Source organism: Euprymna scolopes, chromosome 13 (genome assembly GCF_053919585.1).
Source record: "Euprymna scolopes isolate OS-2025 chromosome 13, ASM5391958v1, whole genome shotgun sequence".
Taxonomy (NCBI): Eukaryota; Metazoa; Mollusca; class Cephalopoda; order Sepiida; family Sepiolidae; genus Euprymna; species Euprymna scolopes.
Genome location: NC_136494.1, coordinates 57,575,650 through 57,719,828, shown reverse-complemented (window position 1 = coordinate 57,719,828; position 144,179 = coordinate 57,575,650). Strand labels below are relative to the sequence as shown.

The following is a 144,179-nucleotide window of genomic DNA, read 5'->3' as shown; positions in this document are numbered from 1 at the left end:
GAATAAAAAAATAATTGAGTGGAAATGTATTATTCTATGCTAGCAAAAACACCTGTCATTTCCGAAAAGTTATAACTTAAAAAAGTTAAAAAGTTTGGAGCAATTTTTATCACATACTATTTGAGAAAGTAGACATTGCTTAGAACTTAATGAGAAACTGTCCTTTTTCACTCTTTTCAAAGCACCATATTTTATTTTTATACTCTATCCCCCATTCTATTTTACCTCTTAATAGATTTGAAAAAAACTGAAATATCAGAAAACTTATACATATAGTTCAAATTTCATGAAAATCGTATATACATATTTAATGCTTTAAGGGGGTTTTATCGGCATAGCTCTTTTAGAGATGGCACATAGAGATTCGGAATTATTTGCATTGTCTTTGAAGAATTTTAACCATATAATTCAAATTTATCAAAGTAGGATGTATTGGAAGTTTTAAAGGAGGTTCTACAGTCATAACTCCTTTACCGGGATACTTCTAGATTTGGAATTATTTCCATTATTTTCCCCACAACATTTTATTTATAAATTAGTGGTGGGATGATTAATCGGAATCGTTAATTGTAAGAATCATGTATTTTGGAGTGAATCGGAATCGCATCGTTAAAAAATACCTTAGATTTACGATTCTTTCATTATGATTCCCTTATATTTTAAAGTGGAACTGTTTGTTTGAAGTAAGATTAATGCTGTCGTTTTTTATTAATAAATGCTTCTCTACATTAAAAACCGACCTTGTGTCTAACTCTGCCCTCGTGGGGAGGCAAGTAAATAGGAAGTAATATGGTGGCTGAAAAACGTTTTTCAACCACCATAAAAGCATTACAATACATTTAAACCCTGAAGAATTTCTGCCATGCGCACTTGTTGTTCTAAGTTAACTAGCCACTACTTTTGTTTCAAACTTAGAGAAAAAAAAAAGCACTTTAAAATAGTACAACCACTAAAGCTTTTTTTCGTTTTGGAAGGGAGGTTTCAGGTGCCCCTATTGTCCCAAAGAACCAGCTATCTAAACACTTTGCAATATTTTTCAATAATTATTAAAAAAAAAAAAATAGTTCTTTACAATCAATTTTTATTTAAAATTAAGAAATTTTCTAAAATATTTTGTTTATATATGTTTACATTTTCTTAAGTAAAATTAAGAAGTTAATTTAAAAAATATTGTTTAATCCATCTTCATTCAAAAGGGTTACTTTTCGGTAACTTCACCGGATGTTAACCTAAATTTTCCGAATATCAGACTGAGGCTCTTCTGCAGGACCTACTCATCTAAGCTTCACCGATTTTTGTTATGATTTTATCTTTAGTTTTTTTGTTGGAGTTTATGTAATTATTATTAACAGGAAAATTGAAAGTCAAAATGGAATCCACGCTATTTTTAAATATTATTTTCAAGTTTAATTAGTTTTATGATACCCTTTTCTTATTGTTTTTATATTCTTTTGTAATTTTTATTTATTTTTGACCAGATTTAACAAACAAACAAAATGAAAACAAAACAAAAAATTTGGTGCTCATGCACTTATGTTACCATTATTTTTTTTATGGTTTAAGTGCCTCGCCCAATGTTTGAAGAGTTTCTAATTGTTTTTTAAAGGAAAATTGGTGAAAGTCAAAATTAGCACTTGTGGTGATAAACAAAAAGCTCCACCTCCATTTTTTTCCCATTTCTAATCTGAATGTTTTTAAAGTCAGTCTTGTCTTTTTGCCCTTATGTTTTTATAATACTGGCTTTTTCTCTTCTGACGAAAAGCATTTAGCATCGAAATGCCATGGCCTAAAGAGGTTTCTCATCTATTCCCTTTTCTTTAACCTTTATTGACTTGATATTGTTATAAAGTTTTTATGTAACTTTACTCTGTTCTTTTAATTCATTCTAATTTTTGCTTCTCTTAATTGGATAAAGCATTTTTTATCCTGATTTTTCAGCTTAATTATATTTCTCTCTCTCTATCATATATACAGGGTGACCCAAAAAAAACAAAAAACATAGAAAGTATATCTAGAACACATGCTGTAGAACGGAGAAAAAAAGGCCAAAGACCCTAGTGTTTTGATGTGATGTTTTGAATATAATAAACTGGTTATGACCAAAGTTTCATTTCATTTGAACAAAACGCTAAGAAATGGGGCCTAATTAGAGTTGGGGCCCGTTGTTTTGGGGTCACCCTGTGTGTGTGTGTGTGTGTGTGTGTGTGTGTGTGTATATATATATATATATATTAAAGAAATATATAATTTCTTTGATTAGCTTAGAAAAAAATTTTTAAAAGTGTTATTCTGAATCTATTTTGATATTTTTAGCTTCAAGTGTTTGCTCACTATAAAAGTAATTAAGTTGTGTATATGACTTTTAAATGTCTTTGCCTCGTTATAGTTTTCAGTGCATGGAAACCATGTCGATTCTGATTCTATCCTTCCCCATTTGTTGGGGTGCTTTAAATTCTTTTTTATTTTATAAAATTTTTGATTGGAGGCTGACTTTGACAAAAAATGTCTTCGCGCTTTCATGACCTTTGATTGACCTAGGTCAACTTTACCTAGTCAATGACATTTCCTATTTGAATGCTGAGTTGGGTCCATAAACAATCAGTTGTTTTTGAGTTTATGATGTACAGTCAGACACTTTATTTATTAATTTCAATTTATTCGGTGATTATTTTTTATTTTTTTTAAATCCTGTTATTTTTCTATCCAGTTTATGATGGAGTCCCGAGAACTAAACAACAAATTGATGCAGTGGCTGGAGGATTTCTTGGAGAGGCAAAGCGTGAAGGTTAGACATATCTCCTTCTCTCTACTGTTATCTTGTTGGATTGTCTAAGATAGATCTGAATAGCATTTAGGCTAACAAATCAGCTTTACCTTTGATTAGGAAATTTTCAGTGTTTTTATTAGTGTACTATGTTATTGACAATATAATGCTCAATTGTATGCAATGTTAAAAAATTGCATACAAATTAAAAATTGAAACCATTTTACACCATCTTGAGCAATACCAGGTGGGTACAGCTATTTTATATATTTTTTAGTTTTAATAAGAGTGAACATAAATCTATCATTTTTTTTTTTTTTTTTTTTTTTTTTTTTTTTTTTTTACCTCATTTCTATAATGATTTTAATTAAACACTGGATACTCAGTTTTAGGTAAATTGTTTTAAGAGGAAAGAATTTTTTCAAATCTAAAGTCTATATAAAATTAAAAACAAAGGCAATTTCGATGTTCATAAGTATGTTATCATCCACCACCCCTTGTCTATATAATGGTATTGCCTGATTGCCGAAGATGCAATGGAAAAATGTAATTTTTAAAACTTTTGTCTGATATCATTGTTGTATAAGAACATGGAACTCTATAAGGGTTGCAGGCTAAAATACATTTTCTTGACCTTAGGACTAGGATCAAAGGGTTGTATGCCTTCTGTCCGAAGATAACATAATAATACTGTGGGGTCTGCGTTTTCCTCCAACATCCAATGAATGGAAACATGTCAAATAGTTAGATAAGTATGTTCAAGCCAGTTTGAGTGAAGTTATGTGCATTTTTTTTTTTTTTTTTTTTTTTTTACATTGTTTAGGAAAATTAAAATATGCAAGTGGTTATAAAATTAAGATAATTTTAGTTTTTCTTTCTCTGTTTTTATTAAAATATTTAAGTATTATTATAGTACATGTTTATTTGTGCTCTAATGAGTGCTGTAATATAATGTATTGGATGTTGAACAGCTTTTCTAAAAGTGACTTTTTTTTTTCCTTATTTCTTACATTATTTGGTCTTCTGCTTTCAGCCAACAAAGTAAAAGTGTATTATGGTCTGTTAAAAGAGCCAGATCTCAACATTCCTATTGAAGAAGAAGAAGGTGGAGAAGGAGGTGATGAAGATAAACCAAAAGTAAGATATTCAGTCTCTTACTTTCTAATTGTACATATTGAATCTAGTAAAAAAGGTGTTTGTGCATTAAAAGTGGATATCTAAAATATATTTTAAGTAAAAACACTTATGTAAATACATATGTTAAAATGAATAAAAATTTTATAAAATTATGAAAAATGGTCAGTTCAAAAAATCATTACAAGAAGAAAAGATTTATTGAATGTTAGCAGAACAGATCGAATATACAGTGTTCAATTATCCTCTTAATTTTTTAGGTGCTTCTAACATAACACTTTCACCATAGGGTTGGAAAACACTTATGCTGCTTTAATCCTGCAGGTTACCAATCATTCACAGCCTCTAGAAATATGTAAGACATCTCCAAGATGTTAAAATTTGGAAGCATTCTCCAATGTCTATTTGGCTAAGTTGGTCTCAATTTCAGGGAAAGGTGCAAATTAAACATCTGAACATAATGAGCATACAAAGTGGGAGTTTGTCTTGGGTGGAGTCACCTCAGATCCAAGCATCAGTGATGGATTCAGTCATCTTACAAACACTGCAGATGATTGCTCTTCTTGAACCAACCCCTAGCTTCCTCACACATTTATCTCTCTTGTAATCAAGAACAAGTATTTTTTATTTTGAATTCAAATTTCTTTAGAGGCTGGAACCAAGAGTTAAATTTGAATTCCAGATAGGTTTCTTTGAGGTTATAATTAAGCACTTTTTGTGCCATCTCTGATTGTCAATAAAATTTTCTTGTATTTCCTTATTGCACTTGTACTCTGCTTAACTTAAATGTCACCTAACCAGTAGGCTCCTGTACGGCACAATCACGTTGACACACCGGTATTCGCCAGATCACCGAAGTTAAACAACGTTGAGCCTAGCCAGTACCAGATGGGTGACCATTTGGGAAGGCTAGGCACTGTATGTACCTTCTGGGAAGGTTGAGCGTAGGGCCAGCACCCACACCATGCAAAAAGAACTCAGTAGCTACAAAAGCATCTACAAAGTTATAGATGGCCTATGCCCCTTAGGGGCTCGAGGCTATGGATGGATGGAATACGCTCCTAGATGCTTGAACATTTTCGATCTTGAGCTGCTTGTCTCTGTGATACTCTTTTCTTCCCTGTTTCTCTGACAATACCAACATGCATAAATTTAAACTGAATATGAACATTTTGTTCTCCAACTCTTAGGTTGTCTCTTTATAAATTTGACCTCTACCACAATAAGTAGCCCCTTATGTTTTACTAGCAATAATGCTTAATTTGAGGATGAACAAAAGTTTAAAAAAAAAAAAAAAATGATAAATTTGATTTCAATCTAAAATTATTAAAATTTCAGTTGAGTTCATTTAGATGAATGTAATAAAAATGTAATAAATTTTGAAAGAAAAACACTTCTTTTCCACAGAAAAAAAAGCCAAAGAAGGATCCATTACTTATGAAGAAATCTAAAAATGATCCGAATGCTCCTACAAATACAAGAATTCCACTGCCAGAATTGTAAGTATATGAGACGTAGCTATGACCTGTTGAGTACAACAATTTATTCTACTGATTTTATTTGACATTTTTTTTTTGTATAACTAAAAATAATAAATCTCTTTATTCGCTACGTTATTTTTATGAATAATATACAAATATACAAGTAAAGAGAATTATCTAATTTACATTTAATGCACTCCTTTTCTAAATATGTAGATATTCAAAAATATTTGACTGGTTTAATTAATATGGAGTGAAGTGGGGGTGCGATAGAAATACATATATCTTAGAGATAGATGACCTATTCAGTTAATTATAAATTACAACTAATTAAAACAATTTTTTCTAACATAACTCAATCCCACAATATTTTGTAATTAAAGCATATGGGAAAAGAAGTCTTAAATAAACTTAATAGACTTTTCTTTAGTATAATATTAGATTATTTTAACTATATCACATTTACTTTTCTTTAGTACAATAGATTATTTTAACTATATTACATCTTATGCTTAAAATTCTTATTCCAATTTTGATCAAAATCAATTGCATGATTTTGATGCTAGAAAATGTCTAAAGTTTGAGGTTTACACAGAATGGGTCTTCAAAAAAAAAAAACTTTAAATTAAGAGAATCTTGTTTAATTGGTGTTGAATGATTATGAATCAAATTTAATGCAAATCAAAAATATTTGCATTTTCAAATGGGCAGTTGTGTTCATTTTATATCCCTAAAATTCTTTTAAAATACTCGAAAGAAACTGAAATTTGAATAATCATTCATGCTTAATATTGTTAAAATTTAACAAAAATCAGAGGTATTGAATTTTTACAGAGAAATACCACCCCTTTTCTGCCAAACTAAATATCTGGGAACCTTATGCTTACCGTCTGTGTTCCAAAATTCATAATGACCGATTAATTAGAAGTGAAAAACAAATGTTTTATTTTCACACATACTCAACTTTGTCTAAATAAATTCATATAAAGTTAGATATATTTTTTATTTATTGCATTTTCACCCCAAACAAAACCTATGACTATATATCATATATACTGATATATCTTATATAGAGTATAGGTATAAATTATATATAATTCATGTCTACTCAATGTAGATAACTATAGATGTTTAGTATCGATTTTTAAAGTTCTGCCTTCAAAAATTATAAATTATAAGATAAACCCCCTCTCCCTTTGTATGCGCAAAGTACAAGTACCGTAGTTTTATAGCAGCATGGGTAGCAGAGCAATTGGTTTTTGTACAGTTGGAACAGAAGAGATGATCTAACCTACACGAGTACAGTATTAATATACATTAGGATATACAGGAATTAGGGTAGGATTTAGGAGTATTCTAGTTTGTGTATGTGAAAGTTGGTCCCATTCCTCATACGAACAGTAAAGTCAAAACACTCTTTTTCAAGTTCATTCAACTCTATACAATAAATCCACCACCTTTTATGTATATGTGATATCAGTTGCTAATTATCATATTAGTTTTGAAAAGGATATTTTTAACTATTTGATGTTTTTTTTTATTTATTTTTTTTTATTTTAATCATTCTTTTGGTGATTATTTAAAAAAGGTTTGCAATATTTTATTTTATAAACCATTTAGTATGTATTTAAATGTTTTTTTAATGAAACTGATTTGATTGTTAACGAGTTGTGATCCATTATTAAATTGCAAGTGAAAAGATAAATGGATTTATTTTCTTTAAAATTACATCTAAGAGGCAAATAAATTGGAATCAAAATTACCAAAACTTTAAAATGAATAAGTTAAAGATGTTTTGTTTTATGAATTTATTTTAAATTAATACAGGGTGGCACAAAACTCACGCATTGGATTGTTTAGGTGATAAGTTTTTCAAAATTATATCTTTTAAATGGCCATCATTTCCGGCTTCACAATGGCAGACTCTAATTTTGGCATTTTCCATTACACTTAGAATAGTAGGCTCTAGTTCTTGGATTCCATGTCTGATGTTTTCAAGTTCTTAAATTGTTCTTGGATTCTTCACCTATACCCTTTCATTAAAATAACCCCAAAGGAAAAAGTCAGTTAAAATCAGAAAGTCTGCTAATTAAACGCTCACTAAACAATCCCCCTAGGAACGCCATACATTGACAGGCAGTGTGGGCAGTCACTCCATCTTGTTGGGACCACATTTCCGGGTTGTCTTGAATAGCTCAATTATTTGTTGATAGTGCCGTGCAGTCACTGTAACACCTTTCTCTTTAAAGAAATAAGGACCTATACCTCTTTCCGGGGTGACACCACACCATATGGTACATTTTATTGGATGTAATTCACGCTGATGAATGGTTCTTGGATTGTCAATTGCCCATATTTGGCAGTTTTGCTTATTCACAAATCCGTTCAGATGAAAATGGGCTTCGTCACTCATTATCAGTTTATGGATGAACCCATTTTGTTCTCTGTCTAATTGCTGAATGTGAACAGCATAAGTTAATAAGCGAGACTGCAAATCTATGGGTTGCAATGCCTGTACCATTTGAATTTTGTATGGAAACAGGTGTAATTCCCTCAGTATTCTTTGAAGTAACCTTCTCGATATCTCAATCTGAGTGGCCTGTCTTCGAGTTGAAGTGTCTGGGTTTTCAGCAATGCTGTTCTCTATGAGTTCTACATTTTCAGTTGTAAATACTGAACGTGGTCTGCCAGTTTGTGGAAGATCACTGACTGAGCGCTGCTGCCAAAACAGTTTCACAAGACGATCAATTGTGCTCTGATTGGGAGCTTGTCTGACATTATAATGTCGACAATAGGCTCTTTGAGTCAAGATTATGAAACAAAGATTTTCGAAATAAAGCTCAGTAATTTTGGTTCGTTGTTTAGTGCTAAATTTTTCCTTGATTTTAATTGGATTTTAAAAATTTAAAAAGATTCTTTCTTAGCTTATCAAGCTCTTTCTATATATACCAATATTGAAATATTTTAAGCCATTTAAATTTTTTCATGTGTATTGCTACTTTCACATTCATGTGCGCGCAAGGAAATTATTGAAATCTGTAATTTAAAAAAAAATGGTTTGGTTATAATTTTTTTGTGTGAAAATATTAAATAAACTGCTTAATTCAATGGTAATATCGGTAGTTCGGGAAATTCATTTTTCTTATATCGAATTCATTAATACGGACTTTAGGGACTTTTTTGTAAAGTTCCTGTAAAAATTAAATAATTTAAAATAAAATTGTTATAATTTACGATGCTTTATTTTCATAAAAAAAGCAAAAATAAATTCTTTCATTTTTTTTTTTTTTTTTTTTTTTTTTTTTACTGCAGAAAACCATAACTTTAATAAAGGTATTTTTTGTTTAAACAAAATAATACATTTCCACTAAGATTTAGATAAAGATAATGGGTTAATTATATTCCGTGATCATTATTTTATAAATACTGAAAATTTCATTAAAATTGGTTAATTTCCTGATTTTTGGTGAATTTTTAAGTAAAGGGAGGGGTCAAAATGTTTATACATTTTGAGCATCGTCATTCATTTTGCCCGTACCTAGTGTGTATGTATGTATATATGTGTATGAATAAAGGTGAATCTGTTTGTTCCACCATCCTATCTCAATTTGCTTTAGTTTGTCTATCCATAACATCTGTATTGTATTGACTTCTATAAATTAAATTTTTTTTTTCTATGAATATATATATATAAATAATTTGTATTTTAGGTATGATATCTGCAATCTAGCTTTTCAACACATCTTGCATAAACTTATTTATATATGAGAAATACATATGCTAATTCAACTTTTAATCTTTACAGGAAAGACATGGATAAAATCGAGAAAATCAATGCTTTTCGAGAAGCCATGAAACGTATTAAGCTTGGTCCTGATACAATGCCTTCAATTTGTTTTTATACTTTCACAAATAGTTATCGAGGGTAAGTACTATTCTTTTTACTTTTTCTTTCATTTTAATAAATTTTTTATCCTCTCCCCTCCTAAATATTTATGCTCTGAGGGTGCATATTTTTGCTAGTCTAATTTCTGTCTATTTTCTTTTACTTGTGATCAGAGTGACTGCTATAGACTTCACTGATGACTCCAGTCTCATCTGTGCTGGTTTTGCAGATGGTATCATACGAGTATGGAGTTTAACGCCTGCAAAGCTGCGGAATGTGAAAACCTCAAATGAATTGAATATCATTGATAAAGAAGCCGGTTAGTGCAATATATGGAAAAGAAAAAAAACAGATGTTCTTTCTTTCTTTTGATTGATTTTACTTTTATCCGTCTTCATACATTTCTACTCTAAATATTTTGTAGTGATCTTTAACAATATTGTTTACAGCTATATATTTAATATCAAGTATCATCTCTTCAAGAAATGTCAATTTTGTGTATAAATTAAATGTACCTATCTTCATGTCTAGACATGAAACAAGTGATGTACTTATGAAGAAATGTAAGTTAAATTTGATTTTTTTTTTTTTTTTTTTTTTGCATAAATCAAGGAAAATAACTCCTTACATGATTGCTCCGATTAAAGTTTTCTTTAGGCGGAATAATTATTTTCATAAGAAAACTGATGCAAAATAAAATATGCCAATCATATAGTAGAAGGGAGGAGAAAACAAAGAAATAGGCTAGACCGAATCAAGTATTGATATTTTAGACAAATTGCTATTTAGAGCAAAAGTAAAAAATCTGAAAAGATAACTTTATATTAGATTATTTTAATAGTATTCCTATAGTGCAAGAGATGTGGAACAGGCGTAAACATAAGAAATAACATTTTTTTTGTTATTTATTTTAGACATAAAAACTTGAAATATTGACAAATGTTATTTTAAAAGATAGACCTGTAGATAGCATTTAAGTTGAAATATCAAACTTTAATTTTGACCAGCACATTTTCATTTGTTGTTAATGTACCATGTTATTGGCACTATAACCTATTTTGTTATAGTTTATAAAAACTGATGTAGTCTCACCCAGATAACGGTTTCACAGTCCAAAGAATCCTTCTACCCATTGCTGAGCTAATACTTTTTGGATGACTTCCCAGATTTAAAAAAAATCATCATCTGAGGTGCTCAGAAATGTGTGCACCACCTTAACAGACATAATTTTTGCCTGCTAGAGCACAAATTGTTAACTTTTGATCCTTAAATGCCAAAATCTTCCCACACTCAATTGCTGTTAATTTCCTGCCTTTACTCATTTGGAAAACTGGGTTCCACGGTTTTTATGGTGATATATTATTCTGAAAAGATTGTAAAATATTCTTCAGTTATTGTCAGCCCCCCCCCCTCCCTCCCCAAAGAAAAACAAAAAAAATACTTTGTTTCAAAAGTTTTGGCTAAATAAGTTTAGTTATTTTAGATAGATAAAAATTTATTTAATTTACATGTTTGTATTAATGATTACATTATACATTCTACTAAATAGGCACATTATTTGCATAAGAAAGTTTTGAAATTTGCAAAAATAATTTAAAAAGCTTTGGTGTTTAGAATGTTTCTAAAGTTATAACCAGCACAGTGTGTGTGTGTGTGTGTATATATATACACACACACATACACACTGCTGGTTATAACTTTAGAAACATATATATATTAGCTGTATCTGGCCACGCGTTGATGTGGTTCCGTTTGGTGAAATGATTGAGTATGGTCAATTAAGGCCTTTTTTTGCATATGGTTCAGTAATTTTCCTTGCTTACAAATAGATTTGTAGAAATATTTTCTTTTTTTTATTTTTTGCTTATTTTCAATTGAGGAATCTGAAAATCCTTTCTTTGCTTCAAAATAGATTTGGAGCAATTTTTTTTTTTTTAATTTGTTATATTTTTCTTTCTTTTTTTTTTTTGCTTATTGGTAATTGTGCTGTATGGTCAATTAAGAGCAATTTCTTTTTCTTTGTTTGTAGTCATGTAGTTTTCCTTGTGTCAAAATAGATTTGTAGAAATAATGATTTTTTTTGTAATTTTTTTTTTTTTTTTTTTTTTTTGCTTATTTTCAATTGAGGAATTTGAAATTCCTTATATAGCTTCAAAATAGATTTGAAGCAATATTTTTTTTAATTTGTTTTTTTTTTTTCTTATTTCTTTTGCTTATTGTTAATTGAGCTGTACGGTCAATTAAGAGCAATTTCTTTTTCTTTGTAGTCCTGTAGTTATCTTTGCGTCAAAATAGATTTGTAGGAATTATTTTTTGTAATTTTTTGCTTATTTTGATTTGAGGAATCTGAAAAAAGAGAAATATGAAAAAATATTTGCTCGATTGTTTTCTCAAATAATTAGCCTATTGAGAACTTATGTTCAAATAAGCACAATGTGTGGAAATATTTTTTTAAAATTTTCCTTTTTGTGCTTATTTTTAATTGCACTGTAACATCAAATAAGGCCAATTATTTTATATGTAGTTCTGTACTTCTTGTATCCAAATAGATTTGGAAATAATTTTTTCCTAAATTTTCTTTTTGCTTATTGTTAATTTAGGAATCGGAAAAAGAGAAATCTGAGAAAGATATTTGTTTGATTTATTTCTCAATGTATTGGCCTGTTGACAAATGTATGGTCAAATAAGGCCAATTTTTTTATTTGTGGCCAAATAGATTTGGAGAAATATATTTAAAAAAAAAGTGTTTAATTGAAGAATCTGAAAAAAAAGTATTGGCTTGATTGATTTCTCAATTTATTTATCTGTTGAGATCTGTATCGTCAATTAAGGCCTTTTTTTTTTTGCATATGGTTCAGTAATTTTCCTTGCTTACAAATAGATTTGTAGAAATATTTTTTTTTTTTTTTGCTTATTTTCAATTGAGGAATCTGAAAATCCTTTCTTTGCTTCAAAATAGATTTGGAGCAATTTTTTTTTATTTGTTATATTTTTCTTTTCTTTTTTTTTTTTTTTGCTTATTGGTAATTGAGCTGTATGGTCAATTAAGGCCAATTTAGCTTTCTATGTGGTTCTGTAGTTTTCTTTGTGTCCAAATAGATTTGGAGAAATGAATTTAGTTTGAAAATTGTTTTATGTTTTAATGCCAATTTTTAATTGAGGAATCTGAAGAAAGAAGTCTAAAAAATATTTGCTTGAGTGATTTCTCAATTTAGTTCCTGTATGGCCAAGTAATGCCAATTTTTTTTATGGTAATTCTGTAATTTTGTTTGCGTCCAAGTAAGTTTGATTCTTTGTTTCTGCAAGTTTTTAATTAAGCAATCTGAAAAAAGAGGACTGGAGAAAAACATATGCTTGATATCGCAATATAATCAATTGTTTGGCCAGTCAACAGCTGTATCGTTATGTAAGACCAAGTGTTTTCAAGTAAACAGATGGCTCGTACACTATATGCACGTGATTAAGAAAATGGTATTGATTTCCATAACACAAAAAGCAAAAATCATTTATAAGATGTAATCTTTATTGTAATGTTATAAGATTTTAAGAATAACTTATAAATCGTTTAAAAAATCTGTAGAAAAAGCAGGAAGCAAAAAATTGAAATAATAGCAATATAGTAATGCCCCCACAAAACACCGGAAAACGGTAAGGAATAAATATTGTTGGACAACGTTGAAAGAAGGATTTATATGTAAAAACTATTTGAATTGTTAAAATATATTCGTACAATTTCTAAATGCACGTGAAAGTTGAAAAAAGAAAATTTATGGGGGGAAAAAATGTAGAAATAAGATTGACTGCAAAAAAAAAAAAAAAAGGAAAAAAAAAGGAAACAGCAAATTAATTTTTATGGGGAAAAAATGAATGCTATAGTTAGCACAAATAAGTATAAATGTATCTGGAAAAAAGTGGGCTACCGGAAAGTGGTAAGAAAAACAAAATAATTTGTAACTCCTATAATTCGAGATAAGTTCAAATATGAAGTTATTTAGACAGATTTACCGAAAGAAACTTACCAAGGAATTTGTTGAACAACATCCATCCAGAATCAGTAATAATTCGTAATGGATGTAATCTTGGAATTTAACTAAAAAAAAAAAATGGAATTTTGGAATGCGAGATGCCATAAAAAAAAAAATGTAGAAATAAGATTGACTGCAAAAAAACAGCAAATGAATTTTTATGGAAAAAAAAAGAAACTTACCAAGGAATTTTTTGAATATCCAGAATCAGTAATAATTCGTAAAAAAAAAATAAATAAATAAATAAAAAATAAACGGAAAGAAACGCCTGAAACACATGAGGAAGAAAAAAAATTGGGGGGGGGGGGCAAAAAATGCGGTAAGTTTTTACAGCAAATGAATTCGATCGAAAAAAAAATGGATGCTATTTTTATTTATTAATATTTTTAAGAATTAAACAAATTTATTTTAGGTAGGCTTGGTTTTAATCAAAACACTTGGAATTTAAATTTTTAAAAAAATGTAATCTTGGAATTTAAATAAAAAAAATGGAATTTTGGAATGCGAGATGCCGTAAAAAAAAGAAATGTAGAAATAAGATTGAATGCAAAAAAAAAAAAAATAGCAAATGAATTTTTATGGAAAAAAAAAAAGAAACTTACCAAGGAATTTGTTGAATATCAGAATAAAAATAAAAAAAAAAAAAATAAAATAAACGGAAAGAAACACGTGAGGAAGAAAAAATGCTGTAAGTTTTTACAGCAAATGAATTCGATCAAAACAATTTTTAAGAATTAAACAAATTTATTTTAGGTAGGCTTGGCTTTAATCAAAACACTTGTAATTTAAATTAAAAAAAAATTGGAATTTTGGAATGCGAGAAGCCATAAAAAAAAAAAAATTTAGAAATAAGATTGACTGCAAAAAAAACAGCAAATAAATTAGCACAAATTGCCAGAAAGTGGTAAGAAAAACAAAATAATTTTTAAATCCTGTAATTCGAGATAAGTTCAAATATGAAGTTATTTAGACAGATTTACCGAAAGAAACTTACCAAGAATCACCTGTAACATGTGAGGAAGAATAAAAATGGGGGGGGGGGGTAAGTTTTTACAGCAAATGAAATTGATCGAAGCAAATGGATGCTATTAAACAAATTTATTTTAGGTAGGCTTGGATTTAATCTAAACACTTGGAATTTAAATGAAAAAAAAAAAATGGAATTTTGGAATGCGAGATGCCGTAAAAAAAACAAACAAACAAATAAAACTTATTTTTTGATGGATGAAATAAACAAATGAATTATAAATGTAAATTTTGGATAAACAAATGAAATAAAAAATGTAAAAATAGGAGATGCCTTATACTAAGCGATGTAACACTGAAAATGTTGTCATGCGAAATCGTCAAATCGTAGTGAAATCATTCCAACGTGCATTCTACCGGAAATAAAATTTGACCACAGGTTTGCATTTAAGAAAAATATTTTTATTTTATTTTATATATTTTTATAATTTGGGATGTTAATTTATTTTAATAACATATAGACTGTCTGAAGCTTTCAAATAAATTGGTAATGTAAAAATATGGTTTTATTGATAACGAACGAACCAAGAATTACATTTTTAATTCGAAATCGTCAAATCGTTGTGAATTGACTGCAAACCGGAAATAAAATGGAACATAGTTCTGCATTTATGAAAAATATTTTTATTTTATTTAATATATTTTTATAATTTGCGATGTTAATTTATTTTAATAACATGCAAACATTCCTTGACTTTACAGATAAATATTCTGAAAATTTAAATTAAATTGGTAACATAGAAATATGGTTTTATTCACTTTGAATGAACCAAGAATTACATTTTTATATATATACATACATACACACACTGTGCTGGCTATAACTTTAGAAACATTCTAAACACCAAGGTTTTTATATATATGAGTAGAAGTAATGACCTTGTTTATTCATAATAAATATTTTGAATTTAATCTTTTAATTCCATTGTTATTGCATTTATGTAAATTATGTACTATAAATTTCCTTTTATAAAAGTAACCCTGTTTATTAACCATTTTTTTTTTTTTTTTTTTTTTTTGTTATAGATGATGTACTTGAGAGGATGATGGATGATCGCTCTGGTTCTGATTGTAAAACTTTATTGGGACATGGAATGTCTGTTAATGCTGTTAGTTTCAGTCCAGATCGGAACTTTTTGATCTCTGCTTCAACTGATGGCACCAGTAAGTTTCTATTTTGTGATGACTCAGAATAATCAACATATTTTTCTTATAACTTTGTATCAATAATAGGAAACCTCACTTAGTTCAGCCACAAGAGTAAAGATGGCATGGCCAAAATTTTGTGAGCTGTTGTCTCTAATAACATTGCTAACTGTATGACTACATTCAGGGTAAGTTGTATTGAAGATGTTATGACCGTTATATTTTATGACGGTGAATGCTGGGCCATCACTCACTTCTCTCTTCCCAGACAGTAGCATAATGAGAGATCCATGATCAGATGATTCTGTAATGTGAAATTTGAGCAAACCCAACATTTTAGAGTGAATGATTTGCTAAAAACACTATATTTTATTACATAAAGATTTTCCTAAGGATGAATTAGTTATACTGGCACATTCATGTGAAGCATGTTTTGGATCAGAAGTTTAGCTGACCAAGGAAAACTTGGAAGTGAATAATTGGACAAGACTGAGAATAGAATTTAAAGATGGTTGATCTGGTGAACTGTGAAGACTGGAGAGAACTTGTGAAATGTCTAAAAAAAAGAAAAAAAAATCTCCCCTTCAGACAAGGAAAAAGTGATGTAAAATGAATAGAAGAAAGCATCATTAATGAAGGAGGTTATTAACAAGTGTATGTTTCTATTGTGGTTTAAATGTTGAAAGAAGAATGAGAGGATTTGAAAACGGTAAAATGAAATATATATTAACTGAAAAAACAGGAAACGTATATTGATTGAGTGTAACTCTGCTCATCTGGAAGGATATACGACCCACTCTCACTGAGCCTCAGATCAAGACTCCTCAATAGCAGAAACTAGTTACCGGAAGTGACATCAGGAATAGTCCATCGTCAGAATTTGTAGAGGAATCCCCCCAACAGTTTCTATGTAGTATAGGTTTCTTAGCTTAGAATAACAAATATGGACTGCTAAAACGGAATTGCTTGTATGTTATATACATAAAAATAAACTGATTTAATTGAAATAAAGAAGGTAAAAATGAAATGATGACAATCGTTCTAAAATATTAACAATTAAATCTGCTTTATTGAAAGATTTGTATTTATTGAAAGATTTGTATTTATGAAGTTTCTAATATTTTGAGGATACTGTACAAAGTAATGTTTTTTTTTTATTTATTTATCTAGACATGTGGTAACAACATAATGGACAAAAATATTATTTGCAGTTGGGTTAAAGAACAAAAAGAATTTTTGAATTCTTTTTGTTTTGTTTTGCCTTATATGAAATTGTATTTTTACTTAATACTGAAATGTTATCTAAATATTGGAAAACATTAATGCAAGTTATTTTACACATAACTGAGGATTATCATTTTTCACTGTATTTCAATATTTTTTACATCTGGTATTTCACATCTAAAAGAATCCTCTTCGATTGTTTTTAAATCTTATTTGAAAACTTCAGGAATTAAAAAAATGAAGAAAAAATTATTATATAAAATTAAACAATTGCAACAAATGAATTTTTGAGATGAGAATTTGATCATTTATATTATTTGGATTACTGTTCTCATCTTAATTATTTTCACATAGTTTCTACCGATGTAAACTCTGACCTTCACTTGGAACAAGAGCATGTATCTATAAACATTATTATACTAAAGCTGAGTTAATCAATGATTTTTTTCCCTATATACTGTATAATCACACAACATGCATGTTATAATGTTCCTCAGTTTTGGGACTGAGCTATCTTGAAAAAAGCTCCTATTTTAATTTTTCTAATGAGATATCATTAAATAATTCCAAAAAGGTTGATATGCCATTCAACCTACAAAACCTGAAACTGTTGATTCATGAAAATGCTATATCTTGATGTTTCTTTTCAGTTCGTCTATGGAGTTTGATGACTTGGTCTAATTTAGTCTCTTACAAAGGGCACAATTATCCAGTTTGGGATGTCAAATTCAGGTAAGTACTCTCACTGAAACAAAATTCTGAGTCTTTTTTTCTGTCATCTTCATCGCTTTAATAACAGTGGTTGTAAAAGTTATTAAATAATGATAACATACGATTCATTTGGGCTATAATAATGTTTTCAGGATTTTTCTTTACCTTTTCCAGTATACATACATAATAGTCTCAGTCTCACCTCGTCTCTTAGCAAGAGGAAGCAGCTTCCTCCAAATCAAATGCTAAAAAGCCGGCCTTGGGTTTACTTTTGGCAGCCATATAACTCTTGATTCCTCTACTATTTTGTCCTTTAGTCCCCAGATTCCATGAGGGATGTTTCTGACAAAGGGTGAAAAATTGTTATTCTGTTTGAGTGAATGAGATGTGGAGATTTCCAACTATCCCATAGTATCTGATGTAATGAATATGAATACATCTAGGTTCTTCCATACAAAAATGTTTGGTTAGTATTAGCCATGAATATGGATGTCATAGCAGCCTGGAAGAGAGAAATTGAAAGATATGCTGAAAACCTAAAGCTTAAGCAGCTATGACTACAAACAGTTGTTCAATGAGGCGACTTACTAAAGTGTATTAATTATGTAGCCAAAACCATTCAGCTATTTCCAACAAATATATCCCACTCCAGAACATAACATAATTCATTATTAGCATTGAACTTTTAACCCCTAAAAAACTTGCTTAAAACTGCCATTATCATGCATTTTTTTTTACTATGGACAATTCTACTATAGAATTTTGGAGCCTTAAACCTAATCTTATTTTAGACATGTAGTATTACAACTTATTAATTGGAATTTTGAGGTTATAATAGCAATACACATGAAAAAATTGAAATAGCTTGAAATATTTCAATATTGGTATGCATAGAAAGAGCTTGATGAGCTAAGAAAGAATCTTTTTAAATTTTTAAAATCTGATTAAAATTAAGGAAGTTATGGCTATTTTTGTGCCTCACACGTTTGGATATTTTTCCCTCTTTAAGACCATATGCGTTTCGTCACATTTTTTACACTACTTTTTCAGTAAAAATGTCATATCTTTGTTAAAACACAAGACTAAGAAATGAAATTTACCATATAAGTGTATTTTTGTACAAGGAATCAGAATATGCAACTGAAAATCTCCCAAAGTTTATGGTTTCCAAATAATCTGCAGTAAATGTGCATAAATATGCAGCAATTCCTTAAAAATGCCATGTATCCATAAACAGAAAAGAAGTTGGAGAACTCAAAGTTGAATTGTAATGTGCTTTATGTACAAAAAACTTAAATCTAAACATAAGACCATTTAAAAATGAATATATTACAATATTTCTTTGGTATTATTGTAGATTAACACCTTCTGTTTAACCCCACTCAACTCCTTCTGACCACCCCTCCAAAATGTGATTCTACCTTTTTAGGAAATTATGTATAAAATGCCATGAAAAACTTTAATGAAAGATAAACAAATTATTTTAGAATTGAATGTAAAATAATTTCCTAATATAGGTCATTCTAGCATTTTAGGGCAGTTAACTTTTTTTTTTTTTTTTTTTTTTTTATAAGATGATTATGTGTAGTTTTAAGAGGGTTTCTATGCAATGAGAATATGGGAAGGGTTGCCATTTGGACTTTGAATTAATTGTAGGGGCTAAGGAAAATTATGTGTGAACATACTGAAAACTTGACAGAGACAAAGCTAACAAAAACAATATTAGAGGGGGGAGCGGTTAGTTTCACAAAAATTTAATGTAAAATAATTCACCATTTCCTGGCCATTCTAGCATTTTAGGACAGTTAACCAATTTATTTTCATGTGTATTTTTCTTTAAGGAAGGATCTATTTTTTGTTTGTTTGTTTTAGATGCTTGTATGTGGCTTACAAAGGTATTTTATTTGGGGGGGGGGCTTGCCACTCGAACTTAGTGTTATTGTTAGGGTTAAAGAGTGTTTTAGGAATACGAACCGTTACTTCATTTTTGTTTTGTTGTCCTAACTGCAAAATGCCGTTTCCATTTCAAATAAATATTTTACAGAAAGATATATATATGTGTGTGTGTGTATTCGACAGGTAAATAAGTCAGAAAATGTTATATTTAGTTTTAATTTAATAAGAAACTGCGTTGTGAAATTTCAAAGAAAATTCCATAAATTTGTTGGGGGGAGCTTGCCACTCGAACTTAGTGTTATTGTTAGGGTTAAAGAGTATTTTAGGAGGAGACTTGCCACACATAATTTGTATTAGAGGTGAAGTTAAGAAAGCTTTTTTTCAAAGAGAGTGTTCAAAAATTTGTTGATTTCTATTTTCGAGGTTGAAGGTGTTAATTCCATAGGCCGTTTATACTACGCTGGAGCAGGTTGTAAAAATATATTTCTGTTTGCTTTAATTTAATATTTGTTTTTTTTTCTAGTCCACATGGCATGTATTTTGCCTCTGCTGGTCATGATCGTACAGCTCGTTTATGGATTACAGACCATCCACAGCCATTGAGATTATTTTCTGATCATCTATGTGATGTAGATGTAAGTGTTTTGGGTTTTTTTTTCACAACACATTCATCATATTCTCTTCTAATATATAAAGTAAAAGCTATGTGTTTATCATTTCTTTGTTATTGATACTTATATTTCTACAAAATCAATATTTGATTCTGGTTTCTCTAGTCTTTTTTTTTTTTTTTTTTTTTTTGCATCATTGCATAATGTGGTCTAAAAAAAAAAAAATAAAATCTAATCTAATTCCTTTCAGAAATATTTTGCAATGGCTGTTATCTTTAAAAAATTTAACTCTGTATTTGTCCATACAAACTTACTTCCTTTTGATTGGAATAAAAAAACAATTTGAAAACCAAAAAAAAAAAAAAAAACTGGCATAATTTAAAAAAGGAAAAAAAAAAAATCAATTAAATAGACTACTGGGCAGCACAAGGTACATACATTTACTTTACATTAAAGTTAAAGTGTCTATCTTCATTATGGCGTTTCAGTCTCCTCTATATTACTCAACCAATTTTCTAAATCAATCTTTGCTATTGTGTAACCATAAAATCAAGTTTACTGACATTTATTTTCCTTCAAAATTTTGTTTTATTATTAAGCCAGTAATTATATGGTTTCTCCGGCCACATATTTTTGCTAGACTAGAAGGCTTACGAGGGGCATGCAGTAAGTAATGCCCCTAACCCACTTCCAGTTGTCTGATATAACTGAAATTTTGCAGGTGCAATGGTTTATATCTCTACGGGTTATGTGGCAAATTACAGCTCTGAACTAATTGTGGTTTCTGTTTTACAGGTGTTTGAACTGAGTCAGGTGTGAAATGGAGCCTGTTAAATGTCGAGCAGTGATCCAATTTTTGTATTTGAAAGGACGCACACCATAGGAGACTTTTGATGAAATGAAAGAAACTTATGGTGATAATGCCCCATCATATGACCTTGTAAAACGCTGGCATCGTGAATTCAAACATGGCCGGAAGTCTGTGGAAACGGCTCCCAGACCTGGTCCCCCCCCCCGCCCCCCTTCTGCCATTGATGGGGCATCTGTCCGTCAAGTTGAGGGTGCCATTTTGGAAGATCGGCACATTACTATTCGCCAAATAGCTCAAGATGTCAAGATTAGTATCGGGTCTGTGGAAACTATCATTCATGACCATATGCATACGGTGTCTGCCAGATGGATTCCCAGGTTGCTCACACCATTCCAGAAGCGAGAGCGCGTCGAGTGCTCGAGGATGAATTTGGAAATGTGCCAAGAAGACGAGTCAAAGTTTTTCAAAAGACTGATTACACAGGCTGAAACCTGGGTCCGTCACTATGATCCAGAGACCAAAGCCCAGTCAATGCAGTGAAAGCACTTGGACTCACCACCTCCAAAGAAGGCAAGGGTGCAGTCCTCTGCTGGCAAGGTCATGCTCAGTCTTCTGGGACCAGGACGGAGTAGTGATGACAGATTTCCTGGCAAAAAGTACCACAATTACAGGAGCCTATTATGCTTCACTTTTGAAGAAATTAAGGGAAGCTGTCAAAATCAAGAGGTGGGGCAAGATCAGCAAAGGTACCCTCCTCCTGCAGGACAACGCTTTGGTCCACAACTCACATGTCGCCAGATCAGAAGCATGGGCGTGTGGTTATGAAATCCTTCCCCATCCACCCCACTCTCCTGACCTTGCACCCTCTGACTTTCACCTCTTCCCAACCAGGAAGTTGTTTTTGAAAGGAAAGCGTTTCCCAGATGATGCAGCCTTGATTTCTGAAGTCACGTTATGGTTGGAGGAATCTATCTATCTAACACTTATTAATGGCTAGTTTTAACCCTGAAGTAGAATTTTTTTTAGCTCCTTACATCAAGTGGCTTCATGCCTTGTATGGAGAGATTTCCATAAAAAAATTGAAATAAACCGCTCTCTTGAGGAAATACCCTGCTATTATAAACTTTAGGGACTAACTTCTACTCTTAACCTGCAATGGAAAACCTACATCAGGTTTGTTGCTGAAATCGCTGAAAAAATGGTTTGATCATTCTACCATTCCAGAAAGTATCTCCCTCCCGATACAATCCTCTATCTATAAAAGAACCAAATACAGATAGAATACTGTTACCACGTATAGTAAGAAATTGCTGAGAGTACCCTTTCCTGCTTGACAGAATATAAAACCGTTTTCGAATGCTCCTGGGTGGGGATTGTTTTGCCACCCTGCTTCCTCTTTTTCATTGAAGAGAAGTTACAAGTCTATCATTATTTTCATGGTAGGTACTCGACAGAGCTTCAATTTATACCCCACCTCCTAAAACATTTGCAAAAAAGCACTTGTCTAGCACAACAACTGTCAAACAATTTCTTTTACTCTCTATATGTACCTTTAAGTTAAACAAAAATTTCATGAGCAAAGTTTCTTTCTTAGAATTGTCTGTCTGTTGAACAAAATACTGTGGGGCTACTTTACAGCTGACTATAGCATGGTCATTTTCAAGTCTAATTAGCTTTCCTCTTATGTAATTAAACCCTATCCAAGTTCCACCATTACTGATCACCGATGTTGTCTCACCATCTGCTTAACATTCATTAACCCTTATTCTAGGGGGACTCCCAAATAGAAAAATAAGCATATTGTTACCAATAACAAATGAAAATTGATTAGTCAGGTTTGATTAGTCAACTTAAATCCTGTTTGTGGTTGACTTTGAAAATCTGACAAGATAATTTTTTATGTTAGATTACAAGACTAGCAGTACTGTCATGTATGTAACAAAGATGTCATTTAATTTCAGAAAAAAGTTTTGTCAAAATACTTGACATCAATCTTATCCTTAAAATTTCTTCAGATGTTTGTCACAATTTTTTTACATTGTAACTTTAAAACCGATTTGTTCAGTTTTTTTATATGAAATCTTAAAGTATTTTATTTCAATAGTTTTGTATTTTATCTAAAAAAAATCTTATTTCTAATACAGTGTATACAGTTCCATCCAAATTCTAATTATGTTGCTACTGGATCGAGTGATCGGGTTGTTCGTCTCTGGGACATTTTGACTGGTGACTGCGTACGTTTTATGACTGGTCACAAGGTAAGCATACCCTAATTACACTTGAATATGGATTTTGTATATTACAAAAGTAGATTTATAATTAATTTTTAAATTAAAATATAAAACAATTTTTCTGTAAAGAAACCATTGAAATTGAACATGTCTTTTTGGATTATACAATGACCTTCCTTTGCAAATATTACTTTATATTATTTTTGCTTGTATGGTAAATATTTTTGTTTGGTAAAAGATGAACCAAATCGATATGAAAAAATATTGTTTAAAAGCGTTTCTGCAAGTTGAAAATTTGTCCTGAGATTGTGATGATTTAGCTCTGTAAATGAACTGGAGTCTTATTTTAAAGCCTTCTCCTCAGAATGACCTCAACTCTTGAAAGATGAAAAAGGTATTTTATTTAATCATAAGATAATAAAAACCTTTTTATTATTATTTCTAGGCTTCCATCCTTGTATTAATGTTTTCACCAGATGGACGATATTTGGCTTCAGCAGGTCAGTATACAATTTCCTTTTGCTTGTATCTGATTATGGATTCCTCTGAAATAAAATTAGATTTTATCCATAAGACAATGTTTGTTACTATTTTTCATTGTAGTTTGTTAGCATGGCCACATTGGAAGAATGAATAAGAGTTCTTGGATCAGCAGATGTAGAAAACTGGATTAACAGAGTCAGTTTTCATGGCAAGGCCAAGGGAAAAAATTTCAGTGATAAGAATGGACTAGGGAGAAAGTTAGATAAAGACCCAGGCAGAAATAATAGATTAATTTGTAAGCCAATTTCAACAAATAATCCAACATGTGTCGGTACATAAAATAGGTGTTAAACGTAATGTGATGATAATTATGATGCATAGCTATGAGTAAAACTAGCAATTTGTATTCGGCTAATCATAAACAATTCATTGCTTATAATCTGCTTTGGGATTAAATCATGCCAAAAATATTGATATGCCATAAAGCATACAAATTAAATAGTATTTACGAATTGATTACTTGTATTCTACACATGATTTTTTATTTTACATACAATATTTTAGGAGAAATATTTAAAAAGAAAAAATTACATAAAAACAATTTCAAAACGATTTTAGTAAATAAAATTTGTCAGTTATTTAACAACTTAAAATTTATCATACTATAACCGAGTTAATTAGCGTTTCTTTCCCTAAGCTTTTGTTTTATATATTTTTATCATACAAAATACATACTAAAATATTCTTTGTTTTTTTGAGATTGAATTTTATATGAAAACGGTCCATTTTGATTCTTCTAATTTGCAATTTACTCATCAAATTACCCATCTCTTGCTAAGTTTCTGTTTATTACTCTCAACTATGTTGTTTGATTGCATTATTTCATGCAGTGTCTAAGGTCTCGCTCCTGTCATGCCATGCTTTCTCTTTATTAGCAGTAAAAAGGGATAAAGTTAAATATAAAGAAGATTGGGTTGGTCCATTATAAACAATAGGGAATACCACCACAAGCATAAATACTATTTAACTGATAGCTTTATTTATTTTTTATTTTTTACGCAGAAATCACGACTTATCCAGGCTCGGTGACCACTTGAGAATAAGAGTTAGCTTGTGCACAAAAAGTAACTGTTACTATGATTAATATGCTTCCTTCCTCTTTCATTAAGCAAAAATTATAAGCGCACATGCTTAACAATCAGTGTGTAATGTTAAGGTTGAGCTTGAAAAAGAGAATTGTAAAGGACATTTTGCTCTGTATATTTTAATAATGAGAAACATTCTAAATATTTGTCATTTGTATCTAGAAACTTTATAAAGTCTTTATTAGCTGTTTAATTGCTGATAGACATGGTGATTATTATAAACTTAGCTGATAGATAAAACTGTGACCCTAATTAAATTTCTACTGTATTGCTGTTCAGCATCTAAAGATAAGTATTTATTACTGTGTGGGGGTTAGACATTCCTACTCCTCTACTAAAATTACTAAGTGAAGAGAAAATGATTGAACTGATAAAATATAAAAATTGCTGAATTTGAACAAAACTAAAAAAAATTCTGGAAGCAAATACCAATAAAAACACCTACGAAGCAGAATTCTACATGTGGCTTTTGTGTACAGAGCTATACTAGTAAAAGAAATAGGGGAAATTTTGACTTTATAAGATAAGATATTTCAATTTACACTACAGACTGATACAGTTACAGACGTCTGTATTAAGCTTTTTTTTTTCCTAATAATAAACTGTTTTCACTAAGAAAATAGATTTTTGTATATTTAAAAAAATAAATTATTCCTTAATGGATTATATTGTTTTGTCTATTTAATGGATTTATTTGCTTATGTTTTATTTTTTTGTTTGCATGTTTTCTTTTTCACAGGTGTAGATCATGTAATTCATCTTTGGGATTTGGCAAATGGAAACTTAGTTGCTGTGCTTAAGGGACACACCAACACTGTTTATTCACTCTGCTTTAGTCGAGAAGGAGCCATCTTAGCTTCAGGTGAATATTTTCTTTTTTAATGAAAATAGTTTGGCAAACAATTGCTGTCAATCAACAACCACTCTGTCATCGTTTAGCGGTTGAAAAAGGTTTCTTATAATTGTTAAAGGAAAAGAGCTTTGTTTTTATTTGTATTAAACATTACCGTCCATTTATATTTCCATTCCACTTCAATCTGTAAGTCCTTTTCTAAATATTGCATTAGATATATGAGCGTTCGTTCTATCTACATGTCAAAAGTAGAGCAATGTGTTGTCAGCAAAGACGTCCATTTCAGGCACAAATTCATCAGTGAGGTTGTTTGTAAATATTGGGGATAATAACTGATCAACCCTCAATTTGTCATGTTACTTGAATGTAAGGCCATCAAGGACAACCTTGAATTGCCTTTTAGCTGAAAAGGGTTTTATTATATTAAATATTCATCCAGTAATATCGTAAGATTTAATTTTGCTAAGGGCTTCATGCCAGTCCTTGTCAGAAGCTTTAGATATATCAAGGGCTAGGCCCTAACGTCTTTTGCTTGTTCAATGAATGGTATATTCGTGTGGAGATGATCGTTAAGATATATGCAGTAGAATGAGTTTGCCTAAATCCATATTGTCAACATATTGTTGAAATATAAAAAAAATAAATTATCGAAATATTTAGAGAAAATAAAAACTAAAGTCCTTTTGTAAAGAGAATTCAACATTTGAATAATGAAGAGGTTAAATTATAACATTTTCATTATTCAGTTCAAATGATTAAAAAGAAATTGGTTGCAACCCATAAAAAACTAAAACTTTCAGGGTTCTATGCATAAAAAAAATTAATGTAAGCATTTACTTTGTTGTCATCATATATTATGTAATCCATTTCAATTGTTAAAATTTAAAAAGCCCATGCTGGTGCTACCAGATCAGGCTGCCCTGTGGCTTCCTGAGACGAAATGCACCTACATTGACGTTTTTTTGTTTTCTGATCTTTTTTGTAAAACTTAATTATGTTCTGCAAAACCAAAAACAAAAACAGCCTATTCCCCCCCCCCCTTTTTATTTTATTTTTTCCTACCTTACTCCCGGTCCTGGATATGACCTTAAACTACATCCGATGGTGAGGTCCAGCTTACGGGCTTGGGGAGTGTGGAGCCACCTCTTAATTGCCATTGCTCCCAGGTCCACCCTGACCCGGAGTGGTAGTACCTGTTAGGGTCCCAACTATGGGTTAAATAGAAACAGATTTTAAAAAGGAAAAGAAACAACAAAAAAAGAAAAAAGAAAACAAATATATTCTATTAAATTATCTATTTATTTATTTTTTTGCCCTGTCGGTAGGGCATGAGAACAAACCGACTGCCCCCCTGCAGAGGGTAAAAATCCCTCAATGGGGCAACCAGTTAGCCGTGGGTTGCTACCCGTAAAGTCTTAGGGCGTGATCCTGGTGATTGAGCGAACCTAAACCAGGATACATAGAAGTTTAGGCACCGCAACACATTACTTTGGCCCTTACTTCGATTAGACGGGCGGTCGGAGAGGCCCGATCCGACCAATCGGCCAGTCACGCCAAGCCCCACCATATATTGCCCATTCCAAAAACCCACTACTAATACAACACATCCCCCCCTCTCCCACAAATAACTCTACTCCCTAATATATGATGGAAAGCGGTGGCTGAGGGTCAATCGATTAGGTGTGAATATCGATGACGAGGCTGTAAACCCCTCAGGATTGCTACAGATCCCATAGCAATATCAAGAGAGAACAGATAATCATTATGATACCACCAAAGTCGGTTATATCATCATTGTATCCCTGTAGAGGCTGGGCGAATGGGTTTCCCCCCAGGCTCTTCCCAAATAGGACTCCGAGGTGGGTGGGGAACAAAGATGACGAAAAAAGAAAACAAAATATATGGCTTATTCCTCCCAAAAACCACCCAACCACCCAAAGAGAACCCACTCTGATGTCTCTGACATCAGTAGCTCTGACGAAGAGACAATAAAACCAAGGAACTCAACATTCGTAGTAATAGAATCAATGGAGGAAACTCCTTTGAGCAAACTATCACCTTTTAAAATTGAAAAAAATCTTAAAACTCTAAAACCAAAGTCTATTAAAAAACAATTTAACGGCAGCCTACTAATAGAAACCCATAACGAAGAACAAACTAAAGAAATATTGAAACTAAAATTATTTGAAAACATCAAAGTCAAATGCTACAGACATCCAACCCTAAATACCTGCAAAGGAGTAGTGAAAAGCCACGAACTTGCACTTTGTCCCTTGGAGGAAATCCGGACAAACTTACAGAAACAGAATGTGTTAGATGTTCGCAGAGTTCAAATTAAAAAAAACGGTGAGAAAATCAATACCAATACATATATACTAACTTTCGATTCCCTCACCATACCCAAAGAAGTGAAAGTCGGATATATGAAAATAAATGTAGAAATTTATATTCCAAACCCCCTCCAATGCTTCAAGTGCCAGAAGTTTGGACACCATCAAGATCGGTGCACACGATTACCAGTGTGTGGAAGATGTGGAGAAAGTGGTCCACACATTGACTGCAGAAAAGATTTCAAGTGTGCCAACTGCCTGGGAAACCATGGCGCTGGCTCTAGATATTGCGAAATATGGAAAAGAGAAAAAGAAGTGACCAAACTAAAACATATAAAGAATATATCCTACCCAGAGGCCAGGAAAATCATCAAAACTAAAACATATGCAGATGCAACAAAAAAAACTAATCCAATCAACAATCAAAATGGTCATATACATGTAACGGATACAACTGACAAGAAAATTGATGTCCTAAGCAAACTAATAAAGGAAATGAAAGAACTATTAGAAGAAATGAGGAAAATGAATAGTGCAATGTCTGCAACCAATCCAAGGATAATATTAAGTAAAGACACTACTGAACCACAGAAAGAAACAAAACCACAAACCATTTCTACAAAAACAACCGAACAACCATCAAACACATCACAAGCCAGAAAAGAATCAAAAATCCCCCCAGAAAAAAAAAAAAACAAACAAAAACAGGAAAAGAAAGATCCCGATCTATATCTCGAACAGGGACTCCGACAGAAAATAGATTTGAGGGATTGGAGACGATGGAAGTTGAACACAATTCCAAATGATGAACAAAATATTACAATGGAATATCAGAGGGATAAAAGCAAACCAAAATGAACTCACATTATTAATAACAAATATGAGCCCAGCACTTGTCTGTCTACAGGAGACCTTTCTGAAAGAAAATAATACCATCAACATAAAACACTACACATCTTACAACTACATAAATAAAGATACGGACAGAGCTTCTGGAGGCACATCAATACTTGTGAAGAATGAAGTCCCTCAAAGACAAATAAATATAAACACAAACTTGCAAGCAATTGCAGTTTCAGTGACTCTACATAGAACTATAACACTTTGCTCAATATACATCCCTCCAAAAGATACAATCAACGAAACTGAGATAACTCAATTAATAAAACAACTCCCTAAACCCTTTTTTCTACTAGGAGATCTCAACAGTCACAATGTAATATGGGGAAGTAAAGAAACAAATAAAAAAGGAAAAGAAATAGAAAACATAATAAATAAAAATAATCTATGCCTCCTTAATAATCAAAACTACACCTATATGTACCCAGCAACAGGTACTTTCACCGCCATTGACCTTACCTTATGTGATGCTTCCATATATATGGACTATGACTGGAAAGTACACAATGACACCTGTGGGAGTGATCATTTCCCAATCATCCTGGAAAGTGTAAGTACTAGCACTGAACAAAAAACACCCAAATGGAACCTACATAAAGCGGATTGGGAAGACTTCCAGGAACAGTGCAAAAACCAATTAATTATCGAAAAGAATGATGAAGATGACCATTTGAACTACTTCATTAAAACACTCACAAACATAGCAAATAATACCATACCGAAAACAACCAAAACCAACAATCACAACAAACCTTGGTTCACAAAAGAATGCAGAAAAGCCATCAGAGCTCGACGAGCTGCCTTGAGAAAATTCGAAAAGTATCCAACAAGCGAAAATCTGGATTTCTTCAAAAACAACAGAGCAAAAGCCAGATGAATCATAAAGGAATCCAAAAGAACAACCTGGAGAAATTATATATCCAAAATTAATGTGAATACCAAGGCGAAAACAGTTTGGAACATGATGAGGAAAATAGAAGGAAAGTGTAGTAGTACACCAATATCCCACATCTCTAAAGGCAACAAAATATACACCGATCAAAAAGACATTTCCAATAACCTGGCAGATAATTTATCAAAAATTTCATCATGTGACAGACAAACAGAGAAATTCAAAAAGATTAGAGAAAAGGAAGAGAAAAAGAAAATTCTATTTAAATCACAAAATACTGAAAAATACAACCAACCTCTTACCTTGCCTGAATTAAAAGAATCGCTAACCAAATCCCATGACACAGCTACAGGGCCCGATGAAATTCCATATGAAATCCTCAAAAAACTTCCAGAAGCCTCAATGAAATACCTACTTGAAATTTTCAATATTATATGGTCCAGTGGAAACGTACCCGAGACCTGGAAAGAGGCCACAATAATACCAATCCCCAAATCTGAAAACTCAAACATCCAATCCCAATCAAGTAACGTCTCAGATCCATTGAATTTCAGGCCAATAGCTCTAACAAGCTGCATTTGTAAGACCATGGAAAGGATTATAAACAAAAGACTAATCTGGTTCCTGGAAACAGAGAATCTTATTACAGAATTTCAAACAGGATTCAGGAAAAACCGAAGTTCAATAGACCACATAGTCAGACTTGAAACCTTCATCAGAGAAGCCTTTGTAAGGAAAGAACATTTAACAGCAGTGTTTTTTGACATGGAAAAAGCCTACGATACTGTGTGGAAGTACGGTGTTACAAGGGATCTGAAGGCGCTTGGACTAAAAGGCAGAATGCCAATTTTTATTGAAAATTTTTAAAAAAATAGACGGTTCAGAATAAAGGTTGGCACAGCTCTCTCGGACTTGAAAGAACAAGAGAATGGAGTACCTCAAGGGAGTATACTGTCAGTGACCCTGTTCAGTATCCGAATTAACAACATTGTAAAAAACCTTAACCCTGGGGTAGATTGCTCCCTATATGTGGATGACTTCCTAATATGCTGTATATCTAGATATATATCTATAATAGAAAGGAAGCTTCAATTGTGCTTAAACAAAGTAATGAGATGGACGGAAGAGAATGGATTTAGATTCTCCAAAAGAAAAACGAAATGCATGCATTTCTGCAAACTAAAGAACATGCATAATGATCCTGTCCTAACCATGGAAGGAATGCCCATACCAGTTACTGACCAGTACAAATTCTTAGGGATTTTATTTGACAAAAAGTTAACATTCATCCCACACATAAACTATCTGAAAAAAAAATGTAACAAAGCTGTAAATCTTTTGAGAGTGGTAGCACATACCGATTGGGGTGCAGACAGGGAAACACTCCTTAAACTTTACAGAGCACTAGTCCGCTCAAAGCTAGACTACGGTTGTTTCATATATGGATCAACCCGAACATCATATATAAAAAGCCTAGACCCTATTCACCATACTGGCCTAAGATTGGCCCTAGGAGCATACAGAACTTCCCCCGTGAACAGTCTATACACGGAAGCACACGAACCCCCACTAGATCTAAGGCGAGAAAAGTTAGCCCTTCAATATTTACTGAAACTGAAGTCTTGCCCAAACAACCCTGCATACCAATGTACCTTCTATCCTAAATATGAAGAACTCTTTAACATGAGAAGAAAAACTATCAAAACGTTCGGGCTCCGAATGAAGGAAAGCATTGAAGAATCGAAAATTCCAATCTCCAGCATTCACAACTTCATACTGCCTAAAACACCCCCATGGACCATGAAACAAGTTGAAATAAAACTCAACCTAAACAAAAAGTCCAAATCTACCACAAACCCTATTGAATACCACGACGAACTTCAACATTTAAAATTACAATATTCAGACTACACCTTTATCTACACAGACGAGTCTAAAAGCAACAATCACACTGGATGTGCAGCAACGTACCATAAAACCACAATGAAGAGAAATCTTCAAAATGAAGCATCTATATTCACTGCAGAGACTATAGCTATCGATCTAGCACTCAACATAATTTCAGAGGAAACCACCAAAAACTTCATCATTCTCACAGATTCTCTATCAGTCCTATTATCTATACAAAATCAAAAACAAGAAAATCCACTAACAACAAAATTGATAGAAAAAATCAATATCCTTTCAACTACTAAAAACATTATTCTTGTCTGGATCCCCAGCCATGTGGGGATCAAAGGCAATGACAGGGCAGATACAGCTGCAAAAAGATCTTCTCACCTTCCAACTGACAATTTTAAGATTCCACATACTGATCTTAGACCCCAGATAAAAGCATACATACAGGAAAAATGGCAACTGCGGTGGAGTCAGCAAGAGGGCAACAAATTATACTCAATCAAACCTGAACTTAAGGAACGATGTCCGGACATCAAGAGATCACGCCGAGAAGATGTGATACTGACTCGGCTGCGTATAGGGCACACCAACTTTACTCATTCTTATATATACTAAATGGAGAATCGGCGCCAGAGTGCATCCCATGCCAGGAGACACTCACAGTAAAACATATCCTAGTTGGGTGTGATGACCTTGCCTCAACTAGAAAATTATATTATACAGAAAGCAATATGGAAGACCTTTTTGAAAAGGTCAACTCAGCAAATATTCTAGCATACCTAAGGAAAGTAAATTTATATAAGAAAATTTAAGGAAATTTAAAGTCATCCAAATATACACATCCATGTATAAATACAACATTTAATTTCTTAGTTCAATTTTATAAAAAAAGGGAGGAAAGGCTGAAAAAGTCATTCCCCCCCCTCCCAATAAAAAAAGTTAAAAAAAAAAAAAGGACTCCGGCATTAAATGACCACATAGGTTGATATGCCGTAAAATCAATCAATCAATCAATAAAAAGCCCATGTGGTTATATCAAATATATCAGGAAGTTTGATAGGATATTCTGCTGGCTTGGCAGGACGAGAGAAGACTTGAAATATTTCCTTGAATAACGGTGATGGAGAGGCACTCAAGGAGCCAAGTCAACTCAGGCTTGTTCTTTGTGTGGGACAACATTGATAGACTTAAGCGGTTAGAATCTGAATCTGTTGAGAAAACTGACATATTTTGCTTGCCTCTGCTTCTCTTCTGATGCTGCTACACAGCCATATTTTGTCACCAATTCCATTATTGACAAGTGCAAACATATCAACACATATCACAGCTCATATTAATTTCTCGCTATTTGAAACCATGTCAGACCATTGGATCATTTACCATCCCTTTTGTTGACCAGTTCAAGTATCAATGCAAGCCAATATCTAGAACCCATCAAACAACATTGGTGATAGGGCTGGGACTCTGTCAGCGCTCCTCTTTATGTGTAATCATTTCAGCTTATCTATTATTAATGCGTTATGATATTATACTAAGTGGGCGAGGGAGGGGGGTATCAATACAGAATCATTTTTGAGACTTGAATGGAAATATATGTAACTGACCTCACAAGTATAGGAGGAGACTTCTTCTTTTCCCAGAAGTGAGGAAGACAAAACCAAGATCTCCCTATCACTTGCTTACAGGTAGTTTTGAGATTTAAAAAAAGACTGTCCAAAAAAATGCTATTACATTTTTTATTTACTCTTAATTGAATTTTTAAAAAATGAATAAAAAAAATAAAAATATTTTCAAGCAACGTCAGATAGATACAGCTAATATTTTATAATAAATTTTTATTTAAATTAATAAAAAATAAAATAATTGTAGCTTATAATTTTAAAGGCAGAGAAAAAGTTTGATACACATACTGTATTTGGTTAAGCTTCAGTAGTTTGTCATTTTTGTTATAGTGACTGTTCTAAATTTAATTAAACAATTTTTCTAAAATTTTGATAACTTCAAAATTGACCTTCATGTGAAATTCTGATGGTATTTTTTCTTTTAATTTTTTATTTCATTAAAATAATTCATAACTAGTTTTCAGTTTAATGGTACAAAATATTTACAATTAAATCATGGTTCCAAAACTAATTTTTTTTCCTCTTTCAAAATCATTAAAAAAAAGATTTAAAAAAATTATTAGTTTAATCTATAATAAGGTGAGGGTGGGGGTTCTGCTTTCTATGTAAGTTTGGCATAAAATGATGTCTCTTCTTGATTTTTTTTTTCTAAAAATTGAACAATAAACCTTTTCTTTTTATTGTGAAAAATTCTGCACATCCAGTGTGTAAGCACTTGAATTACCCTGATATTTTATTTTAATAGAAGAAACTACTCACACAGGTGGCAGTGCAGCTGTTTAGCATGTCATGTGTGGAAATTGCAGTAAGAAAGAAATAACAAACTTTTGTTTGTAGCTGGGTTTTTTTTTATATGTAGCATTAATTTGCATATGAAGAGAATAGCTGCTTTAATAGGATGGGGAAAACAGTTTTTGACAGCCGAGAGAAAACATTGAAGCTAAATTTGTTGGAGTAAATTACAGTGTTAGTTAAGAAGAGTTCTGTCAGTTTTCCTTTCGAGATTACACTTGTTAGGTTTTGTTTCATACAAAGATTACTGTCAGTATTCTATAACTCTATAAAGTCACCATTCATTCTTTGTCTTGGATGCAAAAAGAATTTCTAATCCACACTGACTGCCAAGTTTTCGCTCCTGTCGCATCACCACAGTGTTGTATTTTTGTCTGTGCTTTTCAATTACTTCTATATTCCATAGAATGTGCTTTGATAAATTAATTGCACTTGTCCTTGCACTCAAATGCAAATACCCTGACCCACACAACTAGCGGTAAAATCACCCCTTGTTGAGGTTTCTAGATATCAAGACTTTCTACTCTGATAGCTTCTTTTCTCAGACTGCTTGCCTTTGGAATTTGCTTCTTACTCTGTTCTATGACCATACCAACATGCAGAAATTTAAATGCAATATGAGCAAACATCTTACTGAACCATACCCCCCCCCCCTAAATCTGACCTATCATAGTAGCCCCTTTATGATTCAATGTACCTTGTTGGAGGCATAAAAAAATTAAGTTACCTAGTATCAAAACATTAATAATAGGGGTTAATGAGATAAAAAACAAAAAATAATAGGCAACTGTATTCACCTGAGGCGGGTTGAACCAGCTTCCTCTGAAACTAAGTTTGTAGAAAATATCAAATTCACAAGTGGTCCTCAGTCGCGTATATATCCTGGTCAGGAGATATGACAACATTAGGTTGTTGTAGTTCTTGCATAGAAATGTTGATATCCTATGTACAGTGTCTGGTGTTTCCAAATGGTCTGGTCACCTATCTGGTACTGACCAGACTAAATGTTGCTTAACTTAATTGATCTAATCACCGGTGTGCAAATGTGATTATGCTGTATGTTAATGAGATAGATTGACAGTTAAATGATGTTGAAAACTGAGAATTGAAAATCTCCACATGCCACAAATGAAAAAAAAAAAAAAAATAAAAAATCTTTTTCACCATTTTTTTTTGTAGGTGGCCTTGACAATTGTGTCAAATTATGGGATGTCATGAAAGTATTTGAAGATCAAGATTCTGATGGTGACACAAATGTACCAAGTACTATCCATGTGTAAGTCTTTAGGAAAAAAATGCTTATTATTGATACTCTGTCACTCTTTATTTTTATTACAAATATTTACAAATATTATAAAAGAAACATCCTAGATTTTATGCAATCTCTACCTTGGATCATCTTTTACATGTTTGTCAGATGTTATAAAAAAAAAAACAACAAATAAGTTATCTGCATAGAAATTTTAATTATTTGTTATCAAGCAAACAATTTGAAAACCTCTTTTTCATAGGAATGGCCCAAATATTTTAAGCAACCTAGAAAAAGCAAAACTGCATATTGAAATGTAAAAATCAATAAAGTCACTAACACATTATGAATCGTTTCTGAATTGTTGAGATGAGGATTGGTTATATGTATTACCGTGCCACAGTGGTTAGAGTACTGGGAAAAATCAATTGTAAAAGTAATATTCTCCTGAAGGTTGAAGGTTCAATCCTCAGTGTAGGTGACCGAAATATACATTTGTGAATTACTTAGGACCTCTATCCAGTCATGGCTGACGGAACAAGAGCACGCTACCCCCGTGAAGTAAATAAAGGGTTCTGCTCGAAATTTCGTCCAAATTCCAAAGTTTGACAGAAACATTCCCGAGTTCAACAAGATACACCTGAAGTAGGTCGGAGGTTATATCGACCGAAACGTTGTGAAAATCACACTCAAGATGAGAACTGTAGTCCGATGAATAATAATACACATTATGAAGTGTTAAATGTTACACTCTAAAACCACCTTCACAAAGAAGAAACATTGTAAAAACTGATTTTAAAAAATCTGTTTTACCTGGGATAACCTTATAATGGATAAAACATGAACAAACGGTTTATAAAAATGATATTAAACAATGTTATTTTAAAAATATAAACTTCTAAGTAATTTGTTTTCTGGAGAAAAAGAATATTTTCTTTTTATTTATATATATTTTTTATAATGTTGCGTTTATGTTATTTAAAAATTTTGCACATATATAAAACTTGTTTACAAAAAGAACAAAAAAACAAAGTATATGAGAAAACAATAACAAGTCTATTAGCATTTTATCTGCCCTTTGAAGATCTTGTTTTTAATGTTGAAGAAAAGCTAGCCCTCCTCCTCGCCAGTCATGTCTGGTAAGAGAATTCATTTAGTTGTTAATGACCCGACCATGTAGCAAATATTGATTATATTATGTCAGTAATGCAACCTGACCTGACAAAGAATGAATGCACTTCAGCCAATGGTCAGCTAGCATTTATGCATTAATATGTTAAGGCATTTTCTGTTCATAAGTACGTTATCACCTTTTACACTCATTAAAAACATGAAATTGTCTGGCAAGGTAAAAGATTCTGGCTTTACCCATTTTCAAATTTTAATAGTTCCAAAATCAAATTCTGTGATCTTGTTGACTAAAACAGTACACTTTAAATAATTAAATAATTTTTTATTTATTTAAAGTATGTTTAGCAGACAGTGACAATTTTTTTTTTTTTTCATACTAGTATTAATATTAATGGTAAATTTTACAGATTTATGTTAAGACACTGGAATTTCCACAGTATCACGAGTGTGTGTGTGTGTGTGTATATATATATATATATATATATATATATATATATATATATATATGTGTGTGTGTGTGTATGGATAAAAAAGAAACGGCTGATCTAAGTTTCATTGGATAGGGAACCATTTTCTATATTTTCAATCACAGTAATTAATATAAGAACTTTATCTCATTTCATTTTTTTTTTTTTTAATTCTATTTTTTAAACTTATTTTATTTTTGCTTAAAATAAGATTTGTTTATTTGTTTCTGTTTTAGGAACGATAACCCCAATCTGCTGCTTGAGAGTTTCCCAACTAAATCTACTCCTGTGCTGGGTTTGCATTTCACACAACGGAATCTCCTCTTGGCATCAGGACCATTTGTCCCTTGAACAATAGAACCTTTCTGAAAGGCATGAAACATAAAGCCAGGAAATTTTTCCAGCTTATTGATGAGAGATTTGGTCTTGCAAAAACCCAGTACTGCTTTCAATTCGGGATAAGTGAAGGTGTGCTCTGTCTGAAACTACTAAACAGTCAGAAAAAAGAAAATTGTAAAAATAAAGATTATATATTTTTATATTACCATAATATTTTTAAAACAATATTCATTTTTGCCATAAAAGTTTTAAAGTACTAAGAAATGCTTCATGTTGATGCATTTTTTTTTTTTTTTTCAAGAATTACTTTTATATTTAAAAAAAAAACAAATCTAAAGAAACAAGGATTTACTTTGGTATCTTTCAAGTTTCTAATTGTCAATGAAATTGATTTAAATTGCTAATTCTTTTTCAAAGATAATTAAAGTTTACCCAACAATAGAGAAATAAGAAAAATAAAGTTTAAAAAATTTTTACTTTATGCAGTTTATTTGCTTAAGTTTGTTTTTTGGTCAGGATAAAAGTATGGTATCTGTTCTGATACTATACACCATCTTTTCTCTCAATGAAGAAGAAATTCTTCTAGACTCAGGCAATTTTTATTTTTGCTCCAATTCAGAATTACCTGTTTGGGGATCTGGACTTTTCATATATTAAAAATCAACTCTTGCCCTTGTGGGATAGCTAGTAAATATAGACTTATCAGTTTTAAATTTTGTAAAGAATGATATATTGGTCAAATAGATATAGAATACTTATATTATTTAAACAAAATATCCTTGAATCAAAGATATGACTAGTGTGTGTGTGTGTGGGGGGGAGCTGAGACCATTTTTGTTATTTAGCAAACTACCATATATTCTCTTTCTATTTAGGAAAATATAAATATGAGGTTAGCACACAACCATTGGCAGGGTGGAAAAAGTCACCAATTCAATTTGATACAAGAAGTCATTGACTTATTGTTTTAAAAATCAACACATGATGGGCAACTACCGAAATCAAAGCTTACAATGTTGTAATTCTTTCCTTTTATCTTTATATGGATATGAAGCATGGACTTCATACAGAAGACAGTTAAAAATTCTAAAATCATTTCACATTCAGAGCTTTCAACACAAGTTGGATTTTAAATAAGTATCCTCCACATAGAGATTGACGAATGAACATCAAACCATTTGAGTGAATCCTTGCTTGGCATCAGCTGGGATGGTTTGGTCATGTGTGTATTGCATACTGGAGCACAGACAACTCAGCTGAAATCCTTTTATTAACCATTGGAACAAAATCAGTAAGAAGAGACCAGTACAAAAGATGCAAAAGACATAGCAGCAACATTTAAAAAAAAAAATACCACAAAGGCTGGACGACCTACCTAGCATCATTGTGACCTAAAGAGTAGCATGTTGAGAGATTTGAAGTGATGTATGGCATTGTTTTGCACTAACATTGAGGAGAGATGAGTTCTTCACATTTATTAGGATGTGCTGACAGATGCCATTTACAACTGTAATGTTTGTGAATGGCAGTTAAGATTAAGAATTTGCCTTATCAGCTATCAGAGAGCTTATCAGCAGTCAGAAAACTCATCCTGGACATTATTCTTTCATGCAGATTGTGGGGTGTGATGTTGATTTTTCGATCAAAAATAAGATGCATCAACTCTGTCATTGAATAAGTCCCAATGGAACTTTAATTTCAAGATGAAAAGATGCCTCATTTATGTGTGGATGAGGTACAGAAACAAATGGTATCATCATTATATTCAGTTTAAACATCTATTTTATGTGCTGGTGTGTATTGAACTGCTTTTAGAAATTGATTTCTAAATTAACCTATCTATGAACAGGTTTTTATTTAATCATCAGTCTCTCAATTCCATCTTTATGATATCCTATTTTTTTCTTAGGTAATCCCTACCAACTGATCCTGTTACTTCAACTGTTCTGCACCTACTAATCCAAGCACTCTCATCCATTCTTTTAATGTGAATAAACTGATGAAGTCTTCTGTTCTGCACACTATACCATGGACAAGTATTAACTTGTACTGAGAGATGTCACTTTTTTTTTTTCTTTTTAGGATGATGATGCAGATTTAAAATTGGCATCCTTAGCAGCCAATGAACCTGGCTAATTGTAAACAAGCTATCACTTTTTTTCAATGAATTGCTATTTTTCAAGTCCAAAAGCCACTTGAAGATAAAGCTTAATAAAATGGATGAATTGTCAGTTGAATGGTGAATATTATGAGAATTAAGAATGAATGGAATTACTTATAAGGACGGTTTATGACAAGTATTTGTTGGAGTTGAAGATGATTGATGTAATCTGCAGAGAAGCAGTCCTATGGTAATGTATTCTACAGATAAAAAGTTCTTGGAAAGAAACTCTGTTTATGGAAAATTTTTATGGTTGTCCAGGAAGGAGGGGAAAGTTCTTTGCAGTCGTAGTATTAAAGCAAGTTCTTGCTAATAAATGTCTTACAAGAAGCAACCAGCGATTGAAGCTCAGTTGAGCACCCATCTCTAAGAAAAACTTTGCCCATTGTGTTAGCAGTTCTATCAACAAGGGATAAAGACTATTTTTATTTTGAACTTTATTGTCAAATTAGTTTGGATCTTTAATTTCTTCACTAGGAATTTAATTTCCAATCTTGAGATAACATTTTTTTCTTTAAAACTCCCAAAGAAAAACACGATATAATTTAAATTAATCAATGCATTTTTTTATCTCATTTTGTGTAAAAATTTTTATTATTAAATTTTTAATTTAACAAAGACTTATATAATTGTTTTTATTTTTAATAAATATTTTTTAAATTAAATTTTTAATTTAATGAAGACTTTTTTAACACAAAGTAAAAACCTTTTGCAGTTGAGTTGGCGCACTGAAGAATTAAAGTGGAGAAATTGTGGCATAGATGGGAACTTCACTTAGTAGACTGTCTTGCTGCTGTTACTAAGTTAATTGAACCCAAATACAATGTTAAGTATTGACATTGTCTACTTTTGATCAAGGTTATTGAAGATGTGGATTTCATCTTGTTTCTGAAGGATTTCAAGTTACTCCTGATGTCGAGATCAACAGTGACCAGCTCCAAATGGTCAAGAAAGTTTATCATCTGTAAGCATTGAGTAGCGGTTTCACATGTGCTAACATAATGTTCTTATTGTTACTCTCTATTGCAATAGATGAATGAATGTACTCACAATTTGACATTTAACACCCAAGAAAATGTTTTCACTGGCTTTTTATGTCAACTTTGTGAACACGTCAGCTGTAATTCCTAATTAACTTCTAATTGAAAATTCCTCATTACTTAATCTACCTACAAAATATAATTTATCTTTCCTACATCATTTTCACATGTCCACATTCAAATATTGTTACATTATAAATGTGTTAGAAAAGCAAAAGAAAAATAATCATCCAGTGTTGGCAAAGAACCAGTAGAAGGAATAAACAAAGATAAATCATACATTTATTCATCCAAAAAAATCTTTATTTCTCTAAGTTTTTAAAAAACAATTTTTGTTATATCAGCTTTACAACATATTCACTCCGTTTGTACCATTTTAATGACACAAAAGCAATACCTATTTTTAACGATTGTGTACAGTCATTTGACTGCAAGTCCCATAGCTGGAGAGATTGTGGGTTTATGCCTTTCCCAACAGTATTTGGTGTTAAACTGAACACAATAGATTCAATAGGTTTTGAAGTTATATCCGTTCAAAAGAATGATTGTATCAATTAGAGCAGAACATCAGCAAAGTAATTAATACTAAACCAGTATGGACTATAAATTTGGAATATAAAATGTAGATTTGAATAAGTAATACTAAGGTGTCCATCAGTGCATTAGGTATAAAGAAAACAGCAGTGTAACAAAATAAGTATAAGACTGACAAGACACAGTGATGGCTGGTTTAGTATTATTATACTATTTCTCTAGAGAAACAAGATAATAGATATTTTTATAAATAACACAAAAAATGCGATTTTCATAAATGATTGTAGTATAATAAAAAAATGTATACATACAGTTATCACAATTATTAGTTAATTATTAAGTTGGAAGGTTGACTGTATAATCATTCAATTATAATAGAATACATAAAAAACATCAATTTATTTATATTCTGTAATTGATTATTGAAATCTGTTGCTCTTCAGCATGCGGCAATGTTGTTGAAGTTTCAATCCAACTATTTTTTAAGATCTGTCCTTGTAGCATCAACTTTGCCTTTGCATCCAAACTTTCTGAATTGGAGAGGGATTGTCAATTTTATTTTTTGTTGTCTTATTAAAGACAATTGTATTTTAATACAAATTACATGTTTGGAAAATTTTGACATAAGGATGGATAATTAGTATTGTTTGGAATACTCAAACTTCTGTTATTGGTTGTTATTTTCGCAATGTTTTTACTAATGTAACCTCCGACCATCTTTAGGTATATCTTTTTAAAACTCTGGACTCTGTATGGATCTTTGACTCTTTAATCAAATGTGTGTAAATTGTCATCGTGCCGTCAGCCATGACCAGGACAAGTTTTTATGTAATTATGTTTAGTATCGCCTGTAGTAAGGATTGAATCTGAGTAACATGTCTCATAACAAAATGTTTTTTAAAAATAAACCTTACTGCGCATGTCTTAAATAGAAATTCAGTCAAATTTTCACTCTTGAAAATCGCTGTAATCTGAAATTTATTCAATAATAAACAATATATATAAAAAAATAAGATAACCTGCTGAAAAAATTATATAAATTTAAGGTGTGAATGCAATATAGTTACCAGCCGAGAAATTGAAATCAAATGAGCCAGGTAGGTATAAAATTAACTTTTATTGATTACGGTCACATTTATTTCTTGTATATTTGTTTGTTTTTTGTATAGTTGGTTGGCTTCTCTGCTAAATCAACCGTTAAGGTTAATATTCGTTGAGAAATTAATAAAAGCATTCAAATGTATGTTTTTTTTTTTGTTTTAAATTATACCGACCCGTATAATTTTAAAGTGCATAAACTAAGATGGAAGTTATTTTTATATATATATATATATATATATATATATATATATATATTTTTCAACCACCCCATATACTTTTAAAGTATGGAAACTGATTGTAAGATTTGGCATTTATACAATTTGGTTAACAACCAAGCGATTGAAAACAAACAAAATATGCAATAAATAACTTTTTTTTCTTTTTTTTTTTTTTTTTTTTTTTTTTCAAACGTAAGAAATTTTTTTATTACTTTTTTTATTGACATGCAGTTTTAAAATTCTGAAATTTAAAATGTTTATTTTCAGTTAAATGACCAACCCATGTGTTATTATTGGTGTTTAATTCCTTAAAAATTAATTTAAAATCAAATTACTTTTATTACCACTAACTGAAATACCACCAGCAACCACCTGGATTTAGGGTTAGTGGTAAGGTAAGACTTATTTCTCATTCTTTCTGCTATCTTTAAAGCCTCAAAGTAGCCATCTCCAAACAAAATCGACTGCCATTATTTTTATTTCTTTGTGTTTGGCTAAGTGAATGTGACAATAACATATTCAAAGGTAAAGAAATCTTAGTTTATGCACTTTAAAACTATACAGGTCGGTATAATTAAAAAATCTACATTTGAATGCTTTTAATTTCTCAACAAATATTAACCTTAACGGTTAATTTAGCAGAGAAGTCAAACTATACAAAAAACCAAAACAAACAAGAAATAAATGTGACATTAATCAATAAAAGTTAATTTTATACCTACCTGGCTCATTTGTTTTGGTTTTCAAGTAGTTTTTATTGCTCTTTATTTAATCTCAAAAATTCATTTTTTCCAAGCGGATTTGAGGAAAAAAAAAAAAAAGAAAATGGCTTTTTTTTTTTTTTTTTTTTTTTTTTTTTAAAGAAGCAAGCCTCGTTTTAAATTTCTTTTGGTATTTTTTACGAGTACCCAGCATACTATAAACACACCAACCTCCCTATGTTATGTTATTTTTTTCGTTGTAGTTGTTGGTTTCTCTGCTAAATTACCATTATGAAAATTGATCAATTACTTTAAGAAAATCAGATTTTACAATTTTTAGCGATTAAGTATTTTTAGAAGAAAAGAAATAGCCGAATTAAGTTGTTTGTCCTTAAATTCAATCAAATATGGGGACTAGTTTCTCTTGCATCGAGCATGACATATTTGATTTTCGTAAATAAAAGAAAAAAAACCTGAATTTGTATTACAATCTACAGGGGTAAGAGAAAGTGTCAAAAAATGTTATCAATGGCAACACAAGTTACTCTTCTACCTATCTGAAAAAGTTTATGAACGTTTAATCTGTTCAAAAATCAGTGTTTATCAATAAATGCGAACAAAAAAATGGTGGGGGGAGGGCCTGACCCTTAAATACGTGAAGTTTAGAAAATGAGTTAAAATTTAAAAAATATATATAAAATACTATTAAAATCCCATCGAATATATGCCACGCTAACGATACTTGTTCAGTTTGTAGGGGACCAGGATATATAAATCCTAATCCCGTTACAAAAGAATAATGAAACGAATGGAATTGAAGGAAACAAAAACTCAATTGATGGATAAGATAAACGTGTCGTTTATTTACTGTTGAAAGAATGAATGTTTTAGATATAACATGTGTTCATGTCTGCGTGGGTGTAACCATCGTTTGTTGCGGGACTGGTGTTGTAGAAAGAAAAGGAAATGTGTGTTCATCTCAAGTTCGGGTCACTATCGTTTGTTCGCGCGTGGGAAGAGAAAGGAGTAACGTAGTGAAAATGAGAATGATAGTCCAGCGTGTAGACAAAGAAGAGGATAAAGAGTTGACATCAGTTAGCAGTCAGCTACGCGAAGATGATGTTCTCAGGGACCAGTAGTAGATAGAGAAAGAGTGAGAATGTGTACGTACGGTCTGTTAGCTTTTTGTCCCACATAGTAGCAAGTGGTGTGAGGTACGCGGTCGGTTCATAGACCGACCAGCTCGAAAGCTGGGCCGAAAGGAAAAAGCCGCTTATTGCTCTTTCTTTTATACTTGTTTCCAGTAGTCTTTTGCGCATGTGTGGATTTCCATTGAAAGGAAGTGACGTCGTCCATCTGTGTGCGCGTGTGTGAGTACATGTGTGTACGTTAGCATGTGTGTATATACACATGAATGTGAGTGTATGTACGCGAACGTGAATATATGTACGTGTGTGGACGTGGGCGCGTATGTATATGACAATATAGCTTGAAATGTGAACGTGTGTTTTTGTGTGAGACTAGGAAAGGCTCGCGCAAGTTTAATCAATACATTCAAAAATGAATATATTGAAAAAAGAATATATTGTACGTACCCGTTATGGAATTAAGTTCTCATAAAAAAAATTTCGCTTAATTTGAGCAAGTAGGAAAATCAAATTTTAATGAGATCTAATACTGTTAGAAATTCGCTCATTATTGTTACCGTGACATAAGTTGACATATATTTGGTGTTTTTTTAAATAGTATTTTATCTAGTTTATTATTTATAACACCTTTTCCCAAACTTACCATGTTAAAGAGAGTGTCGGGAGCCATTTTGAATTTTCCAATACATCGGTAAACACTGCATGTTTTTCGAGCTGAATAAACATGTTACATTGAATAAAAACAAAGATGTATCCAGTGTTTTTTTTTTTGTTTTTTTTTTTTTATTACATTTTCACCCCAAACAAGGCAAATTGCCACTTTGGTGTAGGGGGCTACTATCAGGGGCAACAACTACTGGGGTACTATGTAGGGATTTGGGCAGCAAGGTGTCGGTTCACGTTACACTTGAACTTCTGCACGTCAGTACTGTTGGGGAAGCAGGGACCTGGAATGGAATTCCAGAGTTTAGCGGTTCTGGGGAAGAAACTATTGGAGTAAAAAGATCTTTTACATCTAGGGATCTCTACAGTGTGGGGGTGGGATTTAGCAGCCTGTCGGGTTTGTCGAGGGTGCACACGTCGTGGGGGCACAAGTGATTGCAGTTCGTCAGAGCATTCACCACTAAAATACTTGTAGAAAAGGCAGAGGGATGCAACATTTCGTCGATGGGACAGAGGCTGAAGCTTAGATGCCAGTTCAGGGCCTATCAGGTTTGCGACTTTCTTTTGAACCTTGTCAAGGAGCGAGAGACTAGTAGCAGATGCACCAGCCCAGATGTGGCAGCAATACTCCATACGTGGGCGAATGGTGGCCTTATAGAGGTACAGGATACTTTCGGGTGTTAGTAGTTTTCTAGCACGGTAGAGAGAGCCCACCTTTCTTGCAGCAGCCCTGGCAGAAAAGTAACTTATCTTGCCTTTGATAATATTTATTTGTTATATATTTGTTTTTTGACAACTTTTTCGAATCTATGTGTACAGTAATATAAACCCCAACTTGAAAATACTATTGAAAAAAATAGCGCGGGTCATAAAGTGCAGAATCATCAATTTTTATTAAAAAAAAAAACGCGCATGAAAAAATGAAAGAAAATGAACTAAAATTATTTAAGTTAAAGAAAAATTGAGTTTGTATTACTGTACACATAGATTCGAAAAAGTTGTCAAAAAACAAATATATAACAAATAAATGTTATCAAAGGCAAGATAAGTTACTTTTCTACCAAATATTTTTCGTGTTTTTATTCAATGTAACATGTTTATTCAGCTCGAAAAACATACAGTGTTTACCGATGTATTGGAAAATTCAAGATGGCGTCTCACACCCTCTTTAACACCGTAAGTTTGGGAAAAGGTGTTATAAATAAAAAAACTATACAAAATACTATTAAAAACCCGCCGAATATATGTCAACCTATGTCACGGTAACATATATTGAGCGAGTTTTTAACAGTATTTTAACCGATTTTTTATTTATTACACCTTTTTCCAAACTTACCGTGTTAAAGAGAGAATCGGCCGCCATCTTGAATTTTCCAATACATCGGTAAACACTGTATGGTTTTTGAGCTGAATAAACATGTTAAATTGAATAAAAACACGAAAATTATATCCAGTTTGGTAGAAAAGTAACTTATCTTGCCTTTGATAACATTTATTTGTTATATATTTGTTTTTTGACAACTTTTTCGAATCTATGTGTACCAATAAACCCGAAAAATTATTTAAGTAAAAAAAAAAAAAAAAAAAAATGAAAGAATGAGTAAATAAAACAGACGAAATTGTTTGGGAGCTTCGTTAAAGCGTCTTTATGCAAAACATACGTGTGCCAGGGTTGTAAAATGTTACTTTAAGGCCCGTGTCTCACGTTCGTATAATTTTTTTTTTTTTAATTTTTTTTTATAGATTTGTGTGTGCTAAAATAGTTTTCATGATATGAAGAAATTGCTTTTTCAAAAAAATGAGTGGATTGACCACTTTTCGATGTAAATTTAACTTAAAATGGGCACCCACTTTCTGGCCATCTAGTGAGAGTGTATTTTTTTGTTTGTTTATTGACTAAAAGTTTTTTTTTTTTTTTTTTTGGTACTTGTAAAAAAAAAATATTTTGTCATATACGTACATGAGACGGGCGTTAATGTAATATTTTACCAAAATATATTTATATATCTAGCAAAAAACCATCCCCCAAAAACATAACAAAATCGGAAAAGTGCAAAGTTAATAATCGCTCCCTGAAACATATTGCGTACAACATCGGAGCCCATGTATATTTCGCCACGGCCACCGAGAGTAGCCACGATTTCGCTATGGGGGCCTCCTCGGCCTCACTCGTGTCGTGTATGTCGTGTATGTCAGCCAAAATAAATACTAAAAATAGATTGTTTCTGCTTTTGTTTTGATTAAAAAAGACAGCAATAAAACTGATTTGATCTTCCCGCCTCGTGAATATTTTGTCCTAGTTTAATTTTAAATAAAGAACTGCTTATTTTTCAAGAACGTTGAACTCCATGTACAAGCAGCAGCATACATTAAATTTGGGTGGCGTTTTAAACGTTGAACTGCTTGTTGAGAAAATGCTGAAATCTAATGGATTTCCTGGAAATAAAAAGTCTTTTTTTCCTTTCGAATTGTCTCCCCTTGTTCTTAGGCCGTACAAAAATGTAAAACATTTTCACTAGATTCTTATTTTGTTTTCAAATAATAGGTAAGTACTATTTTTCAATATAGCAACATTGACGGGGAAATATTTTCATTGCTTCAAGTATATTTGAAAATTATTTATTTTTACGGTATTTTTATTTTTTTGAAGTAAAATGTCAGGCAACGTTGAATTAAATGAACACGTGGTTTTAACTTGTTGATATTTGGCTATACTTCAGATTGAAAAAAACAAAGCAAAACAAAACTATCCACGGTTCAGATAATTAAATGTAATAGATAATTTGCAAACTTATGGTCGTTTATTTTACAGTGAAATCTTTTTTTTTTTTTTTTCGGCGTCACTTCACTTTTTATTGTATTTCTTGCGTAAAAACAATGCTTAACTTACAATTAACATTAGTACGAAAAAGTGGCCGAAAATTCAATATATAACAAATGTTATTAAAGGCAAGATAAGTCACTCTTCTAGCTGAATAAGTTTTTAGTGTTTTTAATTAGAATTACATTAAAACGTTTAGTTGGTTCGAAAAACTGTAAATGTTTATTGGGCGACGTACACGAGTTCTGCTGCTACTCCACTAGTGAAATAAATACGCATGTCGCATCGGCTCTGTTGAACGTTGTTCGATTGAGGGAGAAGTCATTATTTTTACAAGGAAAGAATTTTTGCGTGTGTGGCCTAGTTTGTTTTATTTATTTTGGCTTGGAATTTGCGCATGATTTTTATGATTTTATCTGTTTTTTATTTATTTTTTAAAATTTATTTTTATTTTTTTAATTAACAGGAAAATTGGTGAAAGTCAAAAGGAATCCGCGCTATTTTAAATATTTTCAAGTTTAATGAAAGTTTTACTATACTTGCAACTTGCGTTATTTTTTATTTAAAAAATATAACTTTCAAGTTACTTTTTTTTGGGCCGGGTTTAACAAAGCAAAACAAAACAAAAATTTGGTGCAGACTGCAGTGGAGTGCAGCAGCAGTGCAAGCAGCGCTGTGGAGCGGCGCTCCACACAGAGCGCTGCTTGCACTGGAGCGCGGATTTCATTTTGACTTTCACCAATTTTCCTGTTAATGATTACATAAACTCCGGCAAAAAACAAAAAGCAAAAAACAGATAAAATCATAAAAATCATTCAACGTTCAACATCTGAGCCGATGCGTATTTTGCTAGTGGGGTAGCACTCGTGTACGTCAGCCTGAATCTGACATTGAAACCCATCACAAATTTACCGTTTGCATGGTATTAACCCCTGGACCTTGCGACCATTTTGCGCCATTTCACAGCTTTTGTTAACGCTACGTGCAAGCGGTAGTGTTTTCTTAGATTATGTGTTCGCATGCACACACCCATAGTTAAGTGACTTGTCTCATCGCAGAGGAATCTTTAGCGGACATTTAAAATAAGAAAGTTTACAAAAAAAAAAAAAGGTGGTTCACTTTTTTGTGCTGTTACGTAATTTAAAAAAAAAAAAATGTTTTTTAATCCCATTTTCACTCCAAACAAGGCAGTGTCATTTGAATGTAGAGGGCTACTGTCGGGGACATAAGTTGCAGGGATACTATGTAGGGAGTTGAGCAGCAAGATGTTTGTTCACATTACACTTGAACTTCTGGATCTCACTATAGTTGTGAAAAATGAAACCCGGAAGGGTTTTAAAGTCTAGCAGTTCTGGGGGAAGAAACTATTAGAGTAGAGGACCTTCTTACATCTAGGGATTTCTGTGTGTGGGTGGGATTTTGCTGATTGTTGGGTTTGTTGGAGGATATTTACGTCGAGGGAGGATACAAGGGTTTGCAGTTCATAAAACGTCCACCATTAAAATATTTGTAGAACAGGCAGAGGGTTGCAACATTTTGTCGATGGGACAGAGATTGAAGCTTGGGTGACAGTTCAGAACCCATCAGGTTGATGACTCCCATTTGAACCCTGTCCAGGAGCAAGAGACTAGTAGCAGATGTACCAGCCCAAATGTGACAACAATGCTCCATACATGGGCAAATGGTGGCCTTGTAGAGGTACAGGATACTTTCCAGCATAAGTAACTTTCTAGCACGGTAGAAAGAGCCCACTTTCCTCGCGGTGGCCCTAGCAATGCTCTCAATGTGTCTGTTACTACTCAGATTCCCTGTGAATTTTAAGCCGAGGAGTTTGAAAGAAGTATTTTCAAGTAATCTTTAGCCATAGCTATTCGTGGTTAAGGTTTCTTGAAATGTTTGAAAGAAACAAGCTTAGTCTCGGCAGCATTGAATGTGGCCATCCATTTTTTTTTGTCTTTATTCCACTACAGATTGGAGGTTTTCTCTAATGTTTCTGCCATTTCCTTAGATATGTGTTCATTTGTTTTCCCCTCATGCCTGTTATAGAGTGTGGTGTAATCAGCAGATATACCCATCTCAAAGACAATTTTATCAGGAAGGTCATTTATGAATATTAGGAATAATAAAGGGCCAAGGATAGACCCCTGAGGTATACCTAAATTTATATCATATTGTTTAGATGCATGACCTTTGAGGACAACCTGGATTCCTCTCTTATTTGAGAAAAATTTAATTAAGCATTGATCCAGTGATACCATATGATCTGATTTTCCTGAGAAGACCATCGTACCATACCCTGTCAAAAGCCTTGGATATATCTAGGGCTACCGCTCTACCCTCCGCTGCTTTGTCCAATGTATGGTATATATGTTCAGAGATTATAGTTAAGATATCTGATGTGGAACGGGCTTGTCTAAATCCATATTGTTGGTCGGTCAAAAGTTTAGCAGCTGTAAGGTGATGGACTAGGGCTTGGTTAATTATGGACTCAAATATTTTTGCGAAAAGTGGGAGGAAGCTAATGGGGTGATAATTTAATGGGTCAGTTCTTTTGCCAGAATTCTTGTAAACTGGTACCACAGAAGCAGTTTTCCAGCAGTCAGGAAAGCAAGATTCCTTAAGGCATTTGTTGTAAAGTTTTGAGAGGACCGGAGCAACCTCAGCAGAGCATTTTTTTTAATAGCATAGCCAGGATGAGATCAGGTCCACATGCTTTTGAGGTGTCTAGGTTTTTTATGATCTCATGTGCCTGAGAAGGGGTAATTTTCAGCTCCTCCAGTATGGCGTTTGTTCGCAAAGGAAAGTCAGGGAGGGAGTGGTTTGCTAGGCCTAATGTAAAGTTTGAGGCAAACTGACTGGCAAGCATGTTAGCCTTTTCGGTTGCTGTGCAAACAGCCTTATGATTGTTGAATAATGGGGGAATTGTTGATTGCCCATTATTTACTACACTGTTGTAGATTTTCCAGAAATCACTGGTTCCTAATTTCTGTGCTTCAATGCGTTTCCTGGTGGTTTTGTCTCTTAGCTGGTGCAATTACTTCTAGCTTCTATATACTTTTGCCTGTTTGTACTTTAAATCTGCAGTATGCATGCTGCCTTTGAGCAATGGCAGCTGCACAAGTAGAAGTAAACCATTAGGGAAAGAATTTCCGCATGGGAACATGTGCTTCAATTGCTGTTTAAACCATTCAGTGGTCTTATTTGCGCATTGTTTAGTGAGAAGAGAAAATATATTTCCCCATGGGGCATCTCTGATGAGATCCCTGATGGCTTTTCGGTCAACTTTCTTATAATACCTTATTGTTTTGAGCAATGGCTCTTCAGTTTTCGGGTTGAGAATTAAGGGTGATTTCTACCATTATTACAGCATGATCAGCATTCCTGAGTGTGCTACGAGCATTCGTTACACAATCCCCGAGAACTGTAGTCAGAAATAGATCTAGAAGTGAGGCATATTGATTTTGCTGATCTGGGAAACATGTCGGCTACGTAACTGTCTGTAATAGTGAATGAGATATAGAAAAGCTATGTATTATGCTACTAATTGCGTTTGTGTAAGTAGAAAATCCAAGCCAATTACTGTATTGAACATTGAAGTCACCAAATACATGTACTTGTCAGAGACTTGGTTGATTAGCATACAGCTAAAAGATTAAGTTTTCACATGTTTTTATTTTTTTTATTTTTATTAATTTTTTTTGAAAGGAGTATTTCAATTATAGAACTTGTATAGTTTTTCACAGGTGCTTTTGCAGTTTAATTAACCATTTTTCTGTAAGTACTGCGCTGACATTAATCAAGCAGAAGAACCGTTTAATGTTTCACAAAAATTCTGTTTACATTGGGTGTGGGCAGCAGAGCCTTAGAGAGGGATTAGAGGAGCTTGAAGACCTAGAACAAAGGAAGCTGAACCTGATTGTTTTTAACTTTCCAGAATCAGACACACCAGAGGAGGACACCCAAGCTATCCAAGAGATGATCAAGCAAGAGTTCAAACTGACAGTGAAGATAAGCAAGGGTACCTGTCTAAGACTTCTTAGCAGGGGAAAAAGAAGACCACTGAAATTGAGCTGGAATTTCTTGATGAAAAAAAGCAGATATTATCCACGAATTACAAAATAGTGCCAATGCGATTTAAAGCAGAGTATACATAAGACCTGATCTAACCAAGAACCAGCAGGTTGCCTCAAAAAACTTGTTGGCCCAGCTCCTGGAGGTTTGGAGGGAAGACCCCACCAAGCATTGTGTCATCAAGCAGAACAGGATCATAGAGTAGGCACCCAATCCAGGCCCCAGCAGCATAGCAAAATCAAAGATCATAAAAATACCTTCAAGGCCACAAACTTGGACTACACACACCATAGGAAACCTTTCAGTATACTACACCAATGTAGAGAATACTTTGATGAGCAAATATAATGAGCTTACTATTCTTGCTCACACTAACGACTATGACATTATGATCCTTACAAAAATCAAACCCAAGATAGGGCATATACCAGATATGCTTACATTGAATAGGCTATGATCTTTTCACAACCAATACTCGGGGCACCTGCATCTACGCCAAACCCTCACTCAACGCCAGGCAGATATACCCAGAATTCAACGTTTCATATAAGTATAACACAGGGATCACCATCGAGAGAAGAAACAACGCAGGGTTGTTAGTTGGTAGTCTTTACAGAAATGGTTACCCAGCAGCCCTACACAGGATTCTTTTTTGTACATCTTCCATGAACTGTTCTCATAAATTTCTAGCAGGTTATTTTAATCTGAAGTGCATGCTATATACGTTCAGAAGTGCATGCTATATACGTTCAGAGATTACAATTAGGATATGTGCAGTAGAACGGGCTTACCTAAGCCCATACGTTTGGTTGGACAGAAGTTTAGCAGCTGTGAGGTATTAGACTAGAGTTTGATTAATTATTGTATTTCCGTATTAGTTGAAAGGTTCTTATAAATTCCATGACTTTTGAGCTGAATCATTAATTTCTCTTACAAGTTCCTGACTAGGAATTCAAACTCTCCATAATTAGGAATTCATTCACAGAAAGTATGAGTTTCCAAGAATGCTTTCTGCAGGAATAAAGTGAAAAAAATTCACTTGAATTAGCGACAGAAGTAATCCATTCTTTTGTGTAAAAAAATCATTGTAAACTAAAACTGCGCTTTTATTTGGCGCATCAGGTGTGTATTTAAAAATTAAAAAAAAAAATGTTTAAAGGCAACTTCCGAAATTCAACTGTGGAAGTGCTCCAGATGATGCGAATTCAAACATTTGCTTAATATACTTATTTGTATTCAAAAATAATAAAATTATAAGCATTTTACCACCACCATAGCCCTGGAGGGCATAGGCCATCTACAACTTTTTGTAGATGCTTTTGTAGCGAGGAGTCTTTTTTACAGGGTGAGGCAGCTGGCCCCATGCCCAACCTTCCCAGAAGGTACATACAGAGCTTAGCCTTCCCAAATGGTCACCCATCTGGTACTGGCCAGGCTCAACATTGTTTAACTTTGGTGATCTGGCGAGAACCAGTGTGTCAACGTGATTGTGCTGTACTATAAGCATTTTGTTGCAATATTTTGGACCTTTTAATGGGGTATGATCCCACACAGTCGGACGATTCTATTTATAAACGATGCTGCTAAGAACTGACGAATCAAATTAATTTACGTTCTACTACCAACCAATCAGAAACCAGAATTGCTTCATAAATATTAAACCTTTTCTGGAGCAATTTCACATGTTCTTTTCCCCGTTTCGACACGGTAAGAATATTTTGTTCTGTGGAACTGTCTACTACAAACAAGTCACCTACCAGGACTTGTGTGTAACAGCGAACCATCTGAAACTGTTCTGAAACTCAAAATGGCTTACACTTCTAGACATTTTAAGCTCTATTTATTTATTTATTTAACAATTAAGATAAATTTTAAAAAAGTGGTCGCTACTTACAGAGAAAGTACTCTGATGAAATAATAATGTTATTTAGAAACCCATTCTTAACATGTGGATGGATGGGGACTTTGTAACTTTTCTGTACTTTCACCTAACAATTTAATAAACAAAAGGTGCTTATGTAGAGAAGGTACCATGCTATTTTTTTTATAGTATTGTCAAGTTAATTTCAAGTTTTATTGTAGTGAAATACAGAATAGTTACAGAACACCCTCCTCTCTCCATGTTAAGAATTGTTTTTTAAACAGTAATTTTATTATTTCAGTATGGTACCTTCTCTGCACAATGAAAAGTACCAATGAAAGCTACTGTAAAACTTGAATTTAATTGAAAATACTATAAAATAAAAACTAGTATGGTACTTTCTCTATGAGTACCAATTGGTCAACTTTTTTTTTCTAATGTCCTAATGATATAACATTGGCCACTTGAGGATAAGTATTAACAAGTTTGTCAGGACAGAAATAACTATGGTAGAGATTGACCAGAAATTAGATAAATTTAAGAGAGTAAAGAATTTGTTAATATTGGACTTAAAAAAAAAACTATGTGCTTCACAAACGGATAGTTGTTGGACAGAAATTTGCTCAAAGAATTGTTGTTTTTTTTAAAAATTTTATTTTATTTTTTATTTATTTTTTTACAAAGGAGTCACTGCGTATCAAGTGCTGGAAGCCACTTGAGGATAAGAGTTAATAAGTGTACAGTAGTTAATGGGACAGTATTGTAATAATAGTGAGTAGTGGAAATTTAGCAAATTGGATTACTTAAGGGGATGGCTCATCAAAAACTTGTTTACGTTGAACTTGAAGACAACCATAGTCAGCTGGAAAGCAGGAAAACAGAAGAGAATTCCACAGATGTACAGAAAGAAGCTTTGTTCATGGAATCTATGTTTAAATTTAGGCACAGATAAAGAGTGGGGAAAATTATTGATGGTAGTTTCAGCTAAACGAGTGTTTTTAATGAAAGTTTGGCTAGGGGGAACCATAGATTGGAGCTCAGATGAGCAGCTGCCATAAAAAAATGATAAAGCAGAGACATGCTCGCAACGTCTCTTCTGTGCATCCCCCACTAATTTTCAAACTTTTAAATGCTTATAACATCTATAAAATATTTATCTTTTAACGCAAATAGGTCACAGATGAGTAGCTGAAGCAAAATAGTGTTTGACTTATAATTTTCCAACTGTTTTCCCTTTCAAATAATTTGGTGTCATGTAGTTTACTGACTGTGCTACTGTTTTAGATAGGATTTTCAAATTAAATTCAATTTTTACAATATTTTTTTTTATTAAATTGTTTGGTAAAAGGACAAAATAGTTATCCTTCCCCCACTCACGTTAAGAATTACTTTCTAAACAACTAGTGAGGGGTACCCGGCGTTGCCCGGTTGTTTGAAGGTGTGTGTGGAAACTGCGGGGGTGGGGATGGGGGTTAAAAAATGTTTTGGTAGATAAGGATCGAACCCGAACCATTGAGGTAAAGTTGTAAATCAAAGTGTGAAAAAAAAAAAGTGCGACGTTAACGATTGCCCCACTGCGAGATGCTAACAGAAACACGTTTGAATTTATTTAATTACTTGGATTTGGCAGGTGCCCGTTATAAGGAGTTAATGAGGTCAAGTTTGACTGCGGCATAGTATCATTTACTGCGGGAATGCTTCCCAAGATGTTATAGGAAAAAGACTAACCCACATGCGGCGAGCGACAAATATTGAGTATTTATCTTCCTGAAATCGACCAAATTAAATAGACAGGCGAGCTTCGTTGTTAACTGTGAGATATTACGATTTATATGTGATATAAAAAGTTTTAAAAAGTTGTGAAGCAACCGACCGCTTTGAAAAAAGCCTTTTGTAGACATACAGAAAAAGCGAACACACATACAAACATACATACATTTTCGCTTTTATATTTATAGATAACATTATTATTTCAGTACATTCTGTAAACTGCACATGTACCAATCATTTTTGTCTAATGATTAAGATACACCAGGTTGAAATTTGCCACTTCTTGGGCAGTTTATTTTTTTCACATTTGATAACCCAAAACTGCATGCATGAAAGGAGAAATGCACTCAGATTAGCAAATGAGTTGTCAACCTTCAATCAAATAAAAATAACACTGGTCAATAACAAATTTGTCTTCATTTTTTTCAGCTGATTAAGGATGAATCTGATGTGCTGAATCCAAAAATCACATTGGTTTTGCTCTATCAAATCTTTGAACTATGGCCACATATCGTTTTTTACGTTTTTGTTCACATGTGTGAAGAATTTTAGAAGGTGGTGGGAGTAAAATGCCATGTTGAATAATTTTGATTAGAAGGAACACGTACATCAAGTCTGTTGCCAAGGTCGCTGGAAAAATGGTAGGATCCTTCTACCGCTCCAGAAGATATCTCACTGCTGATGCAATTCTCTATCTATATAAAAGCCAAGTATGTCCAAGGATGGAGTACTGTTGCCACATCTGGGCAGGAGCTGCTAAAAACAGCCTATTCTGCCTTGACAGAGTACAAAATAGACTTCGTGGTTTAGTGGGAGATGCCCTTTTCTCTTCCCTGCAACCTCTCTCCCACAGAAGAGATGTTGCGAGCCTGTCTCTGTTTTATCGTTATTTTCATGGCAAGTGCTCGTCTGAGCTCCAATCTCTGCCCCCCCCCCTCACCAATCTTTCACGAAAAACACTCGTCTAGCTGAAACCACTGTTAATAATTTTCCCCATTCTTTATCTGTGCCTAAATCAAAACGTAGATTCCATGAACAAAGGTGAGGTGCACGCCTGTGGAACTCTTCCGTTTGCCTGTTTCCCATCTAACTACAACTTTGATGTCTTCAAGTCCAACATAAACAAATTCCTGATAAACCGCCTCCTTAAGTAAGATACTTTATCAAATCTCCATTACTAACGATTACTACGACATTATCCCATTGATTACTGTACACACAATAACCCTTATTCCCGAGTGGCTTCTGGGCTTTGATAAGTGGTGACTACCATGTTAAAAAAAAAAAAGAATTATTCAGGTTTGATAGTTCTGGGTGACTTTGTCAAAAAGGGATCAGTTTGAAGTCATAAAACCTCGAAATCCTTCAAAAATTAGTACTCAGCATTACGCAAAGAAGGACTGGCTTGTGCAAGAAGAATTGATGCCTTGCAAAAAATGGAATGGCATCAATGACCCTCTGGTGTACAGAAACGGAATACTTCTCCCTCTGCTGCACATCAAGCTCAGCTTAATCAAGCAGTTCACCATGATGATGTCTGCTTCATTTATGTGTGCCAGACTTTTCCAGGATTTGATCATGGAGAAGTTGAAAGCTGCATCTTTGACAGTCCTCAGATCTAGCAGCTCATCAGAGATCCAGTTAAAAAATCTATGAATGAAAAAGAACTGGAATCATGAAAGGCATTTTTTTCTAATAGTGGAGAACTTTGTTTGCAGCAATAAGGTCAGAAACTATGTAGAACTGGTCAACATCATGCTAACTGCTTTCAGAAACCTGAACTACAACATGAGCGTCAAGATGCACTACCTATTTTTACATATAAGCTGTTTTCCTGAGAACCTGGTTACAATGAGTAGCAATACACCAGAAAAAAATTAAATGGCTTAAAACATTCGCATAATGGCATACACAGAAAGAGCTTGGTGAGCTAAGAAAGAATCTTTTTAAATTTTTAAAATCCAATTAAAATTAAAGAAGTTATGACTATTTTTGTGTCTCACACGTTTGGATATTTTCCCCTATATTTAAGACCATGGGGGCTTTTTGCTAAATTTTTGTGCAAAGAAGTAAAATATGCCACTGAAAATCTCCAGAAATTAATGGTTTCCAAAAAATCTGGAGGAAGTGCACATAAATATACTGCAATTCCTTAAAAATGCCATTTATCTATTAATAGAAAAGAAGTTAGAGAACTCAAAGTTGAATTGTAATGCATTTTATGTACAAAAAATTGAAATGTAATAAATCTAGGACTGTTTGAAAATGATTTTACCTTTTTAGGCAATTACATGTAAACATCTTGAACAACTTTAAGATGATTATGTGTGATTTTAAAAGGGCTTTGAGTAATGGCAGGTGCTCGTCTGAACTCCAATCTCTGGTCCCCCCTCGCCAATCTTTCACAAAAAACACCCGTCTAGCTGAATTCACTGTGAAAAATTTCCCCCACTCTATATCTGTGCCTAAATCAAAACGCGGATTCCATGAACAAAGCTTCTTTCTTAGAACTGCACGCCTGTGGAACTCTGTTCCGTCTGCTTGCTTCCCACTGGACTACAACTTGGATGTCTTCAAGTCCAATGTTAACAAATTCCTAATGAACCGCCCCCTTAAGTAAACACTTCATCAAATCTCCACACTAACGTAATGTACTTGCAATAACCCTTATCCCTGAGTGGCTTCTGGGCCTTGATAAGTGGTGATCATTGTGTAAAAAAAAAAAAAAAAATTATAGGAGGATGGGGAGGCTTGTCGCTCAAACTTTGGGTTAATGGTAGGACTAAGAAAAATTGTGTGAACATCCTGAAGACTTGACAGAAACAGAACAAAAACTGTTTAATAATTTAAGAGTGTGAGTTTAGTTTCACATAAATTTAATGTAAAATAATCCACCATTTTGAGGCCATTCTAGTGTTTTATGACAGTTAACCAATTTATTTTTTATGAGAGATAAATCATGTGTATTTTTCTTTAAGGAAGGATGATTTTTTTTTGTTTTTTGTTTTTTAGAGGCTTATGTGTGGCTTACAGAGGAATTTTGTTACGTAGGGAGCTTTCCACTCAGACTTAGCATTATTGCTAAGGTTATAGAAGGTTTTAAGAGAGGCTTACCACTCATACCTTGGGTTAGAGGTAGGATTAAGGCAGTTATTTTTTTAAGAGGGCATTTGATATTCATATTTACAGTTAGATGTCCATAATTATTGGCTTTTGAAAATGTTATGGTTTGGATTTTGAACATCAAATTACTTTTAAATATGCAAACTCAGATAAATGAGAGTGTGAAACTTTACAAAAATTAAGACAAACATAAAAAAATAAATTTTATTCAAAACAAGTGACGTCAATCTAACAGAGAATGTGACATTTTGGAAAAGTATCAAGTATTTTTTGCCCACCTAAATATCAAAAATCTTTTCAAATGACAAATCATTCACAAATTTTGAATGAATTTGATTTTTATTTTCAATTACATTTCTTTTAAACTTTCTAGCTTGAGATGTTTTTTATTTCTTAACTTGACTGATTGAGATATCATTTTATATGAATATAAGTGTGAACACTGGAGAAACATTTTTCATCATCTTTATTGGTGTAGACTCCTAATAAAGAAGTAAAAAGACTTATCTCTCTGGAAGGCCAAAACAGCCCATCCCAAAGCAGCAAAACTAAAGCTGGCCTGCCAGAACACTATATATATAAATGTAGGCAAATTTGGGCATATTTTATGAGTTTGAAAATATAGGTTCTTTTTTACTAATTATCATAAAATTTTAACCATAGATTAGTATTATAATCTTCAAAAAGCCTGCAAATTTTCATGTAGTTTTGTCCTATAGAACCAAAGATATGAGCATTTCAATTTTCAATTTGGCTATGAGTGTATATATATATATATATGTATATATATATATATATATATATATATATATATATATATATATATAATCTACCATCGTTTTTAGAAATTTTGTAAGTTCCAAATTTCAGCAACTGTTGATCAGAATTTAACAAATAAAAGCTTGTTGGAAAGGTAATGACTTGAATTGTAGTGGGCTATATGACATTTGCTCTTAAAGTCACACATTAAGAAGGATCATCCATCATCCAAAGCCCATTTTTGCCACTTTTTTACAGCCGTAAAATGTTTCAATCATATTCATTTTTTTCCCCTAGTTTTGCATATGAATTACAAAATATCTGATATTTCCCCCAAACCTCTGGCATTGATGTTATATCTCCCCTCTTTGGTTTTCATACAGAAAGTAAATTTCACAGTGTATAAGAATTATTTGATACTGGAGATATTCATAATTATACTCTATTTCCAAAAAAGGGGAGATATAACATATAAGAAATATTTGAAATCAAGTCTCCCCTTGTTGTTATTTCAGATCATTTGAAACCAAAGCAGCAATTTTTATTTTCCTCTCCATCAATGCCAGAGATATTGGGGAGATATATATATATACTAGCAAGATTTGTTAACCACCATGTCCTCTCCTCGTAAAAAAATAAAGTACGGTTGTTGTTGATGGCCAATCCCCAATAGACATTGGGGATTGGCCATCAACAACAACCGTAGTTTATTTTTTACATTGTCATGGTAAGAATGTCGTATGGAATAGACATGACCAACCTCACCATGGTAAGAACAGCTTTCAGAATAGACACCCCATTTTCTGAGTGAACGGGGGGACTGTCAAAGTATTTACCCCAAGTTCAACCTTGATACATGTTGCCAGCATACCCACCCGCAAAGACCCCCCCCTCCCCCAAGTGGAGGTGGGTGGCAGTGTCGTGCAGAGAGAAGTACACTTTTTTATCACACATATGCAGGACAGTGAATTACAGTGCATAGTGGATGTAATTATCTCAAAAACTACTTGTCTCCGTCAAAGTTAAAATAGATTGTCTTATTCAGCAGAGTCTAAAACCCATAGAAGTCGTCAGTTTAAAGGAACTGGTGTAGTTGGTGTTAAGGTAAAAAAGTACCTGCAAAAAAAAAAGTTAATGTCTGAGCAGTCTGGAAAATGATTCCTGAAAAGAGAACTAAACAAAAAAACAACTATATTAAAAAAACAAAAAAACAAAAAAATAATTTATGATGCTGAACAAATGAAGCAACGGTATTTGCAGTAGATGTAAACATCACCTTAGGTAACTGCGCTAACGTATTTATATGAAAGTTACGACTATTTTGTTTGTGTAACTAAGCTAAATGTTATTATGGTTAATTTTTGTAAACATTAGTCTCTAAAGTAGAGGAAAAGCGACAATAGGAAAATATAAATGATTTAAAACAATGCGTGGGGACTGAGTGGCTATATTGATTAAGGGCTGATGTATTCGTTTAGTGTATGATTGTGTATAATCTGGATTATTAGAATGTCATAGTCACAGGCAATGAGAATGTTAGTCGGAGAAATCATTATTTTCGAATAGTGAAGTGTAATGGTAGTTGTATGTATATTAGTATTTAATCCAGTTAGTAAGGGTGTCAGGTCAATAGTTATAATGGTTATATATTTACCCGGTCTTGACTTGGAGAGGGGGAGGACTTTTCAGGTAATGGGGAAAATATGAACTACTTTGTCTATAAATCTTGGCAATCGTGATGATGTTGCTCGTAGGAAATAAGATAGGATTTTATAATAACAAATAAATGTGTCTGTAACGGCGTTCAAAAGTTACATAAAATGGTGGGTAAAAGTTTAGACATAATAAATTTGTATGTGGCAAACCTACTATAATTTGGTCCAGAGGTGAATTTTTGCATGATAGTCAGGGACCCGAACCTTGGATTAACCACTAAGGAGGCTGTCCTATCAACAGGTGCAAAGTACTGGGGCTGCTGTATTGCCATTTGGTGAATGGATTCTGGACCTCTCGATGCCATACTAGTGGGTAATTGTTACGGCTTTACCTTATCATTAGCTACAAAAAAAAAAAAAAATTCTTTGTTTCTTTTTCTCTCTTAGTTTCCCCTCTCTGTCCTGCTCTAAGTAAATCTGACGACCTAGTCCACAAATTCCAAAATTTCATCATGACAAGTTTCAAGAAAAAATACACGATTAAACCCGGTTCTCCAACTTCCAACGTAGACCCCTACTACCATGTCTCCTTCTCCAACATCAGGGGTCTACGTTCTAACCTTCCAGAGGTTGAAACCCAATTACAGGAGACTAAACCAGACCTTTTATTTTTAAGTGAAACTGGCATTGGACAGGCTATTTCCCTAGAAGAGTTTGCAATTACAGGATACTCTAACTTAACTTCTAAATCTGACCCCCAAGATTGCCATGGGCATGGAATATGTGCCTATATTAAAGATAGCTTTCCATGTGGGAGGGACATCTCCAGGGAAGATCCTAACTTACCCTATATGTGCTTCCGGGTTGCTTTAGCTCACACTACTGCATTTATATTTACTCTCTATCGCCCCCACAACAGCGGAGTTACTATCTTTCAAAGCATATCTGAGAAAATTGACCAAGTCCTATCTGCTTATCCTTCAGCTAACATACACGTATGTGGAGGCTTCAATGTTCACAATGTCGAATGGTTGACCCACTCAAACAAGACCGATGATGAGGGGAGGTTCTATCATGATTTCTCCATTGCCTATGACCTCACTCAGATTGTTCAGGAACCCACCCGTGTGCCCGACAATGACGGCCAGTATGCGAGCCTACTAGACCTTTTTCTCACAACTTGCCCTGAACTATGTTCAGTTTCTGTTCTGTCGCCTCTTGGATCTTCCGACCACTCTGTTGTATCAATTAAGATGAAAATGAAATGTAATAAGTCCCCAGATGTACCTCTCCATCGTACAGTATATCGATACACTAAGGCTGACTGGGATAGCTTCCGTACATTTATATCTGATCTACCTCTGCATTCCATGTTTAAAAAGGATGTGTCCTCTATCGTATTAGACCTGACTGAATGGTTAATTGTAGGTATTGACCATTTCATACCCTCTAAAAAGTTTCAGCAAAAACCTAACAGCCAGCCATGGTTCTCTCCAGAATGTGCTGCTGCCATTGCGCACAGAAATCACTTTTTCCACTGCTTCAAACGTAATAGATGTATGGAAACTAAAGCCGTTTTCAGGACTGCCAGCAACCATTGTAAGAAAGTAATAAGGAACGCAAGAGAGTTGTATGCTCAATCTGTGAAGTCCAAAGTAGCTGAGCAGCGGCTTGGTTCCCACCAGTTTTGGCAAATAGCAAACAGAATCCTGAACAGAAGCGTGCGCTCCATCCCAACTATTATCAATGGACCTGAGGTAATCTCGTCAGCATCAGACAAAGCCAAACTCTTTGTCAAGAACTTTGCAGCTAATTCTACCCTTTGCGACCAAGGCCGCCAACCCCCAATATTTCCTCCTGTATCAGAAAACACGCTATGTGATATACGTATATCTGTATGTGATGTTGCCAAGCTAATCAAAAACCTTGATTCCAGTAAAGCAACTGGCCCTGTCGGTATTCCAATTATAGTACTCAAAAAACTTCAACCTCAACTAGCGCCCATACTTACAAAACTGTTTAAATGTTGTCTTAAGGAGAATAGTTTCCCATCTCCCTGGAAAATCTCATCAGTATGCCCTGTATTTAAGAATTCAGGTGATCGCTCATCCCCCTCTCAGTACAGGCCAATAAGTCTCCTGTGCGTCATGAGTAAGTTGCTAGAATCTGTGTTAAATACAGAAGTAATCAACCATCTCAACAAAAATAACCTTCTTAGTGACACTCAATATGGTTTCCGTTCTGCTAGATCTACAGCAGATGTGCTTACAGTTATATCTCATAGGATTAGCAAATCTCTCGACGGTGGCAATCTTTCTAAGGCAATTGCTCTTGACATATCTAAAGCCTTTGATAGGGTATGGCATAAAGGTTTACTTCATAAGATCGCTAGCTATGGTATAGCTGGAAAAGTCTTCTCAATTATTAAATCATTTCTTTCTGATAGGTTCATAAGAGTAGTAGTTGAGGGGCAAAAATCAGAAGCTCACAGTATTAATGCCGGTGTCCCTCAGGGGTCCATCCTGGGCCCAACTCTTTTCCTGATCTACATTAATGATCTTCCAAATCACATCCTTACATCATTTGTAGACATTTATGCTGACGACACTACCATTTATGGTAGCACATCTAAGACAGTAAACGACCAAGTTCTCTCCAATTCTCTCTCCTCTGATCTTGAGCACGTAGTACAATGGGGAAAGGAGTGGCTGGTTACTTTTAATGCATCTAAAACCAAGCTTCTCTCTTTACATCATCAACATTCTAATCCACATTTGGCATCAATTGAAATGAATGGCTCTCGTCTTCAGGAGGCCTCAAGTTTTGACAAGCTTCTGGGTTTGACCATTACTCCTAATCTTAAATGGAACACGTACATCAAATCTGTTGCCAAGGCCGCTGGAAAAATGGTGGGTTCTTTCTATCGATCTGGTAAATATCTCACTGCTGATGCTATTCTTTATCTATATAAGAGCCAGGTACGTCCAAGGATGGAATACTGTTGCCACATCTGGGCAGGAACTGCTAGAAAGGACTTGTCCTGCCTTGATAGAGTTCAAAATAGACTTCGTAGCCTCGTAGGAGATGTCCTTTTCTCCTCCTTGCAACCTCTATCTCACAGAAGAGATGTTGCGAGTTTGTCTCTGATGTATCGTTATTTTCATGGAAAGTGTTCGACTGAGCTTCAATCTATGGTCCCCCCTCGCCAAACTTTCACAAGAAACACTCGTCTAGCTGTAAACACTATCAATAATTCCCCCCACTCTTTATCCGTGCCTAAACGTAAACGTAGATTCCATGAACAAAGCTTCTTTCTTAGAACTGCACGCCTGTGGAATTGTCTTCCGTTTTCCTGCTTTCCGGCTGACTACAATATGGTTGTCTTCAAGTCTAAAGTAAATAAGTTCTTGATGAGCCGTTCCATATAAGTTATCAAATTTACCAAATTTTCATTACTAATGATTACTATATTGTCCAATTTCTACTGTACACTCTTTAACCCTTATCCTTGAGTGGCCTCTGGGCCTTGATAATGTGGTGATGCCTATGTAAAAAAAAAAAAAAAAAAAAAAACCCTTGTTTTCTATTACTGGTACTAAAGATAAAATGATGAATAAGTATTGATTTGGCATTTCCAGTAAAATTAAAATCCATAGATCACTTAAAAAGTGTATGTTTCACGTTTGAGAAAATATATGCATAAAATACATATGTTTTTATGGAAATCTGAAAAGAAAGTAATAAAAAAAAACTTTACAACTACATATTAAGAGATTTTAAAAGAATCAGAATTGAAAATTTAAAGCAGAATCAGTAATTGTATCAGAATCAAGGAAAATATTGAAATTGTCCCATCACTAATATATTTATATATAGATATAGTATTGATTGTATTGCTTTTGTTTCCTAGATGTAAATTCAATGAAACTTCAGTGTTTATAAGTACAACAGGGTATAACAATATAAATTTCTTTATTTATTAAATAATGTTTATACAAATAAAGAAATGTGTATGTGTGTATATATATATATATATATATATATATATATATATATATATATATATATTGTTGAATATATATATATATATATATATATATATATATATATATATATATATATATATATATATATATTATTGAATATTTATTTTCCCGAAATCAAGCAAATTAAATAGACAGGCGAGCTTCGTTGTTAACTGTGATATATTACGATTTATATGTGATATAAAAAGTTTTAAAAAGTTGTGAAGCGAGCGACCGCTTCTCTGAAAAAAACCTTTTGTTGACATACAGAAAAAGCGAACACACATACATACATACGTACATACATTTTCGCTTTTATATATATATATATATGTATATATATATATATATATAATTTGTGTATGTGTATGGTTGACAGGTTAATAAGTCAGCAAATGTTATATTTAGTTTTGATTTAATAAAAAGCTGCTTTAAAATGTCAAATTATGAAATTTCAGAGGAACATTCCCTCGACTTTACTTGTTTGTATTTCACTTAACCAAGAATTACAGAAAAATCTATAAAAAAAATTATAGCCAACAAAATAAAAATTTTGTTGGACACTTTTTAGGTTTAATTATAATTATCTGTTGTGATATTACACCTTATATTTTCTGTCCTCAGTCAGTGAAGGAGAAATCCTTCTATACTGAGACAATTTTTATTTTTGTCCCAATTCAAAGTTCTGCTCCTCTTTTTGAAGAGTGGGATTCTTTCCATTCAAAACTGACCTTGTATTTAACTCTTCTGTCATATAGAGACTAATAAATAGGAACATGCAAAATTAATAATACCCTCTTCGCCCTCCAAAATGAGATTCTACTTTTTTTAACCAATTACATGTGAAACCCTGAAAATTTGTCAGAAGAAGAAAAAAATAACTATGGAATTTAGAATAAGAATTAAGTTTGTATACCAATTTAACATAAAATGATCCTCAAATTTTTAGAACTGCTCATTAACTCTTTTACCAGTAACCATAAATCCAACTAGTAGTAAGGTCATAGGTCATAAAACCATACATAATTGCTTAAAAAAGTACTCTCTAAATTAAATGCGCAGAATTTATTTCCCAGAGCAAAATATTTTTTGGTTAACTGCTCTAAAATGCTAGAATAACTCCAGAATGGGGCTCATTTTATGTTAAATTTATGAGTGATCTCCCATTCTAAAATAAATTATATTTTTCTGCCAAGTTTTTCACATGTAATCACCTTAAAAAGTAGAATCTCATTTTTGTTTGGGCAGGTAGGGGAGAGGTAATTTAGCTGCGCGTGTTAACCTGTAATAATAGCATATTAATAATACTCTTTATTTATTAAAAGAATCTGTTTTTTATATTAAAATATAAGTTTAAATGTGAAACAAAAATTCATTTTAAAAATGTTTGTAATTAATTTTTAATCATAAAATACATTTTAAATTTCTTTAAAATAGTTTTAAAAAATATATACATTTACATTTTTATGTTGGCAAATTTTCACCTCCTTTTACTAGCAAAATGTAGTAAGCAAAAGTCAGGAACAAGGATAGGAAATAGTCAGGTTCGCCCTGCACCGCCCACCTCTAGAAGAGAGAGATTTCTTGGCTGTAATGACTGTAGAGAAAGAAGAAGGAGACAGAAAAAAGGCAGAAGAAAATTCGCTTCTCGCAGATTGTGGTTGATCACAAAGAACAATCAAACCGCCAAAACCACCTACACACAATCTGCAGGACACTGCCTGACTGCTTCCCAGCTTCCTGCCTTTATAGCACCCGGGAATTATATATTTGCATAATCGCGCGAGAGCACACACGATTCTGCAAGAATTGCATGGGTTCAACGCCAATAAAAACCCATGGACGCCATCTTGGAACTCTCTTCCACTTCCTTCCCCTCTGCCCTCAACACAACAACAGACGTATCCAAGGTAAGCTCTTTATTTACCTCCATTTCAGTTATTGCAAATTCCGCTACACTCCCCCCCTGATCTCATGATCACAAAGATGTCAGTCTGGTGGCGAGCCTTTTTGTCTGGTGTAAGAGGGGTGGTCCTTCTTCCGCTTCTGCAGTATGTGTATGATCTGGCTCAAAATCCTCTCCGTCATTCTGCATAATACTCTCTGTCTTTTCAGAAGACATCATACTGTCTGAGTATTCCTCTTCCTCCGATGTAACAGCATAATGGCGAGGGTGCAGATCCTTCATGTGGTGAGTTACACTGTCCACCAAAATCGATTGAGGGCTGATTACCTTGGTCACCTCACCCTTGCCGAACCTCGTGGTACATCGATTTTGCGGTCTTTTGACCCACATGCGATCTCCAACCTGGTAAGAGCTGTTTTTGGGACCTGAGGATGCAGTTGCGATATTGGTCTCCTTTACTCGAACTTCATATCGATAAATCCTGTTGGCAGGCGCAGTGAAGGGAGATACGTCGTCTCTGGGTATGATGTTATACCAGTAGACATCCTCCTGTATGAGACAGTGCATTCTAGCCGCTATTCATTTTACTGTACGGTGACATCGCTCTGCTATGCCATTCCTGGCTGGAGTGTATGCACAACGGATTTGCAAGTGAACTCCCCATTTATGTGCAAATGCTTGGAACGCGTTGCTGCAGAAAGCTGTGTCATTGTCTAAAAGGATTTCATGCAGCGAACCACGTTCAAGGAACACTGCCTCCAACTGATGAATCACGCTTGCTGAGTCCTGCCTTACCAATTTCCTCCAAATGGAGAAATGCGATGGACCACAGTCTGTTAGAGTTAAAAAATGGAAGGTACCATAATGCGTGATATCCATTCCAATTCTTTGCCAATTCTCATTCCATTTCAGCTTTCCCTTTTCTCACTTGACTGGCGCTGGGTCAATGGACTGACATTCCTCACATTTCCGTATGACCGTTTTAACGGTTGCTTTTGTCATGGTTGGGCAACTTTTCCTGACAAAGTAGGTAGTGTGTTGCACCCCCGGATATCCACTACCTTTGTGATTTGACTCTCATCCAGCTCGTCTGTGTAAACCGCGCTGATCACTGGGTCAAGCCTGTTTTTCTTTTTTATCGCCTCAAACCACCACTGTGGTACTCATATCAATCGGTCAGCGATGTTTTGTGCTGATAAAAACCGGTATCACGTCCACTGTCAGCTCATACTCTTTCATGAGCTCCTTGAGAATGCTTAGTCGCCTCCTAATAAGCATCTCGCTTACTGCTTTGGTGCATACTCGTGCCTTTCCAGTTAGCGTGTCTGAGAATCTGTCTTTATGTGTAGCACCTTGCCCTGCCACTGAAGAGCCAAATTGATGCCTTTCAATACGGCGTCCAGTTCAGCCAAGTTGATATGTTGAGAGTCATCTTCAGGTCGCAGCCAACATGCGTCTTCCAACACAGTTTCACGCATCTCCAAGGTTGCACAAATTGCTAGGGAGCTAGCATCAACCCATACATACAGTTTTTTTCCATCCACACACCAATTTCCCCGGGCCGGATTGTCCTGCTGCACAGATTCTAAGGTCTCGAACATCATGTGATGCAGTACAGCATCCCTCGCTTCATCATTCCAGCCCTTTGTTACCGAACTTTCTGAGTATTACACAAGCCACACGGAGCCAACCGCACACCAGAAAGTGCCCGACAAGTCGACCACACAGGGAGAACATTGTTCATCGCGTAACAATACTGGGAGTCTCTGGAATTGTATTTCCTCGCTTCCACTGCAGTTCACTGCATTCCATCCTGACCGCCAATCCCAGCACCCGTGCACTGTCTTTCAACCACTCCGGGTTCTTGTACTCCAACCCGAACTGCGCTAGGTGTTTTCTTACACGGGTCGCGGCACCACGTCTTCATTGACAAAAATGTCATCAGTGTAAGCAGATGCTGTGTGGGCCTACAACTTCTTCCTGGGATAATACTTCACTGACAATTGCTCTCATTATCAAGGGAGCCACATTCAAGCCAAACCCCAAATGGGTCAGACAGTATTTTTTCCTGTCAATTTCCACAATCTGGGATGGCCACAGTGTCTCATGGACCCTTACTTGCAGGTATGCTCTCCTGAGGTCCAGTAGAGACACATTAGCACCTTTTTGTCTCCACCGCAGCTTAGCTGCACAAACATCTGTGTTGGCTGTAAATGCGTCTACATAATGATTTAGCTCCTGGTAGTCCATCACCAGGCACACTTTGGCTTTGTTCTGCTGCATCACAACCATCAGGGGAATTAGGCTTTTGGGGGGGGGGTCCCTATTTATCCTCTGGGTACGGCACAAGCAGACCATTATCTATCCAGGTGTGGAGCTCCTGCATGTAATCTTCACGGATTTTTGCCGGCATTGGGTATTCTGACACTCGATTGTGTTGCCTTTCAGGGGGGTGATCCTCAGACCACTTCCACGATGCGGTCCACGTTCGGCTTTGAGGGTCAAAGGTGGCGGTGAAATCCGGTTCATTAATAGAAATGGCTGCGCATTTAATATTTTTCCTGCCGCCCAGCTGCACTGACCCTGTAGGCTTGACAACGACACCTCCCAGAGCTTTTATGGCATCGATCACCAGCAGTAAGTCAAACTCCAGCGGTTTGCCATGCACCACCAACACATTGATTCTGGCAGACACACCTTCATTAGTAGATACAGAGATCGCTCCAACACCGTAGCACGCACGGGATATTCCACCAATCGTTTCGACATTCATATTTGTTTTTCTCCAAGACTGGTGCGATGAGAGTGGACACTGGGCTTGGAACTGCTCGGGAAACGAGCAATGAGAGGACGCATAAGTGCCAGTCTCCTTCCCCACCAAAATGCGAACACGACACTCCTGGTGACAGGCATCTATGTTGACAGGACGCAATGTTTGGCGCTTCTTGATACAGGATGCTCTAGGATGATTTTACATGCAGACTGGTGCGTGACGAGGCACACCGTCCACCAAAATCGATTGAGGGCTGATTACCTTGGTCACCTCACCCTTGCCGAAATAGATTGTAGCAAAATGTAGTAAGCAAAAATCAGGAACAAGGATAGAAAATAGTTAGTTTACTCCTGCACCGCCCACCTCTAGAAGAGAGGGATTTTTTGGCTGTAATGATCGTAGAGGAAGAAGAGGAAGGAGACAGAAAAAAGGCAGAAGAAAACTCACTTCTCACAGATTCATGGTTCGTCACAAAGAACAATCCAACCGCCAGAATCACCTACACAGAATCTGCACGACACTGCCTGACTGCTTCCCAGCTTCCTGCCTTTATAGCACCCAGGAATTATATATTTGCATAATCGCGCGAGAGCACACACGATTCTGCAAGAATTGCATGGGTTCAATGCCAATAAAAATCCATGGACGCCATCTTGGAACTCTCTTCCACTCTCTTCCCCTCTGTCCGCAACGTAACAACAGGCGTCCAAAGTAAGCTCTTTATTTCCCCCATCTCAGTTTCTAGTGTTTTTTTTTTTTCTTTTTTTTATCCTTTTGTTTTTGCTGGGGATTGGGCATCCTACCAGATGGCAAACATTCACCCACTATTTCAAGGACTCCAACTAAAAGATATTGTCCCTTTAATCTTAATTGTTTGTATCATTGTCCACCAAATGAAGGAATGTACTTGTGTTTGTCAGTGGAAGGAAAATGTAACAACTGATTTAAAAAAAAAAAAACTGGTGAGAGATAGATTAGTTTGGAAGTCAATTTCTAAAAGTCGTCCAACACAAACCAGCATGTAAACCATGTTAAACCTAATATGATGATTATGATTTGGGAAAATAACATCAAATTTTAATGTGTTTGGAAAGTAATTGACCTGATTAAAATTCATTTCACAATGTATTTTCTTTTATTTACTAATTAAATTTAAATTATATTTTATTTTCAGGTTAAAAAAAAAAAAATGACCCAGTGTAGAAATTAAAATTCATTTCACAATGTATTTTCTTTTATTTACTAATTAAATTTAAATTATATTTTATTTTAAGGTTTTAAAGAAAAAATGACCCAGTTTAGAAATTAAAATTCATTTCACAATGTATTTTCCTTTATTTACTAATTAAATTTAAATTATATTTTATTTTCAGGTTTTAAAGAAAAAAATGACCCAGTGTAGAACAGAATTTCATCGAGTTTAATATGCACTTTGTTTTCTTCTAAAAGAAGATGTCATCTCATTTGGAGCTAAGAGATGCTGTTTTACCACCAACCATTAATCATGACATAGTCAAACACATATTCCATTTACTGGATTGCCCAGAATTTGATGATCAAGTGATGATACGGAAGATTGCAGCTCTGGATTTCACTGATAGAATTTTTGCAGCTGACCAAAATGGCGAAGCCAGAAAAATATTCCTGGAAAATGAAATTTATAAAAAGTTAGATGGACTCCTCAACAAGTCAATCAATAAAAAGGATCCACTGTCTCTTATGTTGTCAACAGCTTCTCTCAGCCTTGTCTATCGCCTGTTGTTGACTCCTTTAATATCTGAGAAAATTACCATGCCTCTCCATTTCTTTGAGTATTTCTTGGCTGCAATCTATGAAAACAGATTTGATCCTTCTGTGAAGCTTGCAGTCAGCTGTTTATGCCTTCAAAAGTGGAAGGAATTTCAAACAAGTAAGTTTTATAAATTTGTTATTCATCTTTATAAAGTTAGATAGTTTTATAAATTTGTATGTACAGGATTCAATCCTAAGCTAATTAGCTAATCATTATGAATTTTGTTACATAACTACTAGGAAATCTAAATGTGGGCTATATTTAGTTAAATTTAGTTTTATTCAAAGGAGGTAAAAATGGTTGGGAGGCCTTTATGAAAATTCAGATGCCTTAAATTTTTTTGCAAATTTTTTACAATAAGTATTAGACATCAATTAATAAATATTCCTCAAATTCCAGTTTCTTTAGAGTATTTTAAAGAGTATTTTAAAGAGTATTTAGGGGGCATAATATGTGCATGACTGTTCATTTTAAAATTCAAATATATCAGATTATCATTTGATCAAAAGTCAAGTCAGCAGGATTCCACAAATTTCAATTTCTTAAAACCTCCTCAGCTTTAGTCTTAAATTTTATAATTTTCTTGAATGAAAATCATATAATAAATTCTAATCAAAATTAGAATAAGGATTATAAACATAAGGTTTAGTATCATTATATCTTGATTCTCATCTTTGTAAGAGGACTTGAAAATGGCGAAAAATGTAAGGAATATTAAAATACTAATTTGAAATATTTGAATAGAATTTAAATATTAAAACTATTAGGTTGTCTGGAAAGTTAAATGCTATCTGGGCCTGACTTTGAAAATTTGACAGAATAATTTTATATGCAAGATTTCTTTGTCTTGTATTTGTTTTATAAAGGGCACATCAATAAAACTGTAACGCCTCCGTGCAGCTCAGCTCAGGTGCATAGGCTCGTGATTGAAATGCACCTGTAGCCGATACCTGTGGCGCCACCCGTGGTTTCGTCTAGTGGTCGAATCCATCTTCGGGTCGTCGTCGGTCTCCTTCCGGTTCTGCTTCAAATCAGCTTCCAACCGTCATCTGGGCTATTGGAGAAATATATTGCATTCACAACGGCGTTCCAATCAAAGAAAAGAAAGTCAAAACTTAATTGGTTAACACAGAATTGATTATTGTCTTTGACTTTACAATATAATAGTTACACACTGCCTAGTCATGCAACTTAGGGGGCTGGCAGTTTTGTTTCTTTTACCAAGTTCTCCGTTCTTCATCTACCGTCCGTCCACGGGAAGGGATCAGCGAAAACAGACACCAATTAGCCAAGTCTTTTGTTTTTATCAAATCAGTAATTCCTCCGTCCACCTTTTTGGAGTTATTATTTCTTTCTTTCCTTTCCTCTCCCTCTCTCTGTTTCCCTGATTTCTACTCCTCCTTACGGCTTTATCTATCCCCATTTTTAACCCTCATTGCACTGAGGTGTTCCTTATTAGGAGCTATTAGTCACTCCCAGGTCGACAATGCCTGGCGGCGACCCCTCACCCCCGATTGCCACCCCAAGCTGTCAGCTTAAGAATCTGGATTTCTTCATATCGCTCAACAGAGGGCCCAAAACAACCTTTTCGTTGTTAACGGATTTCCAACAGTAAGATAAGAACAATTATTTGTTTTTTTTCTCTCTCTGACAAAATCCCATAGACATTTCTGTTTAAACAACATCAAACCATCATCATCATCATCATTAGAATTCAGCCGTGCAAATTTCTCTGAATTCGTGTCGACTAGCAAGGTCACTCGGCATCGCTCGGTCCGCATCATGTCACAAAACCTCCCACATGGGTTGATAAAAGGGCCACTGCAGAATTTATTCAAATTAGTATTTTAATATTAAAGTAAATATATAAAATATGTTTATATCTTTTTAAAATGATTTTCTACAAATGCTCTAATCCTGATAATTGGAGTTCTCAAATTTTCCATTGCATAATGTCATTTCTACCATTTTTTTGCATAATTTGTCATTGGTTGTTGGTTAACATTTCTAAGACCTCAAGTTACAAGTAGTCAAAAAGAAGCTAAGCATACAAGCTAACTTCACATTAAATGTTCAGGAAACAACTTCTTCAAAGCTTCCATTGATGTTGATATTGTGTGTGTGATGACTTTATTCTGTTCAAATCATAAATAATTCTACGATTGTGGCTAAGTAGTTAACTACATGGACTGGAAACGTGGGTGTGTCAAGTTAAAATTCACTTCATTCTATGGAAACATTTTCATCAAACCCACACTTCCATCTGAAGAGGAGGTAAATAAATACTACAAAGGTTAAATATTACTTAAAGAAACCATTGCTTTCTGTCTGCGACTCCAATGGCAATGTAAAAATAAATATTAGACATTTTGGTTGGACTAGATATTATTTCTTGCGCTTTAGTCAGCCTAGTGTTGCTTCACTATTTAATAAACTGCTGTTGTTTGAAAGTTTGACTCTGGTTCCAATTGAATTCTTAACAAATCACAATTCCAAGCAACAGATGCCTACAGATCTGAGATTTAGACATCTTTGTTGCAGTCCAGGTTGTCAATTGGAGGATTATGTTGTGAAACCACTGTAGGTATTTTGTTGAAAAGCTTGCTGCAGGTGATGGACTGCTATCTTTAGTACATTCTGCTCATATACTCTTGTGACCTGACCGAGAACACTAAGGTCTGCTATTGCTGCAAAGACTTGCATCCATGACCTTTTTTATAAATCTAATAAGCATAAAAATAGTCTCCTTCTTCTCTCTATCTTCCCACTCTTCCTGTTATATAATAGGGCCCCTGTAGGATAGTCTTTTAGGCCTACAGGCTAGATTTCTAGTGTTTCCATGAAACTGCAGATATCGATGTATGATTGAGTTAATGTACAATGTTATTGAAATATTTTATATTTCAATAGCTGAAAGAATATTAGACGCTAAATATTTGAAACAATAACAGATTTGGAATTTATGATAGGTCAAATATTTTAAAGTCAGTTAAAATATTTATTATAAACAAAAGTGATTGTAACAAAAAAGAAATATTTGAAACAGTAACAGTTTGGAATTTAGTTCAGCAAAATAATGTTAGAATAATATTTACAGTTAACATTAACAAAAGGATTGACCATTTGATGTAAGAGTGGTGTAAACAGCAACGGCGGTTTTGTTATATCTGGAATTTTCCAGATCGGAAAAGCATTCAGCTTATTATGGATCGGCTAGGTGATCAGTCATTTTTATGTCCATGGAAGCTTTAATGGACACATTTTAGAAAGATGTAGAAACCTATAGAAATGTTTGCTAACTCTGAGAAGCAGAACATCAGAGAAATAAAGTTATAACCTGTTGTCATAGTGTTTCCTTCGGAGGGAAGTATTTTCGTTCATAGCGTTTTAACCACCGAAAGAGAAGGAAATGATAAAAGAAGGTATGTTGCTCTTTGTTTACAAGAATGTGTCTAATGTGTAACCAGCGCACATATGCACCCACAATGTATGTTACATGAATTATTGAACACTTTATACACACTGGACGATACAACCCCTGTAACAATTCAATCATGAACATGTCATATATACAATTAAAGAAACCAGTGGCATATTGTATATATACACGCTATACAGACCACAGTACGATATATTTGTTTTACATATGCATTTTATACACACCCCACTATCTTATATATTCATTATTTATATGTGGTTATATACGCACACAGTATACAACTTTTTTGTTTACATGTTTGAGATAGTGTCAGTATCTTACATAAACGTTATTAAGTGCTGGAGACTTGAAGTTCCCCACAAGGGTGTGTGGGGGGGTGTAACGAATCCTAGAGTATAAAGAAAAACAAAGCGCGCGCACACACACACACACACACACACACACACACACACACACACACACACACACAACGTGAAAAAAAAGGATCTAAGTTAAAAAATGTATTGAAAGCTGTGATTTAATTAAGAAAAAAAGTGAAATGCTGCAAAATATCGTTGAATTTATGTAAAAAAAATGTTGTGTGTCATGAAAAATAAGTAGATACATTGTGGCAGTCATAGGGAAAGTGGAATTATTGTCTGTATCTCTTTCCTCCTCTCTTTTTTTTCCCCTTCTTTCCTTCTGCCCCTCTCTCTTTTTTCTGCCCCCCTCTCTCTCTCTTTCTTTTTCTGCCTGTTGCTCTCTTTAACACCCCCCCCCCTTTCTCTCTCTCTCTCTCTTTCTTTTTCCACTTGTTTCTCTTTTTCTCTGTTTCTACCTCTTTTTCGCTCTTTGCATCTCTATCTCCTAACTTTTCAACCTCTCTCTCTTTCTTTACCTGATCTGATAGCATCAAAGAATCTTAAGATATTGCCTTCCTGCACCAAAGATTTATGTTTTGCAAAGTCAAAAACAAAAACAATTTTCCTCTATAAAACAATTAAACCAAACGCTATCCATAAATATTTAAATATATAAAGCATAAAACTTTTTTCCAAAAATTTCTGGATTCAGCATTAAATAACCTGAAAAGAGTTGATATGCCATAAAACAAAACAGCCAAACAAATCTGTCTCTCTTTTTACATTTCTCTCAGTGAGAGAGATAGATAAACAGCTATTTCTGTCAATAAAGAAGACAATGGACAATCTGTACGAATTGAAGAATTTCATTTTTTAATGTCTATAAACATTTAGAAAATAACTGACTCTTTTTTTTTCAGCATGACTATCTAATTTACATATGTGTCTGTATACACCGCAAACACATATGTAAAATTAGAAGGAAAAATAAATTTATTATTTCTATATAAGAATAATAGAGAATAATAATACTCTTATATGATACTCATGTACGATTAGAAAAACATATTTTTAATTATGCGAAAAGAATTTCAGTTTATCAATTTAAATAGATATTGAATAAACAGTGGTTGTAATTTGACTCAATGGGTCACATATAGATCTATTAAATATATATATATATATATATATAAGAGCAAATAGTTAATAAAACATGTTAAAAAACACTTTGTAAAAGAGTTAAAAACATATTTAATCTGAAAAAGAAACACTTGATAAGTGGATAGTTCTTAATCCGCAGAGTTTCGAAGAAATACTTTTCTTCTCATCAGAGGGTAGGAATTAGCAAAATGCAGGATCGGATTTTGCATACAAAAGTATTTGATGAAACTGCAAGTAAGTCAAAGATCTTACTTGATAACAAAAAGTGAAGCAAAGGGAATATGGTGAATAATTTATTTTATATATATATATATATATATATATATATATATAACAGAGAGCTAACCAACCTTTCTTTAGCATTTGCTATATCTGCACGTTTTTAATCAAGGATTCCCATCTATATACTTATAAAAACTTTATCGCTAGAAACTTTTGAAATATTTTTTTATGCGTTTTAATTTTATCGCATATTTGATTAGCTTTATAAATATACCCAACTGCAACTAGTTGATCTATTATTTTTTATTATTTTATTTTTACTTATCTATTTTTTTCAGGAAATTATTTCATCGGTTCGTCTGGTTTTAAGACTTTGCTAGCAGCAGCAAAGTGCTCTACACGTGATGTGATGATTGACATCATCAAGGTTTTTGGCAATTTTCTTATAGATGCAAGCTTTAATACCAAAAAGTATCTACTTAATGTTGGCATTATGAAGTACATTGTAGGTAAGATATAATTTGTCAAATATACTATGTACATTGTAGGTAAGATATAATTTGTCAAATATACTATGTACATATAAGTTGGATCACTATAGTAAAGTCAGTTTAATATATGTATTATGTTATTTTTCAAATTAATTATGTACAAGTATATTGACAACATGAACTAAAACATCTTTTTTCAAAAGCACTTAATACATGAGTAGAACTTTAATAAATATAATCATGTAAACATTATAAGGAGTCTATGAAGATCAACCAGCATTTCGATATTAACATGTCATTGTTGAGATTCCAAATTTTATTATCTGATTATGAGATCTATTTTAGAGATTTAGTGATGGCATTAAACCTAATGGACTCTTTAACAACGAATGCCTTAGCACAACAAAATAAACTTGTTTAAAATATTCACTTATTAAAATCTAAATATTTTTAATTGGGATGCAATAAGTTATCATTTTTGGTTATATCTTTTTCTTATAAACCTTTTCTTTAGAATTCATAGAGGGGGAGGAGTAGAATGGTTTTTGGGAAGGACTAAGTTTTGGACAAATATAAAATAGAAAATAAAATATGCTTATTGGATTCCAATTAAAATATATTCAATTTTGACAGCTGAATATATTAAATATACAAGTTTATTTTCTTGTATCAAAGCATTTAGTTTTAAATAGATCATTTGGTCAAAATTTTGGTTGTGTCGGTATATATAACTATTCTCTATATTCCAGGTATAAAATAAGAATATTTGATATGTTTGTATAACAACACACACATATTGAAGTCCTACTCTAACATACGGCTGCCATATTGAATGTGTTTTCTTGAGAACACGTGAAGTTGGCAATCAACAGGAAGATAACGATAAAAAATGGCAAAAGACTTTACATCCATATTCAGTAAAATCTTGGTTTTCAAACATAATGTATTTTGTAATGCTATTCTAAAATTGAATTGGTTGACAAATGGATCATATTTTCCCATTATATATTATATAAAAAAGATTAATTCTTACATGCAGACTATTTCTTTTATGTATTACATGGGTTAATATACAAAATTATTAAGCATCAGTTATATTGTTTTCAATATTAACTATAATGTATAATATAAAACCTTATTTTGTAAAAACTCTCTGTGAACATTTTATGCTCATTAAAAAAAAAACATTTATCAGATATAAATATAGTTCCTAAAAAAATTATATTTAAAAAAAAATCTAGATCCGGATTTAAACACCAATGAGTGGCAACCCACACAACTGTTAATACATCATTAAATAGTATGCTCTAGTTGCCTTTGACATAGTTTGGAAATTAAAACTTTCTTAGAAAACAGGGCTTTCCTGCTGGAATTTTTTGTTCTAAATCTGAATTGTTCCAGTTCCAAGATGTTCATAAATTGAGTTTGACTACATATACATCTATTTCTCCCAGTAAAGATTTGTCAAAGACAATGTGAGCTGGACATAAAAACACATCCTACATAAAAGGAGGTGACAATTATGGGCATAAATACGAATGAAAGAGTCCACATTAAAAGTCCTTATACACACTTAAAGTAAATATTGATTGCCAGAATAAATATATTGTGGAGAATGCATAAGTTATATAAAGAAAATATAGTGGAACTATTGTCAATACAAATTCTGTGACCGGTAGAAAAATACTATGCTGAAATGTCTAACTGTCTTATCTGTCCAGAAGCAAGATCTGATTACACAGCATCAGAGGTATGAAAACTGTACACAAATGGAAAGCTTAAGAGATACATCAGCCAGCCTCAAAATCCAGTTAAAGAAGAGATCAAGCCTCAATTTAAAATCTTGCACCATTTTTTGGATTTCACAAATGAAGAGTTCATCCTCACTTGTTACAAGTAATAATTCAGTGGAGATAATTTAACAATTGTTCAAAGAAAATAACTTAAAATATATTTGCCAACATACGTTTAGATAAAACAGCAGTTTCTTCTAATTAGATATATTCTGTTTTGGTATTAAATAGCAAAAACGCTGCAATATAGACACCCCACCAGTCTTTCACCTTTAACTCTCAGCAAGCCAATTTAGAAGTAGTCTTCCTGTATTATCATGACAGGCCTAATAAAAGCTATTTTTCAACATTCGATGGCTGAAAGGCATGTTTAGCAACATCAGTTTCCAGCATACAACAATCTGGTTTTCCTGGTTGAAACATTGTGGATGAGTTTGTGGCTTTGGTCTTTACAACTGCATGAAACAGCATCATCATTAGCAGCACTAACCCCTTCTCACACCATTCTCAAGTGAGCGCAATCATTAGGTATGACAGGTAACCAAACAAATAAAATTACCTACAAAAAATGGTTGATATGATTTAAAACAAAGAAACAAAAGTATTTTTTTGTTTTTACCATTTGTGTTGCATTGAGTTTTCCTTTTAACTTATCTTTTATTATTTTGCAGAGATTTGTAATTTATATTTAGAAAACAAAATTCAGTTTGGTGGCAATGTTGACAATCTGTTAAGACAGTGTATGATTTGCTTGAACAATTTCATGCTTAAATTCTATCAAGGTAAATTGGAATTCTATAAACTTGGAGGTGAGTTTTGTAAACCAAATTTTCTTTAAATAAGCAACTCTTTTATTCTTTATATATTATTTATATATTTCAGACTAGAGTTTCTTACAAATTAGGGTACTCTTTGCTTTGATAAAATCTGCAAAAAAATAAACATGTAAAAGAACATGTACATCGTTCCGATTTCCAATTCATAAATAATAAAGACTCCCTTTCCAAAGTCGGTCCATTCTGATTGGCTGAGCTCTAATAATTCTCATATAACTAAATCCAGTTCTTCACTTTATAAATGAGCGGTTACTAACATTAAAATATGGCGTAACTAAGAGACATATTATTCCGCCCAGCATCAAGTTCATTTAATGCATTCGTCATTTCAATCATTAAAAAATTGTTCAATAACCAATACTTCATCGTTGTCGTCAAAACAGCAGCAAAAAATTTACACAGCCCTAGCAATCGACTTTTTTAACCATTGAACACATTTTAACGTTATGCTTACATTTGGAATCTTAAACACACACTATACACTACAACACTATCCTTTCTAGTTCTTTTTTTTGTTGACAAGTTTGTTTTGTGTGTGTGTGTGTGCATACTATACAATACAAATTACTCTAATAGTGGCTTCATAACGGTCGGACTGTTGTTCCTTTGAATTATTTAGAGTTCACAATTAGTATAAACGGTTCACTCTCCCCCTCTCCCTTTCTCTTTCTCTCACTGCGCATATTTTCGTTTGAAAATGATAGTTTAGTTTGTGCATGCATATGTTTTTTTGCGTGCGTTCAGTTCTGTTTTCTTCTTCTTAACCTTCTATTTTTTGATTATCAATTCATTTGTGTTTTGTTTTCTTCTTTTTTTCTTTCTTACACAATTTAATTGTGTCCAGAGTTGAAATCTTTTGTTTATTTATTACATTTTTTTAACCTTTGAACTTGAAAAAAAACCCTATATCCAATATCTCTCTTTCTTCCCCTCTCTAACACACACACACACACACACACACACACACACACACACACACACACACACACACACACACACACACACACACACACACACACATTATTACTTTTTAAAATCAATTTACACCCTGCATAATCTGTAATGTATGCACACATTTTTACTTTATACTTTTAAAAATCTATTTTTATTTTTAGAAGTTACGTTTTTTAGGTGCTAGTCATTAGTCTAGTTTTTAAGTATATGAAATGTCCCTGACTGTGGCCTATGCCCTGCGTAATCATTTATAATTATGTATCAGGGATCCAGTATCTTTACTGAGCATGCTATATTACATAGCACAAAAGGAATTTCTAAAAATACCTGGTGAATATACCTGGTAAACTAAGTGCAAAAGAAATGCAAATAATTGCGATTACAGAGATGCTTAGAATCCTCTTGGTTGGAGTCTCAAAAATGGCAAGTGAATTCAGAAAAATGCTCCATCTCCAGAAAAAAATAAAAAGATAAAAACATCGAAAAATTAAAAACCAAAAGAAACATGTCTTTCTTTCATTAGGGAATTCTCTTAACATTTTCTGAAACATCTCCAGGCTGCTTCATAAACGAAGACGATTTTTCATTGATTACTTTTATTGTTGGTATGTCAGTATTATCTTTTGCTCACATTTGTCTATTTATGTATTTTGGATGCCTTGTAAGACCCCCACTAGGAAAGTGAACACATAGGATGTCCTTGCGATTTGGTCAAAATATGCACTCTCTGATTTTTGATTCCCAAAAGTACTTTTCTAAATTTTTTTATTCCAAACAAAATCAACTCTTGAAATTATGATCCAACAAAATAATATCCAAATTGCAAAAGCACATTCTGATCCACTTTTCAATCCCAATCTACATTCTATCATCAACTTTTGCCAACCTGGTTCTTATCATCAAAATGTGAACCTGTTTTTTGTCAGACCGTGATGGTTTATTGATTGTCTTCATCCCAATTCAATGTTTGATGTTAACACTGACCTTAGTGTCATTTATGTGGTTTTGTTGCTATTGTCACAAAAGGATTTTCCTTCCAAACATGATCACAACTGAAGTTTGAAACAAACAACAATATTTTATTTTGAGAATTTTTCATCATAGGATACATTTCCAAAAATGGACAAACATATCCTCCAACCAAAGACAAACATCAGCTTAAGGCCCAAATACCTATCTATTTTAGTTCTTGTTGGAATATATATATATATATATATATATATATATATAAATATACATAATTATTTTTTTACTATAATAATTATTAAATACCTACAGACACTAGTGTTTCATCCTTTCGGGAATCTTCAGTGCAGGGTGTCACGATTAATACCAGTCGAACGATTCCAACCCCGCATCACGAGACATCTCTGGCTCAATTTAGCGAAGACCTAATCCATTCGGCTACCATTAACCGCGTGAAATAACGTCGAATTTAAACATTTTAATTTTAAATGTTCATTTACGTCAGTCAGAGAGTGATCTAATCATTATACGATGATCTATGCATAAGAGCTAAATTGACCGACTTTAATTCCACTGAAAGTGCTCAACGATAAGAAACGAATTTCTTAAAGGGGCTGTCATAATTATTTTTTTACTATAATAATTATTAAATTATATATATATATATATATATATATATATATAAATAAATATATATATATAAATATATACTTCGGAGTAGTTTTTATTTAACAATCAGTGGTTATGTAAACGTGATGCGTCATCCCTGTTGCTACTAGGTTAATTAAATTCTATAACCATAGTCACACAATCCCATTTTTTTTTTTTTTTTTTTTTTTTTTTCATCTTATTAATGTTAAATTAGCAGAGGAGGGGTTAAAAAATTATAACAAAATTAAAAAAATTAAAAATATCATTGATAAACTTAGGTAAGTTACATACACTAATTTATTCCTATAATTTATAGTGTTAAATAAGTGCATAAATTTTTATTTCTAAATACATTTTTTGTATATATGAGGGCATATCTGTCTTTATATAATACACCTGTTATTTGTGGGTATATATGGGCTTAGATGTAAGTATACATAGAATAAGTGAGCCTATGTGTGTATTAACCGTATGGTTGCGAATATGTATAAAAATATATATATTGTACACGTTCATGCATGTGTACGTGTGTGTGTATGTATAGGTTAAGTGTGGGTATATATATATATATATATATATATATATATATATATATATATATATATATATATATGTATGTATATGTGTGTATGTATATGTATTAATAATGCAGTTATAGAAAATTTCCCCGGTTAAATATTATTAAATAGCATAAGGTTATGGATATACTGGTTTTAAACGTTTTTTTTCTGTAAGGTATTATCATTACTTTATTACCTTTGTTTTAACTTACTTAGCATTGAACTATTACCGTAAGGACCATAAAATAAAGATAAAACGTTCCATCAATAATATTAGAATTAATTTCACAATTAGCTAATAAACATTAGTATATTCTAAACTCCATGCCAATCCTCTTTCTAAGGGAAATATAGATAAGTATAAAATTAATAATAATTAGCACCTCATGCGCAGTACTTATAACTTGAGTTGACAGAACAAATACGATTTAAATTGACAATGAGGTTTGAGATTAAACTAGGAAAAATCAGGAAAAAAAGAATTATTCCATTTACGGTTTGGGCCCATCTCTTTATTTTAATTGTTTTTGTTTTTTGTCCTTATATCTATATTATTCTTATCCCTCCTCCTTTCTTCCCCCCCCCCCCCGAACCAAGTCCCTATATCTTGTACAAGACCTGACCTCAATTAAGCGACCGGTCAAACTTTATGATTCTTAGATTCTACTTGAAGAGATATCTATTTTTATAGAGATGTATGTATGTTTAAGTGTGTGTATATGTGTATATGTATATATATGTTTATATATATATGGGAATATATGTATATATATGTGTATGTGTGTATGTGTATTACATATATATATTGTGTGTGAGTGTTGAGTTTGTATATGTGTGTTCATGTGTATATTAGGATGAATATGCACAAAATTGTCTCACTCCACCTCCTGCCACTTACCATTGCCTACTCTCCCTAACACTTCCCCCCCCCCCCCCCCCGCTAAAAATAATATAAGCTTCACCAGACTTTGAAATTATTATCGGCTGGACCCAAAACAAATTTAAACAAGCACTTGCCCGATTCGGATATATACACAGCTATGAGGATTACCCAGGATATAACTTGGAAACTATTACCAAACAGATGTAAAGAACATATAATATGGATTTTACCAAACAAGTTGGATCAACAAAAACATTCATATCCTTTTTCTACAAATACTCCTGCTACAGAACTTCTGATAAATTTATTTTCACTTTGACTTTCCATGTCTCACTGACTTTAGCAAATAGGGTGCATACCTTTATAACTATTTGCTAATATTTTCACTCCTCTGATGAGATGGTAGACATCGAAACCCTATAGGTTAAGGAGATAAACTTTCTAAAACATTCTTTGTCTTGCTTAGAATAATAAAAATTCTTTGATATGAAACTCAACCACTTCATTTCATTTCAATAAGAGTTTTTTGAAATTCATTGAATTACAGTTTAATATATAAATATATATATATGTATATAAATATATATATATATAAATAAATATATATATATATGTATGTGTGTGTGTGTGTGTGTGTGTGTGTGTGATTAGTTATCATTCCAAAATCAAAAGATGTATTTAATTTGCACTCATAATTTTTTATTCTTTTATTTATTTTTTATTTATATTGTATGTCCTGCATGTGTTTCATTGACTAATGGAAAACCACTAATATATCCTCAGAGAGGAATGTATGTTTGTCAAAACCTGTTGGAAAATTATTTTTAGATGGAATGAAAAAAGATTTGAAGAAGATATAAAGATAAAAGGAAATGGAGATATGTAAAGTCTGCAAAAACATGAATTTAAAAAACATATTTAGAGATCAATATAAGTCTCATTTTGGGTAGGCCACATATCTAGCCTACTTAAAAATAAAGGTTCTTATCTAGAGTGAACATTAATTCTGTAACATTTCAAGGGTTCTGATCTCCCAGCATGAAGCCCTGTTTTAAAGAGGTAATTATTATTTTTTCAAAGGCCCCCAACCAATTTTCTGAGTGATCTAACTCTGATCCAAATGTTTTTCCCATCACCTGCCTGTTGTCTACACTATGCATCTATTCGTTCCACTAAACGTGCAGCATTGCACATGTTTATAGTAATAACTATGACAAATTATCATTATTATAATTAGTATTATCACCATCTTTCGCAACACCTTGGAGGCAATCTTGTTACACCTCCTTCTATTTTATATGCCATAATAACACATATTTTGAAAGTTACAGACCAGAAAGCAGAATTTTTAGAAACATTTATTAAAATGCAATATAAGTTTTGGTTTTGAATAAGATATTCACTTAAAATTCATAGTGTTATTCTATCTTATTTTTTTTACAGGCATGAAAATAATATCTGAAATATATTTTACTCATCCTGATAAAGACTTTTGCAAATTTTATGTAGAAAGAGTATTGAAGATTCTTTTGTATCGGAATGCCAATAAAAATCTTCCAAACTTCAAATTACATCTGAACAGGTATTTAATAAAAATCAATTTTTATATAACACTGTCTCTAATTGGTATTGTCTAGGAATATTTTTTATTTTTCTTTCTGTTACCAAATGTGATATGTTTGTAAATATAATTAATTGAAGTAAATTATTATAAGTCTATAACTAATTTAGTTTTAGTTATGCTGTTTTAATCTCCATTAAAAAATTATTGGATGAAAACTTTGAAAACTTTCAATTTTTTTAATACATGATTTAAAGGCAGAAATGACTTTCTATTTGACAACTTAACAGTTTTCAAACTTCTTTTAAATTTTGAATTGTCAACAAATTAAAATTATTATGCTACAATTTTCATATTTATTATCAACTTTTGATGGGATAGATCATGTTTTCAATGAAAAGAAGAAGATTCCATGTAGAATTTATCATTAACTTATGGTGTTAAAATGCTTGCACAAAATCGGAGACATAAATTTAGGAATAACAATTAAAACTGACCTGAATGCTGAGTTATTTTATCTGAATGAAATAACATTTCAAAGATTTATTTGGATAGTTTTTCAGAATTCTACCCATATTAAAAAAATATACAGAAAAAATTTTATGATGGATAAAAAAGATCATATTCCAAATATCACTTAAATTAATCAAGGAGTTCATTAATTTAGGAATAACAATTAAGTGAAAAGTTTTTTTTGCCTTTGTTTCTGTTGATAACTTTATGCATATTTTAACGAGAGAGAAATGTTTCTTTTTTTTCCTTTTTCGTTTTACTTGGGCTAAATGAAATACGGTTTTTCTGTGTGGAATTTTCTGAAATATTCTATTTTTAACTGTCGGTCCTAAAGGGAAAAACTTTTTTTCTGCTGCGTGGGGACAACTCACCTCCCCCCCACACACACACACACACAAAAAAAATCTAGCCATTTTGGTTAACTTCCAGATAATTCCACAATTATTTTTATTCTTTTGCAACTGTAGTGTACCACAGTACATTTTTGTCTTGTTTTGTTTCGCAAGTAAAAAAAAAAAGTAAAAAATTTTTTTTTTGTCCACCCTCATATTGGGTTATCTCTAAGGTTTTTACCAAGAAGCAAGGGATACATTGCTCTCTCCTTTATACGCACACACTCAAAGAAAGGACATTTTTTATTATTATTATTTTATCTCCAGTCAAAAACGGAAATGAATTTTTTTTTTGTGCATTTGGAAAAGCCATTAAAAGATGGAAGATGTTAAAGCAGTATTAATACAGCTAATCAAAGCTCAGATGGCCCAGCAGCAGAAAGCTGAGAAAAATTTAAAAGAACGTGATAAACAGCTCCAGTTGCAATTTCAAGAAAGGCAACAAGCGTTGGAGGAGAAAATGTTACTTCAACAAAAGAGACAAGAAGAGCTATTGTTAAATATATTCGATAGAATGGAACACAGGGACAACAGTTTTGCTTTTTTCCAAAGTATAATATGGAGCACTAAGGAAACGTTCAACTACCAACCGGAGTTGGAGGAGCCGTTTGACGCTTTCTATTGGAGATATGAGGACCTATTCACCATAGATTGTCAAGAATGAAGCAACGCTAAGAAAGTTCGCCTACTTTTGAGGAAATTAGGGACCACTGAACATAGCAATTTTGTGGATTATATTCTCCCCAGGAAGACGAGTGAATTGGAATTTTCTGAAACGGTCAAACTTTTATCCAAACTATTCAGTCGGAATTCTACGCTCTTTCATAGAAGATGGAAGTGCTTGAACTTGCAAAAAAAGCTATGACGATGAATACCTAACCTTCGCGTCCGTGGTAAATAAACACTGCGATGATTTCCGTCTATCTGACTTATCGGCAGATGAATTCAAGTGTTTAATTTTTGCGTAGGGTCTAGTCTCATACAAAAACGCTGAGATTAGACAACGTGTTCTCTCTAGATTTGAGAGCGAACAGGGTCTCATCCTACAGAAGTTGTCTGAGGATTGTCAATGAGTAGTCTGCGTAAGGAACTCGAGACACGTCGAGGAGTCAAGCGCAACATTCGTTAGAAGGACGACCTTCAGACCGGAAAAATATTCAGCCCGAAAAAGCAAAGCTGGAAGTAAGAAAACTCAGTCTACACCTAATAAGTACCACCCAGTCACAAGACCCGGATCCTCTATAAGCCTGTGCTATCGCTACGGTGGGAAACATTGGTCAAGTCAATGTTTTTACAAATATAAGTACTGCAACGAATATGGCAGGAAGGGCCACAAAGTGACCCAGTGCAGGAAGAACAAGGACAAGAACAGTGTCCGACAGACTAGATTTGACTTGGATATGGATAAGAACCGGCGTAAATATGTCACAGTTAACATCGAAAATAAAACTGTGCATCTACAATTGGATACCGGATCAGACCTGTCCATCATTAACCTTAAGACGTGGAAAAGGCTAAGGAAACCAACCATGCGGAAGACGACAAAATCAGCTCGAGCTGTGACAGGCGATAAAATGAAATTTGAGGGAGAGCTCATACTCCCAGTGACCTTAAATGGTGTTACTAAAAAGTGAAAGTGTATGTACATAGGACAACTGAAAACTTGGATGGAACGATTCGAATTGTGGGACCAACCTATAAATAAATTCTGTCATAGGGTAGAAGACTTGTCTATGGAAGTGCAACAACTGAAGGACGAGTTAAAAGAGGAATTTCCAGTAGTCTCACCAGGACTAGGAAAAGGTACAAAGGCTATAGCTAGATTCAAACTAAAAGAAAACACTCTGCCCGTTTTCAAGAAGAAACGAAATGTTCCATCGAAAAAGAAAGCTTCAACAGAATCTTCCAAAGGAGGCATAAAAACTGAAACTGCAAAGCCGGAAACTAAAAAACCCATGCTAAAAGAATTTATCAAGCCAAAGCAACAATTTCTACACATGTATAGGATTACACCTAATCCGAACACACCAACAGCAGTCTCACCTACAGAAAAGATGTTTGCGCAGAAAGTAAGAGCCGTTTTTGACAAGCTCTTAATGACCACATATGTACCCAGTAAACGTTTCATACCAGGTGAAAAAGTGTTTTTCCAAAGTTATAAAGAAAACACATCATTCTGGGAGGTGGGTACAATTACTAAGAGAGTTGGTGACATGGTATATATCATTCAAGGACCAACATATACCCACAAACGTCACCAGAACCAACTAAGAAGATGTCAATTAGTTGAAACCAGCGACAGTCCACCATTGGAAGATGAGCCAATAGACACTGTCTTCGAAACTTTTGGTCTTGAACCTCCTCAACCAACCCCTGAACTATGGTGGTCGTTCTGTAAGAGAAAGGTTACCGAACAATTAATGGTAAACCCTAAAAGGAAGAGGTACTGACAGCTTTTACAAACAAAAACTTGGGAGAGGGGTGTTGGAGACGCCCCTCCAGGGGATTAATGGACTATCTTATGATGTCACTTCTGTTGATGATGTCACTTCCGGTGCCCGGCAGTCTGAGATTGGCACGCGACCAAGCTGGACGTGTGTAAACGTCCTACCGTTGAGCAACGGTATTCTCAGCTCGACTTTGTCTGTATATATGTAAATACATGTTTTGTTCCTAAAAATCCTGTGTTCCTTTGTTTAATACCATTTAACCCCGTAACAAATAGTTAATGAGATCGTCAGCTGGATGACGCACAACACCATGAAATAATTGAAAAAGATGAACAAAATTTAACTACAGAAGAAGATTACTCGACAAGTAATTGTTGGCGTTAGTCTTGTAGATTACCTTGTGATTGGCATGAAAAATTTGTCGCTTATAATTTGGAATTAATTAGGGCTCAAAAACCTAAGAAAAAATCGAATGCATTCAGGTCTACACTGGTTTCTTCCTGATTGACTTTTGCACACTCTAAACAAAACTATAATAAGCTTGAGGTGTTTGGTTTTTCAATGTTTAATAGAAGGAAAGATTTATTTTAAGAAAAAATATGGAGAGGGAGATATTACATATACATTTATTTTTAAATAAACAGTACTTGTACAGTTTAGTCAAAACATTAAAAAATGAAAATATCGAAAAAAGTTTAAATTGTACGTATCTGTTATGGAATGAAGTTCTCCGAAAAAAAATTTCACCTAATTTCATCAAGTAGTTCTTTTTTACAGCGAAAAAACAATTTGTTATGATACCGAGCAAAATGTTCGATTTTTAGGAAGAAAAGCTAGTATTAAAGATGGGAAGGGGTGTCAGCGCATTAACTGGAGTTATCTCCCTTTGACATTTCTAAAATTCAAACAATTTTTTTTTTTAAATCCAAGATGGCTGCCTTCAACGCGCTCTCATAAAAACGTGTTTTTCTGCTGTAAAAAAAACAAACTACTTGATGAAATTAAGTGAATTTTTTTTCGGAGAACTTCGTTCCATAACGGATACATACAATTTAAACTTTTTGCGATATTTTCATTTTTCAATGTCTTGACTAAACTGTACAAATACCAAATAAACAATCAAAACATTGTGTCCTTATTTGTCAAAACAAAAATTTAGACACAATATCTGCAATTGTTAAAAAAAATTTGTAAAAAAATATAAATAAATAAATAAAAATCAAAAACTCACACTTTTGTATATACAAAAAAGACACTATATATATGGGAACTCTCCAAAATTAGGAGCCATTGGTTGACATGCATACCAAAAAATTAAAATGTGGATAAAATGTTTTTAGTGGTGTTTTCTGATAGACAGACATCTATTGCATGGTATGCTATTGGAATTTTTATAAAATAAAAGAGTGTGCTTGTTATATATGATCTCAAAGTTTACCAAGGACACAACTGTCCCTTGTAACATGGACACCAAATGATTAGCAAAATAGACAAAAGACAGTTATCTTAATCAGGTTATTTCTTTTATTTTAGCATTATTATGAGTTTATATTGCTCATTACAGGTTACTTTTCAGTTTTGAACCTTTGCCAAACGCGGTTTGGGTGCAGATCTTCCTCTGTCCAAAGACCTGCAATGGAAATATTCAAACACAACCCAGTGCCACTGACATAAGGCTCACAAAAACAAAACAGTTCTCTAGTCATCACCTTATTTCCTTCACATCTAATACTATGCACTTTTCGTGTGCCGTTAATTGTTTTTGCTGGCCTATTCCTCTTGCGGTCTATCTGTGTAGACACTGAGAAAACTGCAGGGGAAACCCCTTTCCGGTGCTTTGTGTCAGTGCCCGATTAGAAAATAGTTACAAAAATTTTATTTTTGATCGAGATTTATTTATGATTGTTTTGTCCTATGTAATGCTGAAAAGTGGACACGAAAGATAAACATGAAGGCTATTTCATCATCTGCTTTTAATTGATCGTTTTTGGTAAAAGAATGGCACTCAATGTGTACACATATGTGTACACTTTGACCCAGTTACGGTCATTTTGTATTCCTGCCCAATTTCAACCCAAACCGGTAGAGAAAGTTTGTAGATACTTTTGGACACTGTGCATTACGTCGGACAGTAAATCTTTTTGAGGCTAATAATAAAAGAAACTTTATTTGTGTGTGAAAATTATGCTATTAGTTAATAATCTGAACTCGTTAGAAAGCAGCAGTGTGGATATATTTAGACTGGCTGCCTTTATTTGAACTTTAGTAGACTGGTAAAAATCCATGTGCACTCATGTCAACTTTTTCACTCGCCATTTTCGCCAAAAAGTCGCACAAAAACGCATCAAAGTAACTAAAACAAACACACATCACTCCAATATTTATACAGTTTATTTAAACATCACTTTGAACTTAATAGCCAATCAATGTACCATGTTAAAAGCTATAAAACATGAAAAAAATGTCAAAAATCAGAAACAGCATCAGTGACTTCCAACTCTGGAGAGTTACCTATATATATATATATATATATATATATATATATATATATATATATATATATATATATATAATGTCAGTAGATTTTAGTTTCCTAGAAGTATATCCAATGAAACAGCATGTCTACTAAAAAGTGCTCAATGAGTAAACAGAGCAGATATATTAAATTTATTATACAAACATTGATGGCTACATATGTGCATACATGTTTCTGTAATCACCCGTTACTGGGGAGATTACGTCTTCAAGCCAAGGATTACCTTTGAAAACTGAAATATCAAGATACAAAAACCATTTACTTATATCGTTTACAAAATTAGAATTTTATCATCGAATAGGGTTGGGGTTATGTATGTGGGGAAGGATAAGTAAGGCCGCTGAACAATCCATTTCTTACAGGCTTTTATCTGTTCTTTTCTGAACTTTGGTAAGGGACAAGTTTTATTTTTCTTTTATTCTTTTTATATTCTTTTTATAACCTAAGGTTGAGTATCTCCTCTTTGGTTTTGCGTCATAAATTTCTTGAGGAGTCCGACATTATGCCGCCAATAGCAAGCGGTCAAAGACCTTTAGGTACTTTGCATTTCCTGACAGCCACCCAGTGTGGGGAAAACGGTATTTTCGATTTTCACACACGCATATTTGAGAAGTAAACATACACACTTACACATACGCACAGAAATATAAAATATAAATAAATATAAAATGTTAGAAAACCACCAACTTCTACATGCATAAATATACATAAATATATGCATAAACATCTATACTCTCATTCACCCACGTACATATATATATATACACACAACACAGACATATAATGTACATGTACAGTTCACATATATTTACACTAAACGTAAACGCACATCTATATAACATACGTAAATACTTAGACACGTATTTACACCTACACACATATATCTACATATATAACCATATATAAACCTGCATATCATATACGTATACATAAAAACATAAGCATACACATATTTATATATATATTTACTTACATACATACACATACATGTATGAAACTTTTTCTACACAAAACATGAATAAAGCTATGGTTTATTATAGATACTTAAGTCATTTTTCAGGAATATTTTCACTGTTATTATACCAATACTAATAAAATAAGAGACAAAACTGAAAACCTGTAGATCCTAATCTCACTCACCTTTCTATAAATATGTATATATACACACATACAAGCATACACACATATACATACACATACATATAGAATTTACACCCATATCTGTACATAAACTCACAGAGATATATATACACAGAGATATATATACAATACACACATGAGATATATATGCATATATAGATATATACACCTATATACGCATAAGTACATACCTACGTATATACATAAATATAACACATACAGGTATACCCACACCCATACATATAAATATGCATCCATACATATATATACAGATAACAATACATTCAACACGTACATATATGTATTATCTTAATTAATGGTCAAAAACTTTATTTAATAATGTGCCCTCTAACTTCAGTAGTATGGTAACCCTATTTTTATAGCTTACATAGGCATACATACAGACATACATACATACATGATGATTGCAACGTCTTGTCAGACGAGTGCCACTCCCTCAGACACTTAAAGTCCATGAGCCGTAACATGACTTTTTATTTAAAAAAATTTTTTTTTTTAATTTATTTTTTAAATTTTTTTAGTTGTACCGGCGAATTCACACAGACATGCCACTGAAGACGATCATTGCTATATATATATATATATATATATATATATATATATATATATATATATATATACACGCATACACACACACATATATCCATAAATATACACACATATATACATATATACATACATGCACAATACATGATACATATACATACACACATGCATACATACTCAAATACATACGCATATATACACACACATATACAAATACAAACACACATATACATACATATACACATACAAATACGTACACATATATGCACGTACATTTAAATACATACACATACATATCTATGCATTTATACACAAACATACATATATGCATAGGGACACATACATATACATACATACACAAACAAATATATATGCATACAAACACAAACATATATACATATATACGTACATATACACATAGATAAATGTGCATATACATACACAAGTACATATATAAACATACGTACACATATATGTACATACACACACTGATACATATGATGATGGCAGATCAATTATTACATGCTTCCAGCATTTCAAGCCTACATGTGTCACAACTTTTCCATTGCTATAGGACTATTTTATTGACAAATGCCTGAGGGAGTATTTATACAAAGATGATGTTACAGAGATTTAGCTTTGTACGACAGCTAAATCTCTCTCTCGGTTCAAAATGGCTCACAAGCAAGAGCAAGATAGCCAGCAACAAGTTAAACTGCAGACCAGCTTAATGCGGGTACTGGTCTCCCGCTTTATGGTTTTTTAAATCAGAGACACACACGTGCAAACATACACACATAGAGGCACACATTATAAGCATGTACTTACATATGAATACATACACGTACACATGCACATACATGTAAAATACACATGAGGAAGCTTTCCAAAAGTCATATATCCTCAATGATCAGGATGAAGGTAATGGGTATAATTCAATAAGTTTGACAAAAAAAAAAATGCATACATACATACATATATATATATATATATATATATATATATATATATATATATATATAAACTGATGTTTTTAAGGAAGCAAAACTCCTCAGACAGTGCAGGAGAAATCCTTCCAAACTGAGGAAAATTTTAGTTTTTGTTCTAACCCAACAGCTGCATTTTCCCCCGTTAAAAACTAACCTCAGAATTTGTGAAATAAAATTTTTTTAATGGAAAAAAGTTATAAACAAAAGAATTAGGTAATTTGCAAATAAGAATTTAGGACACTAAAAGCATACCAAACTGGGAAAACAAAATCTTTTGTTTTGACAAATATGGACATAATGTTTCGTTTGTTTATTAAAATGTTTTACAAATAAAAAAATTACAAAAAAAATATATATATATATATATATATATATTTCATACTCCCTTCCTTTCAATCTTATGATCAATCTTTCCCTTTATTCAGACACAATATCTGCAATTGTTTCATTTTTTTTCTTAAAATAGATTATTTCCTATATTAAAAATCAATCTCGAAGAAACTCGTCCAATTCATATTGAATTTTTTCTGGGATCTTTAAACCCTAATTGGTCCTAAATTTGAAATTAATAATTATTTTGGATTAGTTTTCCTTTTCATCGTTTTCAATTTTCAATTTAAGTTGAAATAGGTTGTTAAATAATTTTGTTTTTGATAACTCATTTTTAAAAACTATTTAAGTTAATGCAGTTTTTATAGTTGTGATATAAGGAAAGTAAATTGTTTCCCTTTAATGATTCATTTTTTATTTTTTAAACGCTAAAGTTAATGAAAAATTAAGCAATTTTAATCTGATAAATGTATTATTAGTCGCGTGCAAGCGACTCTATAAGTCACTCCGTCGGTCGGTCCGTCCGTAACACTTTTGTGCTTGCCCTTTTTGGTTAAGATCAAAGGTCTGTTGTTAATAGGTGCTGTTCTTAGCTTTTCAAGCTTTTCTTGGCATTTGGGCCAGGATCAAAGTGTAAACTCTTGTCCTCGCTTCTTTGGGACAGAGGAAGACACTGGGTGAGCAGACAGGTCTGTATTCAACGTCCGTGTGAGGGAGGCTTGGGAATGCCGGACTTGAAGTATCATCGAGACGCTGAGAGGCTGGCCTTCCTGAGCCACTATATGCAAGATGACCAACCGTGGCACCCCGTGGTTACTGCCATCTTCCCCGACCTCGTTCTCGACCCTTCTATCGAGAGCTGTTGCAAGCCACGGGGAGAATCTGCCTACATGAAAGAGTGCCGAGCCGCGCTAAAATGACTACCAAGTTCCAGCGACCTTGTGACTGCTACCCGTAGGGAACTCCACAGGGATCTAGTGAAGGGGGTCGCCGCCGACCCACTATGCACGTGTTTGTGTTGGCAGCAGAGTGAGATCCGCTCCGCATGGACATGGGTGCCAGGTTCAAGTCATCTGAACAATTTGGAGTTCTCTCTGACCTGGCGATTGGCCCGAAATGCACTTCCACTCAACAACATACAATGCAGTTCCGGGTTTTTGGAGTCACCTGATTGTCTCCGTTGTGGGACAACGGCCGTAGAAATGACTGATCATGCTTTCTTTGATTGCCGCGAATTCTGCCAGCATTCTTGCCCAATTACCGTATCCAATGTCGTGGACAATGTGAGGCCACCGTGGGACCGGGAAAGACAAATGGTCTACAGTACGATCCTGGCCGTAGTGAGAATGGTGATTTGGATGTCGCGTCTGCAAGGTTGCCAGGGGGGGGGGTGTTGTCTTTTTCTGATTAGGATCTAATCGCTTTCTTTAAACATCAACTACGGGTAAAGATCAGATGTGATAGAAGAAGGCTACATCGCGGGGCATTTGACAGAAGATGGATACATGTAGCAAGTCTGTGTGTATGAAGAGGAGCCAAATTTGAATACGTGTTCCCCCGCCTAGGTGTGGAACACGCAGTTCCATAAAGTAAAATTAAACAAGTAGCCTCTCAGCTAGCTGAGTGTGTGTTCCATCCCTCCCCGATTAGGAAGCCTCCAAGATCGCCACCCCCTCCTTCTTGCAATTTTTGTTTTCACCCCGTCTTCTAAATTTCACCCATCTTGGAGAGAAAGAAATACAAAGTAACCCCCATTCCTTACCCACAAAATTTTCTTTTCTCCATTCACCCCCATCTAGAGGGCATCCCCACTTAGTGACTGACCCACAGAAGCGAGGTTTCTTTTACAAACCTAGTGGAACGGGCAGTCTATCAACTAGACGGGATTGGGAGGGTCCTACTAATCACCTTTTTTTTTTTTTTTTCCTCCCCGCCCTCGACACAAATGAATTATTGTACCACTTTTATTGTTATCTTTTTTTGTTTTTACACGTCAATAAAAAATGTTTTAGAAATTGGGAGTTAAGTAGGACGTGTCCCTGTATGAAAGGGTGAATGCGGTATTATGGTGGAAGAAGATACTAGCTGGGAGAAACTTTTGATTTTGTTTAGTTCTGGAGTGACAAGGATGACCAACGACCCCCACAATCCCCCCTTTTGAGTTGGCCATGTGCTTAAGTTTTTTGTTCATTGTTGATTTTCAATGTATTTTTAACATGAATAAAGGATTTAATATCTCAAAGTGTAGTATCTGTTCCGGCTGATACTGCAAGCAAAGACCATATGTGGGGGCAATCCCACATCTAAGACTTTGGTCAATGTAGGGGCAACCCTTCATACCAATTGTCACTATCCAGCTCCCCTACTCCCCGGGGAGTTGGTCCCCATTTCCCCTTCACTCCTCACATTAAAAATCGGCCTTGTGCCTAATTTGCTTGGTGGGGAAGCAAATAAATACCCTTTTCTGTATTAATTTAATGTAAAATGATCACCCACTTTACAACCAGTCAGTCTCAAAGCCATTCAAGTCATTCTCCAGATCATTCAAGTTGATTTTGAAGGATTCCAGTTATTTTTTAAGCATTCAAGTCATTCTTAAGGCCATTCAATTCATCTTTAAGTTCATTAAAGTCATTCTAAGTAATTTACTTTTTATTTATTTAAGTCATTTAAGCCCATTTTTTCGGTCATTTTAGTTTATCTTCAGGAATTTCATGTCAATCTTACATTCACGCATTGATTCATTACACGAGAGCATGCGACTAATGGCAATCGGCATTGTATTATAATTTGAACTATCTTATATTGAACATATTGAAACATAAAAACTAGTATTTGTTGTTAAGAAAAATGATGAGTTGAATTTTATTTCTCTAAAAAACTATAAAAACTTTTAATATATGTGATAGCTAAAATATAGCTCATCAGACAGCTTGGATACTTGTTGAGCCTTGGTGGATTTCTGCCCTTTTTGAGTGCTTTTGTTATAGTATAGTTTTTTCTTTTCTTTGACAGAAATGGTGAACCTATGTTACGAAAAAGGTATCCCCCACCTTTGAAATTAGTTGTGGAACATTTCACTGGCTGTCAAGAACAAGCAAGTATTTTTCATATACATTATTATTAGCGATACCACACCATTTTTTTCTTTAGATTGAATAAACTCAAATCAAGCATTATTGAAAAGAACATAAAAAACAAAGAAATAATATTTTTAGTTTTTTAAAATCGGCCTATTAGAACTGGAGTTATGACCATTTAAAGTATCAAAGAATATGTGGATCACTGGACATTTTGCCTTGTCCTATTCAAATGCATATAAGCTTGTGACTGAAAATGGTAGGAAATTTGCACAATTTACAGATGGGTTACATCTTTAAAAAACTATATCTTCAGATCTTTTTAAGATATGATGAAATTTTGAACATATAAAGGTTCAGTTGGCATTATTTACAACCATCTCATTTGGTAACTTATGAACTAATTAGCATACTAATTAGCATATTTGAACTTCATTTTAACAGCTTTAAGTAGAAACATCATAAAAACAGCTAAGAAAAATGGTAAGTAAGGCTTTATCATCATAGGAAGTATTATTCTGATGGACATTATCATTTGCCATTATAACATCATCAAAATCCAAGATGTCGACCGGGAAATCCAAAATGGCCCACAATGACATACTTCCAAGAAATTATTAACAAAATATGGCTTGTAGCATATCAAATGAAAGGAAATTTTATACAGATCAAAATTATGTTTTCAAGTTCATTAAACTAATTAGCATACTAATTAGCATAATTAAGTTTTATTTTAATGACTTCCAGTAGAAGCATCATAAAAAAACATTTTAAAAAATGGGAGATAAGACTTTATCGTCATGCGAAATGTTATTCTGATGGACTTTATCATTTGTCATCGTTACACCGTGAAAGATCCAAGATGGAAACCTGGAAATCCAAGATAGCAACCAGGAAATCCGAGATGGCCACCACGACACGATTCAAAGAAATTATTAACAAAGTATGGCTTGTAGCATATCAAATGGAAGAGAATTTTATAGAGATTACAATTATGTTTTGAAGTTCATTAAACTAATTAGGATAATTAAATTTCATTTTTAATGACTTCATGTTGCTATGACGATTATTGGGTGAATTTCTACCACTATTTTGTTTAAATTTTATTTTAAGTCATTGTTGAAACTTCAAGAGACATCACGGACATTTTTTTCTTGTTCTCATGTAACGCTCGACACTACTTGTTTTTTGAACAGAATAAACATTTATAACACCAAAAATTTATCGAAATAGGTAGAAGAGTACTTGCCTTTGGTAACATTTATTTGTTATATATTTGTTTTTTGGTTACTTTTTCATACCTCTGTGGATTGTAAAACAAACCCAATAAAAGTTATTCTTTTACTTAACTGGATAAGTGGTTTGTGTGTTTTAACTCATTTAAAAGCGTGGTCATTGTCGGTCATTCTTTTTCAAAGAATTCATTTTTTTAAAATATTATTTTGCTTTCCATAATTAAAACTTATGTTTGCTAAATAATAACAAAAATAAAATGAATACTTTGTTTGTAAGTTAGTTGACGAATTCATGTTTACAGATTTTTTTTTTGTGCGCAAGGACACACCAAAATTTTCATGTTTATAAACGCTTGTCAGTATTTCTAACAACTCTAGCATAAAAAGTTTTTATCCAATTCTTTTCAAATTTTAGGACAAAAGAAATTAATATTTTTGCTATTAAATAGCGTTTGAACACAGTTTCTATCTTTACTTATCTTTGTACTACAAAGCGTTAATTTTGAGATATTCTAACTTTTGACTGGAAAGACATACGTGTTGTGTTCAAATTCCATAGCAAAGACAATTCTTTTCCCTAATTAGTTAAAACAACTAGAAACGTCGTTGACGGGTACAACTTCCGCTATGAGTATTTACACACCCTGACCGCTTATTTACAAAAAGTGATCTACCACCAGTAAGCATGCTATGTTGACAGGTTTTATTATTAATAGTCGGATTTAAATAGCAATTTCTTCAAATATGCAAATCATAACAAAAATATTGAAATACTATTTTAAAGTAAATTTTATTGTGAATCCAGTTATATAAGTTTTATTTTGATGGAGGTTAAAAACTATGAGTGTCAAATAATTCTACAATTAAATTATTTCTCTATGCCCTTTAAAAAATTTTAATCTTTAATACATTTTCTATGTATGTGCTAAATAGCAAAATTATATCAAACCTGAATTAATATTTTGCTAATGACTTTCTTGTGAGGAGATGAGTCTACATCGAAAATCCATGGATTAAGGAAATTGCTTTAATGTTTGTAGTCTTTGCTCAAACAATAAATTTTTATTTTGAAAATTATATTTTGTTAAAGTAATTTAAATATAAAAATTGTAATTTTTAATTTGCTCTATCTAGTATATTGAGCAATTTTATTTGACTGGGATTGTCTTATATAAAAATATTTTCTCCTAAAAATGTTTTGTAAAACTTGAAACCACAATATTCATTAATCTGTGATCTAATTCATCTCATTATTCATATATATATATATATATACACACACACACATACGTATATACAGGGTGACCCCCCCCCCCCAAAAAAAAACGGGTCCCAACTCTAATTCGGCCCCGTTGTTTCTTAGTGTTTTGTCCGAATGAAATGAAACTTTGGTCATAACTAGTTTATTATATTCAAAACATCACATCAAAACACTAGGGTCTTTGGCATTTTTTTCTCCGTTCTACAGCATATGTTCTAGATGGCCTCCATTTAGCTTTTGTTTTTTTTACCTGTATATGTATATATATATATATATATATATATATATATACACACACACACACACACACACACACACACACACATAATAATGTAAATAAGCTTTCTGGCATCATTTTTTTATGAAACATCTTTGTTTATTTGTATTTTTTGTTTTTGCTTACAGACAGAAGTAATCACATTGGATAAATCAGTTGAACAGATTAAAGAAGAAAGAAGCTATCAATTTAGTAAGAATCAATTTAATTTTATTGTTGTGATGACCTATGACCCTCTAAATTGATATCAATCTCAAACGGGGATTTATTTTTTTTACGTTAGAAGATAGAGGAACTTTATTCCCCTCCCCCTCCCCTAATAATAAATGTCGCACATTAAAAGGGACCCTGAAAGGGGCTTTCCTGAGGCCACAATCCTAGTAGATGAAAGGTCAGCTGATGGCCTACTTGTGTTACATGTCTGGTATTCTGCATAACCACTTGTTCAGCACCCCTTACCTAAACCAATAAAAAATTATGCTTAAACCAGGCTTAAACTCAAACAAAACCAAGTTGCCCCCTCCCTTGAGGCTTGCATTTACGAACATCCGTGGGCTTAAAACTAATTTAGATGATGTTGAAGCATTTCTCCTAGCAAACACCCCGGATATCTTAGCACTAAGTGAGACAAGCCTACACTCCTCCATCCCCTCTAACTACATTAACATGCCTGGATATCTCCCACTCTGCCGTAAGGACTCTGACAGACATGTGCAGGGACTTGGAGTCTATATTTGAAATACCCTCCCCTTGACTAGAGAAACAAACCTATCGGACGATCAAGCCTTTATGTGCTTTAGACTTAACATGCAACATAACATTAGCTACTTTTATTTTCTCTACCACTCTCCCTCAACCCAGGACTGCACTCTAATAAACAAAGTCTCTGACAGCATAGATACAGCACTCTCCCTCTACACTAGCGCACTAGCACACAAGGGCATGTATTTGGTGACTTCAATGTCCACCACTACAACTGGCTTGGATTCTCTACTTACAGAGATGCAGCTGGTAGCACAACACATAACTTCTCTATATCTCATTCCCTATCACAGATGGTTACATTTCCAACCCGTTTCCCAGACCAGCAAGAACAACACGCATCACTTCTAGATCTGTTTCTGACCACAGTTCCCAATGATTGTATAACAAATGCCCACAGTCCACTTGGGAACGCTATCATGCAGTGCTAATAGTTGAAATCTCCTTAAACTCTAGAGCCAAAACTGAAAAGCCACTGCTCAAAACAATGAGATATTATAAAAAGGCTGACTGGGAAGCCATCAGGGATCTCATCAGAGATGCCCCATGGGAAAATATCTTTTCTCTTCCTGCTGAACAGTGCAAAATTGAGATCACTGAATGGTTCAAAATGGCAATTGAAGCACATGTTCCCATGCGGAAATTTTATAGCAAGCCCTACCCTCCCCAATAGTTTACCTCTACTTATGCAGATGCCATTGCGCAATGGTAACATGCGTACCGTGCCTCCAACTCCACACTGGACCCTTCTAACTATCCCCTCCCTGACTTTCCTTTGCAGACAGACGTCATACTAGACAATTTAAAAATTACCCCTTCTTAGGTGCATGTTATCATAAAAAATCTTGACACTTCAAAAGCATGTGGACCTGATCTCGTCCTGGCTGTGCTATTAAAAAAATGCTCCGCTGAAGTAGCTCCAGTTCTCTCCAAACTTTACAACAAATGACTTAATGAATCTTACTTTCCTGACTGCTGGAAAACTGCTTTTTTGGTACCAGTTTTCAAGAATTCTGGTAAAAGAACTGACCCATTAAATTTTTTTTTTTTTTTTTTACACAGTGATCACCACTTATCAAGGCCCGAAAGCCACTCAGGGATAAGGGTTATTGCAAGTACATTACGTTAGTGAGGAGATTTGCTGAAATGTTTACTTAAGGGGGCGGTTCATTAGGAATTTGTTAACATTGGACTTGAAGACAACCAAGTTGTAGTCCGGAGGGAAGCAGGCAGACGGAACAGAGTTCCACAGGCGTGCAGTTCTAAGAAAGAAGCTTTGTTCATGGAATCCGCGTTTTGATTTAGGCACAGATATAGAGTGGGGGAAATTTTTCACAGTGAATTCAGCTAGACGGGTGTTTTTCGTGAAAGATTGGCGAGGGGGGACCAGAGATTGGAGTTCAGGCGAGCATCTGCCATGGAAATAACGATAAAACAAGGACAGGCTCGCAACGTCTCTTCTGTGGGAGAGAGGTTGCAGGGTAGAGAAAAGGGCATCCCCCACTAAGCCACGAAGTCTATTTTGTACTCTGTCAAGGCAGGATAGGCTGTTTTTAGCAGCTCCTGCCCAGATATGGCAACAGTATTCCATCCTTGGACGTACTTGGCTTTTATATAGATAGAGAATTGCATTAGTAGTGAGATATCTTCTGGAGCGGTAGAAGGATCCTACCATCTTTCCAGCAACCTTGGCAACAGACTTGATGTACGTGTTCCATTTCAGATCAGGAGTAAAGGTCAAACCCAGAAGCTTGTCAAAACACGGGGCCTCACCCAGACGAGAGCCATCCATCACAATTGATGCCAGATGGGGATCAGAGCGTTGATGATGTAAGGATAGGAGTTTGGTTTGGATGCATTAAAGGTAACCAGCCACATCTTCCCCCACTGAACCACGCGCTCGAGATCAGAGGAGAGAGAATCAGAGAGAACTTTGTCATTTACAGCCTTTGATGTGTTGCCGTAGATGGTCGTGTCATCAGCATAGATGTCAACGAATGATTTAAGTATGTGTTTAGGGAGGTCATTGATGTAGATCAGGAAGAGAGTTGGGCCCAGGATTGACCCCTGAGGGACTCCAGCATTTATATTGCAGGCCTCCGATTTTTGTCCATCTACCACTACTCTTATGAGCCTATCGGAGAGAAATGATTTAATGATTGAGAAAACATTTCCAGTTATACCGTAGCTGGAACTTGTCGAAGGCCTTTGATATGTCAAGAGCAATTACCCTAGAAAGGAAGCCTTTGTCAAGAGATTCACTAATCCTGTGGGATATAACCGTCAGCACATCTGCGGTAGATCTTGCAGAGCGGAAACCATATTGTGTGTCACTAAGAAGGTTATTCCTGCTGAGGTGGTTGACTATTTCTCTATTTAATATGGATTCCAGCAACTTACTCATAACACACAGGAGACTTATTGGTCTGTACTGAGAGGGAGATGACTTATCACCTGAATTCTTAAATACAGGACAAACTGATGAGGTCTTCCAGGGAGTCGGAAAGCACTTCTCCTTAAGGCAGCGCTTAAACAGTTTCGTAAGTATGGGAGCAAGTTCTGGTTGAAGCTTTTTTAACACTATAATTGGGATGCCATCAGGGCCAGTTGCTTTACTGGAATCTAGGTTCTTTATTAGCTTGGCGACCTCATGCACGGATATTTGTATGTTACCTAGCTTGTTCTGTGTTATAGGAGGAAATATGGGGAGTTGATGGCCTTCGTCGCATAGGGTAGAATTAGCTGCAAAGTTCTTTGCAAATAGTTTGGCCTTGTCTGACGCTGACGAGATGACCTCTGGTCCATTGATAATGGTTGGGATAGAACGCACACTTCTGTTCAGGATCCTATTTGTTATTTGCCAAAACTGGTGGGATCCAAGCCGCTGATCAGCTACCTTGGATTTAACAGACTGGGCATATAGCTCTCTTGCATTTTTTATTACTCTTTTACAGTAGTTGCTGGCAGACCTGAAAGCAGCTTTAGTCTCAGTGCATCTATTACGTTGGTAGCTATGGAAAAAGTGATTTCTGTGCGCGATAGCAGTAGCACATTCTGGGGAGAACCATGGCTGGCTGTTAGGTTTTTGTTGGAATTATCGCCCCATTAGCCTCCTCCCACTTTTCACCAAAATATTTGAGTCCATAATTAACCAAGCTTTGATCCATCATCTTACAGATAGTAAAACTTCTGACCGACCAACAATATGGATTTAGACAAGGCCATTCCACAGCAGATATCCTAACTGTAATCAGTGACGTATATACCATTCACTGGACAAAGCTGGCAAGGGTAGAGCGGTAGCTCTAGATATATCTAAGGCTTTTGACAGGGTATGGCATGAAGGTCTTCTCAGGAAAATCAGATCATACAGTATCACTGGACAAATACTTAACATAATTAAATCCTTCTTAGATAAGAGAAAAATCTAGATTGTTCTCGATTGTGATTTAATATGTATAAATGCGAGAATGCCTCAGGGGTCTATCCCTGGACTTTTATTATTTCTAATATTAATAAATAACCTCCCTGGTAAAATTGTCTCTGAGATGGGTATACATGCTGGTTATACCATGCTCTATAACAGACACGACAGGAAAACAAATGAACACATATCTAAAGAAATGGCAGAAACACTAGAGGATGACCTCCAATCTGTAGTAGAATGGGGACCAAAAATGGATGGTCACATTCAATGCTGCCAAAACTAAACTTGTTTCCTTCAATAATTACGAGAAACCTTCTCTACCTTCTCTACCACCAATAGCAATGGCCAAAGACTCATTATCTGAAAGTACATCTTTTAAACTCCTTGGCCTACTAACATATACAGGAAACATGAGTTGGAACAATTACATTGAGAGCATTGCCAGGACCACTGCAAAGAAGGTAGGCTTTCTCTACTATGCTAGAAAGCTACTAACGCCCGAAATTATACTGTATCTCTATAAGGCCACCATTTCCCCATGTATGGAGTATTTTTGTTATATTTGGGCTGGTGCATCTGCTACTAGTCTCTCGCTCCTAGACAAGGTTCAAAAGAGAGTCGCCAACCTGATAGGTCCTGAACTGTCATCTAAGCTTCAGTCCCTGTCCCATCAACGAAATGTTGCATCCCTCTCCCTGTTCTACAAGTATTTTAATGGTGAATACTCCAACGAACTGCAAGTACTTGTACCCCCTTGACGTAAAAACCCCCGACAAACCCAACAAGCAGTTAAATCCCACCCCTACACAGTACAGATCCCTAGATGTAAGAGAGCTTTCTACTCCAGTAGTTTCTTCCCCAGAACTGCTAGACTTTGGAACTCCCTTTCAGGGCCCTGCTTTCCCAACTGTACTGACATGCAGAAGTTCAAGTGTAATGTGAACCGACGTCTTGCTGCCCAACTCTCTGTAGCTTAGGTTCCTGATTGTAGCCCCCTACATCAAAGTGGCAATATGCCTTGTTTGGGGTAAAAATGTAATAAAAAAAATAAAAAATAAATCCTTGACGCATAACAGGGCCCCTGAACTTGATTGTATCCCAGTTGAAATCTACAGAACTGGTAGAGACCTTATTGACCCAACTGCATCAATTCATCATCCAAATCTGTGAAGACCAAAGAGTTCCAATGGACTTCAAAGATGCTGCAATTGTCAACATCTATAAGAGGAAGGATGATTGGTCAGAATGTGGGAATTACAGGGACGTCTATCTTCTAGCCATGGTTGGAAAGCTCCTTGCTCATGTGCTGTTCAGTCGCTTCTCTCCATTTGCTGTCAATTTTTCCAGAAACCCAAGCTGGTTTTTGCCCAACATGTGGGACTACAGACATGATATTCTCAATGCCTCAACCCCAGAAGTGCAGAGAGCAACATCAACCTCTCATAGCATTTATCAACCTGACCAAGGCCTTCAATTCACTTCCAAGAGAGCTGCTTTGGAAAGCCCTTTGCTACTTTTGGATGTCCCAAGAAGTTTAATGAGATTATTAGGTTTCTTTGCAAAGACATGAATGCCACAGTCCTCTCTCCTGGCAGTAAAATTGAGTTCCTTAAAGTTCAACAGGCGTCAAACAAGGCAAAAATGTAACTTCCCTGACATTTTTGCATCATATTTGTAACAGCCATCACATAGTCAAGAACAACCTTCCCCCAGGACTCAACATCGTCTACAGGACAAATGAGTGAGCTTTCAATCTCTCTCACCTGGGGTCAAAAAACAAAACCTCAGTCACATTCCTGATGGAATTTCAGTATGCCGATGACAACTGTGTGGCATCCATCTCGGAAGAACACTTGCATCAGATTTTGAATGCCTTCAACTGTGCATATACTCAGCTTGGCCTTGCCATTAACTTTACAAAGACTCAGATTATGTCTGACAAACCAACGTCTTAGGACAGAATTTACATTGCAACACCACCAGTGTTAAAGCCATTGTCATTAGGAACCAGCTGAGGTAATCAGGTCATGTCATAAGGATTTTGCATTCTGGCTGCCGAAACAACTCTTCTATGAAGACCCTTCTACTGAAGGCACAGCTACCTTCAAAGCCTACTGACATGCGAATCTCAAGGTGAAGGGAAAGAGAAGAAAGGAGAGAGAAGAACGCTCTTGAACCAACCAAATGGAAATGGTACTACCACCCTCACTACGAAAGGCAGTTAAAGACCAGGATCAAACTTGTCGGCGACCTCTGCATACATTAAAGTCCAGAATGTAACCACCATCCTCACTGCTGAGGAGTTGCCGAGAGAGATAGGAGAGATCATTCTTATTTCAGATAGCTAAACAAGAACTGATTCAGTTCAATAAGAAAGGACCACAAAATACAATTTAAAAAATTGCACTCTTCCTTCTTATAAAGAAAGTTTGGATCATCTGTAAATTCAACAAGTAAAAGGAACTGATTTAGCATGACACTGTATCTTACGTTAGTCAAACGTGCTACGTTTTCCCAATTACAAACATTTCTTTTTCTCTCTGTTTTGCTTTTCAGCCTTATTAGTATTTTAGATCAGTGATCACTGACCAATGGTCCCCTGATAATTAGTGGTCCGTTCAAAATCTTTGAAAAAAATCTTTCAGATGTTTCAGCTTTTTATTAAGAAAATGACGAGTAATATTAATAGTTGATACATATTTTCAAGATCTTACACCTCTCCACTTTGCAGTAACATTATTAATAACTAAAATCACACAAACTGATTTCAAATAAATCATCATTCATCATTATATTTATTTTAGCATCGAGTTCACATGCCAGCTTGTAAAATGGATGATTTATAGAAATTGACTTTCAAACTAATCTATCTCTGACTAGGTATCTGTTTATCCCTCTTTCTCTCAAGTCCATTTTTATCACTTCCTCCCATGTTTTCTTTGTTTTTTTTTCTCTGAACTGAACCTATTAACTTAACTGTTCTAAATCTACCGACCCAAGAATTCTCATTCATTTTTTCAATGTGGCCATACCATCAAAGTCTCCTGTTCTGCACACATTTTCCTATACTATCCAGATTTAATATTATGTTTTAATCCTTAATGGTGATGTGCATTTAATATTAATAAAATAAGCATTTTCTAATTATTATTGTATTTACTTTTTTTTTTTTTTAAATTCACATTAGTTGTCTGCCAAAATTAGAATTATACATGGCAACTGCTGGTGTAGACAACAGATACTTGTTTTTTTTTTTCTTTTTAACTGGAAAATGTAATTTTGAAATACATTTAGATGAGTTATATTGTTAGAACTTCAGATGATTCTAATGTTTTATTCGAAACAAATGTATGCAAAGTGGAGGGATTATTTCTTGGATGTAACATGACTGTAGCAATAAGTGACTTGTACCATTACGTGAGGTGTTCTTTAATCCCAGTTGTGAAGGATTTGTAGGCTTTGTGTTCTCGATAGAAACAGTTGTTCATCTCTCTGTAGTTCTTCACTAGATGATTGTATAGATGTTGACCTATTATTTTTCTCATTGTGGCTGGAATAAGCAAAACAATGATAACAATGAATAACTTTATAATTTCTTTTGGGATTTGATTTTAAGCTGCTTCTTTACTATTAGTCACAATTGAAAATCACATTTCAAATAAAAACACACTGATATACTCATGTGTCTTGTTGAAATAAGTAAAAATAACCAAAAAATTAGAAAATAAAATGATATATAAACCAATCATTTTTTGATATCTCTCTCTCTCTCTCTCTCTCTCTCTCTCTAAAGTGACCATGTCTGTTTGCTAAACATTCTCGACCAAACTACTATGTCAATTTTTGGTCTACACACGTAAAACTTGATATATAAGGGATTCAGACCTGTGGAACAAATTCAATTTAGTTTTTAGTCAGTAAAAATAGCTACTAAAGGATCAAAATTGAAAAAAATTGAAACTTGGCAGGCATAAGTGGACTAAATGTGTTACTTCTATACATGCACAAATATACATTTACATGTTAAAGTCGGTTAATTTTTAAAGTTTTCTCATCCAATTATTAACTCAGATGGTAACAAATAAGGCTGGAACACTAAATGTTTTGGTTTCAATTCTAGCTGATAGTACAAAGTCATTTTTTTTAAACTTTTAAAATCACTATCATATATTGGGTACAATATAATAATCAATAGAGAATTGGTTAAATAATAATAAACATGAAATACGCATAAATTAAAATGTCATATTTAAGCATATTTTATGACTAGGCAACACCAGACGACCTATTATTATCTGTACATTTTTGGCATGAAATGAGTCAACAGTAGTTGACATGCAATAAAGCTCAACAGCCAACCAGTCCTTATAACTAATGAAAGTAATAGTTCACTAATCAAGTTGATTCTTTTATAGAAAACTAGTGCTTTTATCCAGTGTTGATTCGAGAGAAACAAAATCCAACAGAATGCTCGATTATTAAAATACAATTTTTCAAAAAATTGCAATTTTAAATAAATTCGTAATATTTACTTATATAAAATCGTGTTACAGAAGATCAAATCAAAACATGACACTTTCAGTTTCAAGCCAGCAAATGTTCAAATCTTGCCGACTATCTTCAGTCGCTCATGAATAATGTGTTTTTGTTTGGTAGCAAGAAATCCAACAGTGCTCAATTTTTTCATTAGTCAACAGAAAAGGCCGAATTCTCCTCCATGACAATACCTGACCACACATTGTTAAACCAACCCTGCAGAAGTTGAACGAATTGGGCTACGAAACTCTGCTTCATCTGCCATACTCTCCAGACCTATCACCTATCGACTACTACTTTTTCAAGCATCTCGACAACTTCTACATGAGAAATGCTTCAAAAACCTAAACGATACCAAAAACATGCAAGATTTTTACATTACTGGCATAAATACACTTATTTTGCGTTGGTAAAAGTGTGTTGATTCTGATGGTGCTTATTTCAATCAATAGTATTTTTTGAGCCGAGATATATTCATTTGAATTTGAAAGTTAAAAACTGCAAGAACTTTCTTTTCAACTTGATATAAATTGGGAAACTAACTGGGAGTTAGTTTGCAAGCTAACTCTCCAATGTTAAATGGGTTGACTATCCCCAAACTCTGTACGGTCTTGTCTAATCAGTTTCGTCTTTGGATGGAAAATCTTCCTGTAATTGAATATTTTTATGTTTCTGCAACAGTTTATTCAAGAGTTTGAACACTCCACATGACTGTACCAGCACAACCAATTCGTACTTAGAATGACATCTATATTGGATGCAGTGCTTTCAATAATTGCTATATGAAAATTCTATAAAATGTTTATTGGTCAACTTTTTTAAAGAAGATTGTGATTTTTTACAGCTTACATTATTCATTATTGATATTATTTATTTAAAGAATTCTTCTTACAGCTAATTGGACATGACTTAAAAACTCTTTATTTCTTTCAGAAAATGTGGTTCCGTTTGTAAATGACAGTACTCATGAAATTATGCCATTAAATAAAAGCCATCCACTTAATATTGAAGAAGTGGGCAAAACAGCATGTGGAATGCTCAATTGTCGTAAGTAAATTTGTTTGTCTTTCGCTTGAACCATTTTTCGGACCTGTCAACTTTATTGGGTCATTTTGTCTAATATGAGTTTTCACTCTCTGCCAAAAATGTCTAGTATGAGTATACAACTCTCCTTCAAAAATGCTACAACACAAAGACAAAAACAAAGAAAACTAATTGGTAAGAAAACATAGACAAAACTAATTAATAACAAAAAGAAAACAAAGATTCTCTCTCTTCATTTTGTTTCAATAATAAGGGAATATTTTTGTATTTATATTGAATGTGAAAAAAATTATATTTTTTTATTATTATCAGATTATTATTGAAAATAAGCCTCACCACACTTTTTTCATGAAAATTAAATTTACATACATGATTATTGAAGAGGGCTGGACACATATGTTCACTTCTGTTATATATATGACAAAAGTTCACTCAGAAATGTCATCAGATAAATGTGTAAATTCAAGAAAAACTTCTTTTCTTATTAAATTTTTCTTCTACGGTTAGTGCCTATGTTTCCTCTTTCTTTGGTATCAGTTTTATTTGTAAAAAAGTGTGAAATTCATGGGATCTTTGTCATTACTGCTGTTATGTCGTATGGCATGAAGGTCCTCTCAGGAAAATCAGATCATACGGTATCACTGGAAGAATACATAACATAATTAAATCCTTCTTAGATAAGAGAAAAATCCAGGTTGTCCTTGATGGTCGTACATCTAAACAATATGATATAAATGCGGGAGTGCCTCAAGGGTCTATCCTGGGACCTCTATTATTCCTAATATTCATAAATGACCTCCCTGACAAAATTGTCTGTGAGATATGCTGACAACACCACGCTCTATAACAGACACGACAGGAAAACAAATGAACACATATGTAAAGAAATGGCAGAAACTCTAGACAATGACCTCCAATCTGTAGTAGAATGGGGACAAAAATGGATGGTCACATTCAATGCTGCCAAAACTAAACTTGTTTCCTTCAATAATTACAAGAAACCAATAGCAATGACTAATGACTCTTTATCTGAAAGTACATCTTTTAAACTCCTTGGCCTAACGTTCACAGGAAACATGAGTTGGAACAATTACATTGAGAGTATTGCCAGGACCGCTGCGAAAAAGGTAGGTTCTCTCTACCGTGCTAGAAAGCTACTAACGCCCGAAAGTATCCCGTACATCTATAAGGCTTCCATTCGTTCATGTATGGAGTATTTTTGTCATATTTGGGCTGGTATATCTGCCACTAGTCTCTCGCTCCTAGACAAGGTTCAAAAGAGAGTCGCCAATATGATAGGTCCTGAACTGTCATATAAACTTCAGCCTCTGTCCCATCAACGAAATGTTGCATCCCTCTGCCTGTTCTACAAGTACTTTAACGGTGAATGCTCTGACGAACTGCACCCCCTCGACGTAAATACCCCCGACAAACTCGACAAGCAGCTAAATCCCACCCCTTAACAGTATAGATCCCTAGATGTAAGAGAGCCTTCTACTCCAATAGTTTCTTCCCCAGAACTGCTAGACTTTGGAATTCCCTTCCGGGTTCCTGCTTTCCCAACTGTACTGACATACAGAAGTTCAAGTGTAATGTGAACCGACATTTTGCTGCCCAAATCCCTACACAGTACCCCTGATACTTATGTCCCTGATAGTAGCCCCCTACATCAAAGTGGCAATGTGCCATGTTTGGGGTAAAAATGTAATAAAAAAATTTAAAAAAAAACTGTTGATAACTCATTCGAAAATGTTTCTTTTCTTATTAAATTTTTCTTCTACTGTTAATGCCTATGCTTCCTCTTTCTTTGGTTAATCAGTTTTATTTGTAAAAAAGTGTGACATTCATGGGATCTTTGTCATTACTGCTGTCATCTGCTATTTTGCTTCTCATTTCTAAGTGGTTTGATAATGTCTGCATGCATTCTGACTGCTTTCTTTATCAGTTGTTCTCTGCTTCTGCTTTATTTAAAAGATCTTTCAACTTAAACTTAGTAATGTGGGTAAGTTGATAGTTTGGCAGAAACCCTAGAACAAGAAAAATTTACTGTAACCAATAACAAATATTTATTGGAATATAGGTGTGTAACTATAATAAAAATGGAAAGTCATGTCACTCTTCTTAGAGAAAAGGTCAAGTTGAGAAATTCAACAGCTGCTAAGTTTTGATTAAGTAACTTTGAAATTGGCTTTGTGCTTTTGTTCCTACGAGGTGGTGTAATTTGAAGAAAAAGCTTTCTTAGTCTTTTCTGTTTTTGATTGATCACCAATTTTGGTCACTGTCTCAGTTTCTGTCTTGAACTGAACGCCTGTCTTCTGCCATGTTCTTTAAGATTTTTTTTTTTTTAATATTTTACTTAAGACAAATTTTATGATTTGCTAATTTATCATAAACCAAGTCACATTTTATGTTCTATTATGATTGATCTAGTAATGGGAGCCCTTTGTTTCACCTAAAAGCATTAGACCTTAAAATCTGAGCCACATGTGGGTTGGGTCTTATTTCAAGACCATGCCTTAGTATTTATTCAGAGATAATTATATTTATCAGATATGGTAAGTATATCTTTGCTACAATTTAAATTTGCTAACTTAATTTATTTAGTTATTAATCCTTCAAATCTGACAGTTATGTTAAAATCAAAATACAATTTGTAAATTCAACCTTTCAAAATTTGTAATTTAACATACAACAAAAGTTTATTTTCTTCAGCTATCAGTTCAATCTGAATTACAGGACTTTTCAAATTGTAAACACAATTTTGTCCTGTGCGTTTTGTTTTGATAATTCACTTAAGTCATACAAGGTTCTGCTGCTAACGATCCTATTGTGAAATATATCTTTTAAATCCTAATTTGAAGCATTGATGATTACTGTTGGACAATTCTATTCGAGTTATTCAAAATCAAAATCAGGTTCTTTCTCAAGTTGTCACTCAAACAAAATAATATGACCCTTTGAATTAAATTGTTTGTTTGATAAGGTGGGCCCCAAATTCTTTTAATTAATTATTCCAGAAGTAATTTAACTCAGTTAATATTGCACCAACAAATTCTATATCATTTCATATCTAAGATCCACTTTTATATTGTCTCATGCATATAAAATGAGATTTAAATAAATAGTAACAATAATAACAAGTTTTTTGTTCATATTAAATTTAAATTTCTGCATTTTGGTAGAATCGGGGAAACAGTAAAAAGGAAATTCTGAAAGCAAGTGATCTGAAGAAAGAAACTATCAGAATAGAAAATTCTTCAAGGACCTCTACAGTAAAGGAATGTGATTTTGCTGCTAGTCGAGTAGGTTGGTGAGGGAGATATTGCAAAAATGATTACAAGAAATTTGTTCTGTCAAAGTTTTAAAAACTGTTTTTATTTTTTATTTTAGAAAAGAATTGTACGATTTATTTTGGCATCAACTACAACAACGAAGTTGAGGGATTACAGCTGAACCGAGACACGAAGGATAAGTTTCGTCTTTCTTGTGACACTGTCTTTAACAAATCAATGCAGCCTGCAGTGTCATCGAATATTGATGTTGCATTTATACCTATAAAAGATGGAGAAGATGTCATCCCAAATTTGTTCATTGCTGGTGAGTTGACCATTTTCTTTCAGTTGTTTTCTCTAAGACACAGTTTTAGGCTTAAACCAAATTTAACGCAGGATGTTCAGAATAAATTTGATCATTTTTGATAATCTTTTATTTCAGAACTATTTGAAATATTTACAAAATATTTTACAATTGGATCATGGTTATTAAGGCCAAGAATCACTCGAGAATAACAATTATGAGATGGAAATAAGTCCCAGGGGAGCATTAATAGTGACTGTTAAAAGTTGGAACAAAAGCATAAAAAAACTTTCACGTTCCTCAACCAGGACTTAGCACTAGTATTTACAAAAATTCAATTAAACCAATGAACATCTTTTTTTTCTAATAGACATAAGAAAAATAACAGGAAATTCTCTCATGCATTTCTTTCAGTTGAGCTCTCTTTTACCCATTTGACTATTTATCAGTTTGTAACCTTTGAGCATTCATGCATCAGTTTCTCATTTATGTTTTCTTGCATTATCCTCTGTCCTTTGATTATGAAAGGTTAAAGTCACCTAACAAGGTTTTGATTCAAGTTGGTTACCAGGCACAAATAAGGTATCAAAAAGAAGTATCAGTACTGTTACATAACAGTTTATGGACAGAATGTTGTTACAATTTTTTGTATGAAATGATAAAGGAAAACTTTCACAGCACATTCAGTATGCATTAAAATTTGTACTAAATTTTTTTCTGCTTTGTCAGATCATCATTTTTTTTTTTTACTTGGAATTCATTACTTATCAAGGCTCGAAGGCCATTCGAGGATAAGGGTTAATGAATGTAAGATGGTAGTGTAGTATTCGTTAATAGTGTAATTTTTTTGTTTTTTTACAAAAGGGTCATCACTTATCAAGGCCCGGGGTTAAGGGTTATTGAGTGTACAGTAGTCAATGGGATAATTTCTTAGTAATTGTTAGTAGTAGAAAGTAGTAGGTAAATTGGAATTATTTAATGGGACAGTTCATCAAGAATTTGTTTACGTTGGACTTGAAGACAACCAAATTGTAATCAGCTGGAAAACAGACTAATGGAGGAGAGTTCCACAGGCATGCAGTTCTGAGAAAGAAGCTTTGTTCATGGAATTTATGTTTCGGTTTAGGCACAGATAAAAAGTGGGGAAAATTATTGACAGTGGTTTCAGCTAGATATTTTTGCTGATGAGGAGACTTTGTTTCAAAAAACCAAATGATAAAATTATTGTCCAAGACTTATTATCTATTTCAATAAAAACATTTTTTCTGAAACGATCGTACAATTTATTGATTTTGTTTGTTCTTCCTTAAGAAACCGATTTTTAATTTTAATTATCAATCATCTTACTCAATATTAAAATAGCTCTAGGATGTATATGCCTATTGAGCTTATTATATATCTACATTACAACGAGCACTGTTTTCTTTTATTTTATTTTAATTGTATTAAGGAATTTACTAATACATTAAAATATACTCTGCTCTTTAGACTGTTGTTCTAATCCTCTTAAAATAAATAAATATATATATATATATATATTTTTTTTTTTTCTTTTTGGCGTCGAGAGGTTCCAGGTTGCCTGATGAAGTCTCTTTGACTGAAACAGATGGCTATTTGTAGCGACCATATGTAATTGTTTACCCCAAATAATAAAAAAAAATTTATATATTTTTATATTCTAAGATTAACTCAATTACCATTCAATTTTTTTTCTTCTTCTTCTTCACACATTCTTCTAAAATCAACCCAGCATTGACAGTAGTTTTAAATTCTTTTTTCTATGCACATCTTATCTTTCTTTTAATAATATTATTTAAACTCATTCCCTTTTCCTTGTACCCATTTGTGAATTATTCCACGGATTTCTGCCTTTTGGATTACTTTGGACCATCTTCCAATTACGTGATTCCCTTGGATTTTACTTGTGAAAATAGAAATTTAACCAACTTTTTTGGATTTTCGATTTTTGAATTTTACCGTTATTGGATATTTTACCCCTCACCAGACTACCCATTCACGTGAAATCACCTTTTTCTTCACCCTATTTCCTCTGCTTCACTATTTATTACCAAGTAAGAGCTATGACTTACTTGTAGTTTCATTAAATACTTTTGCAAGCAAAATCTGATCCCGCATTTTGCTAAATCCTACCCTTTGATGAGAAGGAAAGTATTTCTTCGAAACTCTGTGGATTAAGGACTATCCACTTATTTTGTGCTTCCTTTTTAAATTTAAATATATTTTTAGCTCTTTTTCAAAGTGTTTTTTAACATGTTTTATTAACTACTTGTTCTTATATATATATATATATATATATATATATATATATATTGTGATTGTGGTCAGGTCATGTCATATGCTACTGGTACCATGTAACCCAGTACTACCTGCCTCATGGTCGGGTCACCAGCGACTAAACTGGTTCCCCCACCAGACTTGTTTGGTAAAGACGGCAGCTAGTCTCCCTGAAGGATTAAAAACAAGACCTTTCAAAGGGCGAATGAACCCTTTTTCGGGGTCAACGGCCAACTAGCACCGTGTATATTTGTGTGTATGTATATATGTGTTGGGGTAGAGAGGGCTCCCGTAAGCCGTAGTGAAGGCAACCTTTCTAGGAGAAGCAAATCTCTGATTTAAAAAACCATAAAGCGGGAGACCAGTACCCGCATTAAGCTGGTCTGCAGTTTGATTTGTTGCTGGCTATCTTGCTCTTGCTTGTTGCTGGATCTCAACATTTTGAACCGAGAGAGAGACTTAGCTGTCGTACAAAGCTAAGATTATGTAACATCATGTGTACAGATACTCCCTCAGGCATTTGGACTTATGGACTTTAAGTGTCTGAGTGAGTGGCACTCGTCTGACAAGATGTTGCAATCATCATATATATATATATATATATATAAATGAATTTATATGTCTTTTTTAGAGTACAGATAGTGTGTTCTTTGGAATTTTTTTAACAATTCTCACTTTTTCTTTGCCTTTCAGAACTTCTTATAAAACCGTACAACGATTTCTTCTCTTTTAAAAATAAGACCTATTTCCGTTACTATGCTGAAACAGTGCTGATCAGTCCAGAGGTAAATATTTTCTTTTTCTTTCTTAACATTAAAAATGAATTTTGATATGTAAATTTTATTTTGGTAGTTAAAAAATAAATGTAAGAAAAATTTCTCTTGTTGGTTTCTTGAATGTAGTCATCTTAGGGACTGTTGAGTTCCAACATAATGATTTGTTTGGAGATATCGAAGATCAACATATTAAAGTTCTCTCATTCTTGGTTTGTCTAGTACTTTGGGTCTGCCATTGTTCCATTCAGATTGGGTACAGTGGAGGTTGATCATTGAGTTGGGGCTCCTATATTCGCCTTTGTGCATCTTCAGCAGTTGTTACAAGTGTGCTGGGAGATCTCAATAAAAGATGTGTATCTACCAATCAGTCATCTGGTTGATCCTCATCTATAGGTGTGAAACTTGACCAATGAGTATGGTTGAATGGTGGAATTTGGAAGTTTTTAGCAATGGCTGCCTTCACCACATTTAGCATTGTTGATAAGTTGACATGTCCTAACCCTAACCCTAACCACAGTCCTCTGCCAACACTTCAATTTAAAGTTTCTGCCATCTGTTCTGTTGCAGCAATGTCTTTGATGGCTTGCACATACTTCTTGTTACCCTGTGGGACAATTAATTCTTGATGTAATCCTTCCTACCTTAATGATGCAAGCATATTGGTAGACAACTGAGGAACTGGACAACAATTACTAAAACGTACTTGAATGAGCTCTAAGCTGAACAGGTGTTTAGCCTACAGTGATGGAATTGCAGTTGATTAGCCATTTTGGGCAACCTTGTTTTGGACCTGCGTGCATGGGACGCTATGATTCAGAATGCGGTGCAGACCAGGGAAAACTCTGCCTCAACCTGAACAGGGTAAATGCCTTTGCAACAACAGCAGCAATTGAGTACTTTTTGGGATTCAGATGTGAGATTTTTCTAAAAATTTCAGACAAAAATATTGCACATGAATTGAAGTGTAATGTTCCTTTTTATGTTTGTTTTTCATTTCAACAGTGTGGTGTTTTCTTTTGTGCAGGCGCTCCAGTTACTTGTGATTAGTGATGAAAGCAAACAATGGATACGTAAAGAAGAGAAATGGTTGAAAAGGTTAAAAGAATTGAAACCTGCAAAAACACTTGAAATATCAAATCAATCGGCAACGTAAGCAGTATCAGTATGAATGTAAAGGAGAAAGTATATATCTAGGCTGTATGTTTATCCATAGGGTATGTCTGTTATTAAAAGTTGATTTGTTTTTTTAAACACATTTCATCTGACAGTTTGAAAGGTAAAGAGAGTATGAAGAAGCAATATTTTCCTTATAAATAAATATAATTATTTTCAGTAAATTACATAAATATATATGCATACAAATATATATGTACATAAATTTTCACTATTCCTTGATATCAAAACACTTCACATCTGATCAAGCATTCCAATCCCATCAAAGTAAATGGTTGTATTCTTAAAAACTCTTCTCCATCACACAGAACATCATCATTATTCAAAACATTTTATTTCTCATCATTAAGCAGCTCTTACTTGCTGCTGTAAATCATAATTACTCCTAATTGCATAGCAAAAGACATTTTAACCCAAACTGTTCATGGTATTACACAGAGGAAAAACAACGTGAAATCAAAGGAAAAAATTAAACTTGTGCAATCAATTTGTTCTCTTCAATCTTGATCATTCTTAACTAACATACACACACACACACACCTACATTTAACATCATGTTTCCTATTAGGTTTTTTAAAAAATCATGGATCAGTGGGTCAACTTGTTTTCAAACTCCACTCTCTACAGTTTTGTCTTATTGCTTGCTTTTAGGTTATCCTTAGCTGGCCTGCAATTCAAGACCTCGATTCTTCTACAACGATTTATCCAGGAGGTTGAACACTCCACATAACCATACTAGCACAAGCGATTCATCTTTAGGATAGCATCTATGCTGAGTAAAAGTAGTGCTTTCAACAAATTCTCAAATTTAATTGTGTCAGATTTAGTCAGATTTCACACTGCAGATTCATCTAATCATGGATCTGTCATTATGCTGTAATTGAGTGAGAGAAGACTGGCTGAAGGCTCAATACTCAATGCTCAATACCATCCAACATGATGCTCCTCACACATTATTTCTTTTTATTATTGAAATGTTATACATCACAACCAAGTGAAGGCATGGAACAAAAGCACAATCTCTTCATTTTCTTTTAGTCAAAAGACTAACAAAAGCAGCATCATTTATTGACAACAATCGAGCATTCTCTCCTTTGCCAAATGCAAACCCATGTCTAAACTATGCTTTATGTTGCAGGGCATAAGGTACTCCATAAATTTCTTTAACATCAATAATTCTTGATTTGTAAATCACTCTATTTGCATGCAAACAACCATTTAAACATATTTTTTTGTCGATTCCATTCATTGCTAATATCATCAGCAGCAGCCAACTCCTTTAGATTGATGACTGGCAATTAAGAATGTTCAAAATGTGTCATAACATTTTTTTACAAACCTTGGAATAGTTTTAAAAAGAATTATGTCAAAATACAAAGTTAATATTGGTTTGCTTATACATTAAAACATTTCAAAAATTGGTAAAAACACCTCCTCCTCCGCCTCCTCAACAACAACATCATTAGTTTAGCATCTGTTTTACACGCTGTAATGACTTTAAGATATTAACTTCCAATGTAACCTATCTTTGGCCAGGTCTATTCATCCCTCTTTCTCTCAGGTTCATTTTTATCAATTCCTCCCATGTTTTCCTTGATCTTCTTTTGTGAATTGAACCTACTATGTCAACTCTTCTACATTTACTAACCTAGGAGCTCTCATTTATTCTTCCAACATAACCATACCATTGTAGTCTATTCTTTTGGTTCTCTTATTGTCTGAATTTAATCTTCCTCTGAACTTAACAGAACTTTTCCTGTCTTTTAAGACTCAAATTCCACATTCATTGATCATTCTCTTATCATCTCTCTCCATGCAATGCATGTCCTCAATCATCAACCTCAAATCATGAAAATTATCTAAAAGTTCATTCCTTTCACATAATAATGACTTTTTTGGTTAATTTTTACTTTCTTTCCACTCAAACACTCATCTTTAAAATGACGATTTTTATAGGTTTTCATCTCTGCTGAAAACGAATATCACTTTTAAATCTAGGTTAGACAAGTAATTTTCCAGATATCAAGACATTGTTTTTTTTTGTTCAATGTATTACTTAATGAATTTCAGTGTCATTTTGTTTCAGTGAAAAATAAATTAAAATAAAACGAAATTAAATTAGAAGTGAACACAGAATAGGATTAAAATTAATAAAAAAAACTAAAATAAAAATAATGTTTATTTAATAAGAAAAGGAAAGAACATAAAAATTAGAATTTAATTTAACAACAGTAACAAATTTAAAAATTAAACAATGGGATTGCTTTATGCCTCTTGTTTCACTTAGCTATGCATATATAATTTGGCCGCTTGAGAGAAAAACTTATGCAACAGTTTTGACTTGTTAGTCATGTTTCTGATGAACAGATACCTGACCAAGTACTGATGCATAAAATGTGTCTGAGTAGCAGGTCTCTTCACCCAATGTTTAATATCTGCCACAAGTATTCTTATGTTGTGTGTATGTATACTGGGGTCTTCCTGGTCCACAAATTTTTTTTTATGGTTGATCATGTGATGTGTAAAGTGGTGGTTGAGATTGCTGTATACCTTCCAAGAGCTACTGTAGATAATAGACTCTTGCAGAATAAATTTATTAAAGGAAGTAACATCTCCTCATTTCTACATAGGTGTATGTCTATTACCAGAGTAAGCCCAAAACTGTTTCGAAACTCTCTCTATGCCACCAAAAAGCCAAATTTGGCTGATGATTCTTCCTCGGTTATATTTTCGCTGAACAATCAAAGTTTTGTCAATTTCGATATCAATTCCTTCAACATGGTTTCTCACACTTGGGTCAATTAACTATTCTTGGTAAAACACTATGAGGAAAGCCCTGCTTTAGTCTTCTTTGAGCATAAATTCTGCAATTGTCAGAAAATCCTTATTGTGATACATTTCACAAAGAATGTGTGGTACTCATGTTTGAATATTTGGAAGTAAATAAAAATTGAAGAAATAAAAAATTGAAAAAAAAAAGTAACTTTTTTATATAAAATAGTTTGTGTTGATGATAAATTGGTTTACATAATGTGAAAAAAAAAATGATATTTTATGATAGTTTAATAATAAAAGAAAAGCACTTGTTCAGCTGAGAAAAAATTGTTGATATATTGTTTCATTTGTTTTATGGTTTCATTTATATGCATGTACATTTTGGTTTCGTTTCACTTTTCTTTGTTATGTGCATTGCCTACCAAAAAAAACATGGCGACAACATATCACTTTGTAACAAAAACAATGTCTTAATATCTGGAAAACTACTTATCTGCCCCAAATTTAAATGTGATATTCATTTTCAGTAAATCTGAAAACCTTTAAAAGATGTAATTTTAAAGGTGAGTGTTGAGGTGGAAAGTAAAAATTTATCTTGGGTGGAAGTATGGAATAAGGACCCTAGAAGCCAAGAGACTCAAAGGGGGCACATTTCAATCGACGTGCACGTGTCATTTGTAAACAAACATATACAACTTGAGTTATTTGTTTTATTTGTTGATTTTTAATATTAAGGAAAGAGGTAAAGAAAAGTTGGGGGAGGGATGTAATTTTTATGTAGGATGTGTTTTTGGAGGTGTTGTGGGCTTTCCTTTTTTTAATAAAACTTTTTAATAAACGAACGATGAGAGTGTGACTAATGAGTAATTTTCTGTTTTTCATTGAATTTCATTTTTTTCTTTTAGTCATTTAAGAAAAAACATTTTAAACATTTTTCTTTTAGGCATTTAAGAAAATACATATTAAATATTTGATATTATCGAAAAGTTTTGTTAAAAAATACCCCCCCAATGTACCTACATAACAAAATATACCCTCCCCACACACACTTTTCTTTAAATCTTTCCTTAATATTTAAAAAAGTAATGAATAAAACAAACAACTGAAGTTGTGTATGTTTGTTTACAAATAACATGCATTGCCAGTTAACTGCTGTAGATTGAAAAGTGTCCCGTTTGAATCTCTTGACTTCCGGGCGCTACCTTTGTAGTAGTCTTGGCAGTATTTTCTATGTATTTATTCCAATTGTTATGAGCTGGAAGAAGTAAAGCCGGTGTTGATTGTCCTTCTGGACAAAATCTTTGACTCTGCTTGTTGTTTGCTTTCAACCTTGCATTGCTTGCATCACATGATTAAAAATAAATAGATCAAATGTGATGTCACAATATGTTATGGCATGTTGTTCGCTTCATAGATACTCTTTCCTCCTTCAACTGCTAAGTGATGTAAATGAACAAGAATGGCAACACATGGTTAAAACAAGTAAAAGGGATTTTAATAATATAAGGGAATTAATTCTATGGAATTTCAACAAAACAAACTCAATGGGTCAAAGGTAAAGGTTGGACAGAATATGATGATATTATATGAGACGAACAAAAAAACTTCAACAAAAGAAAAGTCAGACATGAATGGTATCACAAAGTTATGAACATTTAACCAACAGGGTAGCATGGGTTGGAGGCAGAATTAGAATAAAAGGAACATGTACTTAGCTGGGTGAAGTAACAAAAATTGAAAAAAAAATGCATCAGGTTTATAGAGTCTAGTTATGAGTTATAGAATCATCGGAAAATGTATTGTCTTCTCTCTTTTCTTTTCATTTCTGGTTCACCTCCCTTCCTTTCTATCTCTCTCTTTCTTTTATATGCATATGTATTTTTCTCTCTTTCATTTAATTGTCTCCTTTAGTCGTTTCTCATTTCTGAATTCTACTTGACTCTGAAGTGGTGGGTTATTAAACCACTATCATCCTTTTGTAAATCCTTTATTCTCCGGGTATGAGCTCAGAGTTGGTTTTAAGTCTAATTCCTTCTTCTTCTGTCCCCCTCCAATCCCATCATGCTTTTGCTGTGGCTACTTTTACACTATGTCCCTGCTATGTTATCCATTACACAATTCATGTTACCTTTGAATATTTGGCAGAAAAGTTTGAATGTTGGACTCTTGGATAGAATGTTATCAGCCATGCCAATTGATGCTTAAAAAGGTTTCTTATAATTGTTAAAAGAAAAGAGCTTTGTCTTAATTCTATTAAATGTTGTCATCCATTTATGCCTTCATTTGACTACAGACTGGAGGTCATTTTTTAAAGAATCAGCCAGTGTCTTAGATAAGTGCACATTTGTTTTACCTACATGTCAAGAATAGAGTGTGGTGTTATTAGCAACTATATCCATCTCGGACACAATTGCATCAGAAAAGTCGTTTATGAAGATCAGGAATAATAATTTTAGGGTACACCTATGTTAATGCCATATTGTCTGGATGTACAGTCATCAAAGATAACCTGGATCTTTTTCTTTTAAAAAGGATCTAGTTCTATTAAATTTTCATCCAGTAATACTGTACAAATTAATATTTATGAGAAAGCCTTTCTGTCAAACCTTGTTAAAGGCTTTTGATATATTAATGCTACTACTTTAACTTCACCTGCCTTGTCCAGTGTATGGTATCTGTGTTCAGAGATGGCTATTAGAATATCCATAGTATTATAGGCTTGTCCAAGTCCATACTGATAGTCAAAAAGAAGCATTAGAAGATGGTGGAATAACACTAGATTGATTAATGACTCAAAGCTTTTTGATGGAGAGCGAGAAGAGACTTATGAGGCAATAATTTTGTAAGTCAACACTTTTACTAGAATTCTTGAACAATGATATCACAGAGGCAATTTTTCAGCTATCAGGGAAGCAATATTCATCAATGCATTTGTTGTCAATTTTGGAGAATGCATAGCATTTCTTAATTTCATAGCAGAGGTAAAATCACATGCTTTGGACATGTCAAGTTTTTTATGATATCCCGAATATGAGAATTTTCCGTCTGTAATGGGCATGCTTTGTGGGAACAAGATGAAATTCAAAACAGACTGCCGGCAAGTAGCTCAATCTTATCAGTTGCCATGCAAGCGACATTATAGTAGTTGGATAATGAGGGAAATGTTGATAGCCACACTATTATAAATTTTCCAGAGATTGTGAGTTTCTAATTCCTGTGACTTGATATGTTTTCTGGTCATCTCATTATACCTATGCTTAGCTGTAGCTATATCACATATAAGGAAACATATATTGAGGATTGAAGGTTAGTTTTACTTAATGCTAGGTTATTTGGAGAATTTAAAGAAAAGATTCCATGTTATGTTGGTTCTAAACTCTCAGATAATTTTGAATGTTAGTTTCAAAGGAGGTGAATTGGTTGGTTTTAAGTCAATGTCTGATTGGTATGTATTCCTTTTAAGTTGTAATAGATATAATGGATTTAGAAAAGTTGGTGTTTAATGTCAATAAACTTGCACAAGTAGGCTATTAGCCAAGTCTTTTTTATGGGGTTGTGATCTTTGGAAAACCTACTGGAGATAAGTGTAGGGTCCCTTTCCATGCATGACATATTACAGTTATCTCAATATTATACAACTGTTGATATAGCAGCCACTCTTAGTGTTACCTAAGAGTTAGGACTTCTGTATTACAAGTTGGAAACATCAGCCAGACAAACTGTCAAACTTGTATCTCAACATATCAGAACAAGAGCAGCCAAATCTACTCATGTGAAGCTAAGTGACAAGAAATTGTCTCCAAGTTGCCCAGATGGAGAAATAGAGAATGTGTGTCTTTGAAGCATCCCTGAATAATAGATAAAGAAGGAATACAAAGTCAGGTGATAGGCAGAGTTTGTCTAATCCTTAAGCAATTTTAGGTTTGCAAACCCAATATTTTTGTTGAGTCTCCAGTTCTAGAGAGGCCTACCTTTCATATTGGTTTGGTGTCATGATTTTTGAGGTCAGTACACAGGTTTTATATCTTCCAAGATAGATGATCTGACCAGATCTCTAGATCCATCTATCCAAAAGAGATAATCTCCCGCCTATATTCCTTGACAGATATTTCTGAGGAAAAAAAATTCAATAAATAAAAAATTTAAGTTTTCTATGAAAAATAAGTTTTCCTGCCTCTTCAAGTGAAAACAAAAATTGAAGATAGGTTTTCTTCTCATCATTATGAGTAAAAGGTAAATTTAGAAAGTGTGCCAAGTTTCTTTTTTCAAAGTATCCACATGGGTAATGGGATAAAGGAGGTGCATGTGTAGGGAATGATGAATAATTTAGAGATACAAACAAAAAGTTAATTTTAAACAATTGTTAGGATATGAGAAAAAAATTAAAAAATCAATTAAGAATAAAGCAAAAGTAGGTACTGCCTTATGTATGGAATGGCATTGTATAACCAAACAAAAAATTAATATGCCATGAAACAGACAAACCCTCTGCAGTAACTTTGGAAGCTTAACTTAATTTGTAAGCACATTAGCCATCTCTAACATAAAAAAAAGCATATAAAGTAAATTATCTTTATTGTAAGTTATATCCTCTGTTTTACTTTGACATTCACTCTGGACCATTTTAACTGGCTTCCTCCTTCAAAGAGAAAGTTTCTAGTGAATAATAAATTCATAAGCAGCCCTAATCACATGCATGTCCTGGTCAGAGGAAACAATTTTGACAATATTGCAATTTTTTGCAAGGAAATGTAATTGTTTTTTTCACATACAACACTTGATATTTCTAAATGGTCACCCATCTCATACTGACCAGACTGAACATCACTTAAATTCAATGATCTAACATGTACCAATGTGAATTTTGTTGAGTAAAAGTTGAGTAAAAGTAGGGAACTCCTAGTTTTCTCATAGTTCACACCGTCTGGTGTGACAGGTAGGAAAATAGTTGGTAATCTTCCTTAAGTAATCTATTATTAGACACATTCATTGACTTTTATGCCAAATGATAATAAAAAAAGTACCATGAACAAGATCTGTCCTGCTACAGTGTGATCTATAAATACTTTGAACTCATTCTTCCATTATCTTTCTCTCTCAATTAGGGATGTGAGTTCACCGCTTTTTGATTGAAATTGCTAGGGCTTTACTTCCTTATTTTTTAAATCTCTATTTAGCTTGATTTCATTTTACTTAATCTCTTTCTCCTGCTATATCTTTTACTGTTTTTCTCTCTTGTTAATATTAAAGAATAACTTCATGTTCCTTTCCAACACATGCACACACTGTATCTTTCTCTTACTTGAAACTGATTGAAGTTGTTTAGGAAAATCCTAAAAATAATTTGACTATAAATTATTTTTAATGTGTTTTTACTTCTTATCACTTACACTTCATCTAGTTGTTGTCTTTTTGTGCTGCCTTCTTTCCTCACACACACACACACACAAACACACACACACAAACACACACACACACAAACACACACACACACACACGGTGTTACAACAAATGCACTTGGAGTTGTTGCTAAGTGTTTATGTTTTCATTTTTTGCCTATTTTAGACTGTTTTCTTATTTGCTTGCATATTGTAAGTAATTGTGACAAAAATAAACAAGTTTTTTTGTTTCTTTTTTAATTATTTTGGAAATATTTGATAAAATTTGACCTGATTCTAAGCAGACTCATAATTTCTTTTCTAAACATTAAATTTAAAAAAACAGAAGAAATTCACAAAGTCAAGAATCTCATATTTGATGTATTTAAAATCTCACATTTTGCAAAAGAAATCTTTGAGTTTTGGAAAATATATTTACCAACTGTACCAACTCCGGTGTTGCGTGGGATCTATTATATTCAATGAGGGAGGTGATCATGAACAATAACTCTTACTAAAAGAATAAGAGTTATTCCCCTTAGTTAATTTTTCTTTTAAAGTGATAATTTATGAATTACAATCCAAGAATTTCTGCATATTAAAAAACTGCAGGATTGGATTAAATATTTTCTTAAATAGATTGTAATGAAGTATGTTAGTCTATTGCAGTTAACAATAACAAATCAAAGTGGCCAAGTTAAAGACAATTTTGATTTGTCAGCTTAAATGCTATTGAGGTTCAACTTTTAAAATTTGATCAACATTATTTTATATGTTAGGTTAATTTGATTTGATGTTTCAGAATTTTGGAGATAAAGATTAATAATTTGTATTCTTTGTACTACTGTTCTCATTCTCTGTTATTTTCACAGATTTTTGGCTGATGTAATCATCATCATTATATTCAGTTTTACATGTTCGCATGTGTTAACTGGCTTTAAGAAATTGAAATTCAAAGTAACTTATCTTTAGCCATATCTTTATTTATCCTTCAGATTCATTTTATCACTACTTCCCATGTTTTTCTTGGCCTATTCCTATAAAATGAACCTGTTATCTCGTTTGACATCTTTATATATTCTTTCAATATGGCCATACTAGGGAAATCTCCAGTTCTGCATACTGTTCAGATTTAATATTCCTTTGAGATAATTAGAACAAAGTTTGTCTTTGAGATTCACACTACACATCTATCATATCATTCTCATTTCTCTCTATGCAATGCATATCCTCAACTCTCACTTCCATACACATCACATTACATAAACATTCTTGGTTGACAATGGTAACATGATAACACTGCCAGTTAGTAAAGACAGAAGTTCACTGAACTTAGTCCATCCATTTCTAATTTTTGCAATCAAACTTGCGCCTGCTCCACCCTGTGCTCCAATGGTATCACCAAGGTAACAAAACATCTTAACAACCTCAATAGCCTTATTATCCAGATATATTTTCTCTACTGAGTTCTCATCCCTCTCCATTGTCTTACACTTCTCAGATTTAGGTTGGTGCAAAAATAATGTTGTTATTTGACGTTCAACTTCATAAGATCATAACTCTTTTCATGATAAACTTTATTTATCGAAATAAGAACCATAAGAATCGACACATTTTTGCCAACGAGAAACAAGTTTATTTATCTCATTATCATAGAAATCCAGAGTTCTTGAAGCAATGAAGTCATTGAAGGCCGATTCAACGTCATCTCGGCTTTTGAAACATTTTTCACACAGGAAGTTCTCGAGATGCTTGAAAAAGTGATAATCGGTGGGTGAGAGGTCTGGTGAATATGGCGGATGAGACAGAGTCTCGTAGCCACATTCTGCAGGTTCAATTGAGCAACATGCAGGCAAGCGTTGGTGCATTTCGTCAATTTGTCGGCAGTACTTCTCTGCTGTAATTGTTTTGCCCAGATTCAAAATGCTGTGATGAATGAGACTGGCTGCAGACCACCAAACAGTCACCATAACCTTTTTTGGCTTCGGGAAGTGTTGTGGAGCTTCTCTGGCATCCAGCCACTGTATCGAACCATCACCTGTTGTAGAAGATCCACTTCTCATCACACGTCACAATCTGCTTGAGAAATAGGTTATTTTTGTTGCACAGAAGGAGTGTAAAAGACACCTCAAAATGACGATTTTTTTTATTATTGTTCGATTGATGTGGCACCCATTTATCCAACTTTTTGACTTCCGTATGATGAATGACTGTGGAGTGGTCACCTAGAGTCCAACAGCAACTTTTAGTGTGGTTTTGTAAGAATTGGCTTAAATTAAGGCTTTTAAATGTTTGTTATCAACCACAGTCAGCTGGCCGTGACCGTTTTCATCTTCGAGACTCTCGTCACCATTGTGCCACACGTTTCTTAATGGTTCCTGAGCCAAACGCATCATTGATATCACAAGCTGTCTCAGCAGCTTTTCGGCCTAGTTTGAACTGGAACAAGAAAATCATGCAGATTTGAATTTTGTCCATGCTGTCAAAAAGCCTACAAAAAAATGAATGAAGAGATTGAGAACAGTAACGAATAACACAATTTGATAGAGCGAAAAACGCGCTTCAGAATGATATATAACATGGCTATGTATATCAATGAATTAATTCAGAAATCATATATAAAAGTAACATATATGAGAAAACGATATTGTTTTTGTACCAACCTAATACAAATTGGTTATCATCTCTCAACCTATAAGTAATTCCACTGCATTTCTTATGTATGCAATGCTACCAGATATCAAAAAAAAAAAAAAACATGAATTGCACTTAATTTTTTTTCCATAAACTGAGCAGAACTTTTTTCTTCTTGGAAGTTTTCCAACGCTTTGGTCTTGGTAATCACTTTCAAATCTTTATTTTCTATAGTATTCCTCCAAGTCTTTACCTTACATCCATTGTTTCATAGCAGTAAATTATGTGCATACATCATCTCTTCCGAACAATCTGTACGAAACTCTCTGGACAACGCTACCCAGACATAAATGAACAGCAATGAACTTAGAACCCTGATGTATTCTTACTTTAACATTAAAGCCGTCATTAAATATGATGTTAATTTTTACATGGTGAAACATTTCTGTACATTTTATGACCAACCAATCATTTGCCTCTAGTTCATGCAAAACCCACCAGACAACACATCTTCGCACTCTGTCCAAAGCAGATCTACAAAAGCAAAATACAGGTTACTTCTCTTGCATTTGTCTCCAGATAAATAGAGCACCAGAGGTACTTAGTCCAAGCATAAAACCAAACTGCATTTCATGCAGGCTTATTTGACTTCTTATTTGCTGCTCAATCATTTTCTCAATCATTTTCAGGACTTGATCCATCAACTTTAAACCTTTGTCTTAGTAATTACCTCTGCCGAGTGCTTCCCCTTTACCCTTGTAACAAGTTACAGTTGTACTAACTTCTTACCATTTTCAGGTGCATTTTTTTAACTTCAAAATCTTTGATTGGATTTGAAATGGTGCACCAAAAATGGTCAGAGGCCATGTCGGTTGAAATGATGTGAACATAACAATCAAGATGAGAATAGTAGTCTAATAATATGAATAATGCATATATACAATCTCATAACAAAAAAATTACTGTTATACATAAATACAATAAATAATTGTGCTTAAATAAATTATTAAATAATTGTATTTACATGTTACCATTGCAATACAAGAATAAACATTTTTTTTTATTCTCTCTCTTTTTACCTTTTTAATTTCTTACTACTGGTGCTATTCCATCATTGTCCATACATGGAACATTCATATCTTTTCATGTAAAAGGTCAGGAAAAACCAATGTTCATATTTTGAGAATGAGGAAAGAATAAATAAAATCTTTTAAACAAAATATTTTAATACAATATCAAATAAATAAACAAAATAGTTTAATAAAATATATAAAGCTTTAATAAAAATTGACAATTTATTAAAATAAATAAAAAATACATATATGAACATTTAATTACAACTAAATTAAAAATATAAAAAGAATTTTTTTAATATTTTTATTTTTATACCATCTTTTGGTGAAAAAATAATTTAAAAAGTAAAGAAACAATATTTTATAAAAAATATTTTCAAATGTTGATTGAAAATGTAATCTTTGTTTTATGTATTTTTTATATCAAGTTTTTTTTTGTTTAAAATGATGTATGTGTTTTATTAAAGGAATTTGCTTACTAACTATCAATATTTGAATGTTATTATGAATCCTTTTTCATTATCTTTCATTAATTTACCATGAATAAAGATATTTAAACTATTATTGTTTTGTTTTTATGAATGATTTGGAGTATCTGATGCAATTCTAATGTAAGTAAATATATTTTTGTATTTACTTGAAAATTTTAATGAAAAAAATTTCAACAAAATAAATAAATGAACACCAAGAAAACCAAAAAGAAATGAGTATTTTAATTGGAAAAGAAATTAATTGCAATGATTTATAAATTAAGAATTTTTTAAATATCTAAATCTGTATAAAATGTTTATAATTTTAAAAAGTTTTATTTAAAATAAACCATTTAATCAATATTAAATAATAATGAGGATAACCAATCTGGAATGTTTTAATTACATATTAAATATTCGAAAAGAAAGAAAATAAAAATATTATAACATACGCTGAAATAATTTACTAAAAATAAATATTTGTATACATAACAAACATTTCTTCGATCAACACGCAAAACATTTTTCCAAAGATTTTTGTTGAGGATTAGAAAAATATGTAAAAATAAAACAGGAACATTTACAAATCTGATAAACTGAAATATCAATTTAAATTTGATAAAATATGTACTGAAAATGTAATTGTAAAAAGATATCATTTAATAATAAAACTAAACTTAATTTCTACCAGATGTATTTTTGTTTTTAAGAAATTCTGAAACTGCTCATTCATGATTAGAACTTGAAACTTTTACCATAAAATGTATGTAATTTGCTTTTGTTTTGTATGGGGTATTCTGATTGGCTGTTGATGGAGAGATAAAGTCATTATAAAATGGGAGTTTTTGTATCATTGTTGTTCATTCAAAACATGTGTTAAAACAAAAGCAGTTAACACCAGATTTCTTCAATAATAATTGTTCTACATAAATGTCAAGCTATTTGACACTACTTGTGCTCGGATTCGTGAAAAAAGGATTGTGTTATTGGCAATTTGTGTTTAATACTGAACAGATTTCTGAAAACCACATATCTACCTACCATGGTGGCAACAATGAGTGCATCAGTTTCTTACACACACACACACTTTAATTTATATTTAACACCTGGGCAACTTCAGGTAAATCAACTGGTATATTGTTAAAAAATAATAAAATAAACATAGCTGAAATAATAAACCAAAAAATTTACAAAACAACACCAATAGATATATAAATAAAATTATAAGATTTATGAGATCAATTTATTGAGAAAAAAATCTCCAAACTGAAATATTTTACCAAAAATAATTTAAAACATAAACTGGAATGACAATGTGAATTTTATAAAATATGAACTTAAAAAATGAGTTTGTCAAAATATAAAATACAAATTGAAAAACATTTTCAAAGTTTGAGTTTGTTTTAAATCTTGCTGAAATATGATTTTAAGATAACATGAAAATTCAAAAGAAAAAGAGAAAAAAAAGATTTTTGTATTGAAGATTTTTTTGTTCCAGTTGTAAACTTGATAAAAGTTTACTTTAAGTTTGAAGGAAGGACGTTTTCACATGGAATGATGAAACAAGAAACTTTAAAATTAAATGTTTTCTTTTTATGCGATAATGATAAATAAAAAATACATATATGAACATTTAATAACAACATAAGTTGAAAATTTGAATTTTTCAAAAAGATTTTGAAATCTATTTGTCATGGATGTGAGCCATTGAGTTATATTTTATATAAAGGATCTATGTATATATGTGTGTGTGTGTGTGTGTGTGTGTGTGTATGTGTGTATTTGTCTAGTTAAAAGTCAGAAACTATACAAGACACCCACAAAGCTAATAAATTCTTATTTTAGTATTGTCTCTGACAGGATGTGGACACATTTTTCTTGTAATATTCCATCGTTTGAAGATAATTAGGAACAAAATTAGTTAAGGGGGGGTCAACATTTAGAGCATTGTTTTTTTTACATTAACCTTTGATAATTAATGTAAATGAAAATAATCTTTCTTGGCCTTCAAGTTGGAACCAAAGTATAGTATCTGTTTAGTCCTAGATGGGAGGAGAAGAATTCTTTAACTTGGGAGAAGGAGATAGCTCCCCATAGGATAGAGAAGTTTTAAACAAAAGATATTACACACACTTTTTATGTTCTTCTATATTTTAGTCAGTATACCCGGGCAACACCGGATAGCAGTGTTAATCATAAATAAAATTCAAATATTTAAATCACAATATTACACCTAATATGATTCATTATGTGAATTTTCACTTCAAGAATTTTAAGGATTATTCCTCTTAAATTTCAAGTTTGTAGGTTTTGTAGGCTAAAATGTAGCAGATGCCTCTCCTATTATTAGTATAGATTTAATACAATTATGTAATATGTATTATATGTTATTCCTGTTGATTTAAGGAAAACACACACACACACACACACAAAAGCTGAAAAATATGGTGAACAAACAAGCATAAATTTGTGTTTATTTGTATCAAATATGGTTGGATTGCAGAAAAAGGTTGTGACGTTTATTAATGATTTCATGGGCAGCATTTTTGTTGAGGTTACTCTATAAAAAGCAATAGTATACACAATTTTGTAAATGTTTTGATAGATATTATCTTCTAGAGAACCTCACAGATAAAAACCTCGTTTTATGGGTGTGAAGCCCATTCAGGAGCACATTAACATTTAAATGTTTGTTATTTCATAACTAGGGCTGTGACAACAGCATATTCTTTTCATTGTTTTGATTTTTGAATATATATCTGTTAATATCTTATATGTTTTTATATAGATGGATGTGGTTCTCAGCTGATTAAGTGTGTCTAACTGTGTTGGATATATACCAGAGAATAAAAACAATGAAAAGAATATTCTGTTGTCACAGCCCTATTCATAACTAAGAAAAGGTATTTCCCTTGGCAATATACCTATATATGTGCATGTATATATATATATATATATATATATATATATATATATATATATATATATTAGGAGGAATGTTTTGTGTTTATTTGGAAGCGGAATGTTAAATAATTGTCTATGCGCAAGCACTAGAAGGAATGTAACATTTTATTTCATTACATGTATTTGTAAATAAAGTGATTTTTTTTATGTATTATTTATTTTAGATCAGTGTTTAATTAGAAGAGCAAGTGAATATTTTGTGCAAAAATCGGCTCTGGATTTGAATAAATAAAATATAAATTAAATTAACATAAAAGATAGATAGAAATTAAACTTATAGATAAAAATTAACATTTAAACATTTGCATTATTTCATAACTAAGAATGAACATATATACACATGATTCTTTGGTCGTTTAGGTTTCAGTAAATAATAATGTCTTAACACAAACACTGAACACAGACAATAAATAACACATTTGTTTTTACGTATATAAATATATGGAATATCATTTATAAGATTCTAAATATAATGCCCCCATCCATCATAAGGTAAATAAAATATATTCCTGGGTATAGAACATGAAATGATAATAATTAACCCTTCTTAAAATTCCAAGAAGGTTCCTCTAAATATGACAGACATTTTTTTTATAAGATGATGTGACAATTATCGATTTAGCTTTTTTCTTGTTCCAGTCATGGTTATCATTGATCATCTAATGGATAAGACAGACTGCTGGAAAAGCTGTAATTAAACTCATTAATAAAAGTCTTTCTAGCTGAGAGAAAATGAATAAAACCAATACTATTCCTTTGATATTTTAATGGATTAAATTTTATTTGAAGTCTGGCAGTTATGTTCTGATCTATGAGCTCATAATAATTTTTGTCTTTGCATCATTGCTTTTGCATCATTGAACAATTCTCAGTTCGTATTATTTGGTTTATTTGAACTGTTGTTCTCACCTTAAATGATATTCTTACAATGTTTTGGTTAATGTAACCTCAAATCTTTTTCAAGTGCATCTTGTTGAACTCAGCAATCTATACAGAATTTCAAATAGAACTCACTGGAGAAGCTTGCTCTTGTTCTGTCAACCATAACCGGTTGAAAGTCTTAATTCATAATTCTATTCTTAGTATCACCCATGTTGAGGATTGAACCTTCAACCTCCAGAAGAGTGTCACTTAAAACTGAATACCATTTAGCATTTATGTCTTACACCACAGATTAGTTCGAGTGGATAAAATAAAGGGTACTGTTCGAAATTTTGTACAGATTCCCAAGTTTGACAAGATGCATCTGAAGGAGATTGGAGATTATATTTGCAAAAATATTCAAATCATTCAAGATGAGAACAGTAGTCTGAATAATTTCAATTATCCATTCTCATCCCAAAAATTCTGAATCGTAATTCTCAAAATATAACTGTAACATTGCTCCTTAGAATTTTCTAGAATGGATTTGAATCAAAATTGGAATAAGGATGCTAAATATAAGGTTTAATAGCATTATATCTTGATTTTAATCTTTGTAAGGGTACAGAAGTGGTGTAAAACTGTTCAAGGAAAAGTATTTCATGAAAAAACATTGTAATTTGATGCCTTTGAGAGCAAAATTTTATACTCTGTGAAATTCCTTAAACCAATTTCCTATTTGTGGAGAAACTGAAGAAACGTGTTGAAATAGAAAAATTCATAAACTCCCTTGAGAAATATTTCACAAAAATTTTCTCTATTTTCTGCTCTTATAAAATGGACTATGCAGAAAATTATGAAAAAAGATTTTTATTGCTTTTTAATATATCTGCGTGTGGTTTATATATAATATATTTTGCATATTTTTGCAAACTTTAAAAACATTTTAAGAAATAAAACCAATGTTTATCTAATATATAAGTTTAAATTGACCAAAATATCAACATTTTATTTTGAGTCGCCATTTATCTTTCTTAACTGTTAGTCCATATTACTAAAAAGAAAAAAAATCTATAATTTGTTTTAATTTCTTTGCAAATACAATTATTCCTGCCCAGAATATTTCTCACAGGGAAGACATTTTTCTTTTCCACAAAAAATTTAGTTATTAAAGAATAGTAATACTGATTCACTTTCGTTTATTAATACTAAATTAGTGTAAAAATGTTTTCATTCATATAGAAACTACTATTGAAAGAAATATGTAATATATAAAAACGCTTAATATTAACATCAAAATAGCTCATTATTTGTAAATGATGTCTCCATTCCTAAATGTAACATAAATAATGTAAGGATGGGTAATTCCTTAATCCCTATATATATATATATATATATATATATATATATATATATATATAAAATGAACTCATTGTTTCCCCTCTGATTTTGGCCTTAATAGGATTAAAAATCAAGACATTTCATGCAAATGTAATATGCACAAACTGCAGCACAATATCTGAGGTGTGTTATAGGTCTATTACCTCTCCACTTCCTTGACAATCGTAGATTCCTATATTTTTTCTGGTGAATTCACTGCCAAAATCGGTTAACATCTATGGAAGTGGTAAAATCTTTTCTCTCTAATAAATTCCTTCTTCCCCCGCCACCACTTAACACTGTTGCGGGATTGTTCACAAGAGACAGTTACGAAGGAACACCGATTTGGGTTTTCTTTACTTTGTAGTTGCTTAAAAAAACTAGAATGGAATTTTAACGAATCGAAGGGTTATTTATGCCATTTTTTTTTTTTTCACTTTTCGCTGTGTTTTTTGTTTTTGTTTTTCTGAACGCGTCCATCATTCTTGTCCCTGGAAAAAAAAAAAAGGGCGGTGGGGACAAGAGTGGGGAGTAATAACCGATAACTACTCCTTCACTCCCATTCCCCCACTTCCAAACAACACCAAGACAGCATAAACGCTCTCATTCTTCAGTTACCACACCGCTAGTCTTAATCTCAGAGGAATTTTGGCAATCCCGGTGAGAAAAAATGAATTATAATGAGAAATGACTAAAAATGTTCTGTTGATTATTTCTTTTGAACTTCATACACACATATACATATACATATATATATATATATATATATAATAAATTCCACAGCCAAACAACGTCGCAGCCCACAAGAGCCATGACAGTCAACGAACCGGAAGTCCAAGACTCGAGTTTCGCCCTCAAGCACTCTACCAACTGAGCTCAGTTGATAGAGTGCTTGCTTCGCATGCAAGAGGCTCGGGTTTTGAATCCTGAGTTCGGATGTGTCCAACTCGAGTCTTGGACTTCCGGTTCGTTGACTGTCATGGCTCTTGTGGGCTCCGACATTGTTTGGCTGTGGAATTTATTATATACAATCTCTCACATTCTGAAAATCATATATATATATCTATATATCTATAAAAGTGAACGTGTCTGTCTGTCTGTCTGTCTGTGTGTCTGTCTGTGTACAATTCCCTACGCAATAACTCTGTCAATTTTTAGTCTATAGACTCGAAATTTGAAATACCGGGTACTGAGATTTGGGAAAATCGATGTGACGGGTGTCAGCCAGAAATTTGGCTGTTAAGGGGTCAAATTTCAACGATTTGACCTTTAAGAACTCTACCAAACTCCTCCGACAATTTTGGGTCTAGACACTTGAAATTTTAGATATAGGTTCCTTGAACCTGGATCTAACTTAATAAAGTGATTTGAGCCCGAAACTATAAATTTTAAGGGGTCATAATAGGGGTCAAATTAAAACAAAAATTTACTCTTTTTTTTTTTTTGCTCAGCATACAACTCCAAACACCCGGGCAACGCCGGGCTGAAATGCTAGTATATATATATATATATATATATATATATATATATATATATACATACATACTAAATAAAAGTTATAGGAAAATTACATTAAATTCATGCAACCTCCCTTTCTACATCAAAAAGATCACCAACATTTAATATAAATAAGATGAAAAATCTTAATATGATATATTCTGTATGTCAAATTAATTCTATGTAAAAGAGACAACAGATCTGGGATTGTTTCTTTTTTCAATCACATTGGCAATGAAAAAGCATCTTATTATTTAAAAAAATATATAGTGTGCTCACTCCTCCCAAACGTAACCCATAGAATCATTGGTGAAATTCACAATATTTTCTGCAATTCCATTATATTTGATTTAAATGAGCTTTAATTTATGCCTGACTTGTGCACCAAGTTTCAGTTTTGAATGCCTAGCAGTCTTTGTTTTATTGCAATAAAGAAAATGTAAGTAAAGAAAAGGTAGAAATAAAATTAAAACTAACTTCAGTTCTTCAAACTAAAATTCAAAAAGTGGATCTAATCAACATCTGTTTTTAAAAATTATTCAGCTAATTTTAGACACAATTTAAGACCAACAATCATTTTAAAATCAAATTCTAATTTACTTAGCGAACTTATTCAGTTTTATCCCAATATTAGAAAAAAATTAATTGCACAAAAACTTCATTATGTACATAGCTATTAGATTAAAAGAAAGGGCCAATATTAATGCAAATTAATCTAGTATTTTTGTTGTTTATAAAATATATATTTTAGGAGAGGGATATATGGAGTCAGTTCTGGAAATGTCTGAAGCAGTTTACGATCTAAAAATTACTTTATTTCATATTTATTTTTAGGAGGGGAGTATACAGAGTCAGGTTTTCTTGGCATTGCCCTGTTGTAAAATACTCTTTGTTATCTTTATTAATATTACTGTATTATATATGGTAAGTGAGTGGGAGATACAGACTTTGTGGTTCAACTGGCCGATGTATACTATTGATAGATGGAAATTACAATATATTTTATGCCTTTGGACTATTTTCATTATTAGCATAATTTCTCTTCATATTATTGTAAAAGTAGGTGGAGGGAACAGAATTACCTGTATTCAAGAATATTATTTAGTTCTATTTGGTGTTGCCCAGAAGAAATAAATATTAGAATACAGTATTGCATATATTGGAGGGTAGCTCCAATATATGAATTGCACAGTAAAACAATAGAGGAATGAGTTAGGCAAAATATACAGAGATGGGTTATGGAGAAACACGGTAAAAAGGGGAGAGGGAAAGAGAGAAAAATAAAGAAACGGCTAGAGAGAGAGAGAGAGAGAGAGAGAGAGAGAGAGAGAGAGAGAGAGAGAGGGAGGGTGGGAGAGAGAAATTTTAATATAAAGATGTTACACATAATTTCACTGTTATTTAATTTTATATGACCCCTAGCAATGCCAGCTATCTCTGCTAGAATAAAATAAAATTTGATGACTAAATGGTTTCTAATCGGTATTATTATGATAACTTGCTGGAATTAACGCCTGAATTATGTCTCTTGGCTGTTGACCTTAATATAAGCAAAAAATGGCATATGAGACATTTTGCCATTAAAATGTTTTTTTTTTTTTTAAACAATACTTGATGAATTTGCATATTTTTGATGTACTGCTTTTTTTAAAAACATAACATAACATAGCATAATAAATGTTTTGTGCCATTTTATTTTTCTTTTTATGAGGAGTTTTTAATATTGGGATAAAACTGGATAAATACCAGTTAAAAAACATATTACAAATTTTTTTTTTTTTTACCTTTAAAATTTTTCTTAAACAAAAACAAACTTTGAATAATCTCATCACACACACAAGTTTTAAAAACAAAAAATGAAATGGTTAATAGTATACTGGTTGATAATTTGGTAAAACTGGAACCATAAAATCTACACTAATTCACCTCTCCACTAAAAATAAATAAAGAAAGAAAATATTACTTTTTAAGCGATTACGCATAAACAGCCTTTAGAAAACTAATATCTTAGACTTTAGACTCGGATACCACTTTCGTATATAAATTTAATGTAAAATGATTATCGAATTCCTAGCTACTAGACGCTAATGATCCACTACTTCTGGACCAATAGTCTCATTACGGACATATAGCTAAATATTTTTAAAAAGAGTTTAAAAACAAAAAACAAAAACGCATGACTAGAGGCCACCAACGACCAACCCATGCGTTTAAGGGCTAAATAGGCAGTAATTTTGATGGAACAGCAAAAGCGGAAATCAAAGGCATAGTCATTATTCACTTATAAAAAAAATATGGGGCGCGTAAGAAAAACAAAAAAAAGTATTTTATTTTAAAAAGTATATTTTCAGCAGAAAAAGCCCCTCTCTATATAAAAAAATTAATAATAATAATAATAATAATAATAATAATAATAATAATAATAATAATAATCTTCAAAGAATTAAATAAATGACTAATGACTAAGATAAAAAAAATTGTTATATGTCTTTAAAAAATAAAAAGGCTAAGCGAAAGTGATCCCCCATTTTAAAGTCTAAATCATATATTTTTTGTTTTTATTTCTTTTACCACTAGCATTTTTTTTTTCGCTGTTTGTAATCGGCTACTAAAGTAGAATTCCACAGTTGGAGAATGGAGGTGAATTGACATAGGCTGCAATAATACTGATTATTTAATAATAAAAATTGTTACCCCTCGTAAAAAAAAAAATGGCAACAATTGATTAAAAAATTGAAATATGTACGTTTAAAAGCAATGTATAATAATAATTTTAAAAAATATAGTAAATTTTATTCCTAAAAATTTAGAAGGCGACTAAACAAAATAGATTAAGGGTCATCACATTACAATTGTGTTCTTGTCCAGAATTCAACTTCATTATAAAAATCTTTATGGCGTACGTACTCATCACGAAAATGGCATATTCCAAAATTCAAGTAAATTGATTAAGTATTTTTTTTTTTTGCTAAGAAAATCAAATTTGATGAGGGATCGAGGAGTGTGTGTTTCACTGTTTCAATCCATCATCTTTAATAAATAATAGGAGACGACTCAATTCGAACTGCAGATACAGAAATAGAGATCAAAATCAGCCTTATAATGCCTACGTTTTTCTATAAATAGATACGGGCACCAATTTCATGGGACAGAGGACAGAGCTTTTAACTCAACTAGACGGTTGTAGGTTCAATTCCTGGTTCAGAATGAATGCTAGTCTAGCCGCACTGAAGAGCTGTACAGCGAAATAGCCTGTCTGTGGATAACTACGATAGAAATATAAATTTACGTGACTTTATATGACATTTTTCGTTTTCGTTCCGTGATGGGTAGGTACATACAGATTTTTCTTACTTTTTTGTTTAGGTTGAGTTCTAAGAAAACTTCTTTTTTTTTTAATGATTACTCTTTCGTAAATAACTTTTGGTAATCTTGACACATAGCAGCAGCACTAGTGAAACAAAAATGTCCGTCTTACTCAAGTTTATGTAAAAATGAATTAAAAACGAAATAGCAAATGTAAATAAAATGCTCACAATTTTTTGTTGCGGTATGTAGAATACGGATAGTTCTATATATATATATATATATATATATATATATATATATATATATATATATATATATATAAGATTTTCTAGATAAAACAAATTTTTACGGTATCTTTTGTTTATTAAATTGTTAGGTGAAAGTACAGAATATTTTCTTAGCTTTCTTTTTTAGTCTCCCCTTCCCTTCACCATATTAAGAACGAGTTTTTAAATAATAACGTTATTATTTCAGCACGATCCGTATTCTACATAAGTACAAAACATGTTTAAATTAATAATATTCATTTCAAACAGAAATTACTTTAGAATTCAACAGTTTAAAGACTTAAAAGTCATTTTCAATTCCGCACGGCAAGACCACGGGAAAATTGTCGTGACGACCATTAATGCGCGAAAAATAATCGAAAACGCTGTTGATTATGATATTTTAAAGTGATCTTGAAGCATTTAAACTGCCAATTTAAATTTAATTTTATTATTAGTTTTTGATCACATAATTTAGGACAGAACGAGTAACCATTTTTTTTTTTGTCTCATTTCCAATTTTTTCTCACGAGAAGAGTTTCGTTTGCCTATTTACTCGCCTTCATACCAGAGCAAAACGCGATGTTGTTTTTGTTGTGTGGGAGAAAATCCAACTCTTACAAAGGGAGCACTCTGAATTGGGACAAAAATAAAAATAACTCATTCATTCTCTGACTGAGGATCGAATAAATAACACACCCCTACCTCCAAACCAAAATCTTTATAAAATGGACGTTGGACACTTAACCTCAAAATTTAGTAATTAATATGAAGTGATGATGGTGCTAATGCAGAGAGTGATCCGCTAGCAGTGTCAGAAATTTCGTGAAAATAGCGAATAATTCCACCCCATCTTTCCAAGCTTCCGCGCTATTTTTTACATCGTATTTCCAAGTTTAATTAAAGTTTTATGATGTTTTTTTTTATTATTCAATTGTAAGGTTAAAGTACAGAATAGGTACAAAACACCCTCCCCTCCCCATGTTAAGAATGTCTTTTTAAATAATAACGTTATTATTTCAGCATGGACCAATAAGTGCATGATGAGTACTGAAGTTATTAATTACGTTGTTGGGTACTTATGCACTTATTGAACCATTATTCAAAAAGCCATTCTTAACATGGGGAGAGAAGGGTGTTGTACTGTTGTACTAGTGTTGTGCAACTATTTTGTACTTTCCCCTAACAATTTAATAAAGTCATCGTAAAACTTTAATTTAACTTGAAATACTATTTAAAAATAGCGTGGTTCAACAAGTGCATAAGCACCCGTCGTTGATTGCTTAAAAAGATAAATAAAAATAAAAAATCATATAAAAATAAACGTAATCTTGCAATATTCAAGTGATACGCTTTAACACGCACCTGTTCTGTTGCAGTTGTGTTTGAAATTAAGCGGACTTTTTTTTAAACATTTGAAAAATACAATTGACCAGATGAAAATACCACACAATATTATATTTCTTCTTTTGTAGAAAAACATAACAAAATAATTATATATATATATATATATATATATATATATATATATATATATATATATATATATATATATATATATATATAATAAAATAAATAAAAACAATAAATACCATCGAATTAAAAACAAATAAATAAACGGCCGTTTTCTTTCAATTTTTAAGACTAAAAGTGCTTAGTTGTCGTGGTGTCGCACTTAAAGCGACGTATTTCTTCCAAAACAAGAAGTTTCCATTCATTATTATTCAGGTCCATATCTTTGAACATATCTTTGAATGGCGTAGCTTTGATATCATCGCTTTCTTTGTAGATATCCCGAAAAAACGGATGTTGCAGAGCGTCGTCCACCGAAATGCGGGCATCCACATCAAGTATTAACATTTTATCCAAGAGATCAATCGCTTGGATGTTGTCCGTGTCGAAATAGGTCGCATAATTCTGCTTCTCATATTTTTCAAAACTTTTAAGGCAGTCCACTATATCGGGACACGTAAATTTATCGAGCATGCTGTCACTGGGCGACCCCACCAAACTAAGGATCTTCAATATCTGATCGGTGAAACTACTGCCGGCAATTAACGGCCGCCCCTTGTACATCTCACCCAGTATACAAGCCACTGACCACACATCAGCTGTTTGGTTGTATTTCGTCCAATTCAAAATGATCTCAGGAGCCCTATACCAACGGGTTTGCACGTAGCCTGTCATTTCGGGGCCAATCGCCCGGGCAAGTCCGAAATCCAAAATCTTAATGCGGTCGTCGCTTGTCACGCCTATATTTCCAGGTTTTAAGTCGCGGTGGATCACCCCGGCTGAATGGATGTACTGCACTCCGCGCATGATCTGATAGACCATCGCCTTGATGCGACCCTCCGCGAGCTTCTCCCCGTTGAGAAGGGTTTTCAGATCTTTGGAATAAAATGTCGAAACGACGTAGATCTCGTCAAAATCCATTTTCGTCATTGCCGGCGTGAAGATGTCGAGCAGATCAACAACGTTTTCATGGTGGAAATGTTTTAAGAGACACACTTCACGGTAAGTTCGTTTCGCTTCCGCAGCGGTCAAAAAAGGACGAATAAGTTTTTTGATGGCCACTTTTCTCGCCATACCTTCACGGGTTGCCGAACAGACATGGCTATAAGCACCGTTACCAATATATTCCAGGTTCGAATAGCAAGACGGATGGAGCCATTTGGTGTTGTAAATTTCAGTCTTAACATAGTCGGTTGGAAGTTCACTTTTAGGTAATGAGGTAGCCATAGTGCTAGCGTTAGCTTTGTGTGATTTTTGTTTCAGTTCCTTTATTAAATCATTGTGTAAATAGGAAATGAGTACATGTAATTTCCCCGACAACAACATGCAGCTGAAACCACAAGGGATTGCGGGAAACTAACATCAACAAAGGCAAATGTGACAGCTGTTGAAGGGAGACAACTCATGAATGACAAGAAAAACAAAAACAAAAACAACCACTTTCAATCATATGAAAATTATGGATTTTATTTTTTATAATAAATAATTTCACTCTTTTCCTCAAAAAAAAAAAAAAAAAAAAAAAAGAAAGAAAGAAAAGAAAACATATCAATTAAACATTGCCTAAATAAAATGTTATCAGTTCTGGTGTTATCGCTTTTTACATATTGGTTTCTATTTCTATAAGAATAGGATGATTCATTTCCTATGAAATAAATACTTAAGTATTATTAATCCAGTACAATTGCACGAATTATCAAACATAAAAAATACGCATTCATGCATAATTAATGCATAATGAAATATGCCTAGTAGTCTCAATATCTCTGTTTACCATTTAAATTGCTGTAACTATACTAAATTGTATTAACTGAGCAAGTTCCCTTCCGACCGTTAAACTTGAAGTAGTTTATTTTTGTATTATTTTTCTGGGTCACAGGATTTCTTTGTTTCCAGGAGAAAATTAAATACTTGACGCAAGTTAAAATACAAGTAAAAAGCAACCATACATTTATTATTTTAAAATTTTTATATTATTTAAATTATACATGATTTTAAGATTATATATACGTTTTTAAATTTCGTTCTTATTTTAAAAGTTATAACATTTAAGCTACTTGAATTTGTGTATTTTTCAAAACAAACGAAATATTTGGGCAAAAAGCAAAAAACAAACAAACAAAAAACAAAACAAAACCAATTGCATCTTAATATCACACGAGTTCCAGTTTAATAACTTGCAATGATTTCATCATCCACTTTAACAGCAATTATACATTCTTTTTACTTTGCTGCCTCCTGGGGGACATGGGGACATGGGGACATGGGCTTAAATTTCAGCATATCTGAACAGTTAAGATTTACTTGATGATTGCCAAAGCTAAATGTAGCATAAGGCCTCGTGGAGATGGTTTGCCAAGGAGCCATTTTGGTCGAGTACAAAAATAGTTAAGAATGGACTCACTGGCATTGTTCAGTAGGGGTACGTCGGCAGCAAACCAACCCCTCATCAAAGAGAGAAGATAATGGAGGGTGTGAACCATAACTCATCATGCTAAATGATTCCTACGAATGCTAAAAAGCAAATGACTTTAATTGCTACCCTTTTTCTTTCTCCACTTTGTTGAAATTCATTCTCTTCATCAAGCAAGTTTTCACAGAAACGTTTGAACTCAAAATATTTTCTGACTAATGAAGATCGTTTAAAACCCCAAGAAGTAGCGTGCCTATGTG

General features: G+C 33.1%; 2 protein-coding genes and 1 pseudogene across 2 annotated transcripts in view; 2 read left to right on the top strand and 1 right to left on the bottom strand.

The window, feature by feature from the left end:
- The window catches only part of LOC145292039 (transcription initiation factor TFIID subunit 5-like), a 54,244-nt gene extending 16,715 nt beyond the window's left edge, over positions 1 to 37,529 (top strand). Inside the window, exons 7-19 of the mRNA XM_080138063.1 lie at positions 2,708 to 2,785; positions 3,798 to 3,901; positions 5,306 to 5,397; positions 9,185 to 9,304; positions 9,439 to 9,584; positions 15,343 to 15,480; positions 17,337 to 17,418; positions 19,817 to 19,928; positions 22,860 to 22,973; positions 23,392 to 23,446; positions 25,314 to 25,436; positions 35,042 to 35,138; positions 36,946 to 37,529. Of these exons, the coding sequence (XP_079994189.1) occupies positions 2,708 to 2,785; positions 3,798 to 3,901; positions 5,306 to 5,397; positions 9,185 to 9,304; positions 9,439 to 9,584; positions 15,343 to 15,480; positions 17,337 to 17,418; positions 19,817 to 19,928; positions 22,860 to 22,973; positions 23,392 to 23,446; positions 25,314 to 25,436; positions 35,042 to 35,138; positions 36,946 to 37,060 (1,376 nt within the window). The 3' untranslated portion in view covers positions 37,061 to 37,529. The remainder of the gene's footprint in view (positions 1 to 2,707; positions 2,786 to 3,797; positions 3,902 to 5,305; positions 5,398 to 9,184; positions 9,305 to 9,438; positions 9,585 to 15,342; positions 15,481 to 17,336; positions 17,419 to 19,816; positions 19,929 to 22,859; positions 22,974 to 23,391; positions 23,447 to 25,313; positions 25,437 to 35,041; positions 35,139 to 36,945) is intronic.
- A 9,502-nt stretch (positions 37,530 to 47,031) lies between these two features.
- LOC145292040 (uncharacterized) lies at positions 47,032 to 117,504 on the top strand. The gene is made up of 11 exons (XM_080138064.1): positions 47,032 to 47,159; positions 70,752 to 71,287; positions 76,672 to 76,842; positions 79,289 to 79,426; positions 84,911 to 85,049; positions 96,961 to 97,042; positions 99,927 to 99,990; positions 109,457 to 109,570; positions 112,958 to 113,164; positions 116,132 to 116,223; positions 117,239 to 117,504. The coding sequence occupies exons 2-11, from the start codon at positions 70,831 to 70,833 to the stop codon at positions 117,365 to 117,367; spliced, it is 1,593 nt and encodes a 530-aa protein (XP_079994190.1). The 5' UTR covers positions 47,032 to 47,159; positions 70,752 to 70,830; the 3' UTR covers positions 117,368 to 117,504.
- Positions 117,505 to 141,593: 24,089 nt separating this feature from the next.
- On the bottom strand, positions 141,594 to 142,931 carry LOC145292038 (mitogen-activated protein kinase 14A pseudogene; annotated as a pseudogene).
- Between the last annotated feature and the right edge of the window lie 1,248 nt (positions 142,932 to 144,179).

Excerpts from the sequence above, each read along its gene's own strand:
- LOC145292040 (XM_080138064.1), top strand. The coding sequence starts at position 70,831 with ATGTCATCTCATTTGGAGCTAAGAGATGCTGTTTTACCACCAACCATT. Across the intron at positions 76,843-79,288 it reads CATTATGAAGTACATTGTAG|AGATTTGTAATTTATATTTA; the intron begins GTAAGATATAAT and ends ATTATTTTGCAG. Across the intron at positions 113,165-116,131 it reads CCCAAATTTGTTCATTGCTG|AACTTCTTATAAAACCGTAC; the intron begins GTGAGTTGACCA and ends TTTGCCTTTCAG.